This window comes from Macrosteles quadrilineatus, unplaced genomic scaffold (assembly GCF_028750875.1).
Source record: "Macrosteles quadrilineatus isolate MER2022 unplaced genomic scaffold, UCM_ALF_1.0 Scaffold_28__1_contigs__length_1566739, whole genome shotgun sequence".
Lineage (NCBI taxonomy): Eukaryota > Metazoa > Arthropoda > Insecta > Hemiptera > Cicadellidae > Macrosteles > Macrosteles quadrilineatus.
This window is the reverse complement of record NW_026542621.1, coordinates 1368555-1512733: the sequence shown is the minus strand read 5'-3', so window position 1 is coordinate 1512733 and position 144179 is coordinate 1368555. Positions and strand designations below refer to the sequence as shown.

General features: G+C 34.9%; 3 protein-coding genes across 3 annotated transcripts; 1 reads left to right on the top strand and 2 right to left on the bottom strand.

The window, feature by feature from the left end:
- Window positions 1-29737: 29737 nt before the first annotated feature.
- On the top strand, window positions 29738-54391 carry LOC129005619 (phosphoglycerate kinase-like). The gene is made up of 8 exons (XM_054434571.1): window positions 29738-29887; window positions 32213-32416; window positions 36468-36612; window positions 37646-37845; window positions 43266-43404; window positions 43588-43844; window positions 46836-47035; window positions 54163-54391. The coding sequence occupies exons 1-8, from the start codon at window positions 29826-29828 to the stop codon at window positions 54201-54203; spliced, it is 1248 nt and encodes a 415-aa protein (XP_054290546.1). The 5' UTR covers window positions 29738-29825; the 3' UTR covers window positions 54204-54391.
- Window positions 54392-56252: 1861 nt separating this feature from the next.
- LOC129005638 (apolipoprotein D-like) lies at window positions 56253-57764 on the bottom strand. Its single transcript, XM_054434597.1, has one exon. The coding sequence runs from the start codon at window positions 57720-57722 to the stop codon at window positions 57111-57113; it is 612 nt and encodes a 203-aa protein (XP_054290572.1). The 5' UTR covers window positions 57723-57764; the 3' UTR covers window positions 56253-57110.
- Window positions 57765-59572: 1808 nt separating this feature from the next.
- Window positions 59573-142799, bottom strand: LOC129005629 (RNA-binding protein 27-like). Its single transcript, XM_054434585.1, has 23 exons — window positions 142609-142799; window positions 138016-138134; window positions 128591-128710; window positions 102686-102831; window positions 101532-101660; window positions 100003-100217; window positions 98718-98833; window positions 97725-97838; window positions 95030-95218; window positions 94336-94404; window positions 93162-93340; window positions 89567-89728; window positions 88211-88348; window positions 86494-86613; window positions 84201-84296; window positions 83670-83747; window positions 72029-72184; window positions 70093-70227; window positions 67283-67464; window positions 66182-66290; window positions 63382-63548; window positions 61164-61242; window positions 59573-60629 (listed from the first exon to the last, which is right to left on the bottom strand). The coding sequence occupies exons 1-23, from the start codon at window positions 142665-142667 to the stop codon at window positions 60543-60545; spliced, it is 2964 nt and encodes a 987-aa protein (XP_054290560.1). The 5' UTR covers window positions 142668-142799; the 3' UTR covers window positions 59573-60542.
- Window positions 142800-144179: the final 1380 nt, after the last annotated feature.

Genomic DNA, 144179 nt, shown 5'->3' with positions numbered 1-144179 from the left:
TTAATCTTGTTAAATGTGCCGTTTTAGCGAATTTCCCATATAGGGAATAAGCTATAACCGTAGTACTTATGGCAAGAGACCTAGACCCGGAACCGATTTATTTTTCGTTAACTGTTTTTGTTTGCTTGTTTATGAGCATATCTTGATCACATTTGGAAAATGCATTGATTTCATACTTAACTATTAACATTTTACCAAAAGGCTTTTTTACCCTCCCCTGTGATATTTTTAAGGAGACATTTTAGTGTAAATCCAATTAGGCATACGAAAATGCGCTTAGTCTGCAGGTATCCTGCGGCGGGGGTATTTACCATTTTAATGTTCGTGTTCGTGTGTTTATGTACATTGTGTGTAATGACGACCGTCATGTAGTGACCACGCTTTTGACATCCTTGACGCCTGAAGATAACTTTGTAGAAAATCGAAACTATCGTGACACTAGCAACAATCAAGATTACTACGAAGCAGGTATATACACCAATTTCATACTTTATTTATCGTGAAAAAGTCTTGCACAGTATCACATTGTGCACATAAATATCGCTAAAATTTTAACCAGTTTTAGAGTGGTTATGTTTTGGTGCTAACTAGATGTCGAACTAAGTTTTAATATCTGTATGACGAAACTGAATTTGTAGCATACCTTATTTCATCAAAAACCTACTGTATTAGAAAAATGAATTGAATAGCATATATGAAATGAAATCATAACAGTTAGTCCAACAAAGATAACAGTGATTGCAATACAGCTGTCTGTGTCGTGCCGCCCGGCAGCCCAGCCGTATTATTGGCTTCTTCTACCATTAGCAGGGGACTCTTTACAATTCGGAATCTGTCAAAACCCTCCACTAAGTTGACTTGTCATGTTGGTAATATAGGGGCCAATAAACACGGGTAGGTTGTAAAACCGAGCGTCCCATACCGTTACCCTACTGTCCGCTCCCTCGCATCCGTGGCAAGACTACTCTACAGTCCGTTCCCTGTTCTGGCAGTAAAGCTGATACAACTAATACTCTACAATCCGTTCCTTGCCCTGGCAGTAAAGCTGATACAACTAACTCTACAGTCAGTTCCCTGTCCTGGCAGTGAAGCTTATACATCTAATACTCTACAATCCGTTCCTTGCCCTGGCAGTAAAGCTGATCCAACTAATACTCTACAGTCTGTTCCCTGTCCTGGCAGTGAAGCTTATCCAACTAATACTCTACAGTCTGTTCCTTGCCCTGGCAGTAAAGCTGATCCAAGTAATACTCATTCCTTGCCCTGGCAGTAAAGCTGATACAACTAAGAAGAATCTTAAGAAAGAAACGTTTTACAAAATCAATTTCACTACATATAAATGTGAAGGTCTAATAATACAAAAGACGAAAGTTAAAAAAAAACTATTTTCTACAGTTTTTGTAATTATATACCGAAATCCTAAGCAAGGAACACTATTAAAAACCTATTTCACCACATATAAATGTAACTTTCTAACGAAAAAGTGAAAAACTTAACTAAGTCCGAGCACTGTCAGAAATCGACCTAATTTTCACGAGCCATTGAATGTTTGGCACACAATGCGGCACCTAGCAGTTCTCTGTGTTGATTTCGATTAGTTACAATAATAATCTACAAGCATTTAATTAAATATAGGCCTTGTGTTGTTGGCAGTAATTCAATTACAACTAATGATCTCTTTACAACCACTCTGAATATTTATTAATGTTGAAACTTATTTATAGAAGATTATTTCAGCTACATATGTCTCTTGTATCATTCAAACCAAGGGGAGAACAGTTCTTGTGGTTAAACATGTGCAGTATTTAAATCATAACTCATATTTACGACTAGAAAATAAACGGTATCAGCAATCTGACACATACTTTCTCCCATAAGTTTGTCAACGACCTGTATCATGGGTAAGCGGTGGGAGTAACTATGATAATTTTGTAGGAAAAATCATAAAAGCTTCAATAAATTTTGAACCGTAATTGTTACAGTAATGGGCATTATTATTATTTTATATAGCATTATTTTTTTATAATTATAAGGACCACAACACATTAGTTTTAATCAAAACCGGGGTTTTCCCAAAATCAGATTTTTTGTAATTTTATGGGATTTTTATGGGAAAATAACATAACTTACAATGACTTTTGAACCGTATTTTACGGAAATAACCAATTACCAATTTGTTACCAATTTGTACAGAATTTAAAGGACTATTGCATACTTAGGTTTATCAAAATCGTTCGGGCCATTTTCGAGAAAATCTTATTTTCCCATTATTTTATGGTTTTTAATGGGAAAATCCCCATTAAAAATAAAAATTAAAAAAATGCCTGGAGATACCAAGGATTAGTACCTAAATACCAAATTTCATCAAAATCTGACTACAGGTGTGGTCTGTAGCTCTGTACACATCCACACACACAGACATCACTTCGAAAACCACTTTTTTGGGTCTCAAACCAACTCAAACATTTTGACGAAAACAATACTTTCTCCATATACTATGTGTAGGAGGAGAAAGTAAAAATTGGCTGAAATATACTTGTAAAGAATTGTAGAATGTTACAGCAGCGAATCTAAATGCAACAAAAAAATATAACGAGAAACTATTTTGAGTCAAATCTTGCAATGCGCCTGCATTCTGTAAACGGCAATCTAGCCACAGCTTCAATATTGCGTCTAGCGCCTTCGTACTTAACAAACGTCAATGCTAGTTATAGGACTGGGCGGAAACACTGTATTTTAAATTCAACTAAGCAGTATTGATGTCTTTTATAAATCGAATATTTGTATACCATACATGTATAGGAGCCAGAATAATACAATAGACCTTGCTCCATCGTACATTGTAGATTGTCAATATACGGTAACTGAAATCAACATAATTATTGTAGAATGAACTGCAGTAATATAAAGCTTTCGATAGTTAAATCTTGAGGAATTGTATGTGTTTATTACCAGCAGAGAGGTTTCAAAGAGAAAAGTTTATATTGTTATGAAATTATATACATTAAAATGTAAAAACTATGTGTAAGTAAATTGATACTTTCCTACGACATTCGTGATGGAATATATATGGTATTAAAATATACTCAATTAAAACTGGCGTGACAAAGTTTTTGAGCACTACATTTATAATCAGAAGAATGAAATCGGATATATTTTTAGATTGAAGTGTATTTCTAAGTTGTGTTTTTAACCAACCAACATTTAATGTTTTTTACATCTAATCGTAACAAAGCAAAATCCCAGTTACAGAAAATAGTTTGCGAATCTGGTATTTAAAAAAAGGTCAGTTAAGGAATCTTTTTGATTTAAGTGATATACTCAGTTGTATGACTATATGTCACCCACCTTCTTGTAAATAGTGAGAAAATAAAAAAAATATGTTTTGGCAGATATTATTGACTAATTAGACATGATCGTGCAGATGCATGGTTTGTAATAGTACCTATTTATAGCATATCCTTGTGAAAACGAAAATACATTTTATTTCACAGTTAAAAATTAAATCTCTAGCCAATTTGAGGTTTGAAAAAACTAAATTACAACAGTTCTGAAAAAATTAGTATAGCTTTGAAATTTAATTGCAGTATGTAACATATCAACCTAGTATATACTCATGGCATAAATGAATAGTATTTTCAATAAACAAAGTATTTTAAGAATATTTTTATATAGTTAACTATTACTTATAACTTATCACGTATGTTAATTTGTTTTACATATGTAATTAGTTTGTAGTTTTTACCCACTGTACACTTTGTAGCTTTGCCTGTCATATTTAATGATTATTACGATATTTATAAGCCATTGTTTTTTCTAGAAACAATACTAAATAAAAAACAACAGTTAGGAAACCATTACACAAACTTGATAAAAACTGTGTATTACATCATTACCAACCCTTCGACAAATCACTACAGTATCATTTGCAGATGGCAAGAAATCTTTTAATAGGAATAAAAAACAAAAAAAAGCAATCAACTATAATTTATGAATTATTGAAAAACCATATACTGTAACATTATACATAAAGGTGTGGGGTGCGGACGGTCTAGCGTACCCGATAGATCGTTCAGGATCGGGTTAGGTCCTGAACGTCCTTCTTAAGTTCTAACACCGTTAATCACCAATGCATTTAACTACGATTTTTTTTATAAACCGTGATCCGAAGGTTTGGAGCTCACATTTACCTGAACGATCAATCGAGAAAGGGAAATGGATCGGTCTTAGACGAGGAAATAATTTCTGGATTTTAAAACTGCCTTGATATGTTCCACCACACAAGCTCTATAATCAAATTTCAGCCACCATCAGTTAAACTATTTTAAAAACATTTCCGACATTACTTTATGATAAAAACTTTAAACACTCACCTATTTCTTAAAGTAGAGTTTGACTTTTTAAGACTAGTCTTAAAGTGCTGATTGAAAGAGGCATTTTAAAAAGTTGTTAATAACGAAACCTCTCACAATGCCGTGGTTACTGCAACCGGACTTACAAATGTGTGTGATTGCTACATTATATACAGGGGGTTTTTTAACGCAACCCAGATAATTTCAACTGCAATAAAACACTTCCTAACAACAAACTCAGCTCACATGATGGTATACCTGTTTCCATTACTTTATTGCCAATCAGCTCATATGCATCGTCCAAGTATATATATATGTATATGAGGTTTAGTGTTATTGGTATTTTTTTGGAATTAAGACGTAATATGGGGTTTTCGTATGCTCAGATAGAGCTTGTGAATACGCCCAATCGAGACTTATTTACAATTAATTCCAAATTACACTTAAACTCATAAATAACTGCAACAATGCATATCAGCTGATTGGTAATGAAATAAAGAATACAGGGAACAGTGTCTTATGGTACTTGTAATGGATGTGTGAGTTTTGTAAAAAAATATCCCTGTCGCAGTAAACCTACAGACCAAGCGAATCTCTATTTGCCTGAATTGATTTGAAATTAAATCTATTTCAATAACAATTGGTTTAACGAGTACATAGGGTTTTCGCTACAGGGAGGGTAATTTAAGTTAGTGTGTTTTTTAGTAAAATAGCTTAGTGTAAAATGAATAAATTTGTCATGTTTGATCAAAATATCCTTAAACAATATGTGTTGTATGCATATGTTGTTTTAAACAACAAAACATCCTGTATATCCATAAACAAGCAAACTACAACAGTTTACTTATTCTCCATATAAATAACATAACCATTTTAAATTTACAATTATTTTTAGTTTTCTCCTTAATTAATAAGCGTAAAACACTTCAATATACTAAATTATTTGTTTTTAAGCTCTTCAAAATGGTTTATAGAGAAATTGGAAAATTCTATGTTTTGAGGGTCAACAATGAGAAAACCCCATTTTACCCAATAAATCCCCCCATAAACCCCTGTTCCCATAGTCTGACAACGTTGGTTTGCGAACTCGTTCGAATAAACGTAGGTTTACGCGTTTGTACCAAATTTCATGGAAATCGGATCATTTTGTCAAAACGAAAAAGTAAATCGGTCCCAGGTCCAGGTCTTACCATGAGACCTACGGTAAAAAGCTTATTACCTATATGGGAAATTCTATAAAACATCCTGTTTTACAAACGAAAATAGTTTAGAATAAACGCCCCGAAACTGGCCGTAACACATGACAGTAATTATGACGGAAAATATAGTAAATTATTATTTGAACATTGACCTGTTTGTATTGTTTGTTATGTATGATGTACGAAAACTGTTAATTTGCCATAGAAGTCGCAATTAATCGTTGGCGATATATTTTCTACATTTGTCCTATCAAATATTTTGGTCTGGGAAAATTTAGAAACTGATTTTAAAGCTTGTGAACATTCGGCACATTTCCTGAAAATAAAAAGAACCTACTCTAAAGAGGACATTGGTAGGCTTCAAATAATCCCAAATTCAGCCGCAACGTTATACTTTAACAATAAGCCATTTGATGCGTATATCTACTCGAAATAATCGAATAGAGGAGGACTGTCGTCTGATCCACATACCCAAGCTTTTTGAGTCTCAAAACCTTCCCGAGAGACAGGGCGAAGGACTCTTCCCAACGGAGGCCGGACTTCTATAAGGCATAACTGTGGTCGAGCATTCAGGAAAAACCTTTTTCCCATTATAGCTCGGGGTTGTATAGACGCGTCCCTCTAAATATCATCAGAAATCTAAGGTTAATTAGCTTTCACAATCTCATATTAATAATTGAAAAAAATGTTCTCTTAAAACATCAATACTTTTTCTTTTGTATTTATTTTGTCTGCATTTCCCCTTTATAATATTGTCTTTTGTATACTGTATACTTAAAGTCGTTTTGACCAGAGTTAGTTTTTAAAACAATATTGTGTATATTAGAACAATAGACACTCTAAAAAGGAATTTGTATGCACTTATAATATCGTAATTTAAAATATATTATACTGTAATATAGTTCCAGCGTCATATAGTGCCTCTACTAGTACAACATAATTTCATTTTATACTTGTAGTTTTAAAATCATAACGTCCGAATAACAATTGTTCCAAAAAGGTTTATTAAACTGAGATCGAATTCTACCTAGATAAACTGTACAACGTTTTGATTTGTTTAACACCTGTGGTGAGGTGCGGAGGGATATTATTCCTAATAAACCGTGTTGGGCAAGCGATTAGACTTGTTTTGTGTTTGGCTCGCCGCGCCGCAGACCAAGATTCTGGTGACAAGCCCCAACATCGATTGCCCCCTCCCCTCGCCATTGCGTGTCCTCGGCCCCTATTGGTCGACCGCAATATCTTGGTAACCTGCCCGGGTCACCGTTGACGTGGAAGGAGGGGGGGGGGGTAAATCCCTGCACCTTTTATAAGCCTGCACTCACTTACATCGTAATCCCATTACATTTGCTTTCCGCCCGCTATAAAAACTAACCCTAATTTTACACCTCGGTACATCTTAGTTTGTTACTTTCCTCGTAAATTATTACTCCGCCTCGCCATTGCCCAGTCTCCCTTTACCGCTAAATTACTTTACTAAGCGTAGCTTTGCGTGGTGAGCGCCAAAATTGCTCTAGGTAATGAATTACATAGTTCCCGTGACTTTAAGACTAGAAAGTGTTTCTCATTCGTGGTACACATGATAAATATACACGATCTTATAGTTTTAAGACATTTACTTATATGTAACTGATTAGTATTTGTACAATTACCGGGCGTACTGAAAATACCACGATTGTTACGATCATAACCCTAACCCATACTGAAATCGCCACAGTAGATTTCTCTAGATCTCTCACCCGTCTAATTTCCACGAAAAACCTAGCACTGGCCCGTCCAAATGCAACCCCTAGAATAACCTGTGGTAATTTGGAAATGCTAATGTCGTACAGTACATATTTTGAAGTCCGAATATCCCAACCCCGAATACCTGCTGGAGGGGGGCGAAGGGGTCGGTGCACCTACAGTCATTTGGTATTACCAGCTTCAAGCTACAAGGTTCAAAGAATATCTGGTAATCGCCACCACTGACAATCGCTGCCAACTCAAATTTTGTGACAATCGCTACCAGTCTCTACCTGCGGCCGTGAGTCACCACCCTCACCACTACGTGACGGCATACTTTACTCTTCTCCCTTCACTAACCCCTCTATTGGGAATAACACACTTACTATTATTATTGCAGAATATAATGCCACAAGACAATTTTAATGTTGATCTATCCATTCCGTAGATGCATTGCAATGAGTTAATCTCAAGCTTTTGATCTTTCTGAGAACATAGGCAGGCTAGTGTATAAGTTAGCAGAGCATTTCATCATAGCGCATTCCGGGGGAACGAACCTTGCGAATGTTTTAGGACCAATTATGCAGTAGGGCCACGGTATTTCCTAAACCAAATCTATCTATAGGCATATATATAATATAGGCTAAGCCGTTTTTTTGTTAATCGAACTCCTCTGTTATTATTCGACCGATTTTCATGTTTGAAGTCTCAAAATAAAGGTTAAAATGTGTAGTTGTGCCCAACGGTATTAGAATTTTGATAAAGTCGTTGGTAAGGGCGTCAGAGGCCCTTAAAATCAGTTTTTTCCATAAGGATAACATGGGAGAAATGGTAATGAAATGTGAATACTATCTATTTGCAACAGATTAGGAAAATAGCTTGTACCAGATGAAAACTGCTGGAATTTTTGTGAATGGACTTTGAACTGGACTCTTATTTATAGCTGCGGAAAAGCCTACTGAGGCTGTTGTAGCTTTGTATGAAATGTATTCAGTTTAGGCCTATAATGTTTTGTTGTATGAATAAATAATAATAAAATAATAACTAATAATCAACAACAAAGTCTTGGATAAATAAGTTAAGCAGGTGAGCCAAAGGTGTACAATTGATCGTTTGCTTTCAGATGACTTAAACACCCATCTAGAATTCCCAACAGAGTTTTAAAAGAATATAGAGGTCAGGCAAGGACACATATTGATTTAAAAAAAGGGGCAGTGGTTTTATTGATGAGGAATATCGATACATCAAAGCCTCATTAATGAAACAAGGCTCCAAGTGACCAAAATAGTTAAACATTAATAGAATGTTAAGTCCAAACTGGAACAAGTGAGTTGAGAGGGGAAATATTTTGATTCCTAGGACAAAAATGTGTCCATCGGAAACAAACTTACCATTTAAAACAGAAAGATGCTAATTTCTGTTAGCTTTGTCATTTGCAATGACAATCAAAAAGTACAAGGGCAATCATTTAAAAGAGCAGCACTGTTCTTACCCAGACCAGCCTTCAGTCATGGGAAACTATATATTTAAGTAGATCTACATATTTTTTGTTGGTGTACGCTTATTCATGACGGCAAATTCTGACCAGGGTAATCTTCCTGAAGGTCACGACTAAAAACGTAGTATTTATTCAAGGAAGTACTTTTGTGTATAAAATATATTTTTTTGTGTTTTCAGTATTTTTAAAAGGGGTTTATTCATGCAGAATTTTTATGTTCTTTAAATATGCTATATATTGGTTTCATGAAATGTTTCATTACATTTGTTTTAAACTAAAATAATTGATAACTCATTAATTTACTAAATATAAGACATATACAGCTAGAAAATGGTTTGTCTGATTTCCTTCTAAAGCTTCATCATTGTATTTTATTTTCACTGGTTATTTTTTAATTCTTCAGGGCACATTCCATTATTAGGAGAAAGAACCTAGAGCAAGTTTTAGAACTAAATATGCCATACGGTATTTCCCAAACTAAATAATTTTGCGTACCTTCCTTCAAAGTACATGTAAGGTGAATCATCATACGCACCTAGATCATCTTTAGAAGGTCCAAAGGTACAGCAACTACCAGAAGTAAATATTTCAATGCCAACGGCAGATAAAAGAAGTATTTAACAAAACCACATATACTGACTAAAAACAAATAGGGTAATTTTGAATCAATATAAAAAATACATTAAAATACATTGTGACGTTAACTATTGCAATCGACTGTCCTTTGAACTTATCGCTAACTCTCCTTTGGATCGGAACTAGCTAATTGTGGTACTAACTATGAAGTAGCCGTGATCATACTATGACGACACCGTCTCGCAACCCCCCCCCCCCCTCCACGCAACACCTACGAACCCTCTTTCCAAGAACGGACCGGACTGGTAGCGATTGTCACTGGTGGCGAGTGTCACTGGTGGCGATTTACAGGACACCGGTTCAAAGTCCAAGTTAGGAAGTGCCAGGACACATATCCGTTGTTAAGTTGTGTTGAAGTCTCACCCAGTGTCACCAGTGCTGGAAAAATATTGTGTGTTGATTTTGTATGGTCAAGACCAAACAGAATCCCATCAGCCGTTACGGTAGCAAAGTTGTACAATACTAAGTATTATTATTCTACTGATTAAAATAAAAATAAAATATTTTTAGCAGTTAGGTCTATAACAGAAAACAGCAATTGTTTTGTAATTTAAAATAATATATTAAAAGTAGTGTAAATCTAAAAAAAAAAAATAAAAATTATGCTATTATCGATTAATATTAATATAAGTATATTAATATAAATACTTGTATTCAGCGCTGTGTTTATAGGGGTTTTATGGGGTAAAAATTGGGGTTTCCCATTTTTTACCTTGAAAAAACAAAATTTCACAATTTCTTTCCAAACAATTTTTAGTGCTTAAAAAATGAAATAATTTAGTACATTGAAGCGTTGTTGTATGCATAATGGTTAAGCATAAAATTCAGAAAAAGTGTGTAAATTTAAAATCACCATGTTATTATTATTCTTATGGATAAACTGTTGTAGTTTGCTTGTTTATGGTTATATTTTAATCTAATTTGGAATTTTTTTTTTTCATTTCATACTAAGCTATTTTACGTTTCAGTAAAAAACACACCTCAATACTTTCCCTGTAGCAACAAACCTGTACTCATTAAAATTAATGTTGTAGAAATACGAAATACATCTCACAATTTTAGGGGGTATTTTAGTGGAAATCTAGGTAGGTAAATGGAAATTCGCTTAGTCTGCAAGTTTGCTGCGTTGGGGGTATTACATTTAATATCACAGGGAATTAATTTGTTTGACAAAAATGTCTATTAAGATGTAATGTATTAGCAATACTAAGGAATGAACAAAAAAACTGTATAAATTGGCGCATAATGAAATCCCGAAATTGTTGCAATACGCTACATACGGGATTTGAACTAGGAATTATGTTAAATTTGAAACTAGGTGAAGTCAATAGTTTAAGTTCTAAATGCGAATTGAAATTCTTTAAGTAAATATATGGTTGATTTGTATGTGCATTTAATCTGGCCAGAATTGAAAAATACGTTTTATTTTTGGCCTCAATGTAATTTTCTACACCTCAAGACCATAAAGAGAGTGTACACCTAACAAATGAAATATTCAAGCTGGGCCCGATGCGGGGTGGTCACAGCGCTCACCGACAAGGCTTATGTTGGGCTCAAGAATTCTTTCATTGAACAATTTAATTTGGTTTCGCTATAATGACAACAAATCCTTAAACACATATCAAGACATTAACAGTAAAAAATGTAAGGATTTGACTATAAATTAGTAAGATTACAATCAGAACGAAATATCTATCACTCAATTCTGTACTCATCCTTCACTCAAATTTGGTCTAAGGGGGTCTAGAGAGAATTTAAATTTGTAAGAATAGATTTAAAAAAATGTCTCTGTATGTTTAAAAATATACAAGAGAACTATAATGCTTACCTAATGAAAATCGCAATTGTGTTTCTTTGTTAAACACTACTTTACTGTTTCCTTATATTTTTAAAATCTAAAAGTTTTCAGAGTTTCGACAAAAATATTTTACCTCTTTGACATTTTATAATACTCCTGATTTTACATTGTTAATGCAAGTTGCAGTTTAATTAATTTGTTAGTACATTGTTAATAAATGTTATTAATTTAAGTTAATCAATTATTTGTTCTATTTAATTTTTTCTTAGTGGTCCTTAGAAATACCGTCCAAAATGAGTTGATTTATAGTTGAAAATTTTACCGATAAAGATGAGGTAAAAAATACACATCAGATTTTAAAATAGTATGTTTGTAAAACAACAAATGTACCATTTTCAATACGTAATGGATCGTGAGTGTTGTCTGAATACCCTCTTCATTCTAATAATAAGAAAGGTTTCAATTTTAAGACAGGCTTTGTTTTAAACGTTTTAACATTATCCATTTAAAGACAATTGTAATTTCACGTTAAATGCAAATTTTAAAACGTGTATTCTAGCAAAAACAAATTGTTGATTTTCAGTTATACAGTATCTGAGTAAAATGTTGGTGTACGTTCCTAGTCTATTGGTGGTATGACTTGGACGCGAGTGTGAGAGTTACGGGATTGGTATGACTTGGACGCGAGTGTGAGAGTTACAGGATTGGTATGACTTGGACGCGAGTGTGAGAGTTACAGGATTGGTATGACTTGGACGCGAGTGTGAGAGTTACAGGATTGGTATGACTTGGACGCGAGTGTGAGAGTTACAGGATTGGTATGACTTGGACGCGAGTGTGAGAGTTACGGGATTGGTATGACTTGGACGCGAGTGTGAGAGTTACGGGATTGGTATGACTTGGACGCGAGTGTGAGAGTTACAGGATTGGTATGACTTGGACGCGAGTGTGAGAGTTACAGGATTGGTATGTCTTGGACGCGAGTGTGAGAGTTACAGGATTGGTATGACTTGGACGCGAGTGTGAGAGTTACAGGATTGGTATGACTTGGACGCGAGTGTGAGAGTTACAGGATTGGTATGACTTGGACGCGAGTGTGAGAGTTACAGGATTGGTATGACTTGGACGCGAGTGTGAGAGTTACAGGATTGGTATGACTTGGACGCGAGTGTGAGAGTTACAGGATTGGTATGACTTGGACGCGAGTGTGAGAGTTACAGGATTGGTATGACTTGGACGCGAGTGTGAGAGTTACAGGATTGGTATGACTTGGACGCGAGTGTGAGAGTTACAGGATTGGTATGACTTGGACGCGAGTGTGAGAGTTACAGGATTGGTATGACTTGGACGCGAGTGTGAGAGTTACAGGATTGGTATGACTTGGACGCGAGTGTGAGAGTTACGGGATTGGTATGACTTGGACGCGAGTGTGAGAGTTACGGGATTGGTATGACTTGGACGCGAGTGTGAGAGTTACAGGATTGGTATGACTTGGACGCGAGTGTGAGAGTTACAGGATTGGTATGTCTTGGACGCGAGTGTGAGAGTTACGGGATTGGTATGACTTGGACGCGAGTGTGAGAGTTACGGGATTGGTATGACTTGGACGCGAGTGTGAGAGTTACGGGATTGGTATGACTTGGACGCGAGTGTGAGAGTTACAGGATTGAGTTAGATGACAAACAATGGGGGATATATTTACATAACAATTTTAATGACTGCTGCCCAGCTGTCAACAAAAAAGTCTTAAAAGAAACTGTCACGGCGAAGACACTAAAACAAGAAATAATACTTATCTTGCCATTATTTGACAAATTCAAACATTTTTACTAGTAATGTGTACACAATATGTTACCAATCCACGCAATATCCCAATATAAAATACATATTATGTCTACACTAAACTAACACCGATACATTATTGATCAGTGCAAAGCTGTTTCAGAGAGCAAAACTAAACCTCACAATAAGAAACACAATAGAAACAACATTTAGGGAGGATCTGGGAGATAATGCTGTGATATGGGATCAATTATACACGGTATCGTTCCATCAGATGAATTGTAATGAAAGTGGGGAGCCTATCGGTCCCTACCGCCGCAGCCGATACCAATAACTTACCTAGTTACCAGTCAATTCAACTGGAACATGAATCAGGATGTCGGTCCAATGTCATCCTCTCTCTCTCTCTTCCCACCCTCTCCCTCTCTTTCTAATTCTCTTTCCACCCTTCTTTCTCTTCTCTCCAAGTCACATCTCTTCCTGACCCCTTAATTCCCTTATGTGTTCTTTCTTATGAAAACCACCAGTGATTAAGTAAGCAGCTCATCTAACAGTGACGGTCTTAGAGTTTCTGACCTGGGTGGATTTTTCAGAAGTTGAAGTAATCCCTGAAGAAGGAAGCCTAAAGATAATATTCTAGGTCATAATTGATACATAAATATACTAGTTGCATATAAAGTTTCATGAGAGTAGTATCAAACTCGTCTTTGTTGGTGTCCGGGTTTGTACAGTATAGTTCTAAGTGACACCGAAGAAGTATTCTTAAAGGAATTGAACAATATCGTGTACACTAGTTAGATACCCATTCATTTGAATATGAGAATAATACAAATTAATGTTAACATATCAACCCTCATTAAAATATCTTATTTACCGAGGTTGTCATTTGAAGCCTCAAAATCACAGTTCTTTTCATCACTATGCGCACTAGTCTTTCCAGGGTGAAAATATATTTCTGGCACCTAACACGTCATTCGAAATGGTCGTAATGGACAAAAAGCTCAAAACTTTTCATACACAGGTGCGTAAAACTGGAGGAAGCTGAAATGAGTATGACATAGATCCATAATGTTGATGATTGCCCTTTGATGCCACTTCCTGGTAGACTGCCCAGTTTCCACAAAACAAACTATGGATACTTTTAAAAACTACTTGACAAACTGGACTTAACTGGCTTATGACGTTGGTCGATACCAACATGAAAAGAAAGTAAGTACAAAATAAAAAGATGTTAAATAAGACCTTATTCTATGATTATAAGACAAAGTAACTTAAGTACAATGGACTGAAAGGGGGTTTTCTGTTATAAAACGGTAACCATCTGTATTGTATCTCTGCACTGACTGAAGAAGCTATACAATATTACAGTACCTCAACCCCATTGTATTGTTGTAAAGTGACTCATTTTTTGATCAATTTAAAAAGAAGTTAAATTGTCTTTTGCGCATGAGATCTTTGTGTATGACAACAGTCAGGTTTAGGCATAGATTCAATTCTTATTACACTTGAATGCTTCTTGACTCGTGTCTTTAACTTGCTAACACGTCTTCCTGCTGTATATCCTACTGCCTACTCACCCCTTTCATCGAGGTATTGAGTCGTCCATGAGTAAGAGGTTCTTGATTAGAAATAATACGTTGTTTCGCCCCAAAAATTTCATGACGGAATTGAGATTTTACACAACTTGAAAGCCAAGGAGACGTTCAGTGTATCTTCCCTCTTGGGAAGAAGTGAGGCATTCAAATATCACCTATTTCACAGTTTTCCTATATACAAAATGTAAAAACAAAATTGTTTACTGTCGACTTCGCAGTACAAGTTAAATAAAATATTTAGAAATTCATTGGTAACCGACTTTTACAATAAGTTTGACGGATTAATCACCTAACAGAACATTATACAACATAAAACATTAAACTACGAAACGTAAATTTCCATTGTTTTTAGCATATCTATATATATATATATAATACGCTAAGCAGATTTCTGTCAACTCTTCTATAATTTTTAGACCGATTTTGATGATTAAAGTGTCAAAAATGGCCCTGATCTGTAGTTTTACAAAGTGGTTTTCATTTTTTGAAATCTTAATTGGTTTGGAAAGGATCTTAAATCAAAGTTGGGGTTTCTCCCATAAGGTTAACATGGAGGAATACATTTGTGTTTAAATTGCTTCTGTTTTGTTTATAAATGGCAGTTTTAATAAAACAGCTGATCAGATGATTTGTTTACATTTTAGCACATATCAAAGCTGGCCCATTGTTTTATTATGTGAAATACGAGGGTTCCTAATGAAAACGAATGAAAACATGTTTTATTTTATAGTGAATAGAGTAAATGGTTTCTTATGTGTGTATTTTGTAATTTGTTTATGATTTAATTTAATAATTTGTTGTGGATTTAAGATTTTGTTTGTGATATATTAATTTAGATTAAGAGAAGATTATTAAGTTTTCAAGTCCTTTTTATAAAATGACGTGACAATAACCTTTTAACCTTAACCTTCAAGCTATGGTTCTTAAATCATGTTTATTTCATTTTGCTTTAAACTGATTAAGACTAACCTAAATGGATATTGCAAGGATGTGGAAATGTTAAAATTCAACATAGAAGAAGAGGGACTCAGTGAGTGATTTGGTGATATTGAGCCCGGCTAATAATTCACCAGGTGATGATAAAATAAAAGTGTAAAATAGTGTAAACGTGTAAATGTTAAAGTGTAAATAAAAGTAATAATAAAAGTGATAATAATGTACAGTAATAGGTAAAACTAATATAAACACGAAATAACTAGGGACTAGGCCAATTATTGTACAATGTATGTCGTTTTGTTACTCACTCTTCTTCAATTGGGAAAAAATGCAAATAGATTGTTTACTTCTTGCTGTCATAACGTGCCAGCTCCACAAACGAACTTATACCTTTAATTATATAAAGTTAATTTACTGTAAGTCACCAACAATCAAAGCATTTCAAGTCAAAAATAAGAAGATTCAACAACTCATTTGCTATGGTAAGTCTTAATGGCAATATTAGACCAAACACTGAGAAGGGCCTTTTGTGTATGTATTCTATGGTCAAGTTCATCACAGAACTGGAATTATACCTGTTTATTTTTATGACTCAGAAGTGGCAAATAAGAGAATATGAAAATCGTTATCCGAATCTTACACAAGAGTTATATAACCTATTTCAACAAATAAATCCATACTTTAAAGCTTTCAAAACATTATGACAGGTATTAAGAGAAACTCCACTGAACTTCGTGAGAATGTTGCTGATGCTGGGCATGTACTCTGACTGACAGACAACACATTAAAACACGCTAAATCGACCAACTTCCAATGGTGTTGCTGCTATATTCAAAGAAGATGATGGTTGTCCAGTTGGAAATCCAGAGTTTTTAGTATAATTAATAAATGGAACACCTGAAATGGTTGATATCACCCCACTTTTCAGGATTCCCCTATGTAGAAAATCCGTTGGTTTAGAGGGATGCCTCAAATCGAAGAAGAGTTACTGCTCAAAGAAATAAAATGACCCAACGTTAATTTGCTTCACACTTAAGCAGTAAGCTATAATATAATAAGCTATAATATCATATATGTACAGGGTGTTTTTTTAAAAACTTGCATCTTTATTTATGTAAAAACCGCAATAGATAGAAATATGCAGTTTGCGGGAATCATCTATTGACGTAGGGGGACCAATTGTTTTGAATTCAACGTTACATTCACATTCCCCCCCTTTCCCCCCCTGCCCCCAACTTAATTTTTTTAAATAGCAAGGTACCCCTTGTGACATATCAAATAAAAGAGCATGAAAAAAGAAAATTTTTGATGAAAAAAAAATGAAAATCGGTTCATAAATTTGTGAGATATTTCCCCCCTCACCCCCCCGGAACTTAATTTTTTTTTAATAGCAAAGTACCCCTTGTGACATATCAAATGAAAGAGCATGAAAAAAGAAAAATTTTTGCGAAATTTATTCTTCATTTGATATGTCACAAGGGCGGGTACCTTGCTATTAAAAAACAAGTTATGGGTAGGGGAAAAGGGGGGTGATTATCTCACAAATTCATGAGCCGATTTAAAAATTTTTTTCACCAAAAATTTTCTTTTTTCATGCTCTTTTATTTGATATGTCACAAGGGGTACTTTGCTATTAAAAAAAAATTAAGTTCCGGGGGGTGAGGGGGGGAATATCTCACAAATTTATGAACCGATTTTCAATTTTTTTTCATCAAACATTTTCTTTTTTTATGCTCTTTTATTTGATATGTCACAAGGGGTACCTTGCTATTTAAAAAAATTAAGTTGGGAGCAGGGGGGAAAGGGGGGGAATGTGAATGTAACGTTGAATTCAAAACAATTGGTCCCCCTACGTCAATAGATGATTCCCGCAAACTGCATATTTCTATCTATTGCGGTTTTTACATAAATAAAGATGCAAGTTTTTAAAAAAACACCCTGTATATATAATATAACAAGACCGAGAGCAGGAATGTACGCGAACCTTCATGACGCAATTAGATATATTATAGATAAATTACAAATCCTAAAAAAATAATTATTTAGATACAATTACTCCAATCCAAGCACCAAGTTTGGAAAAAAATACACCATATTACTACACATAACAGTGATAGGAAAACATTTTTCTAAAAACTGATAACAAGCTAACTAACTAGGCTTACTTCTTCGTCGTGAGGATACCATCAAACATAATGAGCTGTAATGCACATTTATTGTCATCGTTGAAGTGTTCCTTATTCTTTTTTCTTTTTAAATATTACTTGCCAGGCCTAAACCTAACCAAACGCAATTTATTGATCTGGTCTGTTCTAATAGTCACGTTTGCACATCAATTTATTCAACCACTGCGTTAAGTTGACGTTTTACTATTGTTGTGATTCTTATCGCTTTTGAAGTAAATAGATTTTTGCTTTCACAGCTTTTATTGGCCAAAACCCAAATAATACACACAATGGTGGCTTAGAGACTAATACGGCAATATATAATGTTAAACTTATAGCATAGTTTTATAAATTGAGGTCTTCCATTCAAAAACTCACTCATTGCTGTTAAGCAATCTCTTGATTGTAATTATAATGTTTTTTCCGTTGTTAGGGGGTGGTAAATTATCTCCGGAACCTCTTGAAACATTTATTTTCTATTTCCTATCACCTATTTGCCTGAAATTGAGCTTCAAAATCTGTAAGTAGTGAGTTTTGACATGACATTCCCTGACAGTAGTAGAGTCACGTGACAATTTGGAGCAACGTTATTGGTCAGGTGGAAAGAGAAGAGAGTTTTGGAAAGGCTACAAATTCAGGCAAACGTCATGAATATAACGCATTTTGATTGGCTGGTTGTAATGAGTGAATGGAACAACAAGGGTCTTAAAATAAGTTTAGTTTTGGAAAGATACATGTCTTTCTACATTTAATTAGAAATGGAAAAAGTGAGTTTTGAAAAGGTAAAAAGGTTAAAAGTCGATGTAGAGTTTTCCAACAAATCCAGTGATACCAATATCTTAAAATCGAAAAAAAAATAAAATGGCGATAAGGGAGTTTTGGAATTGAATGCCTCAATTAAGGTTTTGACTATTGGTATACCAAATATGTTATATTTTGTGGTAGAAAACTAAAAACTTAAGAGTTTATAGTCAGTCATTTTAAAGCACAATTTATTTTGAGTTTAACGGACGGATACAAGAATCCACTGCATTTATAACTACCACAACCCTCAATAAAAGAACTTTCTGAAGTCAAGTTTTTAGGTGTTGTTATGGAATCTCAGCTGACATGGCAATCACATATTTCATATCTTTGTGGTCGTTTGAGCAAGGTGAGTTTTGCCTTTAAGAACTTTAGTTTCCTTGCTTGATCAGAGGGACCTGATCAATGTTTACCACGGATGCTTTCAGTCTGTTACATCATATGGAATAGAGGTTTGGGGAGGTTCCACACATGCAAACAAAGCATTTATGGAACAAAAACGAGCTGTTCGTATTTTATCTGGTCTCCCACTCTCGCGCTATTTTAGGGAAGTTTTTAGAAATATTTATATTCTCACTCTTTCTTCTCTATGTTTTTAAGGGGTCCTTTTCATCAAGCATATAATTGAATGAATGAATGAAAATACTATTTTTCATTCATTCATTCATTCATAAAATTGGGCGTCTTCCTGCTGTTGGAGATAGACATAGATCCCACCAGACATGGCTCAGATCTTCTTCTTCCACAAACCCGCCTGTTCCTGTCTGAAAGAGAAACTTTCACATCGGGTATAAAGATGTTTAACTGTCTTCTAACCAGTGTAAAGGAATGTTATGATAAAAAAGTTTTAAAATGTTTAAAAACCCACCATGTAGAAAAAGAACCGTACAGTAGAATTTATGTCTGTCTAACTATATCTTCATGATTTAAATATTGTGTTTCTTATTTATTAAATGTTATTAGATCTTATATTTGACGACTGAGATGTATAATAATTGTAATATTATATCTCATCACAAGAGTAGAAAGTGAGTCATTACATGTTTGAGACAATGTTTGAAGTGCGAAATTTTTTGAGCACTTTAAATGGTCGAGAATGTATAGACCCGCTTTCATTCGTGTTTCGAGCGTTACTTTTCGCTACACTACAAAGAGTAATTATTTTCTTCATTACAAAACTCATAGAACTTTTTAGGTTATGCCTTCAATTTAAAGTCAATATTTACTTTAATTGTTGAAAACTGAAACAGTTGATAAAACAATAACAAATATTTGAAGTTGTTGACTGTGGAAAAGCGGTTGCAAACAATGTTACTTTCGGTAGTAAACAGTAGACAGCAGTTGAAAATATGATGTTTCACAGGTTGTAAACACATAACGAAAACAGCTCAACTCATAGTAGTGTAGTGAAAATATTTTTACCTATTTGGAGAAAAATTACTTATAACTTATGACTTACGGCTTTGGGATACACTTATTTAAATATAAAAAATAGTTATTTTTAATTTGATGGTAAAATACCAAGTTATGCGACGTTTCGGGATCCTAAAACATAACAATATTACACAAACCCAGCCATACAGAGAACTGTATAAGCTTCGAGTAGACATTCATTTGTCACGTTTTAAGTGGTGGCCTGTTTTAGACTTATAATAAAAATGGTTAAATCAAGCCACCGACAGAGTCCAGAGTGCGCTGATGATAATGTCTGATTTCTACCGATTACCCCAATGTCGAAACCATCCAAACCTCCAAACTGAGATTATTGTAAACTATAGCATATTTTAAGCCATTTCAATTTACAAGTTCGGTATGAATAATCAAGAGGCGAAACAGAACTTAGGCTATGAATACCTCATTAAACAATGCAATAAAAAAACTGGCTACAGCTGGTTCTTATAGATAGGATGTCTATTTCAGTATTCAAAAGTCAATGATACTACATAGTAAAAAAAACAAAAAACTATAATCAGCACAAACTGTGGTTCGTGGCACTTTAAAACCTAAACAAGATTATTCTCGCGAAACAAAACCAATTCGTTTATCTAACAAAACTACCTTTCAAGCAGTCAAACAAAACCAGTTAAAAATTCAACATGGCAAATTTGTTTGTTGCCAAAGGTCGGTCGGTTTCTCGGTTACAGTTGTTTCCCCACCGCGCTGTAGTCTCGGCGTCCCCGGCCTCATCAACATTTCATTCTGATCGGTAATCATTCAGAAAACAATCTTCCACCCTTGCCTTGTTGTGATTGTTTGGAGCACTTTAAATGAACAGCAGTAAAAAGTCGATTGAAGCGGGTAAAATAGAGTGTGTAACACCCATCGACGGAGGGGCGGTGGGGGTTGAAATACTCCCTATCACAACATCGTCGCGTTGTTCGACAATTATGGGGCGCATCTGATCGTCTAGCTAATAGCTACAACGCTCTATCTTCCTTTGTTAGATAAGCCGGCAGTTTAGACCCCAGCCCCTACGCCGATCCACCACCTCATGCTGGCTCAATTATACAATCTCTTCCACCCTTACCAGCGCATAATTGTTTATAATTGTTTTGATTCTTTGTCCCCAGAGTTTCTAGTAAATATTTACTCACCACCACGATAGGGTTGTTTAAAATTTGTACTTACTTATTCGTGTCTATTAAATTGGAATGTGAGATTCAAAAGGCATTCTTTAATACTAACCAAACACTGCAGCTCAGTGGTGCACTGGCTCTAGTAGACCATAGTCAATGCATGATCTTCTAAGCTTGGGGTCTGCTATAGCTGCAGTCACCACTTGTACCGTAACGGACTTTAGCTGTCTTTAGACTACCAACACATCAGCAATTTATTGTGACGACTGACGACAGTTGAGGTTTTGTAAAAAATTAAAAACAAAATAAATAAAAAGTTAAAAAATGTGGACAGTTTTGGAAAACGTAGAAAAACATCACTTACTTCATTCGATGGTGTAAGATCAAACATGGTGCAGCAAAAGGCACGTATGTCAAGTTTTGCAACAAATAAGTACAGAGTAAAATTCTTTTTAGGATACTTAGTTTTCAGTTATGCCTAGTTTTTGTTGTGTTACTGATGAAATGTAGTTTATGAATTATTGTATCATGACGTTATACTCGTCTACAACTGTATCATGATTACAACATGGCATAACTAGCTACAATCACTGAGAGAGAGAGAGAGAGAGAGAGAGAGAGAGAAAAAATTCTTTATTTATTACAAACTGTTTTGCAGCAATAAATACAAAGAAATAAAAATATCACATGGGTCACAATGACCGGTGCGTGATAGAGTCCTTAACTGTCTGCTTAATCAAAATAAAAGCTCTTCACACTTCACTTAATACACATAAAAAAAGAACTAACAATAACTTGGTAAAATAATACTATACAATTATAGTTATAATAACCTAAAAAACCATATGCAACGTGCAATCAATAACAAGGGGTGCTCATTGTTTGCAATACATCCGATGAAAGCATAACTTTTTTCTTTCAAACCAAATATTTTTTTACTGAGGCGTGGATTCCGTCAAGTAAGAGTGCTGTAGAAGGTACAATAGATAGTCCAGTTATCAGTTGGTTAGGTCATTGACTATACTATATACCTAATTTGGTAGATAAACTGTCAATGGCTGAGGTTCTGTTTGAGAATGCATTCTACGTTGTCAGTTGCAGGTTTTGTGAAACTCAGTTTCAGATTTTGTATATGTTACTGTCTAACTCCGAATTCGGACAATGTCCGAAATTTGTACCCACTTCGCGATGTGGACAGTGTGAAATACCCACGTCGCGGAGTGAGCATATCTTTTCGGACATTGGGCGAAGCGACATGCCCAGACCGCGTTGTGGGTAAACTAGTTTACTCAAATGCCGAAGTCAAAACGTTCATCGGCGATTGAGCAAAGCCAAAATACCCACAACGCGATGTGAGCAAATTTAATTGTCCTCGTCGGGAAGTAGGTACTTCTAGTTTGCACAATAGCCTGTATAAACTACCGTATACACAAAATCTACATGCAATCTACAATCATTAGGTAGAATAAAATTTACGTTTAAAATTATATTTATTTAATGTAGGCTTTAAAAAAAAAATGTAGGCTACGAGTAAAATAAAAAACATTTTAGAAAAATACAGGTAAACAGCAAATTACGTCTTCTATGTTCACCTATGCCCAGTACTCTTCGTTTGAAATTCATTGATACAGCAGTGGGGCTGAGTTTATGTTGAATAATCAATTGATTATTTTAGAATAATTCTTCACTAGTTATTGATGATTAGCGACTTTTTATGACCTGGATCCAACCATCCAGGTGGAGAGAAACTTAAAACATACGGAAATGTTACACAGCTTGGGTACACATCTGAAACTGCAGCCGGAATAACTTCTTGTTTTAAATATCGTTATATTATCAGGGATTGGAAACTCCCTAATATCCACTATGATTTTTAAAATTGAAATAACGATGCAGAAACGTGTACACATATACTGCATCATGTGTAACACAAATGCTGAAGACTTCAATCAAGAGAGTGTTTTGTCAACTGTATATGTTCAGTATAGATTGGTCAGATTTTTTAATCTGAGCTAAGCAATGAACAAGTGTGGCACAGTATTTACAACTTTTAAACTCAATTCAGCAATCACAGGTGCATGCCTCCCCCTTACAAGGGTTAGCGGACTATTACAACAGAATCATCGCCTCCCCCGGTATACAAGAGCACAATGGGCTATATGATAAATAATAATTTGCCAAGCCCTCTCTGCTAGTTGTTTATTAAGCCGAGGAAGTCACCATGATGCATTGCCTCCATCTGTCGTGCTCCAACCCTTTGTCGGCAACAACTGCGAACCAGTCGCTGTTTTTGTAACTTAATAAAATAGCCATTCAAGGTAGGATTACAAATCCGCTTTCCCATTGTGTTTATTGGTCAAATAACGTCACCAAATTTTATTATAACTGTATTAAGATAGTTTCCTTTACCTTTCCAAGTACTGAATGTTTATGGGTTTGCTTGGATTAAACAATAGGTGGAATAGCTTGTACCAGTTGTCTACGACTACATTTTACAACAGGCATTTCTTTAATCTTTTTTAGTAAATAGCTAGTCACGGGTTGTTCCTGAGTTAACAATAAGGCATATTGTGTTATTGTTCTAATACAAACATGAGAAATTCTCCTTTATTCACGGTCATTTAAATTAATCGGATGCTATAACATCCACACGAAGTTGAAGCTATTGTTTTGGAAATATTCAAGTGCATTTTATTAATTAAATAAATATATTTTTGAATAATCATTTACAATTAAATAATTTGAGTTTACTCAGTGACTAATAAAATAACCCTACAAAAACATTTCAATACTCTTAATCTGTTGTCCCTACGCTCTACAAAAGTACATTTAAACAAGGTGGCAGATTGAAGGGGAGATACAACTAGATGTAAATACAACAAGTCGTAGGTACAACTTGCAATAAGAGAACGAGTCGATTTTAAGAGTCGTTCTCAGAGCTTAGCCAGCCTCCGTTTGCCTCCCTTTCGGCTCACAACCCTATTTGTCCCCAACTTTCCGTGTCCCTAAGCTTGTCCCCATCTTTCCGGACACCAATTCAGGGACTGGGACACCACCCGACCGTCCTAATCCCTCAGCCGCAACGAATCTTTGCGGAAGGTATAAAGTTATAGTGGACCCGTGCCCGAATCGCACATTTTAAAAGGGTTAAATACCCAGTTTCCGAGACAAAAATAATAATGCAATACCCTTTACTTTTCAAAGATTGTGTTAGTTTTCAAAAATTGTTCTAAACAAATACAACCTTTGAAAAGTTAGAGAGTTTGAAAAGAAAAATCTTTGAAAAGTGTTGATAACATCAATTAGGTTACAATACAATCAATACTAGTAGCCAATTTAAATTCATTTTCATAACCTGTTGATCTCGTATTTACAATTCGAATTTAGAGTTGCGTTGAACGTATGACTAAAGTGTCCATTTAAATTACCATTCACATTTAAAATAATTATAAAGAAAGTTGCTTAGCATCACTGGATCTGTATAAATCAAACGCTTGAAGCAGGCAAAGTCCTAAAGGAAAGTACCTTCTTATATAGTTACCACTCGTCCCTTGACTAAATTATGAGTTTAAAGTATAACGTGTGAAAAGGCACGTTATAGAGTAAACCCTTCTTGTATTAAGTCTATAGAAGATACTTCAATATGGAAAGAAGCTGTTACCGGTGGTATATAGCATGCGGAGTGGATTGAACATGTGTATGAGTATTGTTGATGGAAACCCCGCTCCCTAAGAATAGTATTTTACGCCAGGTTTTTCCACACTCCCAATAAATATTTGGGATTGATTTAATTGATTAATTGAAATGAGTTGAATGAACTAATCAGTGTTTTGGCGTGATCGACTTTGGTAGTTGCATCTGAATCTACATCCACCCAAGTCAATAGCAAAATCATCTCCTTTGTCTGGATCAGACAACATTATAATGGAGGCTAGAGTAAGACTAGCGGAATTTTATACCAATATAATTTCATTCTTATTCAACAATCTTTTTGTAAGTTTTAGTGTTTTACTTTATAACATTAAACCATTGACTATTGGATTACATTTACCTTCCTTTCAGCTGGAGCAAGGCTTCTTGAGAGTTTACTATTGATTGGCAAGAGTGATTGAAGGTGCTATTGAGGTACTTTTAAGAAATTCTCAAGGGTCAAAAAGTTTCCTTCCATGTAGCAGCAAACGTAAGTACTCGTTAAACCTTGAGCTATTTAAAAAGTGAAAAAATAGACATAATTAAGGAAATGTTTTAGTATAAATCCAATCAGGAAAATGGAAATTCGCCCAGTCTGCAGACTTACTGTGGCGGGGGTAGTTATTGTTATTGAAAGAGTCATTTTATTCCAACAACAACCTACGAGCAGTATGTGTGTTTGCAGGCAACAGCGAACAAACTCAATTGCAACTTAGGTATCGGTCTTGGGGAATACAACTACTGTACAACTTTGGAGTTGGCAAACAGGGAATACTCAATAGAGGAATATTTTTAATTCGATCAAAGGGACGATATAGAGCTTAGAGTTAATAAGAGGAATAAATAAACGTCCGCTTAAATAGGTAGTGTGGGAGGTAGGAGGGGAGGAGACCACCTGAGCCATGCTATCCATCTCAGTAACAGCTCCGCACCCAATTAGCATTAGAAAGCAACTCAGCGCAGAGGGAGGGTCTCGTCCACTATGGAATATGTATATATAGAACATAAAATGGTGCATCATAATTTTAAATATTAATATTAATACTGTTCTAGATTAAACAACTATACATACATTGTTTTGTATATCACAACTTTGATCATTTTAGTGAATGTTATTGTGCAATAAAAAGGTCTCAAGTTAATAATTAAGGTAATTATTATTTGACGTGTTTTAAATTTATTATTGTGACACGTGGAATTTTTATTTATTTTTGTCATTGTCCATGCCTGTGGCATTTTCAAAGGACTTACTTTTTACTTATTTTACTTTTGTAAAGCAAATTATTTTAGAGCAAGTGGCCGACTCCTATATGTTTTATAGATGTGCCGGGAATCGAACCCGTTCCTCTCGCACTAAAATCCTGAACGACAACCTCAATCGGCTAACAACACGTCCTAAAATGCCTTCAAATTTGAAAATAAATACTATTGCAATTGTCAAATTTGTATGATGAAAAAGTGATTGGTTCCGCAGAAGGTTTATATCGTATTTCTAATCCCTAATGAACACTTCAGGGTATAGTGCTTTTAAGCCGCCTGCTGAGGTTAGTTCAAACCCAATTGTGTTGAAGAATACGTTGGACATCTGGCAAACTAAATTTAACAGTATAATATCACATTACTGTATTGTAAGAAGCAGTATTAACGCTATAAGAAAATACAACCTTCGATTATTTGGTTGGTAATAATCTTTCCCCTGCCTTAGCCAAAATCTCACGAAAGGGCGTGATGCCTTCGAGACTGGAGAGTCCAGTTGCATAGTTGCATTCAGTTTGGACTTGTTTCCTGCAAAGTCCTGACCTGATTGGATACGTGTCACACTGCACGACACTAAGTTAAAAAATATCGATCAGAGAATATTAGGCAGATTGAGTCTCGGGAGTTCTATTTTGCTATGGAATACTTGCTATTTTGCAGAAACTATTACTGTAACTGTATATCACGTTTACTTGCATGCAAGTTAAGGTTTACACTACACCTACCTTTGCAGGTTGAACTTGCCTCAATTCCAGTCAGTGCAGTTCTACATGATACAAGATACAAGATACAAGAATACTTTATTTGCAATCTTTAAGATTGAAAGGGTGTCAATACAAGTTGTGCAGTTGTTATACAAGAGTCAATACAAATTGTTATTTTTTTTAAGAATAAAAAATAGCTGATCAGAGTTCTTGCAGTGAAGACATGATTTATTCAAGTTCTTGCCAAGACAAATACTCATCCAGACTATAAAATGGTCTATGTAACAGCCAGCACTTTAGTTCTTTCTTCAGTTTTCTGGGCTGAAGAGACTTCAAGTGGACGGGGAAGGGCGTTAAAAAACTTGGCACGCATGTATGAGGATTTCTCTTCATAGAGCCTTGTGTTGTGAACAGGAATGTTGTATGTACATGTGATGCGAACTGTAGGATTTTATAGAGGACGTTCGGGCTGTAGCGAGAGATGCAGCAAGTGTGTTACGTGATGAGCTTTTTGAAGAAGCAAACAAATAACTTTTTAAAATAAAGAGAAGAAAACAAAGGTTATTTTGGGAAAGAAAATGGGTATCAAGAAGGGTATCAACCATGACAACTCAATAACCACTACAACTATGACAAACACACAAATTAACCTTGAACTCAAATGTACAGACACACCGGCACACGACTAAACACTCTCTTCACTTGCTTACAAGTAGTAGTGGTCTGCAAGTCACGTGTTTACACAGGCAAGTGGAGCCGGCGTGCAAGTGGAACTTACGCGAAAGTTGTTACTTGCGCAAGTAATATTTGTCAGAACAAATATTACAAATATTACTTGCGCAAGTAAAAAATGCATGCAAGTCAGCCTTGCAAGTTTAACTTTCGTGCATGTTAGTGTTTACATTTGCAAGTTATGCAAGTAGGATGCAAGTAAAACTTGCGCAAGCACTAGATGCTAGTGTAAACCTCGCTTAGTGACCATGACCTAATCAAAATTTATGAGAGAATTTCTGGCGAGGCAAAACTATTGCTATAAATCTACTACAAATTCAGGGTTGTCCGTCCAAAATGCTCAAATGGTCAAAATGATCTTCTGGCCTACCTGTGCCAAGTTAAAAACAATCTTACTAATATAATGAATAAATGTGAAATTAAAATTAATACCTGCAATTGTTTGTTAATTAAATCTTAGCATTCACAAATAATCTCATTTATATATTTTTGTCATCTTATGGATTAGCAGCTGTGCCCTTAAGTTAAAAATAATCTTACTAATATAATGAATAAATGTGAAATTAAAATTAATACCTGCAATTGTTTGTTAATCTTAGCATTCACAAATAATCTCATTTATAAATTTTTGTCATCTTATGGATTAGCAGCTGAGTCACGACCACCTTTAACTGAATACAACTATAATTTATGATTGTGTGTATATCGAGAGTGCATTTTGATGTTGTTTTCTATTTATTATGTTATTTCATCAAAGTAAAAACTTTTTTATTCAATGTATCTTATGTTTACTGCGTCTGTACGTCACCTGCAGAGTATAGCGTGAGGTAAAATATTTGTATTTTACTAATTTCATTGACTTTTGGTTACTGAAGCAAAAAATCTCATTCAAGGGCCAGCTGTTGCCAATTTTTATTAAAAAAAGAGTGCTATTGAATGAGCCATTCTCAGAGTGCAAGTTAGTTTTGAAATACAATATATAAAGTTTAGTTTAAATTTTTTTTTATTAAAACCATAACCTGAAATGGAAGTAGAAAGGAATTTAGCTTAATGTAAAAAAGGGGGAAATCTGAGTGAATTGACGCTAAATCTCATATTTTAAGGCTAAGTTACAAAATATTTAGTATGGATGGAGCTTCTTGTGACCCTAAAAGTGGAGATGGAGGGAGAGCTTATCTAGCTTTCAAATAGAGCTCTTCCAACTCTTCAAATATAGTTATTTTTACTTGAAAATTCATTGTATACATTTCACCGAACCATCTCAAGAACTGTAGGCTATCAATACATTAACCCATGTCAAGTCGAAATAATAACAACGAACTATCAATATAATACATTTTAAATAAACAACCAATTTTGGCGATTTGACACTTTGACATTTGCAAAGGCAGCTGATAACTTAGTCTATGACACTGTCACAGACAGTGCAGATGATCTGAAGTAATCTTGGAAAGCTGGAATAAAGGAAACGTGCCATCACTATGACGTCATGGATCGTCCCGCGAGCCTTACGGGAACTCGATCCACTGTAATAGTTGTCCTACCTACAGTGCGTTTGTACAGTTTGTATGGATTGTAGGTTGTAGCTTAGACTAACCAACACAAGACTCCTTATCCCATTGTAAATTTTGAAGCTCTTTTCTCATGTGTAGTTCATGTCCGGTGACACTGATAGCTGGTGTCTTCGAAATTTTGTTTCCGTTACTTTAGGACTTTAGGGTTAATTTAATGATTTGTGCTTTAGTGTTTGGTTATATAACTAGGGGACTAGTTAATTTTTTTATGATTATATCGTTTTATTTGATCAAACAAAGTTTTAAATTAGGTACCGAAATAACAAGAAACAAATTGTAAATAAAACAGGACTGGCAGTGGCACCAGGCAGAACTAACAATAAAATTGGCTTCAGCTGTTCCATAAGGATGACAACTCTACTAAGGGAGAATGTTTTATCTATGATTGTAGTTTACGTTTGTTTGTCAAATGCGTTATGGCAAAATCTATTACCTCCACTAAAGAGCCAAGATGAAGGAATAAGCGAATCATGCTTAAAAGCAATTCTATTTATAAAGGGATTTATTGGAATACTGAAAGTCTATTTCTTTAAAATTAGAGACTCGTTATACATCATGAGGCACATAAAACAAGCTGAACAACTGTTCACTTGTACCTCTTTGTGTTTAAGAACGGATAATTTATTATTGTTGTAGATTCGTTGGGCGTTGATTGAATAACAGCTGTCTGCATTTTGTCATTTGTTGTTTACGTCAAACTGACCTTTTATAACCTTCAACTTCAAACCTTTGAAGGTGACAACTTATCGCATATCGGACTTGTTCTTTGTAATCTATCTTTCGTTCAGGACAGTTGACTAAAATGGCTTTAAACAAGTTGAGCATTGATAAATTAAACCTTGCTGGAAAAAGGGTTCTAATGAGGTTAGTAAAGTATTTTACTTTGTACCACGTAAGATTACCTCGCCCACATAAATTGTCAAGCAAGTTTAGAGAGCCGGTACTTTGTTATTTCAGATTTTTGATTCAAGTGGGCTGATCATGAATGAAATTAAAATGCAATAATGAACAAGACATTTCCACGCCAATACTAGGTTTATAAATCTTAAGTGTTTATGAACGATCCCAGGAAAGTAGGTTATGTTCTGAGTTCTGGTAACCCCAAAAATATTTTGACAGTTTCACATTTAACACTGGGATTAGCATTTGTCTATAGTTTGTATAAAATTCTATAATTATCAGCCAATAGAACACAGAGCTTAACTTCTTTACTAATAATTATCTAAGCTAAAGCATGCTGGAGGCTTGTAATGAAAAATAAATCATACTTAAATAAATTGGTGCATTTTTAGTGTACTGTAGCCTATATGCGCTCCTTTGTCACACCCCATCTTACTGTGTCATCTAGGAGTGCTGAGGTATCAGTACCGTTAACATTTTAAGCATGCTGTCTTCAGTTGTCTATGGAAGAAACACCGGTAGTTGTCTCTACAGATTGACACCATCTAGACTACCATATTTTGACCATCTACTATTGGCCCAAATTTATGAACAAACAGACAAACATATACTACTCTTTTTTTCTTTTACTTTCCTAAAAAAATTTGTACTAAAGTATTCATGAATATCAAATAGTATGCATAATTATCACCCTAATTTGATCACTACCCTAAGATTCTAAAACGTAACCGAGTCTCAAGTAGATTAGGTTATAGTCTAGAATCATTACCATTACTGTTAGGCTATGATTCTATTCTCAGACCTCTATTCAGGATATTTTGATATGCACAGCACATCGGTGTCCAAACGACTTTTGTACTGGCCTTTCAAATATTGATGATATTTTAAATTAAAGAGCAACGCAAATCAGTTTTGTTAGAAAGCTTATACATGTTTTAAAGTGAGCGTCATTCATCATCAGACAAACATAAAAATGGAATAGCCACATCAGTCATGTTTCTTGATTCCGTGTAATTTAGGCTAATTTTTATTTCAATTAAGTACGGTGTTTAAAACTTAACTCTGTTGATCTCGATTGCACCAAGCAACCTGAGTAGCCTATATATTTTTGAATTTCATAGTCATAGTTTGTTGAAATTCACTTGAAAATGCTTGCAGATATATATTTTAAAACGGCCTCTTTAATAATATAAAAAACTTGCATTGCAGGAAACCCTTAATGGACTTGCATTGTATAGAAATTTACAGATGGTTACAAGTTATGTTAATGTTCACTGTAACTTAGTACATTCACTATGAGTACGGTATTTGACGTTTAATTCGTTGAACCATATTATGGATGGTACTATGGATGGATGGATTGGTATTGAAACATAACTATGGATGGAACTAAACAAACCATGTCGTTTGTGTGTAGCCTATTTCGGAATGAAAATATGTAGTTTCAATTGAGCCATTGAGAGAGTTTGCCCTCATCAAATACACTGACTTTTTAGACAAGCCAAATTAAAAATAAAACTTACTGTTAACTATAGCAATTCTTTTAATTATCACATCAATTATGAACGTATCAATAACCAAGGTGGAAAATATAAATTTGCCTCTGGACTATATTATTATGACAATAATAGGTTTTACATACCTCCTTCAAATAGTCAAAACTACTTGACATCAAAACTGACTATTTGACAGAGGTATATGTAAAACCTGTTATTGTCTTTTCATTATTAATTCAGGCTTAAACTATATTCAAGTTGGATTCAATTTTGTTACTTATTTTATTAAGTATTGCGGAATCATGCTTATCAATATATTTTGGCTCCTGCATAGTCTATCTATTTTTTAGATGGTAAAACTTCAAAATTAACTGGTCTATTTGATAATAAATTAAACCTCTTCAAATCTTTGAGCATTTGATTATCATTATCAACCCTCTAGAAAGAACATAGCATAATCTTCTCTTTGGTAATCCTGTTCTATCTGGATATGGTCCTCGAACGACTCTTAAAGTCTACTAAGAGTCTACAACCCCTTAGACACGGTGTCTACAACCTCAATGCCATCCTATACAGGCATTCCAAAATGTTGTGAATGACTGTAGAGATTGGCATTTCCTGGTGCATTACAAGACAGCCTGTAGAGCCAGGGTCCTGGAGTTAGGTAGGCTTAAGAGATTCTGTTGGAAATTACCTCTTATGTAGTCACTACATTTTTCTTATCGTATATAGGCTACTCCAAAGCCGAAATTATTTATTCCAGGCCTAATCATGCCTTTCTCTTATTTTCTAGAGTTGACTTCAATGTACCAATGAAAGAAGGCAAGATCACAAACAACCAACGTATTGTAGCTGCTTTAGATTCTATCAAGTATGCTTTGGACAAGGGAGCCAAATCCGTAGTCTTATGCTCTCATCTAGGTCGGCCGGATGGCAGCAAAATCCTCAAGTTCACTCTTGCTCCTGTTGCTGAAGAATTGAAGAGTCTATTGAAAAGGTTGGTTAAAGTCTACTATACTTTTAAAGGTGTTTGATCAAAAACCTTATTTTCTAATTCGTATTTCTATCTTTATTGGGTTAGAGATTGTTTTTGAGGCTGAAATGTAAGGTTGTTAAATGAATTGATACTTACAGGGCTTGAAAGTGGGCATTTTCTTAAGTGTTGGTGTTCTCTTATCTAAGGGCTCAACCATAGGCCCAACAGAATTGAAACTTTGCAATAATTTCTTATAAATTATGCTTACAAGACAATTATAACTTTAGTCTGGAGTCAAAAAAAAATGTTGGATTAATTATTTTGTCATTTTGAATCAAAACAAAAATACTTGGACTCTAAAAATAGTGTCCAACAATTATTACAGCATACTAACCTTACAAATAAAAAGGTCAACTATTTAAAGGTTTACCCATTTGATTTAGTTTGGAGAAATAGCCTCTGGATCGTTATTAATCATTGTTATAATCTAAGGCTTACCTTACGATCCAATTGATTTTTTGTGGAGACCTAGGTTTCTACGCCGGAGCGTTATCGTCAGTCCTAGGCTAAGCTAAACTTTTTGTGTTTCATCTCTTACTTGAGAGATTGTCGGTTGAATAGAATTTTTACAAATATAGACACTGAATATACATCAATATTTACAAAGACATAGTGGAGAACTTAGATGCATGGCCATGATCTTGTCAATCCTAACCTCCAAAGTTGAGACGTGATAAGGATGACTTTAACAACTAAAAATTGGAAGTTATTACAATCATCCTTATCACGTCTCAACTTTGGAGGTTAGGATTGACAAGATCATGGCCATGCATCTAAGTTCTCCACTATGTCTTTGTAAATATTGATGTATATTCAGTGTCTATATTTGTAAAAATTCTATTCAACCGACAATCAAGTAAGAGATGAAACACAAAAAGTTTAGCTTAGCCTAGGACTGATGATAATGCTCCGGCATAGAAACCTAGGTCTCCACAACAAATCAATTGGATCGTAGGTTAAGCCTTAGATTATAACAACAATTTAATTTAGACTTTATTTGCAATTGTTACTGTATTGTTGTTAGTTTTAATTTTAAAATTGTCATTTTCTGAGGGGAAGAACATCTTGCTTGCTGCAATTTTTTCACATCTTGTTTCTTTTAACCGTTATATTTTTACCCTCTTTTTGAAAATCACCTCTGCGGCTAAATAGGCCGCCCTGCACTATGCCATTATGCTAAAAGTGGCAGTGGCAGCACACACAGCAACATTTGGGGGACTACTGAGCTCATCACGGCAGTTCCCCTGTTCCCAAACAGCCTTAAAGTTTTTCCTCTGAGTAAATCCATGTCACATTTCCATGTTCAAAATGTTAAGGACTTTTGTTTGTAACCAGATTCTAGGTCTAAGCTACATAATATTTAAACATAACATATTTGTTTAAGTTGTTAATGATTTGTTTCTTTTTCCAATTTTCTTAAATATATGATCAAGTTTGCATGTTAATTTATTTTATAATGCCGATTTTCGACCGTTTAAAACTGTATTTACAGAAATAAACTTAATTAAAGCTTTGACAACAGTTTTTTGTATTGTCAATTTGTTATGCAACTAGCAGTTCATTATCAGTCAATGCCCAGGCTATAAATATACTCTTACAACATATAACTGCCTTTTCTTAATGCATTAAGTTTTGTTAAACCTATTATTAAAACATTTAAGAATGTAAATCTATAATGGGCATTATATACTGTACTCCACAATTATTTAAAAAAGGGTCCTTATACTAAAACTTAAGATTGAAAACTTAAAGGAATAGAGTTCAGCAAGTATAGTATAGTGGCTGATGGATACACAATGAAAAAATCAGAAGACAATATACAAGCGTTATGTTTTGTTTTCTTTTATTGTGTATCTATTAGCGCCTGGACTCATGTAAAGGCTTATCATCTCATGTAAGTTCCCTGGACTCTATATTCCTTAAAAAAATTCCTAACCAGCCAAATGGCTTTCCTTTAAGTTAAAACTTAAGATATGACATTTACAGTTAGACGTAATCAAAGATTGGTTTTGTATTTGAATTAGTAATTTTTCTATCACATCACTGTTGATATCTTGCATTACTGAGTAGGTGATTAAATCTTATTGTACAGCCCTTTATTTTCTTCATCTATCACAAAGTTAAGATTTTCATCTTAGTTGTTTTATGTTTTTTTATTCTTTCACATGAGACATGATCATATGATTGCTAGAGGGTTAGGTTTGTTGTCAGCCTAGTAGTTAGTGCCGCGGACTTTGGTGCCAGAGAGAAGGGCTTGATCCCTGGTATATTCACAAAAGTTTGAGGGATTTAAACTACTTTCACTTAACGTCTTTCACACTGAAAGCCACTAGCAAAGACACTTATAAAAGAAAAAAAAATCTTTTGAACTTGCTTTGAACACTATGGACTCTCTTAGATCGTTGGTTATCTTGGGATCCTACCCTTGTCTGAACCACAATATCTCAATCACTAGAAGTACAAATAACCAAAATCACTCACTTTGAATAATTATTTAAAGTGCTATATACAAAAAGTTTATGGTTGGTTTGGTTACATAGCTATGAACAAAGTGTATGTGCAAGTATGTGAGTCAAAATGTAGCTGGTTGCTTGAATTGAATGCACCCGTACAAGGGGTTTTTTTTAAGTAACTGTTACTTTTTGGATTGAAAATACCTGACATAGATTTATGAATTCAGTATTTTCCTATTTAAATTAATTTTTAACGCAACTCGAGTCTACGCGCAAGCCCTGCCTATGTAGGCTTTTTCCTTGGTTATAGAGGGTATTTGTTTTAATGTTTTGTTAACTTTATTTGTAAGTTACAGCTTTAACTCATGTATAATTATAAGTCACAAATGTTATAAGCTGTATTATTTATGAATAAAAAAAAATACAATTTACTTTATGCACAAAATAATGGGAAATAAAACATTATTTAATTTCATTTTGTATAACTTACCTCAGCAATGGCGGTTCTAGGACCTTGTCAAGGAGGGGGCTACCGGGGGGCTTGCTCCACAGCAGAGGGGTCTGGCGGTGCTCCCCCGGGAAAATTTGGTATTTTGAAAGCCGTTTGGTGACTTTCTAAAGCCATTTTTAACACCTAAAACCGTGCCCAATGTCCATATAATCCCATTTCACCTGTTGTTTGTCATGAGCAAGTAGACATTTAAAAAATTAAACTATGACGATTGCATTCATGAATTTCAAAACACACTGTAGACTACGACCATATCCGCCTAAAAGCCGTTTGGTGACTTTCTAAAGCCATTTGTAACGTCTAAAACTGTGTGCAAAACCTCCCATTTTCCCATTTTATTTGTCATAAATAAGTAGACATTTTTAAAAGTAAAACTAACTATGATGATTGCATTCATAAATCTCAAAACATATTGTAGGCTACGGCCATATCTTCCTAAAAGCTGTTTACTGACTTTCTAAAGCCATTATTAATTTCTATATCTGTGTCCAACTGTCTAATAACCTCCTATTTCACCTGTTAATCGTCTTTGTCATGAGCAAGTAGACATTTAAAAAATTATCAAAACATAGGCCTACTGTAGACTACGAAGCCACGTCTTCTAAAAGATGTTTGGTGACTTTATAAAGCCATTGTTACCATCTAGAACTGTGCCCAATTGTCCTAAAACCTCCCATTTCGCCTGTTATATGTCATGCAAGCAAGTAGACACGTTTTTGAACATTACGTTTTTCTCCATTTCATAGATCTGTCACAATATGTATAGTATAAAATTCAGTAATAGCATTGACTTTATAAACTTAAACACTAGTGTTTATATAGTCAATGGTAATAGGCTACTGGTGCTATCGCTGATGGCTGATGACTGTGTAAGTTAGTAACTAGCAGACAATTTGAAAACTAGGAATATGAAATCAGCTGTTTCCCCGTCCTTGCTGTAGGGGGGGGGAGGGGGGCTTTAGCTCCTGTAGCCCCCCGTTGGAACCGCCACTGTACCTCAGTACCTTAAATGATTAATTTTAAACAACAATACTGCCGTTTGTTACAGGGATGTTACTTTCCTACCGGATTGTGTGGGACCTGAGGTAGAGAAGGCTTGTGCAGACCCAAAGCCTGGTTCACTAATTCTACTTGAGAATTTGCGTTTCCATGTCGAGGAAGAGGGCAAAGGTGTCGCTCCATCCGGAGAAAAGGTAGATTAACATTCCTCTTAGTTATCGTAATCAACAGTTTACCCAAATCGATCTATTATTTTATGAAATAACTTCTTGATCAACTTCTTCGTATCTGTTATTAAAATACCTGAAACTAAAAAATATGCCAAATAACAGGCCACTGTTGAGACTTGTGTCATTACTGTAGTTAATGATGAGGGATTTTGTAGCCCTAACATGTCCACTAAGCATTAACTATAATTTCCGCCAAATCTTGCGTATTGAAAATATCCATATGGACTGATGTCAACTATATTAGACATTGCACAGTGTCTTAAGTAGCCCATGAGGTAATTTAAAGGAAAATGAATCAAATTCAATATATTTGTTATGAATTTAAAAATCTCAATTTTATGCAAAGAAAAATATTTTTAACTTAAATGAACATAAAATCTCTGTCAAACAATAATTTTGTAAGAAATGCAACCAAACTGCGTTTACACCAGAGTTTGAAACAAAATGTATGGAACTTTTTGTTTGCAACACTTTGACAACAAAAGTTTACAACAAATCATTTTCTTAGATTTTTTTGGAAACAATTTAATCTCCGTTCTTGAGAACACGAGGTCAGTCCGAGGTGGGTAGCAGGGAAGTGTTGTAAACAGCGTAGAAGTACAGAAACATTTGTTTGAACAAATATTTTCTTCATATTTGGAACACCCATTGATCTTTGCTGACTTCTGGTGAGGAACAAAATTTCTGTTGTACACACTAAAAAACTTTTTCCAACATAAAAATGTCTCCGTTCAAAAAGTTGTGTTTTTTGGTTTTTTAGGAACATTAGTTTTAAACAATCCGGTGTAAACATTGCCTTAATATAGCTCTCATTTACTGTTTGGTTACTAAAAAAACAATCAATAGTAGGTATATCTTTATCTAACCAAGCATTGTACTGTCAGTAAAGCAGGAAGTTAAAACTACTGTTTTAAAACCTAAAATAAACCTTTACTTATCAGGGTTTGCAAAACAAATTGCACAAGATAATTGATATGGTTTCTTAATTCTATCTCAGATCAAGGCAGCACCAGAACAAGTAAAAGCATTCAGAGAGTCTCTCCGCAAGCTGGGAGATGTTTATGTAAATGATGCTTTTGGCACGGCTCACCGAGCGCACAGTTCTATGTTGGGCGAAGGATATGAACAGAGAGCTGCAGGGTTTCTACTGAACAAGGAACTCACCTACTTCGCTAAGGCCTTGGACAACCCAGAGAAGTAAGTGTAGTATGGAACATTTGTAGATGACAAGGAAAAACATACATAATGTATTCTAATATTACTAATCGTACAATCCTTTGTTTGACATAGAAATTTTGAAAAAATCATCTATAATTTCTCGCCTTGCTGAAGCTCTGCGAAGATTGTGCTTGGAATTAGTGTGAAAAGTTAGCTTGCAGTCAACATATTTATTGACAAAATTGCTTTGACTAACCACTTTTTAGCAAATTTCTCAATAAGGAAGAAGCTAATATCGTAGGCAGCACAGAAGGACCTAGACCCGGGACTGATTTACTTTTTCATTTTGATGTCTCCAGAATAGAATAGAATAGTCAATAGAATAGTCATTTATTCAGTCTTTAAACAATACATTATTGTAATTGACATCGTCATTATTATTGTAAAAGATATAAGATGCAATACTTATAATTATTAAAATTTGACATGAAAATTCCAAAATATAGGCTGCCCTTATTGAACATTTAACAGGTTTAAAATAATTTTTTAAAAATAGGCAAACTTAACAAACTTAAATTATGAATAATAGTGGGTCTTTCTTAAAAAGGCTAATGGTTATCACAGGTGTACAATGAACATAGAGGGACAAAATTACTAACATTATCACAGATGGAATATGGTAAAAAAAAACATATCAAAATAGTGAACATGAAATATATGAAAATTAATTACAGTAATAAAAATCCTAGCCTAACTTAAAACAAAATTTCTAACATTATCACAGATGGAATATGGTAAAAAACATATCAAAATAGTGAACATGAAAAATATGAAAATTAATTACAGTAATAAAAATCCTAGCCTAACTTAAAAGCATTTAACATTAGCAAAAAATGAGATCACCTTCAAAAAATTCCTCAATTTTGTAAAATGGGTGAGATGAAAGCCACATAGTTAATTTTCTTTTAAAGACACTTAACGGCAAGGACTTGACTTGGGGATGAAGCTTATTAAATAATTTAATACCTAAAACAAAATGACTGTTTGCAGTTTTCTGTAGCCTACAGTGAGGTACATCAACTAGACCCCTATTCCTTGTGTTATAACCATGAATGTCTTGGCGCAAATCATACTCTTTTTCCTTTTTCTTAACATTAATCAGACAATGCAGGATAAAAACATTAATGACAGTTAATATGCCAGTGCCCACAAATAACGGTTTACAATGTGCTCTTCGGCGAGATCTAGTTATGATTCTCACAGCCTTCTTTTGAATTAACAATACATTATTTACATGGGTACTATTACCCCATAACAAAATACCATAACTTAAAATTGAGTGAAAAAAAGCATAATACACAGACTTTAAATAATTCTGAGGCAGACTAGAGCTAAGACATTTAAGAAGATAAATACACCTAGACAACTAATGAAATCAATGTGTTGAGACCAGGTCAAACAGTTGTCAATCACTAAACCTAAAATTTTTATGTCATTTGGTTCATTGTAATCATCGACTCTATTTCAGAGGTAAAAAAAAACTATTCGTTCAAATTATATATACCGGGGTCCCAAAAAGAATGGATCAAAAGTAAACTGGCATAAACACTTTATTATTAAAGAAAAATATTCAACTTTCTAAATTTTTCCTACCATGGTTTCAACATCTAACTTCAGCACATTCTCCGTTATTTGCTTAAAGAAGAACAAGTTGGTGTTCTAGCTCTGACCATACATTGTGGTGAATTTTATTAGATATTTTTTCAAAGGCTTCTCTTTGCTTTATCTTTGTTTCTAGTTCATCTATATTGGAGATTGACAAATGATACACGTGATCTTTCACAAACCACCAGACAAAAAAAAATCACACCACAGATTTCACCCCTATAAACCATCCAATACACTGTGCGTTCAACTGCACCTTATAAAACATAGGTATATTGGTATATTATTGCATCTGTACGTTTTGAAAATGCAAACAACTATGCAACAGCCAATTACTGCTGAAGGGTACTAAAAAAACTTTAAGATGCCAGTTTTAAAATCAGCCATAGTTAAGTTTTTTACGACCCTTGGTAAAACGTATACAAAAATTTTGGTATGCCGACATACACACATTCGAACGTCAAGAAAAGAAGTATCAGCACGTAAACCACTTAAGCGATAGTTTGCTTATTTTGCATAATTTCTTTTTTCAAACTTATACTTAACACAGATTGCATTTACGACATTGTTGTAGATTGAATGAATAACACAAAATTACCTTTAGTTTGGCTTTTAACAAAGAATCTAGCTTGAAATAAAACTAAAATATGAAACAACTAACATCACAAACAAAAACTATTTCTAAACATTTGAACAGCTGCTATACAATGTACAGATAGAAAGGAATTACTATACGTCATTGTATTGTATCGAATTTACTTAACGACTTATTGCGAAGTGATTGGTGGTTGTTAATAGAAGTTTATATTTGTTTGGTCCTAAAGATGACCCGAAATGGTTTTAAAATGACTTTACTGTATTGTATAAATAAAATGAAGAACTAAAGGATATTTTGATAAAAAGTTGATGTAAAGAACAATATACAGGCTATTAACATTAACTATTATAAATAAATACTATGATAAATGTCAACAACACAAAGCGAAAACAATTAATGATTTTTTGCTCGAAAAATGTTTCACTCAAATTTGTTGATATTTTCATGGCATAAACTAACATTTAGAACCTAGGAAGAACAGTTTACAACAAAATAGATCTACACGTATAGTAATTATTGGGATAGTTAACATTACACATTATTCTTGAAAACGCAAATTACTGTATGCAATACCGTAGGAAAACAATTTAAATAATAACATGAAATGCAACACAAACGACAACTAAAATGTAAGTAGTGAAGTGTTAGTGGTGTAAAAGGGTTCTCTCTAACTCTGGTTCTTTGGAAAAGTACCGGTAACGAGAATTGAGTCGAAATTTGGCTATGGATAATTGTGTAGGCCTACGTACCAATAGGGGATGGGCTATAGGCCGTTGGCCATTGACCAAGCGACAGCAGCGCAATAGCGGTGAGTCGAAACCGAAGTGAAAATCGACTTTAGCAGCATCCGTGATCCTCTGTTACGATCACAACAAAATCGTAAAGATCTTCCGAGACCGCAGCACCATTCCCGATCACCAACTGCAGTTGTGATTTTGTACTTGACACAATGGCCATCGAAACACAGTTAATGAGTGGAAACCTCGATTGTAGGCCATTGGCGATAATGATTTAATATAAGTTAGATTCCCAGCCCTTTACAAAACTGAGTCAAGGCCTTTTTCCCTGTTATCAAAACTCATGTACAATTTGATACACACAAAAAAACAACAGAGAACAAGAATAAATAGCAAAACAATTAATACCATGCAATGTGAGTAAATGCAGTCAAAGCAATGTTGATAAAAAAACAGATACAATTGATGAACTAATTCATGAGTTGTGCTGTTGAGTCGAGTATTTATATGTTAAGCAAGAGATATAGAGCATAAAGCGTGCTTCAATATGCTACAAGCAACAAAACTATTGGAGAGCTGGAAAAAAATGCACACTCAGGTCGTGAATCAGACAGTAAAATAGGCAACACTGTCACACACACCATTTGGCAACTTTGGCCGGAAGTGGGTGTTAAACTCATAGGTCTCCCCGTTTGGTCGCATGTTAACTGGTAAAAAAAATTACAAGTATGCAATTTTTAATTCATTTTTATGTTGTTTTGGTATAAGTTATTATATTAAATATAAATTTTATGAAATATCATAACCATCCAAACCCACTCTCCTCAAATGCTAGTGTTGGTGTACGTGTCTCCCCGTTTCCTAAGTCCTACAGGTATAGGTGTGTGTGTGTGTCCATAACTTTCTTTATATACTTGATAACTAACTATAATAACTCGAGTCATTTTGGTCACATTTTGATGAAATTTGGCATGAATGTGTAAGGCTGGATAAACTTGAATGAGTTTGGTAACCAGCAGGATCGGATCATGGGAACAGGGTGTTATATGATTTAGACATGTTGCTAAAAATTGGTTTTAAAAAATTTTTACCATTAAAAGATGAAATTGTCAAATTTGTATTACAACCACCGAGAAGAGCTTAAAAGCCAAAAAAATGTTGTACATTGAAGAATGCTGTACAATTATAGAGGTTACAGGAAAAAAAACTGTTAATTTAAAATGTTTATGTTATTTTTATGGAGAAAACAAAACTGTTGTAGATTGCTTGTTTATAGATATATTTTTATATAATTTGTCAATTTTATTTCTTTTATCTTATACTATTAATATTTTATCTAAAAACACTCTTTCCCTTCCCAGGTATCTAGCAGCAAATCTAAGTACTTGTTAAAGACAGGGTTACAAAAGAATGTCAGGATTTTAAACGGTCGTTGCTTGGGGACTATTAAAAATTATTAAAACGATTTAAACGTCAAATTGAAGGGAAAAGAACAAAGTGTTTTTCTCTTACTTTGATAAAATTCGGAACAATCGAATAAAATTCAGATTTTCATCAATCTCATATGAGCTTAAAACTAGCAAAGTCTGTATGCTTAGGGTGATCGGCGAGTTTATCTGATGACTTAACTGAATTTGGTAGGCACAAAGACTCATACGGATAACATCATGAAGTCACGATTTAGGTATGTTCAACTAAAGACTTTGTCGGGTAATCGATTTGTGCAGGCTTCTGATGCAATTGTCGGATTTCTTTGACTTTGTCATCACTTGTTTTTAGCCGGCCAGGCGAATGTCCTTTCAAAACACTTCGGAGCCACGAAATTCATTAAACCAGCGTCAAATTTCTTTATCATCAAGTAAATTTAAATTTAGTTTAATTTAGCAGTCAATTAAAGTCTGCAAACTACAGATTTAACCTTGTGCCTTCAGTTGTGCCCTAAACATCGTACTGGCGACTGGCATCAGCTTGTGAGTTGCAACGGCAACCTACCACCTCGCACCTTTTTTGCGCATGCCAAGGTCAAAGTTTCCTCCCTTGCTATTTTATAAAACTTTGCTATTTTAGCTTCAATTTGACAGATAAAACGTTTCATTACCTTGAATAGTACCCAAGCAATTACGATTTAAAATCCCAGGATTATTTTGTAAACACCATGTATAATGTTATTTAAACAGGAAATAAATATGACTTGTTTAGAGAAATATTTGAGAAAAAAATCCAATCAGACAAATTGAAATCCGCTTAGTCTGCAGGTTTGTTGTAGTGGGGTTTTCACTTTCCATTTAACACGCTTAATGATACAAAATGTAAAATTTTTTAGTTATTTTGCCTAAAGATTCTCTTGCACATCCAATTCAGGCTGATGGTAGCGGCAAGAGAGATAATTAACGCATCCATCTCTGTAGACTGTCTGATAACTAGTAATATGTATTTATGGGCTTATTTTTATTTTTTAGACCCTTCCTTGCTATCTTGGGTGGAGCCAAAGTTGCTGACAAAATTCAATTGATTGACAACCTTCTGGACAAGGTTCAGGAGATGATCATTGGGGGAGGGATGGCTTACACTTTCCTCAAGGAGCTGAAAGGAATGAAGGTAAAATTAAATATTCCTGTCGAAGCAGATCTGCCTGATCTGATTTTCACTTAGCCTAAATATTTCCTCAACATGCCAGATTTATTCCCTATTTGAATTTGAATACAGTTGTACTAATATAAACTAGTTATGAATAAACAATTTTTAGCAATGGCTGAACAAAATAATTGAATTCTTTTCCAGATTGGAAACTCACTGTTTGACCCTGAGGGTGCTAAGATCGTCAAGAATCTGACAGAAAAGGCTAAAAAGAATGGAGTTCAAATCCATTTGCCTGTAGACTTCGTGACTGCAGATAAGTTTGCCGAGGATGCAGCAGTTGGTTCCGCAACTATAGACAGCGGAGTACCTGATGGATGGATGGGGTTGGACGCAGGTCCCAAGTCCAGCCAACTCTTCAAGGAGGTTGTGGACCGAGCTAAAGTTATCGTATGGAATGGGTTAGTTATACTATTAACTTAAGATAGGTAATGCAAGTATACTTCTCATCCGATTGTATTGTAATGGAGGGTAGGCTAGGCAAGCTGGGTTGATGTTGTTTATTTGAGATCAGGCCTTGCAAAGTAGTAAGCATGCTGGAGGGTCATACACTCAGTAATGGTTGATTGCTACTGAATTTTCCGCATTTACTTGAGAAAATTAATTTGATTATAGCTCAGCTCTGTTTGTTACAGTTTGTAAAACCTAGACAAATAAGTTGTAGATGACTATATACCCTAGTGCCTAGGCATTATCAGATATTGAATGCATTAGCTACTACATGATAATGATAAAGTCATGAGTTTACTCTGCATTATTAAAACCTTTTGCTGTCCTATATTCTATATTTCTATGAGTGGACTTGTTTTGTAGTAGGGGTTACAAGGTTTGAAATGTAGTAAGGCAAAATAGATAGTGTTTATTACTACACCAGTTATGTACCATTTTTAATGCAATTAAAAAAAACTATTATAGAAATGTTAACCACGATTAGTATGGTATAGATTTTTTTTGTTTGGACGAAATTATAAATAATTTGTTATCATTATAGTTATTTTGAATGCTGAAAATATTATTTATTAATTTTAGTATAACGGTTCCCAAAGAAGTATGCATGGATCTTTATAATTCAGTAGTCCATCCATAATCCGTCTTAAACAGCCTGATTGTTGGTAGACCGGATTTATGAAAAGGCTAGACCATCACGAGACCATTTAAATTGGTGTAAAAGAGTGACGATCAGTGAATTTAAGACAGCTTAAGTTCCTGCAAAAAGCTTAAAGCAAAAGTCACGTTTTAGCATTGTTTAATGTATTGTGGCCTCCCTGACCTACTTCAGAACAAATCTCTTTTTTTGCTGATGATTGTAAAGATTTTCTCCATTATATCCTCTATAGATGACTGACTGCGGATTCAGAGAGTCTAGTCTTAATCGTTGGTGTGAGGACAACAGGATGAATTTGAATATTAAGAAATGCCTTAAGAAATATTAAGTCATAACTTTTCATTACTGTAAAGTCCCTATAACTTTAGTTATTCAGTTTGCAACAAAACTATTGTCCGAGTGCAGCAAGTAGAAGACCTTGGCGTTATCTTAACGCCCTCATTAAACTATGAAGCTCATATTGAATTTATGCTGCAGAGCAAACAGCATGCTCAGCTTCATCTTACATTTCTCAAAGCAGCTCAGCGGTTTAGAAGATTTGAAGTCCATATACTGTGCCTTGGTTAGGCTAATTCTTGAATATGGCTCACCAGTAAGGAGCTATCATAAAAGTTCCTAATCAAAGAGTTGGAGTAAATTCAAAGATTTAGTCGAATGGTGGGCTTCAAGATGGGATTCCCATACCATCAGGTGCCGATTGACATTATATCCCCGGCACTTGGTCTTAGGTCGCTGGAGGAATGTAGACTCATTGCTGACACGGTTCTGCTGCTCAAGATTATAAACGGAAGATCGGACTGTCCTGACATACTCCACCAAATCCAATTTTTTATTTTTTTATTTACTTATTTATTCACGGCAAAATCACAATTTTTACAATCAATTACATGCATAACAATTTGAGGATTATTAATACTATTAACATGCAGTGAGTTTTACATCGTGCTTTATGAATACATGGTACGTAACACTAATGATTTGCAACTGAGTAATAAATAATAAATAAAAAAAATATACTCTGAACATACAACATCAAACAAGAAAAACTTGCAATGGTCTTGAAATTGAACCAACATTAGCAGCCTGCTTCGCTAAATACAGGATCAAAAAGGAAAACATCAAAATTTGAAAATTTAACAGTGCAATAAAAATATAAAAACTTAACAATTAACAAATATGAACGATGAGAGTTTGACAATCATTGTGACTAAAGTGCTATTTGTGAATGTAACAAAATTGGGAGGAACAGGAATCGAGATGAAAGGTTATCAAATATAAATTGAAAACAACAGTGCAAATATAAATTATAAAAGAAAACTTAACAATAACAAGACAGTAAAAAAAGGTGATGGTTTGACAATGATTGGACTAGAATAAAATTATGGCTTAAATAATGAAACTAGGAGATCATGTGGTAATGCAGGAAAACAAGAGGTTAAAGAGCACAACACTATCCCCAATACTCTGCTTTCACCCCCTCACACAAAATACAGCGCAGAAACAAGAAGGAGAACAGGAAGCCATCCTCAATTAAAGACCCCTTCAAACACTAGGTCAGCAACAGTCTACTTAGCTAACAGTACGGTGGTTCAAGTCCAAGGAGCTGGCAATAAAGTGGCAGGACATGTTGACTTCTTTCAAGACAGGGTGGACGCGTGGACTACACTGAAAAAGAAGATCAGCAGATAAACATCTAATGTTTAGTTTTTTTTTCACTCCAAGTCTTATGTCCTGTTTTCAATAAAAACTGTTTTCTGTTGTTGCTGTTTCAAACTTATGCTTTTTGTCTGCTAAAAATTTTGTCATTTGCATTTAGTTTATAGGTTTGTTGTTGCTGTCATGTCAAATTGAATTTATATTAGTCTATTTTTTTTGTCAGTTGTTATTTGCCGTTAGCTTGTAGGTTTGTTGTTGTATCAAATTTATTAATATTAGTCTGCTTTTGTTAGTTTTTCAGTTATAACTGTATTTAGCTGTTAGGTTTGTTATTGTTATCATATAAAATTGAATTTATATATTATATAAGCACCAAATTTGTTATTGTTGTTTGGTTTATCAACTATGTTATTCTAGTCATTCACTTTGTACTATACAAGCTGTACATTGTATTATTTTATTTTGTTCCTACTTTGCATTGTTATAATGACTGTTGTAACCTGCACCATTCGAATGTACTTGCAATTAAAAAAAATCCTTCTACTAGTTTTAGTTGTAACTGTAAACTGGTTTATGCTGTAAATCAATCAAGTTAATTGAACACTAATGCAAATATTAATGCTGCCCTCAGACCTGTTGGTGTGTTTGAGTTTGAGAACTTCGCAAAAGGTACCAAAGCAGTGATGGACGCAGTGGTAGAAGCCACCAAGCGGGGGGCGACCACCATCATTGGTGGGGGTGACACCGCCACCTGCGCCGCCAAGTGGGGCACGGAGGACAAACTGAGTCATGTCTCCACGGGCGGCGGTGCCAGCCTTGAACTATTAGAAGGTAATCTTTTCTTAATCCAGTTACAGGGTGTAGGACCAAGTTCCATACTACAGCCAAACCTCGATAACTCAAAACTCAAGGGGACACCATATTTCTTTGAGATAGGCATGGTTCGAGATAGTTAGAGCTATGTTGTATGGAATTAGACTTACAGAGGTATTTTTTAGATGTAGAGGGCCACAAAATAACATTTGACTTGCAGAGATGAAAGCTTTGATGTATTCCCTACAGTAAGTAAAGGGTGGGGCAGGGAATTATTCCTTATTTTTAAGGTAATTATAAGACAACTGAACATTATAGAACTAAACTTTATATTAGGATCAAAAGGTTACATTTAGGAGTTTATTTTAATATATTTTTACATGGTTTTAAACTATATTTCCTGCAAGTGGTGTCCCTAATTAACAACACACTGCTGTAGTCTGGTTCTGGAGTTCATCACAACTCTGTAAAGCATTTTTTGTGGAATGCAGCAAACTTCAAGGTGAATTTCATATTTCAAGGCATCCAGGGTCCTCTCATTAAGTACCCTAGAGTTAGCACCACTCCGATAACGCAAATTCTGCTTATTTACCACTCCAGAAATATGGAAGTGTGCCTCGTCACTAAACAAAATCCAAGCATCATGGTAAAAGCCTACTATTAAGATTTTACATGCTTCAATTTGTGGTTGCTAGTCCCGTTGTGTGAGCTCAAGAGCAACTACCATCTTGTATGGATGGAGGTGTATGTCATCTGCACAGTTTGTTTAGACATGGCCAGTGTGGATGCATGCTTTCGAGCAGAATGTTGAGGAGACTGTGAAATCGATCTTCTGACAAGGTCATGTTTTCAGGAGTTAGGACTGTTCATTGAGCCTCAATTCTCATTTGCAATACACTGCAAATACACGGAAGTCCTTCACCCACACCAAAATAGATTTGCGATCTGGAACAGCTTTGCGACAGGGGATCCGATAACAAGTTTGCAGCGCATGCTGCACAACAAGAATAGACTGATTTTGGGGAAAATATCTTGACTGTAAAAGTGTATTACTCACTCGATAAAGCCATGTCTACTACTGACAGTGCTATTAAGGGTGCGCTCTACCCGTCTGGCGCGCGCAAATGTAAGGGTTTTAGTTCTTCCTGATTGTAGCCCCAATTGTGAACCGATTTAAAAGATCTTGGTGTCATATTTTCCGTCAAATGTTATTGTAGGTTTCCCGTTTTTTTAAATTTTGATAATTTAAAAAATTTTGGGCTCAAAGGTTGGTGAAAAATGTAAAAAGAGGCGTTCTTTATCATGAGTTTTAATACATAAAAATAATTTTTAGAGAAAAAATAAAAAACGGGAGACGTGCAATAGATTCTTAAAAACAAGAACCTGGAATTAGTTTACTAAAAAGTTGAATGATAACTATGTAATCACGCAGACTCGAAAGGCTTGCAAGCGCTCTTCAAGGCGCCGTGCAGTGGCGCGGCCATGCGGCCAACGGCTCAACCTGTCGTCGGCTCTCCCACCACAGCCATCGATCGATATTTCCCCTCCTCTCGGTTGATTCTATTCTATCTTTGCGTCGTCGCCGTTTTTACGCATACTAGTGTCCCTGCTGCTCGAATTCGAGCAATTGCTATATATACAGGCGTTATTTTAATACAAATAACAGTCATAATTTCTGATTACTTTAAAAGATTCTACTCAAAGATTATAACATTTTTAAGATGTACATAAGAGATAGATAGAATCAACATTTCTTATAAATATCTTATCACTTTTCAAAAGCTGATCTTGTTTCTTCTTAACAATATTTCTATTTCTTCACCTTGGTGGTGTTATATAACTTTCCTATGTTTCCATAGTTGAAAATCGGCTCGTTCAATGATTACTAAGAAATGCAGCACAGTGTTGTTAACTCATTTTTCTTTTTCAGTATATCAGGAGTAATGTAAATCAGCTCTCTCGCTTTTTTCCATTGTAATATTTATGCAAACCCAAATTCAAATAGTGAATATTTCATTTCATACTATTAAATTAGCAAAATTATTGACGGTTTACAATTTACATAGGTTTTTCTTCTCATTTTTAATTTCTGACAACAGCTGGAGTTTTATAAAAATTTTTTGTTTCCCATGCTAATCTTATGGAGAAATACAAAAATTTAAAGGGTACCAGGGCCTCACTCTCTAATTATTTCCCTAAAAAGAAAGTTTCCTGCACAACTTCACGTTAGGCTCTTTCCAATGACACCAGAAACATGTAAATCGGTTCAGTAGTTTCGGAGGAGTAATTGTCACAAAAAACCTGCTTGCGTATTAAATAAGTAAATAGATGAGTATACTGTCCTCTTTGTAAACAGTTATACTCAGCCAACGCAACTTGCTTGCACAGATTCAGCTTTAAAACTTTACCAAAATATAAGTTTGTTTATTATCGTCGGGTATGAGATTGTTCTAATAACAACCATAATAAAGAGTTTTTTTTAGAAAACCAGTACCATAGATAAAACATACGTGTTGATTAGTCTATGCCAGTACTCAACAGTACTGTTTTATTAAAACAGCATTTTTAAATTTTTGTAATTAACCCCTCCAAGTTGGGGACTTGAATCTGATACCTCAAATGTTCTAGCTAGACTATTGACCACTCAGCCATTCAACTTCAAGTTAAAAACCACTACAAGTCATAACTCGGGTCTACAAATAAAATACCCTGTCGCAGCAAAACTATTCACAAAGCAAATTTCAACTTGTATGATTAAAGTATTTTTACTAAAACGAGGTGTAAGCCCGTCCTACGTACGGGAGTAGTCAGTTAAAACGGTTTAGGCCTATAATTCAGAACAGCTAGTTTACACGTATAAAGAAAATTTTTATTGCAGCCTACAGTAGAATGAGTAATTATCAATTGAGAAGAGTATAGGCCTAGTTAATGATATCACCTTCCATCGCATACCTACCTCTTCCATAATCAATATTACCACAATACAATTACTCATACTATACACAATTTCCAGTAGGTCTGAGTTGAAACTCCCTAAAATAAAACGAAAACATCCAATAAAATTCACAGTACACATAATTATAACGTTGGTGTCCTGACATCATTAAACGATTCGTCCACACACATCCTTTATGTCAATTTCACTGCACCAATTGCTAAATAAATAAGTTTAAACAACGAAAAGTAAACACAACAACATATTAGTTTGTTTTGTAAACAGCTGAGTAAAAAAAAAGAATATTCATTTGAACAAAAGAACTGGTCACATGTTGAAGGAATTTAAAAAGTAAAAACGCTAGTAAAGCTAGTGACGTAATTAATTGTCTATGTTTATTATCTATCCCGTTATCAGTTCCAATATCCTTGATAATTATACCACCCTCATTGAATCAATGTACATCGTAATTCCCCATATTCATTTATTTAAACTATAAAAAATTCAGCGCCTCCAAATGTAACCACAACTAAACACACGCCAAACAACTTTTTTAGATTTCATAAAAGGATGTTTAGTCTAATTGCAGTATCCTAGGTCAATGATGACGTTGTGTTCAATTTATGGCATTCATCTGTATATCTTTGGATAACACCCGTCTGAGGTTGTGGTGGTAATTTAAAATCGTATTCCTGAGGATTCTTGATCTCCATCTTTATGACATCAATATTTCCGGGCCTAATCCAAACAAAGTTCAAGCATTCAAAAACATTGATTGTAAACAAAAAGCTGCCAAGACGAATTAAAACATGTAAAAATTGTGATTTTCCTACCCTTTCCAAAAAAGATGAGCAGTAAAATAAGTTGCAAATCTTTTTCATTTAACTCGTGTACAGATCCTCGACTTGTACACATCGATGGTGTTACTTTTCTCGGTGGTCCACTAATCTTACCTATTTCTAATAATCAATGACAAAATCAGAGTAAATAACCTCATAGTTCTAATAGGGCATTCTTATTTAACCAGCTGTTAGTTAAAACAAATTATATTGCTCTAAAACAAATCGAATATTACAAAGATTGCTTTAAAAAATAATTTGAACATCCTAGTATTTTACTATGTATATTAAATTAATCTGTCATCCTCTTACAAAAGAATTGAACGTATCAATGATTAGCATTACACATAGTATAAATAAGTCAACCCTCAGTATGTCTTTACATTTTTATCCATGTTTTTATCCAAATGCTGAATTTGTGACACAAAAGCTGAATGTTTACAGCTGTTATGTTAAGCAAATTATTTTATGCCAAAAGCTAGTTTAGAATCTTAGCGTCGGCTGCTAGACTTTTTAAAAATTAAAACTTAATTTCTAAAAAACTGGGACCCTAAACTAAAATTATGGCTTCGACATTCCCTAGTTCTCAAAATTATCTTTCTTTCAACACAAAAAACATGAAAATCCGTCGAGTGGTTGATTCAGAATCGTGAAATAAAAAAACACTGTTTCGTTTTAATATTATAGATAGATACTTCCAGAAATAAAACAAACTTATTCCTATTTAAATAACATTAGATTTAACGAGTGCTTAGGTGTGCTGCTACGGGGAAGGTAAAAAGTGTTTCTTGACCATACGTCAGTATACTGAAATTAATGAATTTGCCAAATTTTATCAACATACAGTGTATCCATAAACAAGTAAATTAAAACGGTTTTAATTTTCTCCATAAGAATAACATGGTAATGTTTAACAACACTTTTTTCAATTTTTTTGTGAGATACCGACTGATTCTGTGCCCATTACGGTGTAGCTACAGATGGAATAGAGTTAAATAATAATGAAAATCTTAAACATCAACAAAAGAAAATAAATAATTATAACAGTTGATTAAAAAAAAACTTAAGATTACTATAATTCAATGTAGTGATACTTTACAAAGTATAACTAAAGTATTTTATTTTTATTCAATAATGACAAACAAGACTCAATATTTAGGAATGTTTTACTTTTTACTGTATAAGCTTATGGGAGCGATAGCGAACGTCACGTTGCTGCCAGTGAGTGTCGGTGGCAGGGCATGATGGAGGTTTGAGCAGAAGCAAAAGATATGCGGACGCGCAAATAACAACCTGGTTGCGCTTGCGCGTGTGTGCGTCGGGAGCTCCGCAGGGCACTGGCACTGCACTGCCTAGCGGGGAGCGGCAGTCAACTCGCGAACCTCCTAGCTCCTCCCACCCCTTCCCCTCCAACTGGGTTGAACCGACACGGCGCAGTCTGGCGGACACTTCGAACATCGTTCTGAGATTTCCGAGCTGAGGTAGAGCCCACCCTTAATAGAAAATCCCAAAGCAATAGCATCATTAAAGTCTACCCCCACTCCTCCAGCACATACCCACTACTCACAGTGCTATCTTAAAAGTAGAGATACTTCCCTGCCCCACCCTGTACAATTTAACTGCAGGCAGTTATCTTCTTCAGTTTAAGGTGGTTTAAGGACAGTTATGGGAGAAACACACTATCTATTATCAGGGTTTTTCATGGAACTTCCATAGTATTCTTACTGCATCATAAAGTGTAATGTCGAGTGCCTCTTCATCAATTGTTTTAACTTTTATTCTGACACTTATTTTCACAAAATATCACTCACAAATGCGCAAACAAAAGAGAGGATGTGACTAGAACGCAAGGGACTCGTAGACTGGCGGAGTGGCAGCCAACAGTCAAATGACTCATCTACAGGTTGCAACAGGCTTATCTGGAACCTCAAATTGCACAGTTCAGTACGTGGACCATACTCCCAGAAAAGTTTGAGATAGCGAGGTCCAATAGAAAAGCTTCCAATTATACTTGACTTATAGAGGCCTCTTTTAAAATAAGTTTCACTTAACTATTGTACTTTGAGCTATAGAGCTAAAATAATACAATATTCGACTAATAGAGGTAAAATTTAGTTTCAAAATTAGTTAGAGTTATCTTCAGATTTTTTTTTTTACTTAGATAGGTTTGGGTTTGATAAGGAAATTGAGTTATAGAGGTTCTAGTATCGAGGTCTGGCTGTAATTCTTTTAGTGATGCTCTATCAACCTTTATCTGCGGTGGGTTGACGATGAATATGTCAAGGGTAGTGGAGGGGGCAAGACTCCAATAGAGGGGATGTTAGTGGGAGTTGTAGAAGGGAAAGTGATGGGGGTAGAAAAAGAAAGAGAGATTCAGTTACATGGAACTGAACAACAACTCAACCGATTTTTGAGCAACCCAAATGAAAAAGTAAACTAATCTGACTTTACATTTATTCACAATACTTCAAGTCTGAAAGTTGTAGTATCCATCCTTCAATGAACGCCCGACTTGTAGGGCAACATACTCCATCCATCCTCTAATTTTCTCACCCTCCATATTCTGTCTCTCTTTATCCCCTCAATTGCCAGAGAGAACCATAAATCAGGGAATTATCTTTATCAATGCAAGCATGGTCCGTCTCCATAGCTGCATTTTCGTTATAGGAATGAATTTTTTCAACATTAAAGTGTCAGCATAAAAAGACTAGTGTTTATGTGATCCTTGTCTGAATAATCAAAGGATAGGATACTAACACAGCTGAAATGATGATATACTCACTACCTGTCAGTGACTTTAAATAGTGCAAGTAGACTTCTCATGAAGCCTGTTTTACGTATGTTTTGTGTTTATGAAATTTGAGGGCGCACATCTTTAAATAGTGTTTTCTCATTTAGTAATAACTAAAGAATAGGACACAAATGATAAAATCCAGCCTGTTTTATAATTTGGGTCCTACTCTTTTGTTACCATTGGACAAGCAATATTCCATAATTAGGTAGTTTTATTTGGCAATTCATTTCAAAATTAGTTAACAAGAAACATAATAGTAAATAAAACACACTCCACATAAACTGTACAAAATAAACTTTAAAACTATCTTTAGCTAATCCACAAGGAAGAAAAATATTGAAAGCAGTTGCTAAAATGTTCTGTTTTGTCATGTTCTTGTTTGGTATAATGCTGAAAGTAAATATATTAGTTTAATGAAGTTTCAAAATATTCTTTTTTTAAATAATTAACACAAATCCAATATTAACATTCACTATTTCCTTACATAAATCAGCATTAGTGAAAATGAATATTAGCTACTCATTAAGTTAAGTTTATTACTTTTCCTGTTGACTAATTGCAACAAATTCTGTTTCAGGTAAAATTCTTCCCGGCGTTGCGGCTCTGAGTGATCCGTGAACGGCATTTACACAATACACTGATTATTTTACTGATTGGCCAATTAGATATGTTTTAGATGTAATATCAATTATTGTACGTACAGATTTATATACAGGCTAACCAACACTGCTGTGTATATTAAAATTGTTTCCAATTATATGAATTTTTTTTATAAAATGAAATATACTTGCATTCCAAGATGTGAACATGTTTCTGTCTTGTGTATTTGTTTGACTTTGTGTGTCCCTGTAGTGTTGTTTCCTTCAATTACTGTAATAAGTTAGACATTGTGGGTTTAATACCGACTGCCTTGAGCGCCTGAAATCTTTTTTTCATACAATCTTACCTTTTGGTCCCAGAAGTGTGGATTCAGGTTGGAAATAGTGTTTTGAGCCGTTTTTTTTCTTCAATAAAAATGGCGTCCAAAATCGCCGGTCACTGGTTACTGGGCTGGCCTGCCCAATGAAGTTTATGGGCATGGTTACGAAAATACTCCATTTTTGGTCTCACAAACACTGTTTTTCACACTAAAAATGTTGAATCACTACAACTAATATTTACAACTATATACAGCCCTTATCCCTCCCAACCATTGTTTATTTCAATCACAGTGAATCATGGAACTGCTGATAACAATTTGGTATTTGGGAGTCCATCTTTATTAAAATAAAAGGCAGATAAACTAAAATAATAAACAACAAAACATATTGTTGTGTCTCATAAAAAGCAAAAAAACAAAATGAATACGCCAATAAATGCCCAAAGTCAATAAATTGTGCAATTGGCAAGTAACTGGTCTCGCAATAACTCCGGTTCTTTCCACAAGGTTGCGCCACACTGACTGGTTTATTTCATTGGGACCTGGCCAGGTACAGATGACCGGGCCGGCCTGAGCGTGCGGCTGGTCCTTGGTGACTGGCCCGCACTCAACGTACTGGATACTGGAACCATCGGTACTTATACCATAATATTATTTATCTACAGTATATGTAGACGGAGGTCTAAGCACAGACCTCTGGATGTAAAGTATCAGGCGACCAAGGATTTAAGTAAAGAGTAATTAATTAATTAGCTATTGCCAATATAAAGGTTTTTCATTATATTGGCATTTTTATTTGTGACAAAACGTAGTAAGTATTTTTCATAAACTGATACAAATTATGGTATAAATAAAGTTTATTGGCACGGTTTTGCTTTGACTGTCACAGACCAAGACCGATTTAGGATTGAATGCGTAAAATACAGTTTTTAGTAATGTTTAATTTCTACATATAATGGAATAGATATCAGAGTGTAACAAATAATTGGTACCGTAATGGTCGTGTGTATTTAAAAAAACCTAAAACACACTTAATAGTTAAAGTTTAACTTTTTAAAATCAATAGTTCACCATATTCAGAATATAATTTGTTATTGTTAGTCTATCCTAATAGTAATAAACAGCAGTTAACCCTTCACGGACGGGTGGCGGATATACCCGCTTATGGTTTTTGATGTTCTGGACAGGAAGCGGATATATATCCCCATCTCTTCAGACAGACTGGCAGGTGCTTGAACAGTAACCAGATGTTTCACGGTACCAAGGCGCCATTCCTGCTCTCTCCATGGCTGCCCTCTCTCCCGCACTCCCCCTCTTTCCCGTGCCTACCCCTCTCCCGCGCCACCCCCTCTCCCGCGCACCACCCACCTCTCCTAAGCTGCCCAAAACTTCCCACTTTTGTATACTTTAGTAGTTTATGCAACAATCACATAAAGATAATGTTAATAACACGAGTAAACAATTTAAGATACGAGCCTTGGCCAGTGTCTTAAAAACTTCTACGACTGTTGTTAGGACTATTTACACGAGTTGCGTTCATTACTTTACCTACAACCGTTTTTTAATTACTAACAACCACTACTCATAACTTCTATGAGAGGATATGTTTTCGTTTATAACCTCTCATTGCCACTGACAGTCATGCAACGACTCATTGTACAAACCACTAATTGCACCTCTCATTAAAAAATTAAATTTGTCTTAACAGCTGTGTAGTTTAAGTTCGAAGCATTACAACTTTACTTCTTTCCTCTCAATTCTTAAACCTCATTGGTCCGTCACTCATGTTGTTAAGTAAAACAATGCTGTTAAAAGTGTTAATTGAGAAAACAAAAGTGAATCCTTTCAATTCTAAGAACTGAACCAAAACAGCTAGTCTAAAAAACGGCCATAGGTAAAACAAATAACAATTCACATTTTTTGTATTTTAAAATTTTTTATCTTTCCATACTGAAAGTAGCTAGTTTCGATAACAGCTGATAAATTTTCCTTGCTCTAAATTTACTTCCCCTTGCTCTTAATCAGTCCTCCATGCCCACTATGTGTGCTAGTGTTTACTTTACAATTTATTCTCATTATTGAAATCAGCTGTTTTTATTGCTCAGCAATACAAATAAATGAAAAGAAAAATATTCATTAGCTAGATTTGCTGTGCAATAAACATAAGCATGAACTTAAACTTTTAATTTTCACGTGGTTATGCAGGTTTACTACAACCTTTCAGCTTTTATTTTCATAAAAAATAAAATTAATTAGGAAGTATAATAGTTTTAATTTTACTGAGGTCTGTAATTTTTTGAGTATTTTTGCGTCTTGATGAATAGTATCGTTCATAGCTTGAACCGAAAGTTATTTTCCAGCACTTGCTCTAATTATTACTGTCATTTGCTTTACAGCGCCTCACACATGAAACTTGAGCTTGCTCTGGAAAATGCCACTTTCGGTATTGTACAAATCATGAAATATACTATTCCTCAATCTAGGTTTAACCAAGATGATTTCAGCAATAGTTAGAACTAATAGTCGTGCTTAAGTAACTCAATCTATTGACTTAACTTTCCACAAAATATGTTAAATTATTTTAATTGTATAAAAAAGATGCTCAATCACTGAGGCAAAATTTCCTCACACTCACTCTGATCTATCGGACTTAGCAGATCAAGATAATGGTCCAGCTGCTGAGGTAGCAGTGTCTTTAGCGTTGAGGCCAACAACGTCGTCGAGTTCATCTTTCTGTCTCTCGTCAACACTTGAATGTTCTGCTTGCTCCATAGCTTGTAAAACGAGTCACAACTCCAAACAATGGATATCCTATCATAATCGGTGAACAATATATTGTAAGAAATATCTTTGTTCGTCGCTTCCCCAAACATAGTCACCACATATTCACCTGTTAAATCGTTTGAGGGTCTAATAGGCTTGGCAACACCGTATATCGATACTGGCCCGTTTAGCACTCTTGCCAACATTCGAGCCTCAAGGCGAAACCCGTTCTCTCCCACAGGTTTGTAGACGACGTGTTTGCACATAACTTCCTCTCTTAGGAAAGACTTGAACTGAGCTTGTTGATACCAGACGCCCATGTACCTGTCCCGGTCGAAATCAGATATTGGTACAACTTGAGGACAATGCCTTGCGAGTAGCTTTTGGGAATAGGCAAACATAAATGTTGAGAAGTAACTGCATAAGAGAAAAATAGATCGGCACTCTGAATACATTGTGCTGGCATATCTTAGTGTTGACCAGCTAGCCAAACAGCTATCCACTATCAACTGTGATGTCAAATAATCTTGAACTCCCATCTAAGAGATTATGTTATTTTATGTTGTCTCTCAACAGCAAAATATCGTTGAGGTGAGACGTACATAATCGACATTCATCAACTTGATCCTGAATTAAAAATTTTGGTAATTTTGAAACATTTTATTAAGTTTACTACGAAACCAAAAAATTCATTGCATATCGATGAAATAGAATTTTTTTATATTTTTATTAATTTGACATTAAATAATATCTCCTTTGAAAGTCCTTAAGCATAATACCATCCATAATGTCCAAAAACCTTGTTCTAACTTTTACACTCACCAATTTTCATAAATTTGCAAACAAGCCCAAGAAACAAAATCTGACATTCAAACAATTCGTTGTGCAATAAAATGTGTATTTTTTGAAATTATGTAAGGTTTGAACAATATTTATTTGACGGTCGTATGAAATTTGTATTCGTGTTACCTCTGAAAAGATGAGCAGATTTATGTTAGCAAACTTGATATTGTAAACTAATAGATTTCAGAAATGCAAACATTATTCTTTTCAATTGTACCATTTCTATACCGGGTGACAAAAAAGTCTTGGGACGGTTAATACATTATTTTTAAATACAGTAGTAGTTTACACAACGATCCCGTAAAGTTAGTCTTTAAGACCCAAGAATTACGAGTGTCGTAAAGGCAAACTACACGAGTTGCTTACACTACTTTACCTATGATTGTTTGTTATTACGTTTATTTTCACACATATCATTTTCTTGTATTGTTTCCTTGTTTAAGGTGGTAATAGTAGTTTACGCAACGATTGTGTGAAGATAATGTTAAAGACACGAGTAGGCTCGTGCCTTAAACACTTCTACGAGTGTCGTTAACACTATTTACGCGAGTTGCATACACTACTTTACCTGGTGTTTTTGTTACTAAAAATCACTAATCATAACTTCTAAGAGAGGTCATGTTTTTGTTTTTAACCTCTCATTGCCACTGACAGTGATGCAACGAAACATTATACCAAACACTAATTGCACCAATCAACAATTAAATTGGCCTGAACAGCTGATTAGTTGAATTTCGAATCATTACGATTTTGCTTCTCCTCTCTCAATCCTTGAACCTCATTGGTCCGTTACCTGTGTTGTTATGAGTAAAACTATGCTGTTATGAAAGTAAACAATGCTGTTATGAGATACTTTTCAATTCTAAAAACTGTACTGAAACGGCTACTTTAAAATACGGTCGTAGGTAAAAGATTATTACAAACCGTTTAAGCCCTTACTTCTATATTGTGTATTTCACTATAACTATCAGACATTTTCAAATCAGCTTGTGTCCGGTAAAAATCCACTACAGTACAGTAGTACATAATGAAACCACATTTGATTAAGCAAGCGACAAACAGCTGTTTTCCGGACCAATTTCATGCGTGTAAATTCTCTTAACCCTTTCTACTCTCAATTTTGGGCCCCGCCCCATGCCCTAAGTTTCATTTATTGTGCAGGTCATTAAGCCTATCAGATTTTTAAATTCAAATTACACTAATAAAATATAAAATAAAAAAAGTATTCTCTTTTTTGGAAGCCTACATGTGATACGATCGCGAAACGGACGATGTCGGCTCACGGCCGATAAGAGAGTAGTAGGGGTTAAAACAGTGTAGTGTGGCAAAAAAATATTCATTGCTGAATAAAAAACATCCATCTATTATGACTATAAATAAATTGTTATATTTTATGCAGAAATAATTATCTAGACTGTAAAATGAAATACAGTTATATGTATGGTCAAGAAAACAAGTCAAATTGTTACACATTTTTATTCAACTGAATAATCAAAAACAGCAGTCTAACGGTAAAACGTAAACATCACAAAAATAACTACCTAAAACTTATCTAGGATCTATAGATAGTATAATGTTCGTTAAATGTAAATTTTAAGTTTCTCAACATTTTTTAAAGGACCGGACCATGCTTTGCTTAGTTATTAGCATTATTATGGATCCACAAAAACAGATTACCTCACATGAAAACTCATAGTGAAATTACTACAGTTGAACTTCATTTATCCAAATTAATTGGAACTGCATACCACATTTGGATATACAAAAATTTGGATAACTGGGGTTACCGAAATTCAGGGTAATTTATAGAAAATAGGCAGAGTTAAGCTAAGCTTTTACTATCACAATTGCAAAAACATGTTTGAGAAGATTTCGTGATCGAAAAATTGTGAAGAATGATGTTGATGTCGACAGGTCTGTGAGGATTTTATCGCAATTAGAACTTCTGCCTTCTTTAATAACGATATATTAGGTTTAAAACTCTTTCTGTAAGCAATTCAAATATTCGGGGCTCAAAATATAGGAGTTTACTGTAGTTATGGTACCATACCAGATAAATACCACATTGCAACAACTCTTTCTGAAAAACAATGACTATAAAAATATCAAATTTTTCAATAAGTAATACAATATCTTACAGAAACTTTTCACATAGAGGAAATATTTTATAGTATACTTAAGTTATGATATATAGAAGTAAAAAATGTATAGTTTTAATACATAGATTTCACTCACAAAAGCTGTGTATCTCTCTAGTGAAAATGAAATAATAGTTTGAATGTCCAGTAATAACTACCAATTACTAACAGTTAAGCCTCATTGTGGTAAATGCTCAACTGAAAACATATACATATACATAGTTACATTTATGGACAAGATCACATTTTTGTTTGTATGCTTAGTTCATCTACACTCGGATCGAAAGGTCATTGCTATCGTCTCCATGACCTCTCTTCATCTTCCTCTTCTTCTTCATCTTGTAACAATAAGTCTTCATTTTGGTCAATGCTTAATCGTAACTGAAACATTTATTGAAATTTGTTACTACTACACTACTATGAAACTAGAATGTTTTAAAACTAAATCATTAGTCTAAAAGATCCTTCCTTGTATGATCAAGTCAATAATACTTGTATTTTCAACCTGGTGTAGCAGTAACTCTTATAAGCTGACTCCCACAAAACAAAAATGAACTACATGAAATAAAAAGTTTTAAAATGCCCCTTCCCTGCAGCCATGACACAGGGATATAAAAGAAACAATTTCTATTGTAAACACATTGTAAAAAAATAGAAACAAAACTAGAAAATTACAATGAAATGGCTGCTATGCGATAAAATGACTAAGGCTACCAGCATGTTACTTTTTAGTTGTTTAAATTGGATATCTCTTATACTAATTATTTATATGGACTGGCTATCACCAACAAAGGTAATGCTTGTCACATCAGGCAAATTGTCAATCAGCAAACATTTTTTTATTCTAAGTCATTACTACAACAATATTTCTTTATTTATTCCTGTAATAATGAAAAAGGCTAATTGTATACTTACAGCCTCGTCTTCATCTTCATGCTCCGAAAGTAAATCGGACATGGAGGTGTCATTCAACAAGATAACAGATCTGGAGTTTCTGAAATTAAGAACAAATAAATATACTTTTTATCTCAAGAACAGTAGCAAGAAAGATATATTTAAAAAAATATCATTCGTAAAGCAGATGTATCATTCAAGTAGGCCTACGTTACAAAGACAAAATAAAATATGAAGTGAACTTGGTTTTTGTGTAGCTTACTCTGTGGCATTTAGACTGCATAAGCAAGATTAAATTATCTTAAGCTGGCCTTGTCTGTTTCAGGTTATCACGTGTACCTCAACCCTGTAGGTAAGCAGGGTGACTAGGCTACTTAGATTACTGTTTGTTTAATTTTAAGTAGTTAGTAGCGTGTCAGGTAGCTATTGCCCACAGAGTCCCGTCAGAATTATCGATTCCCCAATAACTCCACTGACTAGAGCGGTGATTAAAAAGTGTGGTGTCTGGTAACCCGCTAGGTTTGTTCCGAGCTCTGATAACCGAGGCTATCAAAGTTGAGGCTATCCTAATCACTATCGACTCCTGGGAAAATCCCCCCAAAATGACTCAAGCGATTCCTGGGACCTCGTTTATTGTTAAGGAGACGTAATTTCCCAAGTTACCATCTACGTTTCGTCATCAGGAAATTTACGTCACAAAGAAGGGTTTACACTTGGATATTGGCTAGTTAGAATGTTTGATTGCTACATACATTTTTTTACTTGAAAAACACCCTAATAGCCTACCTCAAAAATACTTAATAGAATGACATAAAGACAGGGGCTGTTGTATAGTAACTAATCCTTTCAGAAAACTTGGTAAAACTATTTAAAAATGGTATTTGTATTAAGTATCGGTATCGAGAATCAATAAATTTTGGCATCAACACAAATTCATCAAATATTTTTAACACTTCTGCTACATTATATATTATTTTTATTTGAATGTGTTTGGCTATTAATGTGGTTTTTTTATACAAATAAGTTTTATTTTCTAAATTCCTTAAGTTTTGTACCAACCTATACTAATGCAAAATACTGTAAAATTGAAATACTGGATGGATATATATATTTTTTTAAATAATTAAGTAGTCTATCCTAAAAAAAATAAGATATGGTACCGATGGTACCGGAACCAAGAATCGATTTTGGTTAGGTACCGGTACCGACTTTGAAAAAGTGGTACCGACGATCCATCACTACCCAGGACCCAAAGGTTGCCCCAAGACCAATAATACAGAATTCAACAATAAGAACATACAATAACAGTCTTGGCAAGTTTTGTATTTGAATGATTCCAAATAATTGCAGTTGTTCTCGTTGACAGCAAGAGATAATCACGGGTGTTGCCGCGACCGCGGAAAATTATTATTGTTGTACTGCGATAGAGGGAAATTACCGACGATGTTGCTGTGAACATATCAACATCGTCTCACTACATTGCTGCCAATATAGTGTTAATCGTTTTTAAGTCATTTTAGCGAATTTCCCATATAGGGATTAAGCTATTACCGTAGTTCTCATGGTAAGACCTGGACCCAGGACCGATTTACTTTTGTGTTTTGATGTCCCCAGAGGCAAAAATACCATCTGTTCACATTCATATATATTTATGATCACTCAAGTAAAAATTATCCGATTTTGATGAAATTTGGTACAAACGTGTAAACCTATGTTAATTCGAAGAGTTCGCAAACCAGCGTGATCGGACCATTGTAACAAAGTTTTATGGGGGGGGGGGGGGATTCGTAGGGTATAAATTGGTTTTTCTAATTTTTGAATCAAAAACTCTGTCCATCCTACAACAGCTGACCCTTGCCCAATATCTCTCTCACACAATTGGTAAGAGATAGATAAGTTCGTCCAGTCCGTCCCTTGCTACCTTAGCGGTCAGTCACTTTTTTAGAACAGGCCTGTTTTTTAAATGTTTCAATGTCATTTTGTACTTTTTGTAATTTTGTTTGTGCCGTATTATGTTTAACCTTTGACGATGTCTACAACTGATCAACTCTACAAGTACCTGAAGCTGACGATGGTGTTTTAACACCAAAACATGTACTAATTCAACTAAATTTGTTGAGCTGTGATAGGAGCAGTAAGTAATTTAGTCTTACTAAAATCATTTCACCGTAAGTTGTACTTGTAAAGATTGACCAGTAAATACAGCTTAAATAATCTTTGAGCTATCACTTATCTGTACCTCATGCCCATGTTTGGAGCTGAGTTGAACCATGTGACGGAGAGTAACCTGTCCTGAAAATTGCGACCTTTGGCCATCGCGGTTTCTGCGTCTTTGCGGGTTTTGAACTGAATGACCAATGCCGGAGTTGCCTCATCCCATATGTGATCAGCTACTTCGCCGAATTTCTGAAACAGATTGTGGTATATCAGTAACTCCAGTAACCCACATAGGGTAACCAAGGTAACAAGTGCTCTTTCTTTATATGTCTTGCCTTAGTTTTGGCAACAAGTCAGGTTAGTGTAGTTGATAATCTGTAATAAATAAGTAAACAATATATTTAAGCACAAAAATACAAAAAATAAAATTGACTGTTATTTTGATGTTAGATCTCTAAGATAGGCCATATTTGTGTGCTACTTGGGACTCATTGAATTTGTATAAAAACAATAATACAGGCCTCATGAAGTTTGTACAGGTCTTGCAAGGGTTTGAAGTTGTAATTTTACTGCACTAAAAATGTTATTGCCACCATGTCACTTGATTTACTCTTGATTTTAGTGATGTGTCGGTTGTAGTTTTTATCGGTTAGGTTATTGTTTTGATGGTTTTGAAATTTTTAGTAGTTAAAAAGAAATTTGCTAAAAAAATGAGAGCATCTCTCCTAATTGCGAAAACTAGGGGTGTGCAAATTGAATACTCCATAATATTTTTGAATATCCAATATTACCTAGCAAATATTAACGTTACTATTGTACACTACAAAGAGTTTCCAAATCACAGCTTTGGAACTCTACCAATGTAACTTTAATAATCCTGAACCAACGTAACATTTTAAATAATCTATTTTTACCTTTACCAATTTGTTCTTGGTACAAAATCGGTACGGTACGGGGCTTCCAGTATTTTTCTCATGTTTATTACATTGACATTACTATGAAAATGAATAGTCTTCTACATCCATTGTTTTCTTACAACAATTACGGTACCACACATTATAAAAACCTTTAACTCCTAACAGGATTGTGTCACGAAAGAAACACAGTTAAGATAAAGGCTTTTTAAAAACCTATTGTACTACAAAGATAAGTCATAGCCATAATAAAGTACAATATAAGAAACATTTTGACAAGATAATTTTACACAACTGGTTACCTACTTTTTTTCAACCAACACAACAACTTGGTGTTTAATTTAAACTTTTAAACATTATTAATGCATTCAGTACTAAGACTCTAGACAGTCGTAGTTTCTAGCTGTTCACATTCAACAGACGACAATGAAAGACTGGAGGTTATAATGAAGTAAAAGCAAAGGGCGAAAATACCTAACATCAAAACTTATAATAATATCAATTGCAAATGTTCTGCAATCTATACAATAATACTGTTCCAGTTATAAACAAATAATATGTTACTAAAAGTATTGTAGCAAAAAAAGTTTATATCTGAACACTGTTATTCCATGTAAAGATAATTATGACGAATGAGATACTCCTCCTTGACGAGTATGTTTAATCTATGCTAAAGACTGTGAAGTGCAGTTCTAACCTCGTAGAAACCTCGTGTCTGGCTAGTTACTATTCAGACACATTTTTTTGTCAGACTACTGCACTTTTAGTTCACATTACAAAAAGTAGATTCTAATAATAACAAAGCAAGGAGAATTTGTTTCAAAGTTATACAAATATATATCTGTTTGATAAACTGACACAAATTAAATTACTGCTAAATATATTTTTAGTTAATTGGAGCAAAGCGGAGTGATTTTAATAATGACTTTAGAAAAAATCCTTGGAAATGGGCGTGTAGACTTAAGGAAGATTGTTGTAATTGATGAAGTCGCCGTTGTGATTTATAATACAAAGCATGAAATGTTGGGATGAAATAAAACAACACAATAACATGATTTATTTGATTGGGTTAAAGATTATTTCTGGGTTTATTTACTATTAGAATGATCGAATATACTCATTATTATGGAGCCGGGCTCGAATACTGCAGTATTCGTTCAAGTATTCGGACTTTCAAATATTCTCACACCCCTAGCAAAAACATTGTATCTCCTGCAATCACAACAAAATTTGGAATATTCCTTGTGATGGCAAAGACATTTAATCATTGCCTCCCGCGATCATGAAGACATCCCCATTGTATGCCATGACCGCGGCAAAATCTTGAATGTCCCCATCAATTGCAAAGATATCATCATCGTATCCCAAAATCGTGACAAATCATTGCATAGCAACCGATGAACCAAAGCTGACATTTTCCATTGATTCTCAGCTGTTTTTTCTTAGACCAACTGAGTCCAATCAAAGACTAACAACAGCCTAATCTTCATATTAATCTACAGTTATTATTTAATCTACTAAATTGCTCTTTCTGCTAATAGTTCGTAAAAACTGCACCGATACGTAAGTAGTTACAACACTTTTAATAACACTAGTCAAAGCTTTTCAAGCTTGGCTCCTATTGGGCGGTGTGCGTGGCTTCTCAGTGGTAGTTAGCAAGTTCCGCCGAGGGACCAACGACCAAATTTCAAGAGAGGGAATTTAACATGGGGTTAACAAGTTCCGAAGCTAGCCAATTCCGCGTACCCTTACACATGTTATAATTGTTTTTGATTAATTTTTATTTTTAATTACTATTCAAAATTTCAACCCCCCCAGGATTGTAATTTTTCAGGATTTAGTTTTGGAAAGGCTTTGCCCCGTTCTGAGCTTTTGGCAATCTCAACTGCAGGGTAATCTCAACCCAACTCCTAAATAGTTATAAAACAAATGCTCCAACAATATATCTTGACCAAGTAAAATCCTTACCGTGAAATGTTGAAGAACTTCTGCCTTGTCATCACTCTCGAACCCTGAGACCAGCAGTTTAGTAGGACGATGATCCACCGTCGAATGGGGGTTGAAACCTCCCCTACCCCTAAATACAAACCAAATCATTAGGAGGAATTTAAACACAGCTGTAATCGCAATTACTTTAATGTCCAAATTGTTTATGAGATAATCTTGTTGAAAACATTAAATTAAGAAATAGCTTGCACATAACTTGAAATCGTTATGAAATTGAAGGAAGAAAAAACAAACTATACTTGCTTTAATTTTAAGGCTTAGAATAAATCTAAAAGTTTAATACATTTCTACATCTTCAGTAAAAAGCTATAGTATGTGTGGGAAACTATTTAAGTCTACTGTCTAGTGACAAGGTCAAGGAGTTGAGAAAGCTAATTTTCAGACATAATATTAGATCCTGACAATAGGGCTGTAGTTTATTTACACTAAAGATTTGTGAAATAACACTTGCTTTTTTAACCTGTTCTAGGGGATTTAAAAAAGTTCGTTATATCAAGAAATTTTTTATATCGAGGTTCGTTATATCAAGGTTAGACTGTACTAGGCCAAGGAAGCTATAAAATTTTATTTTATCTGCCATAAGCCCAGTCATCAAAGCATTTACACTTGACTACACTTTGTTTCAAGAAATAAAGCAACTACTCCGGTTTTCAAGTGTCCTAATGTTCTACATTTACCTAATTAGTTACCCTATCAACCCCACCTATTTATCCTAACCTATCTAAGCTATTTATTTTTCCCACAAAAAACACTTAGCACAGGAGAAGATTACTAAACCAACATTATAATAGTTCTCATTTTGTAATTATGCACATAAAAAACTAGAGAAAATGACAGTCCAGATGTTTTTCATACCTAATTAACATTTTTTTTACAGCTTATGTTAGTTATAATTTAAGCCACTATCTTCTTTCAGTAAAGGGATTTTTGTAGTTTATGAGTATTTTCTAACTAAAGAAATAATGGCGGAAACCTTTTGACTTCGCAACTACTGTGCTAGCCTGAGCTTTGATTGTGTTTATTACTGATAATAAGGGTAATTTCACTAAATTAAAACCTTACCTGACAGTTCGGTATCGAGCTCCACCACGAGAGAGACGCAAGACTCCGTTGTTAGTGAGCAGTCCAAGGCTGTGAGCTTTTGTCTTGAGTTCTATAACTCGCTTTTGTAGCTCAGTCGTATCTTTCCCCTCTTGCTGTTGATTAAACAGATCTAGCTCAGCATCCAAGAGCTGTTTTTGCATCTAAAATTCATCAGTACTTTGTTTGTTAAAATCAATTGTATTGCTCGCTCAAGTTCTTTAGTATTTGGTAAAAGCCGTTTTTGAGGATTATATAAGCTAATTGTAATAGGGGTCGAGATTCAGTCTTTTGAATACTGAGAGTGAGGTCAAGTTGTGCCAAGTACTCATAAAATTCTAATACTGTAGTTGTTTAAGAGCTGAAAAGTATTATCACTTTGTTTACATTTCTCACTTTATTGTATGTTTTAGACTTCCTTAATTTACTACAAGGGTACTAATGCAATCTCAAACCCATTAGTGTTTTGTAACGGCATTAATAATTGTTGTTTAACAGTTTATGGTTTCATGTGCAACTCTTTAACTAAACTGTAGTCATGTTTATAACTAAGTATGTTTTTATAGATATTTAATCTTTCACAAGCATTATTGTATGGATATAATTTAAGTGTATTTTATTGTCTATTGTTGGTCAGTTACGGTAAAATTTGTTTTATTATGTTATATTGTGTACGGTATTTAAAACCCATGAACCAAATTAAATATAGTTTAATTATGAAAGAATGCTATTTGTATAACGCTTATATGACGTCACTCAAAATGTACCCAGGGCCACCTACATAATTAGTCCTAGGTCTTGATAATTAGATTCTTTGTCAGAGCTGTAAGTAATACAACGGACATTTAATTGAGCCAAAGATAAACTAATGACTGATATATGTTGATGTTTGTTGATCGTTGTGAGTCCCTAACCACGACTCCGTGGTTAGGCGCTCACAACGTTAACGTGAGAAGACAAAATAACCTTGAAAACACCGCTTTGTTTTTATTGGTGCGGCGAAATGTCGGAGTTGAGAACTTTAGTCTGCGATTTTATATTTAGTTGTATTTTTATCCGTGTGTATGTGCAATTAACTGTGATATGACAAGGACTGTGTTCTCCTGATTTCAATAAGGTGAGAGATGCCGAAAAATATTTATCATACTGAAGTATTGACCTCACCTAAAATACCATGACGTTTAGAAATAAAATATTCCGATTGCAGACCAAATTGTGTAACAAAACAAGAAAGTAGAGTTAAAAAAGATATTTCTCTGTTCAAAAATAGATAAAAATGTTGCTGATTATTTTCATAGAAATTAATTCAGGGTAGTTTGTGTCTTGTTCAGAAGTATGCTAAAGACTGTGAAGTGCAGTTCTAACCTCATAGCTTACTAGTTGCTACTCAGACAACACTTTCAGACGACTTATTTCGTCATCCTACTGTACTTTAAGTTCACATTACAAAAAGTAGATCCTAATATTAACTAAGCTAAGAGAATGTATTTAAAAGCTATACAAATTTAATAGATAACTGCCTGATAAACAAATACAAACTAAATTGCTGCCAAGTTTTGTTTAAGGAAAGGCTCTAGGCCAGGATTTTAAATGGTAGAAAAAGGCTGTTATCCTAGCTGCTATCCTCCTTTATCTACCATTTAAATTGCTGCTAAATTCAGGCTATTGTTAATTAATTAAATAAGAATGGTTGACAGTCTTCAGTCTTATGTTTCCATGCCGGAAGGTTGCAGTAAGCCTATCGTATTGGAGCATTGTACACTAGGCAGCTGAGACGAGTGATTTTAATGACACAACAAAATTATCGACCTTGAAAATGGTCGTGTAGACTTTAGAGTTAAGGAAGATGTCATAATATGCTGAAGTTACTGTTGTGACTTTATAATACGAAGCATGAAGCACGGGGAGGTTTGAAAATTCGCACACCCCTACTAACTTTCCCAACTATGTATATATTTATAAAAATGTAAGATAATACAAATTCAACTTAAAGATTTGAGGGCGCGAATTGAAAGAACGAAAACTTTTAACTCTGCTTTAAGATGGGTTTTTTTGTGCGTAAAGAAGAGTTCAAAGAAAATAGATAGGCTACTTGTCTCCATTAAGAATCATCAGTGCTCTTTTTGATGAGAATTATGTAGTAAGCTAACTTTTGGTCTGTCAGAATTAGGTTCTATCCAATCTTGTTTTCCCTTTAAAATTTCTTACAAACTTCATTCCCCCGCCTGAACCCCGCTCTATTTCCTCTCTGTTATATTCCAAACTTCTGCACCATAGGTAACTATCAGTATATGATAAGTCTTATACATGGTAATTTTGTAGTCTTTGGTATATCTTTATCCCAGACTAGATGTCCAACACTTAAAATCCTACACCTTTCCCCAGTCTAACCATTACATCTTGTGCCATTCCCCCATTGTTTGTATCTTACAAAGTCTTGTAGACATGATAATCGTCTCCCACGGTTGAGGAAAATCATAATAGTCCTCCACGATCTTTGCAGAAGTGTTTTGTATAATTAATAATTATTAAAGCTAGTAAAACTATACAACAGTTCTATTTTCTGTAAAATACCCCAAATTTCTGTACAAATCTTACCATCCGAATTTTTGATTATCTGAATGTGGTACTGTCTTAATTGATTCGGATTATTAAGAGTTCTACTGTATTTAGTTGCTCGACTGACAGTACAAAATCAAGAAATGTTGACAAACATTATTATAACTAATAATCCACATGACTTAATTACTAGCCTAGAGTCTAGTTGTAAAGATAAAGAAGAGTAGTCATACATTTGTGGTGGGAGGAGAGGAGAGAGAATCACCTACCTCCTCCCTAGATCTCTTTACCAACTGAGGAGTCACTTTGACAGGATTGTTTGAGACTGTTTTCCCCTCAAAATCTTTCCGTAATGTTTCTATATTTTCCTGAAAAAAGAGTAAGTTGATACATTTCAATGCAATAATTTCAAAAGATGAGTATTGAGTCCCTATATGGTCATTGAATATTATACTTACCGACTAACCTCTTTCTGTTTTCAGATAGTACAAAAATGTAGTTTTTTGCCCTTTTAGCGAATATGCCAGTAGAGAAGAAGCTATACCCTACTTGGCACAGTAACATCTAGACCCGGAACTGATTTACTTTTTCATTCTTATGTCCCCAAAGACCAAAATAACTATTTTTACTAATTTATGTATATGCTATATGAGGGGCAAATCTTTAGTAAGGGCTGCTTTTGCTCCATAGATTGCATGTACGCCGCAACGAGGTGGCTTGCCGCTTACTGGCATCATTGGTGAACAGAATGGTGCCATTTGTAGCTCCTTAGCTGACGTGTAGGCTTTGTTGTGTGATTGAATATCCTGTCGTATGCGAGATAAGGTGATACGTTTTTATACCTCAAGAATCATATCTGATGCCGACCAGATGACTGAAGATTGCCCTTATGAAATGAGTGAAGAGTTAAGTGCAGAAATAGGTTAATTTTCAGAGTCATTTTAGTCCCCATTTTTACACCGAACCCTCACTCATTGCATTAGGGTTATAAGCTTAAGTCACATGGCGATGAATCTCTACAGCCGATATGTTTCTTAAAGTCAAAAACATAATCACTAACCTTGTCTCGCATGCGGCAGGAGATTAAATAATTTTATAAAAATATTTTACACACAATTAAGTGTACACATCAGTTACAAAGCATTCGGTTTACACATGATGCCGATAAGCGGTGAACAGGAAAACTACGTTTCCATTCCTACAAGTCGCAGGCACAAGTCACGGCACATGTCGCACGTAGTTTGCTATGTCGTTTCAATTCCAGGCACAAGTCCCGCGACTACAACTGGCAGACAAGACTGCTCTCTATTGTGATGTGGTGAGGTTCGGTGGCTGATTTTGATTAAATTGTGTTCTACAAATCACCATATATGACATAACAGCCTCTGCATTTTATTTATAGCTTGTGCATACATGAACTTAGAAGAAAAAGAAGAAAACGACTTAGATGGTGGATAAGAAGTTTTTTGGCTAAAATACCATCGGAAGGCGCATTTAATTAATTGATGAGAGATTTGCACGTATAAAGTGGCTTCGACAATATCCTCCAACGAACTCCACGAAATTTGAGGTTATAAATACCTGTCATTTATGAGCATGTGGTAGTTCGGAGGACCTATGCATGCACAAGTTGCAGGCACATGTGCCCGGCCGTTTCCATTCCAACTGGGCACATGTGCCTACGACTCGGGCACATGTTTTGTCACGCAGTCGGCGGGCACAAATTTGTGCCGGGGAACTTGTGCCGTGACTTGTGCCAGGCTGTTTCCATTCCTACAAATTCGGAGATTTGGAATGGAAACGTAGCTTAAGAAGCTATACTTACAAACGGCCTTTACTTAAAAACAACCCTCGTATACAGTAATAGATAGATAGATATCTACGTGTCCATAAACATGATAACTTGAGCAATGTTTTCCTGATTTTTATTAGGTTCTTATAAACTTATATAAACTAGCTGCAAAACTATTTAAAAAATATAGAATTTTCATGGACATTAAAAATAAAATGAAATAAAATTTTCATTGTTTAGCATTTTACTTGTTGCTGCTAAATGAACATTGTAAAATACTCGGACCTCCAATATATCTACACTTATACCGTAAACGTTTACAAAACAATTAATATATAGGATAATTGAAAATGTATAACCTCCTTCATGTTTCTCACCTGGAATCCTTTGAGTGTTGCCATAATTTCAGCCCTCTTTTCAGGCGTCAGGTTTCCTTTTTCTAATTTGTCCATCAACAGCTTTTGATTTAACAACACTTCATCGATGAGATCGTTTTTCCTTTTGCTTAAATGTTGAGTAAGCTTTAAGGCCTCCTGAAATAATCATAATACATTTATTAGATGTTCTAAACAGTCCTCAGAACTAAACTCTGAGGAAAACACCCTCCTATGTATGGAAATAATTATACTCTCTCGTGAGCATCTCAGCACCAACTATCATCTCTTCAGCCCACTGCCCAGAGCCCAACGTCTCGTCAATGCTCTACCTGATGATATTGACCTTTTTAATATGTCGCTGGCAGCTTTCAAGAAATGTGTGGTAATTTCGAGGTGGTGAAGTTCCTTCTGAGTTTTGTACCTGTGCCTCTCTGTGTATTTTTTTTTTTTTTCAATTGCACGGCAGTATTGGTTCGCTATTTTCTGATATGTTTGTTTGTTGCTTTGCTTGCTTTGTTATGCATAATTATTGTTTCTGTTTTTTGCACTCAAATGTCATTATCAAAAATTTCTAAATCAGCGGATCATTATTGTCAATTTTGCATGTTTGTCAACTCATTTATTGTTTGCTATTTATTGTTGTTTTTGATTTATTGTTGTATTTGTTTTATATTTATTGCTATATTTATTGTTGTATTACTGTCTTTTCGTAGCTTGTTACTGTTCAGAATTGTTTCACATTTGCATCTTGTCAGTTCCTTAAATTATCTCTATCAATCTTTATGTATTGGCGTCAGCCGTTGATATGATAAATAAATAAATAAATAAATTATTAATTCAACAATTTGTCTCTGTATTATAAAGCTATCACTGCAACCACAATTTTCCAAAATAAACTTTGTTAGTGTCAGTGATTAAATTAAAAAAATTACAATAAAAATTAGATTTATTTTAATCAGTATTAAAGAATATAAGAAGATTTACAGCTTCTTACAAGCTGGCAGGATGGAATTCAGCCTCACCTCATTGGAAAATAAAAAAAAACAGTTCAGTCAAATCACAGTTTTTTGCAGCGGCAAAATAAATTGGTACCTAATACAGTAAAACCCCATTTTACTGGAACCCGTTAAACTGAAACCCGGGTCAACCGAAACCGTAATTTATTAAATCAATTGCAAAATCAGGGTTGGTACTAAATTTAGAAAATAAAATTCCCTTACTTTTCCAGGTTTTCCAGACTGATATTATACTTTTTCCAGGTATACCGTAAGTCGATATCAACCAATCAAAATCAAGAAATATAAAAAAAAATCTAAATATTTATCTTATTCAATCACTCCATAATACAAAACTTGCTTTAAAACTATAACCACGTGTCCAAAAAGTCTCGGGTCAGTTGAACATTTTTTAAATATTTAAAGTAGAGCTACAAAACTTTGCACAAAGTTACTTGACATAAAAATCTATTTTATCACATATTCAGTGATCTGCTACTTCCTCAGGGGAATGGCCCGCTAGGAATCAGAAGAAAATCTTAAACGTAAGCATAGGTTGATATGCATATCAAATAAGGTCTTTATTAGTAGAGTACAGAACCTCAAACCCAACCTCAAACGAATAACCTAGTCAAAAATGACAGCCATTCAAAGATTTCTAGAATCTGCCATTTTGAATCTTTAAAGTGTTGCTATTTTTTACCCAGATGTTATTTTGAGCTCAAATTTGCAGCATTGTATTCTACAAATAAAGACCTTTAATTTGATGTGCATATTGACATGTGCATATTGACCTATGCTTACGTTTGTTATTTTCTTCTGACTTCTAGCGGGCCGTCCCCCTGAGGAAGTAGCGGATCACTCAATATGAGATAAAACAGATTTTTACCAGTAACTTTGTGCAAAGTTTTAAAGGTCTATTTTAAATAACTTATTTCAAAAATATTTAACCGACCCAGGAGTTTTTGGACACCCTGTATACATATCGATTCCTCCCCCGTACCGATAGCTAACTATTGATATAAAAATGTGCATCAGTGCTTATTTCGTTCCTTTTACCATAATTCATCACCCTGATAAAAACATTTTTAGAGCAAAATGTAGCATATTTGCAAAAAGGTAGTTTTTCAGAAGAAATTCCAGAACTTTGTCATAATTCCCTGACTTTTCCAGGTTTTCCCTGACCGTACCAACCCTGAAACTAAGATGAGCAATGGATATTGTCGCCCATGGCAGCCACTGGCCTTCTACGATGTCCAACTCTACGACTGACCAACCTTTCCCCACTTGCCTATTTCACATGACTGTGACCAGTATTACATTCGTATCACTGCAATGTAAAGGTTTGCAACTGCTCGTTTATGTCTTGTGATTGAAGTGAGTTAAATGTAAAACTGTTTCTGCTTTTAACGTGCATAGCACTTTTGTAAAAAACATGACGGGCAGAAACAGTCAACAGTTCTTAAGGTACCAATTAGTTTTGTACAAGTTAAAGTAAAATTAAATTGATTGAACAGAAAAAATGGGTTATACAAAACAGTCCGCACCCTTTATTTCGGTAAAACGGGATTTTACTGTACTGGTATGGATCAATCAAAATTAATTGACCTAAACATGTTAGCAGATTATAACATCACAATATACAGTGCAATTTGGTTATTACGACCTTGGCCATAATGTCAACACGGATATAAATATAACGCCATCCAAGCCTAAGTCCCGCCAAACTTAAAGTGTAAGCATTGGTAAAACCTTTGATTTATCGTCAAAAGATTTTAAATCCTCAACTAGATAAGTTTTTTTATATAACGTCAACTAGATCCCACTCTAAGTAACAAAGTAACCTTGTACAAATGGCTGAATTGTGCGATGTTCGCAATTTAGTGGAGCACAGACGTATTTTCACACACTCTTATTTTTAGATACGGCCTTGAGCTATCGTCGTTGCATTCACCCTCCCTATTCTGACATTGTTCCGGGGCATCTACCCTCCCCGTCCCTACAAGGTTGTTGTCCTGTCCATCAACCCACCTCTAGACTACATTGTCCTGAATCCATCTTGGCAGGTGGTTCAGGAACCTTGTCTTTAGGTCAGTGTCGCCAAGACTTGTTTTGTGTCAACAAATAAAATTCTGTGTACGAGCCTATCAAAAGATTTTGTTCTCAGTATTGAACAGTGCCGACATTCTCTTAAACTAATTAATAAGTATTCGGTAACCATGGCAATTGTTAAACATAAGGTTTTGCCGAAAAAAGAAAGTGTGTGTTATAAGAGTGTGTGAAGACGGACGCATGATAGCAGATGTGTGTCTGGAGTTTGGATTGGCCAATTCCACTTTTGGATCAAAAGGACAAAATTGTGAAAGCATTTGAAGAACATGGGGTGAACGTCAAAAGACTCAAAGGATGTGATTGCAGTGATATTGATGCAGCTCTTTTAATATGGTTCTAACATCCCCTTGTCTGGTCCACTTTTGAAGGAAAATGCTTTGGAAAAGATGGGACTGGACTTTTCTACAAATTGATCCCAGACAAAACCTTCCAATTTAAAAATGTGTCAGCAGAAAATTATCAAAAATTTTCATTTTGTTTGTGCATATGTGACGGGGTTAGAAAAAAGGAACCTTCTAGTTATCAGAAAAAGTGCATGGCCTACATACATGTTTTAAAAATGTAAAATAAGCTGCCTGTAACTTACACAGCCAACAAGAAAGCATGAATGGCCTCTGCCATATTCAGAAGAAGAATTGAGGAAGTGGGACAGAGAGCTGTCATAAAACAAAAGGAAAATACTTCTCCTTATTGACAATAATGTGCAGCGCCACCAAAATTGGAGTTGGCCAAGATTGAGCTTGTGTTTTTTCCGGCCAACTGCACAAGCATAATGGACTAAAGCGTTATACAAAGCTTTAAGTGTCACTAACGAAAGTAGCGTAAAAAAATAATAATCTGCATGCACACTGCACAACAAGTGAACATAACTGGATTCCATCCAGTTTGATGTCAAGGACAGACAATCTCCAAATGCTTCAGGAAAGCAGGAATTTCAGCTGCTGTTCCTGATGACGAATATGAAGATGGTTCACCTCTATCAGAAAGGAGTAAAGAAATTTTATACTAACCAACTTGATTTTGGGCGGGATCTTGTTGGGTGGGCATCAGTCGAAGACCATGTTGAAACTTTCCAAATGCTTGACACAGAAATTGTTAATGAGGTACACAATTTACAAACAGAAGAAAACACAGAAGAAGATGAAGATGAAGGCGTCTGTCTGACTACGTAAGAGGCATTCTAAGCGGCTGAGAAAGTTTGTTGTTTCTTCCGCACAGGGATGCTTCTGCTACCACACAGCAGGCAGCATTTCCACAAAATGATGGAGAAAAACTACTTTTCTGAGAGGAATGTACAGAAGAAAATTACAGATTTCTACCAGCAGTTGGATTTTATTTGTAACCTCTTTTTTTACTGATCGATCATTCAATATTATTTTTACTGATAATTCAATATTATGGTTTTTTTATTTTTCAAAATTTTTATTTTTAAATTTCATTATTCATTTTATTTTATGTAGGCTAAGCTAACTGTAAGTACTGTAAAGTGTTTCTTGCTAGAAAACCATAATGTCGGCTAAAACTTAAATTTCGACATTTTAGTAAGTTTTGTACATAAAATATTAACAGCCCAACTCTGTAATTTATAAATTCAGTTGTATTTATACCAATAATGCAATTAAAGTATGTTTTTTTATAAAAAACCAGATATTATTATGTCTTGTACGTTATTGGATAATAAGCTTAATGACCCTTTTTATCATGTCACTCTGATATAGCGTCAAAAATTGTGTGGTACCTTAAATGGTCATGGCCTTGCCATATAAGTTATTTGCATCCTGAGACAAACACTGAGTCATGGCCTTGCCATATAAGTAATTAGCATCCAGAGACAAACACTGAGTCATGACCTTGTCATATAAGTAATTAGCATCCAGAGACAAACACTGAGTCATGACCTTGCCATATAAGTAATTAGCATCCAGAGACAAACACTGAGTCATGACCTTGCCATATAAGTAATTAGCATCCAGAGACAAACACTGAGTCATGACCTTGCCATATAAGTGACTTGCATCCAGAGACAAACACTGAGTCATGACCTTGCCATATAAGTAATTAGCATCCAGAGACAAACACTGAGTCATGGCCTTGCCATATAAGTTATTAGGATCCAGAGACAAACACTGAGTCATGGTCTTGCCATATAAGTTATTAGGATCCAGAGACAAACACTGAGTCATGGCCTTGCCATATAAGTTATTAGGATCCAGAGACAAACACTGAGTCATGGCCTTGCCATATAAGTTATTAGGATCCAGAGACAAACACTGAGTCATGGCCTTGCCAAATAAGTTATTTGCATCCCGAGTCAAACACTGAGACATGAACTTGCCATATAAGTTATTTGCATCCAGAGACAAACACTGAGACATGGCCTTGCCAAATAAGTTATTTGCATCCCGAGTCAAACACTGAGACATGAACTTGCCATATAAGTTATTTGCATCCAGAGACAAACACTGAGACATGGTCTTGTCATATAAGTTATTAGCATCCAAAGACAAACACTGAGACATGGCCTTGTCATATAAGTTATTAGTCGCAAAAAGTCAGCTAAAAGGAAGGTATAAGGTACAAGCTCGAAGAAAGGGAAGCCTAGCCTAGACATAAATGAGGAAGTAGAAAATCTGTAACTATATAATATTGGCTCATGCTCAAGTACAGTAACTCTGATTACAAGGTAAAGCTAGCTATAGAGAATGTGCCTGTAGTTATGGAAATTGATACTGGTTCGGCACTGTCAGTGTGTCCTCAGAAAATATTTGAAAAATATTTTTCTCACGTTCCATTGAAATTTGTGGATATTAAGCTGCTAACCTATTCTGGCAATGAAGTCATAGTAACTGGTCAAGCTCAAGTCAATGTTGACTACAAGGACCATTATTATTGTTTGCCTATGATAATTGTTAAAATAAATCATACTAACCAACCAATGCTCTTATGAAGGAACTGGATTAAGCACATTTTAGATTGGAAATCAATTTTCTCATGTAATTTTGCTAGCGCAACTGCTACTGGTGGTCATGAACCCAAGCCTAATGAGGCAGCCAAAGATGGGGTTACACCTAACCTAACCTAAAAGGTTTCTATAGAACCTATGTAGGTTAAGGCATTAAAACAAAAATATGTCTGTTTTTAGAGGTGGTCCAGGGGAGATCAAAGATGTTGAGGCTAGGATAGTATTTTAAGACTATCCTAGACTCTTTAAGTTTTGTAAATATAGACCTTTTCCGTATGCTTTGCGGACTTCTGTTGAACAAGAGATTGAACGTATGATATCTGAAGGTTTTGTATGGGCCTTCAATGGAAACCCAAACAAAATTGACCCTACTTAAGCCTAATTCGTTGTCATTGATTGATAAAAAGAAGGAACAGCAATGTTTAGCTGCAAACAGCATCAGAGGTTCTGCTGACATTTTGGCAAAGGAGATAAGGTGTGGTTGAAGACGGTCAGAGGGGAGCATGTGTCCTGGATTCCGGGAAGAGTGATGGAGCAAAGAAGCCCTGCGACTTATGTTGTAAGTGTGTTAGGCAAGGTCCAGTTCTGTCATGCGGACCATCTGCGTTCCAGTCTTCTGGGAGATGAAGAGGAGACTTTGGCGGATAGGCGAACTCCACAGCCATCACCAGTCAAGGCATCACCTCCGGAAAGGCCTATTTCACCAGTGCAGATACCTAGCCCTCAGCCAGCGGCGATAATGCCCTCACATCAGAGGCGAAGCCTGCCAAAAGCATCTAGCCCTCTACCAAGACTCGAAGAAAGACATGCAGTGCAGCCAGGCCCGCCACTTCTTAGACGGTCTCAATGAACCGTTTGTAGGCCGAGGAGGCTTGATCTTTAAGTAAACAGTCAACTGTGTTTAACTGAAGAAGTAATTTTTATTTGAGTTATTTGAAGAAAATGTTATGTTAAATGATATTAACTATGAACTTTGAAATTGGTTTTAAGGATTTTTGGTATTAGGCTTAGGCCTATTAAAGGAAGAGTTTGATTTTAAGTTGGGGCGAGTGTAGTATATTATATTAATTAAAGTAGCAAGAGGAATTTAAGTTTATGAATTGGATACACTGACCACTGATGACAACAGCTGAAGTCACAGCCGGACGTCGGAGGCAAGCAGTCTAGTAAATGAGTAACAGGTTAGTGGACGTATACTACATAGAGCGTAGTTGTAATACTTGTAATAGTTGTATACAAGTTGTAGTTGTAATACTTGTGTAGTTGCAAGTATGCTTCGTAATGAGAATGTCTTCTGTGCCAGTCTCGACAGCCAAACAACAATCCAGAAGAGGGTACTGGCTGACTTCCGCCGCTCATCGTAGTTACCATCCACAATCACTCCTAATTTCTTTGTTTTAATCCAATATATATATTTTGTACCTATCTTGTTATCTTTGTTATTGTTAATAATGCATATATTTATTGTCATTATTGAACATTTATATATTTATTTATACTTCTTGTTTGTTGTTCATGTTCATTGGTTTATTTATTGATTTGATTTGAAAATTTTTATTTAATATGCTTTGTACCTGATGTAACTGAGCTATTTTTTGTTAATACTACAGTCAAGCCCGTTGTTCTCATATCTTGTTATAGCTCAGATTGTATTTATTTGTATTGCATGTAATCTTAAAAAAATATTATATTTGTATGTAGGCCTAATGTTTAAGTTAGAATAAGTCATCATTGTATACCATTATAAATTGGTTCTTGGCTGTTGGAAGCAGGGTGTCTAGTTTATTTCCATTATAAAATTCAAGACTAATTCCAGACTTTTCAAGACTAATTCCAGATTTTTCAAGACTAGTTTTTTCCACAATTAGTGGGTGTTAATACCAAAATGTATCGATTCTCAATTCTTGATACCGATACAAATTTTTATAGCTTAACCAAATTTTCTAAATAATACTACACCAACTCTTTGTCTTTGTCATAAAGTAGTATTATGATTACCCACTGGGATTAAAAACATTGCCTCATTCTCTAAATTTAAACTATCTTTAAAAAATTTCCTTTTGGAAAGGGCATTTTACTCGTTAGAGGAATATCTGGAAAATGAGTATATTTGAAAGATATTGCTTCTCCCATAGGTTTGTAGCTTATTATATGCTTTATTTCTTTTGTAAGCTATTTTATTTTAAAATGTAGTATAGTATTAGTATTACACTTTGTGACAAATCACCTGTCAAGAGAATTGATGTAATGTGATGATGTTTAATAAATAAAAAATAAATAAATAAATGATAATGTGGTGTTTTCAGGTAAAGAAATAATGCAGCAATAACAAATTCTAACTAGCAAATTTGGTTTTTTTTATCATGAAATCTTCCGCGTACCGTACGATTAGACATCATCATTGACTGCAGCGGTTACAGAAACGTGATCGTCGTCGTCCGCGATCACGGGAAAATCATGAACATTTCCCGCGGCCGTGTTTACATCATCGTCGTCTCCCGCAGTCACAGAAACTTCATCGTCGCCTCCCACGGTCACGGAACTTCATTGTCGCCTCCCGCGGTCACGGAAACTTCATCGTCGCCTCCCGCGGTCACGGAAACTTCATCGTCATCTCCCGCGGTCACGGAAACGTAATCTTCGTGGTCCGCGATCGGGACAAACTTATGAATATTTCCCGCGGCCGAGCAGATATCATCGTAAACTCCCGCGGTCAAGGAAACGTCATCGTCATCTACCGCGGTCACGAAAACGTCATTGTCATCTCCGGCGGTCACGGAAACGTCATCGTCATCTCCCGCAGTCACGGAAACGTTATCGTCATCTCCCGCGGTCATGGAAACGTCATCATCGTCGTCCGTGATCGCGGCAAAATCATTAACATTACCCGCTGGTGTTTAGACATCACCGTCGTCTCCCGCGGTCACGGAAACGTTGTCGTCGTCGTCCGCGATCACGGCAAAATCATGAACATTTCCCGTGGACGTGTAGGCCCGCGGTCACGGAAACGTCATCGTCATCGTCATCTCCCACGGTCACGGAAACGTCATCGTCGATGTCCGCGATCGCTACAAAATCATAAACATTTCCCGCAGCCGAGCAGATATGATCGTCTCCCGCAGTCACGGAAACGTCATCGTCATCTCCCGCAGGTCATGAAAACGTCATTGTCGTCTCTCGTGGTCACGGAAACGTTTTCGTCGTCTCCCGCGGTCACGATAACGTTATCGTCGTCCCCAGCGGTCACGGAAAGGTCATCGTCGTCTCCCGTGGTTTCGGAAACGTCATGGTCGTCGTCCGTGATCGCGGCAAAATCATGAACATTTCCCGCGGCTGTTTAGACATCACCGTCATCTCCCGCGTTCACGGAAACGTTATCGTCGACGTCCACGATTACGGCAAAATCATGAACATATCCCGCGGCCGTGTAGACATCATCGTCGTCTACCGCGGTCACGGAAACTTCATTGTCATCTCCCGCGGTCACGGAAACGTCATCTTTGTCGTCCGCGATCGCGACAAAATCATGAACATATCCCACGGCCGAGCAGATATCATCGTCGTCTCCCACGGTCACGGAAACGTCATCGTCATCTCCCGCAGTCACGGAAAGGTCATCGTCGTCTGCCGTGGTTTCGGAAACGTCATCGTCGTCGTCCACTATCGCGGCAAAATCGTGAACATTCCTGGAGGCCGTGAGGACAATCATCATTGGCTTTCGCGGTAACGTAAACGGAAGACGACGATCGCGGCAAAATCATAAAAATTCCCGACTTTGAAATCAAATTTAAGACTAAATCCCGACTTTTCAAGACCATTTTGAAATTCAATACTAATTCCCGACTTTCCCGATTTTCCCGACTACTAGACACCCTGTGGAAGGTAAAATAAAAAAAATAAAAATAAAGATTCAGAATTTAATCATGTTTTAAAAGTGCTCTAAGAAATGGAAATTGATAGAATTGGAAGAACTTTGTACTTACTGGCAAATCAAAACTAATATTCTTGCATTACCTTACTTAGGGCCAATATTTCAACACACTTGCATCTGGATTGCAAGATTGCACACTTGCAAGATTCTTAATAATTACTTGCAAATGGAAAAGCCCTAAAGTTAATAATACGCAAATGGAAAAGCCCTACAGTTAATAATACTTATAATGAAACTTTCAATAATATAAATACATTCCAAAAAAATGTTGATGACACTCTGCATCCTGTACTTGCTTCAGATAAAAGGAGCTTTAAATTTAGCTTTGTTGATGAGAGCGACATTGATAAAATTATTAAAAGTCAAAAAAATTCCTATAGTGCTGGCTACGATGGTATTCCTGTGGTTCATTTTAAAAAAGCGAAATCAGTCCTACTTAAACCAATAACTCATCTCATTAACTCATCTTTGATATCAGGAATTTTCCCTAACAAACCCAAAATAACAAAATTAAAACCGCTATTCAAAAAAGGAAACAGACAAACAGTATCAAACTATAGACCGATTGCTTTGCTGCCTTCAATTTCAAAAATCTATGAAAAGGTTGTTTATAACCAACTGGTATGCTTCTTTGAAAATAATGGTACATTTGATGACTGCCAACATGGATTCCGAAGTGGCAGATCTGTCATAACAGCTGCCACAGCTTTCATTGAATCCATCGTTGATAGCTTAGAGAGTAAATCTAAAGTGGTAGGGTTGTTCATAGACCTCAGTAAAGCTTTTGATTCAATTTCTCATGAGTTGTTGCTTTCAAAGCTCAGTAGTAGTGGACTAAATAGTACTTCATTGAACTGGTTCAAGTCATATCTTTTTGATAGAAAACAATACGTAGAACTGAGTCACTGTAATAACAAAAATTATAAAATTTCTTACAATTCTCATACTCGGGAAGTAAAATATGGGGTGCCCCAAGGATCGATCCTAGGCCCTCTTTTATTAATCTTTTATTTGAGAAATTTTCCTCAACTCAGTGATTTTAGCAAGCTTTGCCTATATGCTGATGATGCAAAATTAAAAATAGCCGCAGGAACCTATGCTGAACTTGAAGCCAAGACCAATTCTGATATATTATTACTTAACAGTTTTTTTAATTCAAATAATTTGCGTTTGAACACAGATAAAACTAATTTTATGTGTTTCCAAGCAGGAAAAACTAAACCGCAAAATCTGCCAAAAATTGTAGTTAATAACAACATAATTCAAAATAAAGACCACATCAAATTCTTGGGATTAGAAATTGATGAAAATTTGAAGTGGAATCATCATATTGATCAGTTACTTTCTAAAATTTCATCTGGCCTTTATGCGCTAACAAGATTAAAACCCCTATGTGAAAAGGAAACTTTAAGAATTATATATTTTTCGTACATACATTCAATCATATCATTTGGAGTTTCACTTTATGGTGCAGCAAAAAAGAAAAAATTAAAATCAATTCTAAAAAAGCAAAAGAACGCTATTAGAATTTTGTGCAATTTAAAACGCAGAACTTCAGTCAAAGAATATTTTAAAACTGAGAATATTATGACTGTTTATGGAATGTATGTCTATGAAACAGTATTATCAGTAAAAGTAAACCTTTCTTTTTTCTTCCTGTTTTTTCTTTAATGCATTCTGAGCTCCTTGAACTGCTTGGTTGTTGAATGTTGTAACCATCTGAAAAATAAATACAAGTAGTAATCAAACTATGCAGATAACTACAGAAAACTAGGGATAGACCGGTCTCGAAATCTAGGGAAATTTAAAATCTCATTCTACAAGACGAGATTTGATTTTGACCAAGATTTTTGAGACGAGAAAAAAAAAACAACGCCTTTAGAAAGTATCTGCAATACCCGCAATACAGGGGCGTGTTTCCTTTGCGAAGGCAATCTAGTTTTTTAAATCTCATCTCAGAGCAAAGCCAATCGTAAATTTCTTGATAACGCGCATACATGCATCCATCCGTACTCATTGGGATAATATGATGCTAAGATAGTGGCAATGGCCTTGCCCCAACTGGCACCAATGCAAAACGTCTTTTACTTACTAGTCAGTATATCTGTTGATTCCTGATTTTCCATAAAAATCCATACACATCTAGAATAAGGTATTCAGCAAAAAACTTACTAGTCTCTTAGAAGGTGGTATTGGTAAAGCTGGTTTTCTATCGAGAGCTGTTGGTATGTACACAGTCTTTGTGATGTTTGCACCAGAAATAAGAACCTACAAAAAGGATATTTATAAGGGGGGTTCAAAACTTATAAATCTACAGCATGACTGAGTAAAATTAAACCCATGCAAAGCAGTAAAAACAGTATAAACCTCATGTGATTTTTTAAAATGTCTACATTTAATTTGGAACACTGTACATAACATTTATTTCTATATTGTTTTCAAACATTTAAAATTCTTCTTAGATGCAAAACTAAACTATTCCTTCAGTCTACAGAATGACCATCATTGTATTGTTAATGAAGGGTCAATCTGAATTGTAAAGACAGGTATCTGAGATAAGCAGTATGGGGCCTAAACTAAGAGGTATTATAGGACAGTTTGTTGGTGGGACAACGGACTGGAAACTTTGAGAAAAGGTCTGTAGACTGTACAGACAATTGGGGTGCGTAATCGAAAGCACTTGCTGAATATAACAAGGTAATCACAAGCTAAGAGATTCATGAAGATAATTCTATCAAAACTCTGAGTCTTAGCTTGAAAACCCTTGTACATGTGTAGTATCATCAGTGAGTATGATATAATACACTCACACATATAATTCCTGATGATATGTTGCTTACTTAGCACTTACTTGCCAGGATCTTTTAAGCTCCAATACAATATCATGATGGAAACATGGAAAAATGAGCTTTGCATACATGCGACTGAGGACGTCTGGTTTGGTGTGAGTGTTTCTTATGCATTACTTATGTAAAGGTTAGATCCAGCTTAGTACTGATAGCACCTATCCTGTACTTCAACAGAAGGGTGTGGTCCTAACATAGTGTTGTTAATCAGGTTGATTATAACAGCGACAAGGGAACTTCTAGTTTTGTTCTCAATACATTGCCTCTAAGCATCATATGGAGTACCAAAAGCTCAAGACCTATTTAGGCCTACCTCTTCTAAAAAAATGAAGAATGTACAGAACCTTTTTTTTAGGTATTTACTCGTACAATCAAATTAACCTACTAACTAAGTAGGAAAATTTTATGAATTCGTGTTTCACATTGATTGAGGATTGAAAACGCTTTGGCCAGTAAGAAAATAATATGTTGGTTTTTATATATTAATGGAGCTTTTTAACAACACTAGTACTGGTTTGTCAGTAGAAAAATGATCTGGTAGTGATAGCTGGTATAAAATAAGTCGAGGGAAGGTTGGAGAGCAATATACTTGGCAGCATAAACAGTTCTGTGTATTACTGTTACAAAGGTCGAAGATTCGCCAAGATGGACTTCTGACCCAACTAAAAATACAGGGTGTGAATTACTCATGAATATGCAGATGGTAATGTGACATTAATTTGGGGCAAACCCATGGGAAAATCCCTGGAACTTACAAGGGCGTTGTCTGCTGTGGAGAAACAGCGTTACATAAATCCAAGAAAGGGTTTAACAGTGTATCTTCCCACATTTATCACAATTAAGTTCACAGGAAACACAAATTTAGATGTTATCAGAATAACAACCCTCATAAAAATCAAGCTCAGGTTAAGATGGATCCAAGTACCTATGAGTAAGGTTGGATGACAAGCTCAATTGGGATTGGCGTCTGCAAAATGACGAAACACACTACAGATGATGAAATACACCAATGTTGAGAAACTAACGTCAACGTAGTGTAGTGGCCCAAGGTTCAACAAGCCTACAGAAGGCATAATGGTTGAAATGTTTGGGAACCACAACTGCATGTGCTGAAGTGGCACTAAAACTCTCTGGACATATTTGTCAAGGGAGGAAGCTGCTGGTAGAAAAATTCATTCACTGGTCATTTATTTAATGATTACAGAATTTTGGACACTGAAGATTTTCAGCACAGCTTGGTAGTTTATTGTACACCACACTTAGTAGCCTGGTTCACAATTCTTTTTTAATACCGATTTTTTTTACGTTGTGGTTGTGTTCCTATTTGCAACATTCAGCTATGTCGTTTGTAAACAATTTTTTCCAGAAGAGTTGTGCGATAATCTAGAATCTAGATAGTAACTATAATAATCCGATTTTTTATACTAAAAATAACATAAAAATTGTATTTTTGTTATTATAATCATGCTCAACGTGATGTATCATATCAAATGCAACAAATGCTTCTTTAAGTGAAGACATGATAAGTCATGTCAACAATCAATGCAATAACTAGACTAGAACTGCAATACCCAACTCCAAAAAACATTCAGTTAGTAAAATGGAAAATAAAGGAAAACCTTTTCCATTTCATTGGTTGGCTCCATATTGGTAACTGGTGGTGCATTCACGTTCATTTGGGCTCCTAAGCGTTCTTTGGCAGAAGGTCTAGCCAGCGGGGAAATGTTCTCCTGCTTATTCTGTAAATTAATTTTAAGATAGATTTTTTTAACTTGTTCAGGGGATATTTAAAAAGGAAGAAATCACACTGTGATAAAAACATTATAAAAGAATCAGTTGCTACTTCAAAGTAAATGTATATTTTAGACATCCAGCAAATACTTCAGGGTCCCCACTCAAACCTGAAGAAGAAATTCACGGTCTAGTGACAGTGAACATTGCAGCACATCGTACTACACCTCAAGAGACGGAGCTGTATGGAGATACTGCAACGACGTTTGATAGTCTTATTCTTATATGTATTTAGTAGTCTTAGTTAGCTCAGAATAAAACTAACGTGTCACTAGACACCATTTATCATCACCACCCTAGACAATGGGTTTGGTGGGGACCTATAATTTTGTCTTGACTCTGTGGGGTTCACACTACTTAAAAAAACAAGTAGAGGATCACCCTTCTTACCTTCAAGGTTACACATAGGAACCTGAAAAGGTTAGACAGACCTATCCTAGGGCCCACAGAGTATAGGTAGAAGTATCTTAGGTTGCCAGAGAAAAAAAATCCACTCTCGGTGACAAATCAGAATGTAAAAATAGACCTGCAGAACCTATGGCAGTCACAGGATGAACTGCAACCACGATTGCATGAGGCCGAAAAAGAAGAAATAAAACCCATGCTTGTTGGTCAGCAAGTTACAAAAAAGCAAAAAGAGGTGAGACTCTCAACTTTAAAATGCCAGCATCACTGTATTTAACAAGGGTATTCATGGATAATCCGCCCCTGGTTTGTACTGATTAACAGGCAGAACAGACCAAAAATCAAAGTTTGCTTCTGCTGGGACGTCGTCTGCAGACCTCGCTGTTCATTATGTTTGAAGATGCCAGTTATGCCGCTAATAGGTCTCATCAGCTGATGTTTAAGAGATTTACATGCAATAAAAGATGTTTCCTTCAACCTCCATCCATGATCCTTCTTCCCAAAGTGTCAAACCAGTTATTCGATGTTGATAGGAGTTGGTATACTACAGATGTTGTTGTGGTGTAAGTCTTCCTTTAGCTGTCTAGGATAGGGGTACTATTACAACAAACGGAGTGACTCATCCCTTCTACAAACACCAGGTAAACCATGGTGAACTCTGGTTACAATATGGCCGAAATCTAACTACAAATTTAACCAGTTACAAACTACTCGAATATATCTGTTTACCAATTATTGATCAGTTATTTTATTGGATAATTAAGTCAGTTTATCCTATTAAAATTAGATACATTAAACTAGTGTGCCACATATGGCATATGGCTTTTTCTGTTTCATAATTGATCTACTTCTTTTTATTGACCCTCTTGACTTATCTTTTGTTGTACCTCAATGAAAATAATTGGTGACACAGTACAGAATGTAAAATAACTATCATTTCATGAAAACTTTAATAATAAAGAATTACTAATGTCAGTTCACAAATTAACTTTACTCTACTGGACTGAAAAATCCTTTACTCGCCCAACCCTGAATATTTTGTGGGTTGGCAATAACATCTGTCCCTTAAAACAGGTTAATGGATAGACTTCACTGAAAATTTGACAAAAGTTGAGAGGAATGCTAATGAGTTGTACTTACATCTTTATCTGGATTGTACCAAAATACTTTAATGAATCTGTTGTTCAATACAGCTTCAGTGCTTTTGTAGGCAGCACTGGCCTCAGCATGACTAGTAAAGGTTATTAAAGCTGCTTCAGGATCTCCCTCAAATGATACCTGTAACCGTGCAATGTTCACCATTTAAAACCCACATATAGAACCAACAACAAAATAAATTTCAATCCTTAAAACACATAAAAGAATATCTGTGAATCTACATTGAATTTATAACAACCGTCCAAGTGTTCCTCTTTGTCATTGGTGTGTGCACCTACTTATGTCATGCAACCAACCCCGTCAGTGATGTTGCAGTAGCTGCTGGAGGGTGTAAGATGTACTGCACTGCACTAAGTTGAAATATGGTATTGAACCCGATCTCCATCCCCTTACAATGCACAGGTTTAAGTCAATTCCTTAAATATCCAAGTTAATTAATTTTTAGCAAAAATGAAAGTGCTCACAACAAAACAAGTCACTTATTTCCATCTATCAACTTTGGATGGTTCAAAGTAGGATCATCACTTAGATTACAAAGAAAACTATAATACAGTAGACTCCCTCTTATCCGGACTCCTCGGGACCGAGGCCAGTCCGGATAACGGGTTTCCTGGTTAAACCGACGTCCCCAAAAACTCGTTAAAACGGACTGTTTACTGAGATATTCATTCGACTAAAATTTAGGAGAGCATTGAATTTAGACACGTGATCACTGGTCTCAAATCTTTCCCATGAGAACAGTTGTTTCAGTACCGCTACTGCCCACTTCCTGCCGATCTAGTCCGGTTCAACCAATGTGCTGATAAAAATGGACGCAATGTTAATATCACGAATTCTAATAACACATCATGCATGCAGATTGTTTAATTTGTTTTTAAGACCACAACCCTTTTTTATGATCCTGTAATAATAGGTAATTTTCTTAATGATATTTTAATTTTCGTTAGGGATAAATAAACTGGCATAATTATCTTATTCTGGTTGATTTCATTAAATATACTTTAAAATTAAATTTTGTCAAAGCTATCAAAAGAAAATACCAAACATATATAAGGAAGATGGGTATAAATTAACGAATCCTCAATAGAAAAGACTGCAAAATCATCTGTGATACAAAATCAAAAGTAAGAGTGTGCAACAATCACCCCATGAACAGTTAACAATCAATGAACAATCTAGTTTGTGTTGTGTTGTGTTGTGACAGGAAAAGTTTCATTTTTCAAACGTAGTAATGTTTTTTGCTTGTCAGACTTCTTTCGCAAATACGATTTGTACCGTCACCAAATCAAAAACATTGTAAGGATTTTCAAATAAAATTAATAAATATGGTTTGGTTACCTGAATGTTAACAATCTTTCCGAATTTGTAAAAGTGGTTGTGCAGGTGGGCAATATTGTTCAATCCTTTTGGGACTTTTTTCAGTTGCAGGGAACAATTCCCACCCCGTCCCCTTGGACCCAATCTTGAATAATCAAATCTTTGTTTGACTGGAACTGATTCCTGAAAAGAATAATGAAATGTTAATAGTTCAGTTTTTGTTTTTATATTGAAAATACCTTTCCAGGTTGGTGGGATAAAATTGTAATAAAATACCCCCGCCGCAGCAAACCTGCCGTCTAAGCGAATTTCCATTTGGCTGAATTGATTTTCAATTGATCTATTTAAATAACATTAGGTTTAACGAGTACCTAGGTTTGCTGCTACAAGGAAACTAATAAAGTGTGTGTTTTAAGTAAAACAATTATTGCTTAGTATAAAATGAATATATTTGCCAAGTTTGATCAAAAGATATCCATAAACAAGCAAACTACAACATTTTACAATATTCTCCATAAGAATAACATGGGAATTTTAAATTTAAATTTTGTTTTAGTTTTCTCCGTAACCAATAACCGTACAAAAACACTTTGATATACTGAATTGTTTGTTTTTTTAAGCTCTTTAAGAAGGTTTAGAGAAAAATTTGAAAATTTTGTGTTTTGAGGGTCAAAAGTGAGAAAAACCAATTTTTACCCCATAAAACCCCCCATAAAATCCTGTTCCCATGGTCCGATCATGCTGGATCGCGAACTCATTCAAGTTTATCCCGCCTTACACCTTCAAACCAAATTTCATCAAAATCGGATAAAAATTACTCAAGTTATCGTGTTCACGGACACATATATATATAAATCTATATATATATATATCTATATATATATATATATATACATATATAAAAATTTGAACGAATGGTGTTTTTGGCCTCTGGGGACATCAAAATGAAAAAGTAAATCGGTCCCGGGCCTAAGTCTTACCATGAGACCTACGGTAATAGCTACTTCCCTATAGGGAAATTCGCTAAAACAGGCTAGGCCTACCCCTAGAGCCAGCCACACTCAAATTTCATCCCCAGGGAGCTCAGAAGGAGCCCATAGAATCCAGGGCTTTATACAAAATCTGGTCCATGGTTTTAAAGGTGTAAACCTAAGTTTTATCAAACAATTACACAAATGAGCGTTTATCTCCATCACTTTTAGCGAGTAATTTAGGCCTAGGTGGTAGGCCTAACTAATGCCCAATTTTTTAGTTTCAAAACTTCAAATAGGTAGGCCTAAATTTTATAACTCTTTTATTTGGCCCATTTCAAGAATTTTTTTAAGCAATTCCCTAAGTTATTTCAGCCCCAGAAAATGTGGTCTAAAAAGGTGAAAATTGGTACTGCTGACTTTCCTCGGATTCGGATTTGACTCTGAACAGGTTTAAATATTCGGATTCGATAACAGCTTTAAATTTCAGATTTGGATTCGATCCGGGTTCGATAATGGCTGTAAATTTGAGATTCGGATTCGACCCAGATTCGACTCGGGATTAATTAAAATATTCGGATTCGATCCGGATTCGATAAAATCTGTACAGCTATGATTCGGATTCGGATTCGAACCAAAATTTCTGGATTCGCACAGCCCTGAGATTTATCAAACTTGGCATATTTATTTATTTTATAGGCCTACCAAACTATTAACATTTTACCAAAAAAGACTTGTAACCTTCCCTGTAACAAAATACCTTAGTACTCAATTAACCTGAAGTTACTTAAAAAGGACTAAATATAACATGTTACATATAATATTTAAGTGAAAATCTAATCAGGCAAATGTAAATTTGCTTGGTCTGCAGGTTTGCTGCGGCGGGGTTATTTAAATTGATAAGTATTGAAAAAAAAACTGGCACAGACTGAAATAAGTAGGGGATAGAGTGTAAATTATTAATGTAATTATTCTATTAATCCATTTCAGAAACAATTACATCAGAACCTTGATTCACTGGGGGTGGATCAACCGGTGGTCAATAGATACTGTACCTTCAAAATTTCAATACAAAACCTCACAGTCCAAGAAAAATACCAAGAAAATTTTATAAATTGTGTTTCTTTAGTCTAACAAGTTGGAACGCATTGTAGCCTATCAACTATTTCTGCCTATTATTTATATTCAGTTGGCTGTTTTTGAATTATCACAGTTTATTTGACAAAAATAATATGGAAGAAAACAAAGAATATTGATCTAAAGCTTCAATGTCAACTATCCACTGGCACTGACAATCCTCTGCTCCTTGCACTTTTGTCGGCTGTGCGCTTACTTTTTTACAAAATTTGTGATAGTGTAATAAATAAGTAGAGGTGTGAGAGCGGCTTGATTTTCGAGCCGAAACTGGCCTACAAGCTCAAGAAATCGAGCACAAAGTTGGTAAATCAAGCTCGAGCTGAAATTTTACAGTCACGATCGTAAAACGCTTCTACGAGGTTTATGCGATCGAAAAAAATCTGGCTTTTGCTGCAATTGCGGATGGCGTTGATAACGTTTCCGTGACCTGAGGATAATGTCTACTAACCATGGGAGATGTCCAGGATTTTGCCATGATCACAGAAGAAGCCATGATCATTTCAAGTCCGCGAGAGACGACAATTATATCTACAAACTGCAGATTACCAGATTTTTCTGCGATCGCCAGCAGAAGACTACCGCGGGAGACGACTGATGTCTACTAACCATGGCAGATGTCAAAGATTTTCCTGCTATTGTGAAAGACTATGATGACGTCTCCGGGACCGCGAAAGACGACGATGATATCTACAAACCGCAGGAGATGTCCAGATTTTTCCGCGATTTCGGAAACATGATGACGTTTCTATGACCTGGGGAGACAACAATAATGTCCACAAACGGCAGGAAATGTCCAGGATTTTTCTGCGATCATGGAGGACTATGAGGGCATTTCTGTGACCACAGGAGACAACAATAATGTCTAAAAACCAAAGAAAATTTTCAGAATATTGAGGTGATGGCAGATGACGATGATAAGGTTTCCGTGACCTCGTGAGACGATGACAATGATCACACAACTAAGGGAGATTATTCAAGATTTTACCGTGATATTGGAATACGATTATGTTTTTGTGAACTTTGATGATGATAATGAAAATGACCACGATATTAAGGAGTATAGTCAGCACAACATTGTGATGAATGCAAATACTAATAGCAGATTTATAATATATGATAGGTGCTAAATTTAATACTGCTTTTTACTGGTGACCAAATTTAACATGCTTTCAACTGGGTTTAAACTCATGCTAGTACATAAAAATTTGAGGTTGGCCTACTGGCATTTAATTTTTTATTTTTTTAAATTATCTATTCCTCCTGAAATAAATATTCTATTATTTTAATCCATTAAATATTTACCTATACATTCAAATAATAACCTTCCTTGTTCCTTGTTTCATCTTTTTTAAACAATTATATTATACTCAAAATTTTAACATTAAATTTTTTTTTTAATGTTTCTGGCTAGCCATGATTAACTTATTTGCAGTTACGTAAAGTCATGAAAGCTCGGCTAGGAAAAAAGCCTCCGTTTTAACGAGGGGACTGTTGAGGTCAAAGCCTACCGCATCATTGGAGAAGTCTGGAGGACATTGGCGTTTCATAGGGTTTGGGACTCCGTGGTAGTATCCTGCATTCTCTTCACCTACAGGAACACTAATGAGCTCTCTCTGATGGTGAGGAGGGAAGCCTAGAGCCAGAGGAGCTCTCATCATACCTCCCCTCTGAAGCAAGCTACGTCCCGCTGAAAACACAATCACATAGGGATCGTTATTCTCAACAATTAAGACCACGTTAAGTACTTGTAAGCTTATAGGAGGGTAATTTTTTAAACAAGGGTTGTTTTTGAGTATAGCGCCGTAAGTTTGTGTGCACGCCACAATAAGGTTCCTCGTAGCTTAATGGCATAATTTGTGAACAGAATGAATTTGGGTTAAGTGCAGAAATGAGTAAGGAGTGTTAAAATGGTTGTAAAATCCTTTTTCCTTTGTGGTCTTCTGTGAGAAGACTGGGTACCCACCAAAAACACAATTCCTTCTGAAATGAACATTTTCACAATGTAAGGAGTAAATGAGATACTAAATTAATATAATATTTAAAACAATCGTACTGTAGAGCCCCGCAAACTCGGCACTGGATAACCCAGCCCTGACCTCGCTCAGAAAACGAGCGATTTTTTGAGTCCGAGTTAAACATGGACACAAGCCAGCTCAAGTATAATCATTTGCAACTCGTACTAAGGATTTGTTGTACTATATCTAATGACTTAATACTGACTTGTAATATAAATTTAATTGAAAAGGTGGTTAAAAAGCTTAAAAATTGTATTGCTCTTATTTTTAACTCTAGTTCCCGATAACGCGGCATTTCACAAACTCGACACCCCCTCGCTCCACATTACGCCGAGTTTGCGGGACTCTACTGTATATTAATAGGTATGTTTAACAAAAATAAACATTTTTAATACAATAATTAATAATATTAAATATTTACCAAATCAAATATCAATAGGAAAATCGATGAGTCGGTAGCGCTACAGACTTTGGATTGCTATATAAATTTTTGAAGTGATTTGATAGGTTACGACTCTAGTGCTGTATCAGCTTAACTTTTGCTTTTCCGGATACAATCCATGCACAGGCCAGAGGCCTATAAACAGGCAAATGCAACTTTAAAAGAACTTGCCAACTTGATAAAATAATCTATACATATGCAAATGCATATATATTACAACCATACCTGAGGTTCGGAAAGGCTGCTTACTCCACATCCTTGAGTCCATACTTGGCGCGTCTGGATTGTATTCCACTACAGAAACAATGTTCTCTTAAGACCATTTTGTATTTTTTGTATTGAAAAATCAAACTCATAGAAGAGGATTTGGCAGGAACAGAAAAATGGACAGCAAAAGAGAAGAGAAAGAGACACAGAAAAGTTATGAATAGGGATATGAGTAAAATAGGGAAGAGAAGGGATAATACAGAGAGGTAAACAGATTGGTGATATTCTAAGAAAATACAACATCCAGAAGTCTGAAGGAAATTATGTGAAATGCGTAAGAAGAGAATTTTGCAAAGAAAATAATTCAATGATTCAGTTTTGAACCAAAACCACCTCAATGTTTCTATGAAAACCAAACATTTTTCCCATTCAAACAAGTATTCAAAAGGTCTAGCATACAAATAATAAACAAGTTAGTAATTGTATGTTTAGGTTAATTAAAAAACATTATTTTAAGCTTTGACATACATCTTATTTAAATATATTAATGACAGTAATTTTTAGAAGATTATAGCATGACCTGAGGTTGGTCATGATGATCATGTCATGAATTAGATCAGATTATCACTAGATCTTAATAAAAAAGTAATTTGAACCTATTATGCATTAATTTAAATTATAAGCTAACACAAATCTAGTTAAATTTTATTACCTAGGTTTATAGGGGGCCTGTGGTGCAAATTCATTCCTGGGGCCACCATGGGGGGCACAGGCGGTTCTAGTGTTGTGGGGGGAAGTCCCGGTGCTGAGAAGTTCAAAACTTGTCCTACATCTTCAAGGACAACTGGGTCCTTGCCATGGTCGTAGGGGCACATCTCCCCTCGCATGCAGAACCCCTTTTCTGTATAAAGTATCAATATTTATGTTTTAAATGTATATGTGATATCTGATTTTGATGTATTTTTTATTTATTTTGCATGTAAAATGACACTGTCGATTGCATGTATGTAATGCTGAAAGACAATAAATGATGATTCTGATTCTGATTCTGATTAGGATTTTCATTGAATTATAGATAAATGTCTAAATTGATATTATTGGCTTGGTTATCTGTTAACGAGGGTAGTTTTTTAAGTAAAGGCCGTTTTTCTGTGTAGCTCTGTAGTTAGCGTAGACACCACAACGAAGCTCATCTGGCATCATTTATGAACAGAATGACACCATTTGTAGATTAGTACGCTTAGCTGTGTGTTTATACAATTTTTATAGTTATTAAATCTCCCGTAAGGCCGCAAAGTGTGAGATAAGATCAGTTATATGCCGTGTTTTTTAATTACAAGAGACATATCGGATGCCGACATTCAACGCCAGATGACTGAAGATAATTAAGGTGATTAAGGAGTGTAAAAATGGCGGTGATAACCTTATTCCTTTGTGGTCTTCTGTGAGAAAACTGGGAAGTCGTACCATTTTGTTCAGAATTTAAAGGGCTACGACATACTAAATTTTTATTTAAATCGTCCATTTTTGAGAAAATCAGATTTTTTTTTATTTAGGCTATGAATTTTTATGGGAAAATCAACATTAAAAATAAAAATTTCAAAAAAATGAAATAAAAGCCTGGAGATACTATGGATTAGAACCTACACACCAAATTTCATCGAAATCGGACCACAGGTGTAGTCCCTAGCCCTGTACACATCCACACACAGACATCACTTCGAAAACCACTTTTTCGGGTCCAGGGGGACCCAAAACTGATAGATCCACTCAAAACTCAAACTCGAAAATTTTGAAGAAAACAATACTTTCTCCATATACTATTATGGTATAGAAGTAAAAATTGTTACTTGATACTTAACTAGTAATACTTAATGGATGGGGTTTTAGACTTATAAATTAGATATTTTTCAAAAGTTGAACTATATACTAACTGATCTTTCCATGTTACCTATACAGAAGAGTTATTTTTAATAAGTTAGGCCTTATTAATATATTTATTTTATACTGATGTTTTATTAAGGTTTTTTAATCTAAGATTTTAAATATTTTTTTAAATTATTATTATTTTTGTATTTAACCAGTCTATCATACATCAGTAGGTATTTAAAAATCAGGTTAAAATGTGGAACGTGCATTTCCCGTTATGTATGAGAAGGGAAATCCCGTCTCGGTCTCGTCTCCAAATTTTATGAAAAATAAAAACACCCATTTCAATTTCATCCCATTATATTAAATGATCCCATGATTTGATATGAAATAATTTTTCACAATTTAAGTTCTATGAAACCGGTTTTCTAAGTATGATTTAATCCATGAAATTGATTGCTTGATAAATTAGTACACATCAAGCTATTTTAGCGAATTTCCCATATAGGGAATAAGCTATTACCGTAGTACTCATGGTAAGACCTGGACCCGGGACCGATTTACTTTTTCGTTTTGAGGTCCCTTGAGGCCAAAAACACCATCCGTTCAAATTCATATAAATATATATTTGTCCTTTTGCACGATAACTCTAGCAAAAATGATCCGATTTTGATGAAATTTGATACAAACGTGTAAACCTACATTTATTTGAACGGGTTTGCGAACCAGCATGATGGACTATGGGAACGGGGGTTTATGGGGGGTTTTATGGGGTAAAAATAGGTTTTTCCCATTTTTGACCCTAAAACACAAAATTTCAAAATTTCTTTGAAACCCATTTTGTAGAGCTTAAAAAACAAATAATTTAGTATTTTGAAGAGTTATTATGTGCCTAGTTACGTAAAAATAAAAAAAAATGTATATTTAAAATTACTATGTTATTCTTATGGAGAATAAGTCAACTGTTGTAGTTTGCTTGTTTATGAACATATTTTGATCAAATTTGGAAAATACATTCATTTTTTACTAAACTAGTCTTAAAATTTTATAACAAAAGCACTTTTTTACCCTCCCTGTTGCAGCAAACCTAAGCACTTGTTAAATTAATTGTATTTAAATAGGGAATAAATGTGATATTTTTAAGGAGACATGTTATTGTAAATCCAATCAGGCAAATGGAAATTCGCTAAGTCTGCAGGTTTGCTGCGGCGGGGGTGTTTAAAGTATTTTGTGGTTAACATAATAAAAGGCCTTGGAAAGGCCATTCGAAGCACAAGATACTTTGTTCACAAGTTTGTTTACCTGTTTACTGTACTGTGAGCTTTTCTAAATTTAAATTGCTCAGCAACCAGAATTGAGTGTCCCTCTAACAATATTGAAATTTGATTTAGTGCTATCTGTTAGAGGGAAGAAAACAATGTAGGTCAGAATCCAAGAATAGGGAAATATGACAGGGTTAAAAATAAATCCCTACTTAGGTTTCAGTGTGCAAGGATGGTAAAGTAAATTAATATTGTAGCCTGTATGCCTCAACTTACCATCGTAATCGCGGCATCTCCTTTTTGTAGAATGAACGACACTTTGCAGGCTTACTGAACTTCTCATTTCATCACCATGGTTACTGTCGTGTGGAGAGGCCCCATGAGCTGAATCTGAAATGAAAAAATTGTAAATTGTAGTATTGTAATGTATATAACTCATTGTATACTTCTATATTGGTAATTCTCCTGATTACTTGTATTTACTCTGCCAGTTTAACGCATGTAGCCTACCATTAAATAATCCATATGTGTGAAATGACTTGCATAAATAAACTAACCCCATTCAGCCAAACATCACACCAACTTTTGTTCCCACTGCTACCATAATCTTCCGATACACTCTATACCTCCAGTTGTCTTCCTACCTCACTGGCTTATTCCACTATTCCAGATCAGGTTTTCTAAAATTTAAATGTGTGTTTTATTTTAATACCCACACCTTGCCGCCAGGTCCAGATACGGCATATTCCAAAAGTACTCGATGCTTTGTTAGAAGGAAGAAAACAATGTAGGTCAGTAGCCAAGAAAAGAGAAATATGGCAGGGCCAAAACCCTACTTGGGTTTCAGTGTGCAAGGATAGTAAGGTAGGTAAAGTAAATGAATAATATTAACATGTATGCCTCACTGCCTCAGTAAACATAACGCAAGCAGAATATTAAACCAGTGCATTAAAGTTACATTAAATGACACTGATTATAGTTATAGATCCTAGCAATTGTTGTTAACTTTGAGTTCCTACCATAAATAAATAGTCTTTTTGTAAAATGGTGTTAGGGAGAAAATAAATAAATTGAATTGAATGATGAATGATTAACTCCACACACAAAAATGTATCCAAGGCAAATATGAATTAATAATGGACTTCACAAACAACTAAACATGAGTTTTTAGTTTTTTCATGACTTACAAAGTCCCAAACACAATATGTTTTTTTTTTATTAACATTGTAGGTGACACTGCTAACAAAAACTACAAGCCAGATAACCTACCGTACGGGCTGTGAGACCTAGACTTTGTGCGGTTCCTGTAACGACTTCTCAGCTTAGCTGGAGGAGTGCGAGACCGGGATCTTGTTGGAGGGCTCTTAGACCAACTGCGCATCCTGCTAAAAACAGAATCAGGATTGCAAACAAGTTTATTAACCTCGCTGCGGATTAACTATAATCATACATTTAAAAAAATATACTAAGTAAGTTATACAGCGACGACCAATATGTTTAGTGTGCAGAGGCCTATCATCTCGTGGGCAGACTATAGAATTACCTTTGTTTACTACACCAACCGCAAAAACGATGCACGATTGCAACCAATGAGTTAATAAATTACATGTCTTCTTCCTCAGGCATATACATAGACGCTCTTATAATATCTTTTTTGTAAATAGAAGTGTGTGAAACACAAATTTATCTAAGCTGGGTTTAAAACAGTTCATTTAAACATAATCTTCTACTGAAATTTTACCATTCATTCAAAGTCGATGTTGTTGGTTATTTCTCAAGTATTTAGGTTAGGTTTGGTTTGCATAAGCACAATCACTCAGTCACAACATTCTCGTGGATAGCCAAGGGGGGGGGGGGGGCAGGATGAGCAAAACTTGTTTGAGGGATGAAATGAAACTATTATAACCTAGCCAAACTGGCTGATTATGAAAAAATTGAATGAAGGTTTACTAATCAAATTCATATTTTCAATCGATATTAGTGTAGGCCAGTTAAAAAACTGTACCGGTCTCCGTTACACCCTGCCCACTACACCCCCTTCCACTAATACCCCTCCCCTGAATCACTCTTATAGCAGAGAGTCAAACGGCACTCAGACCTATCTGATGGTTTTGACAGTTTATGACCCCCACAGCAAAGAATGGATCGGCACTCGCTCTGTTTCCCTGATGACAGATGTTAGATTTCTATGTTCAGTATGTTAGATTTCTCAACATTATGTTAGGATGTAACAGGTTAATTGTAGACAACTACTGCATATTTTTAGACCAGCCCCTGTTAAAATTTACATTTATTTATTTAGATTAACAATTTAATACAACTTGAAACCAATTAGAGCATATGAATTTATGACAAACTTAAGGTAGCTTTAACTTTGGCTAACTTACCCTAGGTTACCCACTAAATACTACTTCAGTACTATACTATTATAAATAATACTATAAGTATAATATCCAACTTAGAATAGTAATATGAGTACTAAGTACTTGTTACAGTAAATTGATAATAAGTTCAAAATAGTTAATTCATAAAAGTAGTTATTGCAAAATCTTACTTTCGGTCCCGATCATATCTGGATCGGGGCGGAGAGCGGTTTCTCCATGCACGACTACGGTCACGCTCGCGTCCACGAGAGCGAGATCTACGAGATCTTGATCTCGAGCGCCTTGCGGTGTTTCTCCTCTCTATTGAGCGGGATCGAGATCTTTCAGATCTCCCTCGAGGTGGGGGAGACCCACTTCCACCTCGATACCTAAGCGGGTCTCTCTCCTGAAAACAATAATAACTGTTAGACGCAACATCATGTCTCAATAACATGTGTAAATAACATAGACTACCTTAAGATGACTTTAAAGTAGCCATTAAGAAGAAAAGCAACCCCAAAGACAGCTTTTTGTACCATTAAGTTTTGCTAAGTTATAATTAGTTAACTATTGACGATGACCCAGCCAAAATATATGCTAAGACGCTAAAAGGAAAAGTATCATTGCAATATAACAAACAAAAATCAAAAGTTACTAGCAAATGGTATAAAGGGAGGGTCATAAAAAACACTGATCTATACAATAAAACAATTTTTTTATAACATTTTTGGAATAAAAGCAAAATAAAAACTAGCTAGGTATATTCATTATAGTCAATAAACGTGAAAAGGGACAGATTGGCTGTGATATTGGCACTATTGGCAGTTAGTTATTTTCAAACAATAGTATGTTCGGGATGTTATTACATAGTTATTACAATACAATTTATTACCATAATCAAACATCATTATACAGGGTTATTACAAATGATGTTCCTGATTTTGATTATAAATATTACTGGGTTAATTTGTTTCAAGACTATTTTAGTTGGTACCATTGGAAAAAAAAACTCATTAAGTTTCATTTACATTGGTTCAGGTGCATATCAGCTGTTTGTCAAGTCAATTGTTGTAAGTGTTGTGTAATGGCTGAATTTGAAGGTAGGAAAGCTTTTTGTCAGTTGGAATATTACATTAAACAATCTGTTATTAGTGTGCAACAACACTTTAGAACCAGGTTTAACGATTATCCTCCTAGTAACCACGATATTGGCAAGTGACACTTGAAATTTAAGAGAAAAGCTGCATTTGAATGTTACTTGTAGTAGGGCTGAACTTAACAATGCGCTGCCTGAGATATGGAACGAGCTCGGTGGTCCGAATAATGACACACCCCTGAACTGGCCTACAAGATCTCCGGACATCACCTCCTGTATTTTTTTCTTGTGGGGATACATCAAAGATAAGGCGTACACACTACCAGATAGCATACTTGAGATCCAGCAACGGATTACCAATGCTATCAGATCAAGACACACTTTTCAAAGTCTAGCAAGAGCTTTACTACATTATTGACATCGGTCGTACCACAAGGGGTTCCCTTATTTAGCATTTACAATTCTGTGCATCTGTGTCAAAACTTTTTGAGTTTTTCAAAAGTTGTAACCATTTTATTTCATTGTATAACAAATAAAACTATATTTTATGTATGTTTGAAATCATGAACATCATTTGTAATAACCCTGTATAAAGAAATTTTAAATGACTAATATTAGACTCACAGAATCTGACTTCCTCTCGGATCTTGATGTCAGGCGTTCTCTTTCTGCAGGTCTGGTCGCATTATTTTCATATGCTCCATTTCTCAGCATTGGGCTTTCTGCACTAGGAGGGATGGGGCATGTTGCAACCTTGACAATTACAAATTTAGTTAGCAAAATAAAAGAGTATTCCTTTTTTGATACATCAATAGCAACCAATAATCATTTTATGTTGTTTTATGTTTTATGTTGTATGACATTCAATAAAAGGTTAAATTACCTGTGTCCGCCGGTCGATCTTAATATTGCTGTGTCCTATTACAGGAGATGCATTTCGGCAGAATAAATTGCCATCATCAGTCCTAATACAAGTTCTTGATCTTCCCCATTGGGTGCGTCTTGAAGTTTTGAAACACGTACACGAACTTTACACTTAGATACATCACGATTAAAACATAAAAATACACAGTAGGCCTACTTTTATTTGAGCTTTTTTTTTATGACGGACATGTAGACGCGCGTCGGTCGTGTGTCGAGTCTCGACAAGATCGACGCGCGTCTACATGTCCATCATAGCTCAAATAAAAGTAGACCTACCGTGTATTTTTATGTTTTAATCGTGATGTATCTAAGTGTAAAGTTCGTGTACGTGTTTCAAAACTTCAAGACGCACCCAATGGGGAAGATCAAGAACTTGTATTAGGACTGATGATGGCAATTTATTCTGCCGAAATGCATCTCCTGTAATAGGACACAGCAATATTAGGATCGACCGGCGGACACAGGTAATTTAACCTTTTATTGCAACCAATAACAGAATCACTCCAAAGGTTCAAGCTTGGTTTTTGTGGGAGGAAACACAAAAAAATCAACATATTCCAAACATGGACGGTTATATTGTTCATAGTACTTACTAAATGAATATTAAGTAAAGAGACAATTACCTGATTGAAAATTGGTTGGGGAAAATGAATTACTTTAAAACTCATTAAATTGAGGCCAGTTAGGCCTATGGAGTTAGATTTGATTTACCAGAATAAAATTGTACCGTAAATTATTATGTTTAAACTAAACTCAAAAAGTAATACATTAGTGGTTGTGTGAACTGGTTTTCTATGGCTGATTATTGGATAGCTGATAAATGCCTTTTTAAATGTGATTCTTATGCAATATACCTGTTCTTCGGTGGATGGAGGTAATGCGGCTACAGGTTGGTCAGTCGCTGGTACTGGGATCATTTCCGTGTCGTCTAACGGCACATGTAAAGGTGATTTTACAATATGATCTGTGTTGGTTGTTTTGATCGAAGCTTCGGCTCCACCTACAACATGGATCTCAGTTAGCAAACATGGACTACTAGATGAGGTAGATGTGCACAGTGCACCCCCCTAATTATGTTGAGTAATTTCTCTTCCAACCTCAATTCTTATAATAAAGAACACAAGCGAGAAAAAACAACATTTTGACAGTCGTATTCTCAGCAAGACAGTTCAACCTAAAACAGACCTAAAACTCTACAAACTGGAAACTAAGGTATTTTAATTTATCATGCTGAAAACCAACCTCCCCAATGGTGCAACCTATGCAAGCAATTCCCTCTGTGTCAGCTTCAGCAGCACCGTTGGCATAGTCATTAAAATGATCCGTTTGGAGCATTGTAAGAGGCAGGACAACTGCAGCAACATTTCTCAATAGAAAGACAACCCGTTATTTTGATGCAAGTTTTGAGAAAAGGCCGCCCTTCACAGACCATTGTAATTTAAAAAGTTTTCAAATGTATTTTCAGGCTAAAAAGTCTGAATATTTCTCAAGTAATCTATTACTTGCAAGTGCAATCAATTGTTATCTGTAAGTTCTTATTTTTGCTGTTCAACTGTTAGTAAGTATGCTGAAAATACACCCAGACAGCTTTAGTAAATTCACATCTTTTAACTTATTTATTGAGATGTCTATTTAGTTATAATAAAACTATTCTCTGTTATCCGTATATGGGACAGGGTGTCCCGTGCGTAGACCTAAGTAGCCTACTACGACACCTAAGACTCTTCAAAACACAATTTGTTAGGGAAATTTCCGCCATTTTGATTTTGTTTCTATACAGTAAACTCTTGCTCATCCGGACTAATGTGGCTGACGTCTGGTCCGGATTGCGAAAAATCCAGACTATCGAGAGTCGAATAAATACACAGTACTGTATATAGCCGTTTTTTCAATTTAATTCCAGGTCCACAGTAATGATAGCCGGGCATATGCACTTCCACCGGTAATAATCTTTACGGCTGAATTTTATTCTAGGTCCACAGTAATGATAGCCCGGGGCATATGCACTTCCACCAGTAATAATCTTTTCGGCCGAATTTTGTTCCAGGTCCACAGTAATGATAGCCCGGGCATATGCACTTCCACCGGTAATAATGGTTTCGGTCGAATTTTGTTCCAGGTTCACAGTAATGATAGCCCGGGCATTTTATGCACTTCCACCGGTATAATTTTTTCATCCGAATTTTGTTACAGGTCCACAGTAATGATAGCCCGGGCATATGCACTTCCACCGGTAATAATTTTTACCGCCGTGTTATCCGATTTTTTTCATTAATCTAGGTAGTCTTGGTCCCGTTCCGCTTGGATAATCGGACTTCTACTGTACTGTGCCACTAAAAAAAATCACGATTGCCGATCCGGATTACCGGGAGTCCGGACAAGGCCGATCCGGATGAGCGAGAGTCTACTGTATCTTTAAAACTATAGATGACATCTTTAAAAATTAGGTATACCATATGAGGTAGCAATAAACATTTTGTTGATTTCAAAATGGCAGCAACTAACATTACTAATATTAATGGACTGCTTTTATACGAACAAATGTCAAGAACAATTTTATTTAGCCTTTAAAATTTCCTATCAAAAACAATAGCATATCAAGTTCAAAATTATGAAAAAAATTAATAGCTTATAAATTTAAGTTATTAGGTTGTCAGAACAGGGGGAGTGTTGGATGATGTCCAATGATATAAGTCAGTGTCACGACATCCAAAATATAATTTTAGAGCTGTCTCACGACGTCCAATATAAACTATTCGACTGTTACACGACGACCAAATCTCATCAGGTCCAAAAGTACAATAACTGTAAAAACATAGTCTTTCTACAAGCTTTGGACATCATGGAATTGGTCGTCGTGCAACAGCGCACTTTATACTCTTAAATCTTAGCAATAGCACAACGTCCAAATCCGCTTTCAGTTGCACGACATCCAGAGCTCCTGCATACAGAGCGAGGGGTACTTTCCAGTTAAGGGGAACATTCATTATTATCGATGATTTCTTTTCGATATATCGATCTTTTTGTTTTCCTTTACTATCCATATTCCATCTGTTTTAATATCTTCGAACACATTTACATTACATACAGACATAGCAAATATGTCTAAGCTATACTTGGTTCAATAACCAAGTTATTGAGTTATAGCTCGCATTAGAGAATAGGATTAGGAACTAATCTTGTTTAGGCAAAAATCATAGCCATATATTGGATTAAGAAATTAAACTATTCCAAACTACCCTAATATAACCAACCAAACTTGCTGTAGGCTAAGTTACCGTTTCTAAATCCTGTTTAATAACAGAAAAGGCACATGGGAAATATGCTACCAAACGGAATTTTGAAATATTACAGCAAGTTTGGTTAGTTAGGTTAGTTTAGAACAGTTTCATTTCAATATAATTTTGTATTGTTTGTTGATACTGATTACTGAACAATTTATTCAACGTGGTTGTCAGCTAATAAGTTTCAATTTTTTTATATCAATACATCAAATAAAAAATAAAATATCGATATATCTAAAAGAAGTCATGAATAATAATAAATGTTCCCTTTAACAGGAAAGTACCGAGCGAGGTTAGGTTGGGTTGGGTTAAGTTAGGTTAGGTTAGTATGCACTAAAGACGGTGAAACAATAATCAAAGTGTGCAGGCGCTCTGGATTACGTGGGACAGCGCTGAGCTATTGGATGTGGTGCAACTGGCAGCAGCTTTAAACGTGGTGCAACTGCTACTTTTTTAAGAGTGTTAAGTGTGCTGTTTAACAACGACCATCCCATGACGTCTTAAGCTTGTATAAAGACTATGTTTATTGCAGTTATTGTTTTTTTGGACTTGGTGAGTTTTAGACGTAATGCAACAGTCAAATATTTTATATTGGACAATGTAAAACAGCTCAAAAATATATTTTGGATATCGTAAAACTGACTTATAGGCCTATCACTTGGACGTCGTGAAATGCATCCGGAACAGGTCATACCCAATGAAGGACAAGCTGTCAGGGTGCGACTGGCCTGTAACTAAATATTATGTTTTTACAGCTATTAATTAGGCTATTCAATCTTTTTGGAATAACTGTTGTTTTATAAATAATTTGTTAATGATTTTTTTTAAGTCCTTGACATTCTTTAAAAGGTTATCGGTAGCCAATTTTTGGTAGTTTAAATTAAAAAATTAGAATGGTCTAAGCCTCTTTGAAACCAAAAGATATTTTTTATGATCATTTTTTCAATTAGTAATCCTAATGTCATAAGGGTGTCGTTTAAAAGATATGAACTTTAAATATTTCTTAATAAAAAAGGAGTGGATTTTTTTCTAATAGAGCATTTTTTAAGGAATCATATTCTTAATTTTATTTTTATTTTATCCATAAAATCTATTCATAAGGTTTTTTACTTACCCACAGGTCACTGTGTGATCATTATTATAAATCGATCACATGGATTTATTGTAGGCCTAAATGAATTGAGCTGTTTTAAAAATTTAAACTTAGGCTATGCTTTGCAGCTTGGTTATTTTTTAATTTGGCTTTAGTTTAAAAACATAGATACAGCGTAGCGCAGCGCATGTTTTAAATCAAAACTGTGCATTGAAATAAAGTATGATTAACTAGTAGTGTATTTCAGCGTAGCGTACGACCGAGGAACAAACTATTTTGTTTTTCTCAGAGCATATTGGAGCGCATTCGCCTAATAGTTAATAGGCTACTAGTTTCTTTTCTGCACCAATTGGTCTCCTCCAATTAGTTGTCAGCTTCTCCCAATCATCCTTCACCAAACTAATTATGTAATCGAATGTTGTAGTCGACATTCTCGTATCATCCTTAAATCGAGACTTAAACTGGGACGGGTGGCGTCGTCTTGTAATCCAGCTTCTAGGAGGTTACGAATTGTGGATATTTATAGGCATGCACTTTGGATGCGATACTCCCTGGTGTGGATTAACGTCCGCACAAGTGAGTACTACAACTATCCGCAGTTATCCTGAAAATTAGACCAATTTGTATATACCAAGGAAAAAATGTGGTTCGGATTCCACTTTAAACTGTAGGTCCCTTAGTTGCCATTAAATGTATGGGATATTAATTAACAGCTGTGTCTAAGGAATAAGTCGGCCTTAGTGACTAACAAGACTACAAGATCGCGCCACTCATCCTACACTCATCTCCATTCATACTTGGCTTAAAATACCTACTTTGTATGGTCGCTATTTCATTGAAAAGTATTAAAGTGTTTCCTAAGGATTGGAAATAAGTGGTGATGTTCACCATGTTTGTCCCTTCCTTTACACACTTAATGCAACCCGACACTTCTCCTACTGATCAAAAACTGCCACCTAAGGTATTTTCGACAATACTAATATTAGCCGTATTCGACAGAGCCATCCTCTAAGTATACTGATGTAGGCCTACCTTATTAAGACCGTCTACAACCTATGCGCTACGCTACGCTGCACTCTCTGTGTGTATTGAACTATGTGCTCGGCTACGCTACGCTGTCTGTATGTTTCTACACTTACTCAGGCGGGGAGGGTATGGACTAACCTACATTTAATGGTTGTCTATGATATGCGTTGTGTTCTCAGATCACTTTACATTTTTTGATACAGATTTACAGAACGTGAATAGATTCATTCTTAGCGGGAACGTTAATTTTATTTTGCACCGTTTTTGGCCACTATGGTGAATCTAATCAAAGTGGTGGAACCGACTAAAAAAGTACCATAGTCGATGAAGTAACATAGCCTTGGTATCAGATTTGAGCCTGCCAAGTCGTGGCAGGAAGGTTGATGAAAACTTTAATTTAGGCCTACTGAAAACCCTCGTGTTTATAGTTTTTGACTTTGACAGTTTTGCTTTCAACATACTAGACAAATAAAACAAAATTAACATTGAGCACGTATCTAAACTATAAGTTGGCCTAGATCAAAATTGAATGTGGATAACAAGTTGAATAGTTAATGGTGTCCAAATTTTTAAAATCCTCCAGCATCCCATCATGTGTTCTATTAATGTCCAGACTAGGCCTATAGTATGGTGCAATAAGGAAAAAAACTGCCTAACCTCGACATCTGAAGTGAAAGCTAACTTTTGACTCCGAAATGTTCACTATAGGCTAGTCTCCGTATTGTATGGTAAATAGTAACACCACTCTGAATCTCGGGTTTTAGGGGTAAGGGAGGATTTAAGATGAAAAATAGGTTGCTTTTTTGATTTTTATTAAATATCTCGATTACCATAATTTAGCACAAAACACGTTGTTTACAAAAATGATCTACTATAAATTTGTAGCAAGAATAGTCCTCTTCATACTCTTGTTTAAGAGTTACAAAAGCTTAAAAATTGACATTTATCTAACGCTTTTAAAGTCCCAGAGGAATCTAAATATTTCCAAAAATAATTACGATAAAGCTTCAAAACTTGGAACAAAGTCACTGGACATAAAAATAATTTAAATTCATTAGGCCTATTTAGAGATGACACTACCTTTTAATGGGGGACGACCCGCTAGGAGTAAGAAATCTTTCAAAGACTGCCATTTTTGACTTGGTTGATTGTTGTTGTTGGTCAACAATCTATCAATCTAAGCCTACCTTAAAGGTTTTTTTCTGACTCCTAGCGGGCCGTCCCCCTGAGAAGGTAGCGTAAGTTATCACTAAATAATGTATAAAATTATGTTGATGCCCAGTGACTTTGTTCAAAGTTTGATAGTTTTGTTCCATCCATCTTTAATACTTTTTTATGTTGCAGTTTCCAGGACTTTTAAGTGTTAGAAGTGGCCAAAAAATGTTCATTTTTAAGCTTTTGTACTCTGCAACCATTCTCATTAACATCGTTATGAAGAGGACCATTCTCACTAGAAATTTATCGTACATAGGCCTATGGTACTTTTTGTAAATAATGTGTTTCACAAAGGCACATGGTAATGAAGATACTTAATGAGAACTTAAAAAAAAAACAAAAAGATATAGTCTAAATACACTAGTAATAGTAATATATTTGCACTTATTTAAGTTATACTGTTGACTCACAAGACGGTAAATACATTTGAAAGATGGTGAGTGGTAATCGAAAATTCGCCTATTGGGCATGATAATGATTGGATCGTTCAATTGAAATCGATCACCAGTTACAATCTTTCACATGTATTTACCGTCTTGTGAGTCAACAGTATATATAAGTGTAAATATATTATTCCTAGTGTTATTAGACATATATATTTTTGTTTTTTCAGGTAATTTGATAACTTAACACGTCCCTACGATGCTGATCAAGAAGTTATTGATTGAGAACCAAAAAAACTACCTATTTTTCAACTTTAAACACCTCTCCTCCAAACCCGATGCCCAGAGTGGTATTATTTTTACCATTTACGGAAAGTAAATAAAAGAAACGTCTTATAACACTTAAAACATATATTTACGCTTATACTGTTACTCACAAGATGGTAAATATACAAAAAAGATGGTAAGTGGTGATCGATTTCGATTGGACACTCCAATCATCATCAGACCCAATAGGCGAATGTAATTTTTACCATTTGTGGGCTAACTTCAGTTGCTAGTCAAAAGTTAGCTTTCACTTTGGATGTCGTGGTTTAGATCTAATTGCACGGTAGGCCTAAGTTTCTACTAGTAAAAAGAGTATTTAGGCTACCGTCAATAACTTAATAAGAAACCTAAATAATATGATAGTTGACTCAACTTAGGGTATATAGTTTTATAGGCCAAGTTTAAAACTTCACAGAGTCTGAACGGAATAACTTAAGTTAAGTTATTATCATAAATAGGTGTACAATAAGTTTTAAGTTAGGCCTATACTAATTTTTACTTCACTTAATTTTGTAACGTCATAGCAATGAATTTTTAACACTTTAATAGGCCTTTGCGATAAAAGTTAATGATCTCAATTTTTATCTAGATTAAGTTTATGTTTGCCACCTTTTTTGCATGAGTAGCAACTTAAGTCTAGAAAACATACATTTAGGTGTAAGTTGTACTAGGCTATAGGTAATAACTGAAAATGTAACTTCGGCCCATAAGGTAGCCTAATACTAGGATTACCCTTATCTCAATGGACCTAAGACGTGTTCATTTTAAACTTAATATTTTGACTTGGTCTAAGTTTATAGTCGGGACCACATAAGTTTGCAGTTGGTGGCAGCCAATCACAAGACAAGGCTAGTGCGACGTTACCACATTGCCCGTAGACAACACTAATATTAAAATATACTAAGCAATATTTTCAAATCCAGCTGGTATTAACTTATTAGATTTGGCAACACCGCACGGTTCTTATTGGTTCATTCAAAACCATATGGTAAATAGGCTCCTCCCTTAACTGCAAACTTACGTGGTCCGACAATAGTACCTTACGGTTAGTTATAAGACTGTTAAAAAAAAATTGACAACCCCTGGACAGTATTGCAGGTTTATCAAAGCGTGTTAAGGCTATAGCCTGGGCCTATAAAATGCAATTTGAAATAATCATAATTTAGGCCTAGGCTAGCTTATTCAACATGAAAATGTTAACTAGGCCCTAGCTCTATTAGGATTTATTATTACTCTAGTAGCCCATATTTAGAATTCAGTCGGGGTACACTTCCATATCTGTTGGCACAAACAACCGTACGAGTAATATCGATCAATAGGCCTATATCAATTATCCAATATTCTATCGTTTGGTTAGTTAGGTAAGGTTAACCTAACCTAACTAACCAAACGATATACCGAATTAAACAATTGAATAATCAATATTACTCATTCGGTTGTTTGTGCCAACAGATATGGAAGTGTACCCTACCCTTAAGTCGGGGAATGTCTGTAATAAAAATGCTAATATAATTGACCTTGAAAATAGAATCCCAAAATCAAATACCCAACCTAACCTGAACTGGGGTCATTGAACCCAAAACCACATAGGCCTAGATGACGACATCCCCAGTATTAAGGGCAGTAGGGGTGAAGAGATAACAATTAGGCCTAAATACAAAATAGGCCTAGGCATGGCGTAGGGCCTAGTTGAGATTAGTATTGATGAAATTACTTACGCATAAAGCTGTACTCAGTTTCGTCCATGGGAGTTGAAAAAAATGCCGTCAATGATTCCATTGAATCATGAGATTTCACCGATTCGTCGGAAGATTCATAGGGCTCCGGTTCGTCAGAGTACGTCGGAATTTCGGAAGATTCATAGGGCTCCGGTTCGTCAGAGTACGTCGGAATTTCCGAAGATTCGTAGGAATTCGTTGTATCGTATGATCTAACCGGTTCATCAGAAGATTCATAATCATTAGGGCCATAATTTGCTTCGTATTCATAGTCCAACACTAAATTGAACTCGTTATCGCTATTTCTACCAGACATGGCTAGGTCCGTTGACCCGAGAGTCGGTCCGGTATTCAAATTCAAGTTATGTAGGCCGTTCGGGGAAACTACTCACTTTACACTGATTAAAATTAACACAATGTTGGTCTTTAAAGAAATCAATAAAACATTCAGTATTCTCAATAAATAACCCGCCGTTTAAAGACCGGTTGAAAATTGACACACGAGTAGGCTAACCTACTTCATTAGTTGTGAGTACAAGTTGTTGCATATATTATGAGTTGCCTATCAATAGGCAGAGACATATGGCAAAACAATAACTAAAACAAAAAGTAAAACTTCAAAAGAAACGTGAATAAACGTTAATTATAAACGTTAAAAATCCGTTGGCACATTTAGCGTGAAGGCTAACCGAGTAACCAAAATGGAGGGAAAAAGTAAAAGAAGGGATGCTTAGACCGGAACTATCTTGATCCGAGTCGGCGCATGCGCAATCTATCTTTTTATGATTTTTTAGGTTTTGAGTGAAAAAAATAAAAGCAGTAGATTAGAACTGCCAATTTTGTATTATTGTAATTACAGTTAGGAAATGTATAATGAATATTCAATGCCTAATTATAAGTACTGTACGTGGATCAGTTAGTAATACAATGACGGGTTTTCGAACGTAACTAATTAATCACACCAAGAGTCAACGTCAAACTTAAAATGACAATAGTTTAGCATTTTCCCATTTAATTTTTCATCCTCAGAATTTGAATAATTTCTCAGTTGGATAAGACGTAGAATATAGTAATGTAGTATTATCGAATACATCAATGATAACGTTATCAAACATTATCAGTGCTCTTCATATCATCTATTATTATCTTAGGAATGTCTTTAAGGAGAGTCTAAAAGAGAAAATGAATAAGAATTCTCTGAATTTATGTCGTGATTTAAACAGCCTTTTCAAAAAGCAAGACGAAACTTTCAAAAGTCGGTTCACATCATCAAACTTATAACCGAAATGTGAGGTGAATAAATTTGTTCTGTCCAAGAGAATCATAGCGTAAATCAGCTATTTTTTACAATGGCCTACCCTTCCAAACCACTTGCTACCCCTGGGCACACAAAAACTTAGGGTCGTAGCGGGGGGCCGCCCGTGCCGGGGATTAGGTTGTTAGAACACTTTTTGTCACACCCTCCCTTGGCCCAAACAGCAGCTAATTGGCCTATTATACTCTCTACTGAGTTATATGTTTGGACATGCTTCGACGCCCTTGCCACCACTGATATTACAAACGGGATAAGCCCGTACGTTGTTACAGGGACTTGAAATCAAATCGCACCCCTTTCAGTGACGGAAAATAGAAGATCATGATTCTTGAACATAATGGATACGATCCAATCGTTTCGAATTTTTCGAACGACAAACGACTGGCAGTTGACTTATCCAACCAAAACTACTCACCGCCTATTGAGCTAAACGCCCCAATTTGCGGGTTTTCGCTCATACTTTGAAAACGGCGCGTTCTAGCTTACATTATTTTATACTAAAAGTTAAAGTTAAAGCTTATTAAATTTGCAACAACTTTGGTTCTGCACATTATCAGTGAAAAACACATAGATTAATAGATATCCGCGCTCAAAAAGATATAATGTTCAGAAAAAATTGTAGGGTAAATATAACAATTTTTGTTAATTTTTTTTCTCCTTTTACTTGTTATTTTCTCAGATATATTGACTTGAAGAAAGTTGAAGATAATTAAATTTACTTCAATAATATATACACAATATATATGTGACCTTGCAATTATTTGAGTAAATCGGGATTTTTTTCAGGAAAAAAACGCTGTAACTTTTTACCTACATCATAATATATATTCACATATGTGTATATATTATTGAAGTAAATTTAACTATCTACAACTTCCTGTGAGTCAACATTTCTGAGAAAATAACAGGTAAGGATAAAATAAATTTTAACAAAAATTGTGAGGTGAAAATTTTTTTCTGAACATTATATCTTTTTGAGCACTGATGTCCATTAAACTATGCGTTTTTCACTGATAATGTATAGAACCAAAGTTGTTGCAAATTTAGTAAGCTTTAACTGAGTAAAAATCAATGGCTAGGACTCGACTCATCGATTTCAAGCTACGAGAGAAAGCCCGCAAATTTTGGATGTGTTGCCCAGCTTTCATTTCCAAACGAGTCACTCAACTCTCAACAGTTGGATTTTAAAAATACCAAATACTGCTGTTAGTTGAGTTGAGTGTTTACGATTGACTCAACTGTCAACCATTTCAAAAATAGGGCCCCCAGTATAGTGTTACCTGTTGTTACGTAGCCATTATAGTTGAAGGGAGCAGTTATTTATGACTGTCATGTTTTCTGTTCGTATAAAGCTCGATGTTATTGTATGGTTTCCGTTTTTTGTACGTATTTTACTATAGCCTATAGTATAGCATGCATGTTAAATACTCCCGCTGCAGCAAACCTGCAGACCAAGCGAATTTCCATTATCCTGATTTGATTTTCAATGAGATATATTTAAATAACATTATAGGTTTAACGAGCACATAGGTTTGCTGCTTCAGGGAAGCTAATATAGTGTGTTAATATAATATATAATTTGTAGTAAAATATTAATAGCTTAGTATAAAATAAAATAAAACTTGCCAAGTTTGATAAAAAATATATCCATAAACAAGCAAATTACAACAGTTTACAATCCATAAGAATAACATGGAAATTCCAAATTAAAATTTGTTTGAATTTTCTCCGTAACCAATAAACGTACAAGTTCAAAACCACTTTATATACTAAATTATTGTGTTTTGAGGGTCAAAAATTAGAAAACCCTTTTCGGGGTAAAATCCTGCATGCCTTACATATTATCCTGTGTGCCAGGAATGCCCTGATAACAAGGGTAGATAACAATCCAATGGTTGGGTCCATGCGAGTAAATCCCACTAGTCCCGCCTCACTGAATATACCACTTAAAAGTAAAAAAATAGCGAGTCATTTTGAAAATAAAGTTATTTGTTAATTTATACGTAAGAAAGGCACTGTATTATGTATTCGTAGTTAGCCTATTAGAAAGACAAATTGGGTTTGTTTCACGTTTATCGGTCTAGTTTAAGTGTAGAATAACTGCATATTCTCCCGGCGTAACTTAATGAAAATTACATTTTTTACCACTAAACGATAATAGCACGCTAATGTTGCATTGACTACGATTTAAATTATATTTTATTATTTTAGAAGGTTGGCGGCTTCTGAATGTGTGACAGTTAAAATTCCCCTTTGCATTTCAGAATGATTAAATGCTGTACAGTAGTTTGTTTTGCAAGTATGTTTTGTAAGATTTAAAAATAGCTTTGAAGGCATTAACACTATTGCTTTTAGCGAATTTCCCTATAGGGAAGTAGCTATTACCGTAGGTGGCACGGTAAGACCTAGGCCCGGGACCGATTTACTTTTTCATTTTGATGTCCCCAGAGGCCAAAAACACTATTCGTTCAAATTTTTATATATGTATATATTTATATATATATATATACTTCCGTGAACGCGATAACTTGAGTAATTTTTGTCCGATTTTGATGAAATTTGGTTTTAAGGTCTAAGGCGGTATAAACTCGAATGAGTTCGCGAACCAGCAAGATCGGACCATGGGAACAGTGTTTTACGGGGACTTTTATGGGGTAAAAAATGGTTTTTCTCATTTTTGACCCTCAAAACACAAAATTTCTCAATTTCTCTCTAGACCTTGTTAAAGAGCTTAAAAAAGCAAATAATTTAGTATATCAAAGTGTTTTTGTACGGTTATTGGTAACGGAGAAAATTCCAAAAATTGTAAATTTAAAATTCCCATGTTATTCTTATGGAGAATATTGTAAAATGATGTAGTTTGCTTGTTTATTGATATATTTGGATTAAACTTGGCCAATTTATTTATTTTATACTAAGCTATTAATATTTTACTAAAAAACTCGCTTAATTAGTTTTCTTGTAGCAGCAAACCTAGAGGTACATGTTAAACCTAATGTTATTTAAATAGATTTAAATTGAAAATCAGTTCAGACAAATGGAAATTCGCTTAGTCGGCAGGTATGCTGCGGCGGGGGTATTATGCTTATATGCTTTATGTATAATTTGGGGTAGCGGAATTTTATCGCCCTGAAATTTTACCCCCTGGCAAAGTCGACTCAAAATTTCGGCCGCGAACAACTTGAGTTACACAATGTGAGTTGAATAAATTGACAGTGGAATTAAATGTATCTTGTTAGGTTTTTTAATTTAATAAAATAAAATTGTATTTTAAAAACGAGTGTACTGTTTAGATATTTTTTTCTGAAATGGCAACCATACGAATTTAAGTAATTTAAGCCAAGTAAGAATGGAGATGAGTGTAAGGATGAGGGCGCGATCTTGTAGTCTTGTTAGTGACTAAGGCCGACACGTTCCTTAAGACACAGCTGATAATTAATAGCCCATATAGCCAATGGCAACTAAAGAACCCACCGTTTATAGTGGAATCCGAACCACATTTTCCGAATTGGTCTAATCATTAGAATAATACAGCGGATAGTCGTAGTAGTCACTAGTGCGAACGTTAATCCACACGATGGAGTATCGCATCGGCACGCATCAACAGTGCTTGCCTATAAATCCACAATTCGTATCTCCAGTTCGGCCAATACTTACGTGCGCGCGGACGGTTCGCTACTAGCCGCACTATAAACGTACGTACGGGTGCCGGTTATCGGTAGAGTCACAGAAAACGTACTACTATAACCTAGTACTATAGGTTATAGTAGTACGATTTCTGTGGTAGAGTGCTCGTACAGCGCACCAGAAAATGGCGGAATATAGTGCTCCACTTGGAGCACCCGTCCGTCCATCTATCTGTATACCTGCTCTGTATTTCAATAAACTAGCGGTACTGGCTTTGGGCTTTGTCATAATAATTTATGAACGGCCGTATAAGTCCTGATTACAACCACCACCCCAAAATCGTTGTTTGAGGATCCAGTTGTACGCTTTAAGTTCAAAGCCGCTTGTGAGAGTCAATAAATTGAAGCTATATCTTTAGTACTTTTTTAATTATTTAACTGCCCGAAGACTTTTTTCCCAAGAATTTTATTAAGTTTTAAAACAATAAAATTTCTATGCGCTCTGAAAAACAAGCAAATAATATTCCGCGAAATGATTTTTTAAGCACATCTAAAGAGTAATACCATTGACTATTAAGGATTTTGTAACAATCCGATTGTGGGCCACCATTGGAGGTTGGACTGATCCAATAGTACCAATAGACCCGGTTGCTATAGAAGAAAAAAGGTAAAAAAGGAAGATATTTGATAGTGAACCCGACCCATCTCCCTGAGCAAAGCCCGGCACAGCAGTTTGTGAGGCTGCAATTTATAGTCAACGGTAATACTTTCAATATATTATCTTAAATTATAAAAAAAAAATTTATAGGCCTAACTATTACAAAATATTTTATATATTTAAAAACAATTTGATTTTTCTTTTCCGAATTGGTTTGGCTCTTCCAACCAACCGATTTTCATGATTGAGGTCTCAGATTGAATGTATGCACTCAAAGAGAAAAAAGTCTAGGTAGACCCGGTCAGGCCTAAAGTCCGCTGTTGTCAAAACATAGCTATCGTTGTGAAACCGAGGGGGTGTTCATTGCTACTGCCTCCCTTTAATTCTTAGAAATAACTCGGCCCAGTAAAAATTCTATAAATAGACTGTCGAAATTCAACATCGACTAGCCAATAAATGGAGCGTCGTAGAATTGTGATTCAAATTTGCTGATCATCGTCTTCACTTTGTGAATAAAATGGCATGTCGCTTAATTATAGGCGATCAACCGTTCGATTTATAGAATTTTTACAGGGCCGAGTTATTTCTAAGAATTAAAGGGAGGCAGTAGCAATGACCACCCCCTCGGTTTCACAACGATAGCTATATCTTGATAATATCGGATTAGGTCTGACCGGGTCTACCTAGACATTTTCTCTCTTTATATGGCCGGGACAAGGCAGGCGAATGGATTACAGCCCTCACACACACAGAGGCACACATGGGTCACGCGCCGTATGGTAGGTAGGGTAGGGCCCTGCTGGCGAGTGCGCGGCGCGTGCGTTGGTGGAAGGGGGAAGGGACGTTAATAATCCCTCGGAGTCCTTCGCCTCGCCTACTCACGGACTATAATCCGCTGTTGTCAAAACATAGCTATTGTTGTGGGGATAGCCCAACTCCGCGCGGTGGCCACACATAATCTCTACGCTACTCATCAATATTTAACTTGCACTTGTTGTGCTCTCGGATGAGATATGATGTGTATAATACAAAATATTCTATATTTATACCGTGTGTCCCAAAAGTAATGTTACATTTTATTTGTTCATATCTACTTTCTGAGGTTTGGTTAGGGTCAATTCAAATTAATCATAAGTATTCCCTTTCATACTGGTCAACTTTATTTAATTAGTTACAGTGGTTTAATACAGTTCTAAATGATGTACATTACATTTATAACAATTTCAAATTTCAAATACAAACTCTCAGCCGTCAGGGCTGTGAGAACCAAAATTGGCCACCGCGCGGAGTTGGACATGTGCCGCGAGGGACTCAAAGTGACCACCGCGCGGAGTTGGACAGTCAGTTATGACAGATTTCTGACCACCGCGCGGAGTTGGGATGAGCCCATTGTTGTTAAGCCGAGGGGGGGCGCTATCCCGTCCCAGCGGTCATTGCCACTGCCTCCCTTAAATTCTTAGAAATAAATCGGCTTTCTACAACTTCTATAAATTGACTAGCCAATCAACGAAGCGTCGTCGAATTGTGATGTAAGTTTTGTGATATTTGTCTTCTTGTGTCATTTGTCTTCACTTTGTAAATGAAATTTCTTGTCACTAAATTATAGGCGACCGTTTGATTTATAAAATTTGTACTGGGCCGAGAACCAGAGTAGGTCCACCAGAGGTGATGACCGACAGACTAGAGTTGGGGCTGATGACTCACCCGGCGAGCGGCGAGCGGACTACCTGACAATGTTGTGACAGTTTTGACAGCGCTTAACGAACCTGGATAAATCAAGTGTACACTTATACTCGTCCAATTATCCATGACGTGGCGCATTTGTGTCTATATATGCGAGCTATTGAAACCTGCTTTTAAACTTTGTGTTTTAAGATAAAATTAAACAGTTTTAAAGTAATTAGTAAATAAATAACAATGTATTGCTATTTATTCTTGTTACTAGAGTTTATCCTGTTATTTTGTTCTTGTTACTTAGAGTCTATTGTATTGTTATTTATTCTGCTAGTTATTTGTAGAATTTCATTTTTTTGAAGTTATGTTTCCTATGTCTCTTTCTTGTTACTCTTGTTGCTTCCATAGTTTTTTTTCACAACCTATATACTCCAATAGTAAGTTATCGACACAGAAATCATGTATTTTTCCTGTAAAAATGGCGAATCTGTTTGGAAATAAGTGAATAAACATTATTCAGCTTGATTGAGTAAGTATTCATTTTGGTTGATTCTGTATGAATAGAATATTGGAGCACATTTTCAACTGGGATATTCATTGGGATAAATTAGAACAGAAGAAACTGTATGAATCATGAATACAAATAACGTCACTGGCCAGAATCACAGAAAACATACTACTATAACCATAGCCAGGTTAAATTATGGTTATAGTGTAGTATGTTTTCTGTGTCCGAATTCAACACTGGTAACAAACCGTAATATCTGGGTTGGATGTTTTTGACAGTTCCATTTTATTTAAATAGAAAACAGTTTGTTGAAATTAAATCCTCTACAGATGATACAATACATAGATATGACTCTAACTTAATAACATCATCAAAAAATTATCATGGTCTTGAATTGGCATGTACAGAGCGACTAAAAAGTATACAGTTTTATTTTAGGAGAAATAGTTAATTTTTGAATTCTAATAAACTAATCTTATGTATTTTTCCACAGTTCAGAATAAAGTAAGACCTAATACAGCCATAACAGTAGTAGAACCGAATAAATTTAGTGAAATTGGTATAGCAAAATTCTTAGGCTTAAATAATATTTACTAAACAAAATTTCATCTGGCTTATTTATTCTAAAACCATTGTCATTTCTATGCAACATCAAAACCCTAAAACGTATATACTTTGCACACATTCATTCTCACCTATCATACGTTTGGCGATATATGAGGGAACGTCCAAACAAAATCTGTACAAAATTTGGATACTTCAAAAGACGGCTATAAGAATTATTCTGAACCTAGATGAAGAAGATTTAGTAAAGCAATACTTTTCTCAGCTAAAGATTCCAACGGTGTATGACCAATACATTCTAGAATGTATCATTCATGTCAAAAACCAGTCCCATAAAATGAGTTTTCATGGAGATGTCCATTCCTACTACCGTATATAAGAAATAGAGATACAATTAACGTATCCTAACATAATTGAACATTTTATAAAAAATATCAACCCACATAGGATTCAAGTTTTTAATTGATTTACCAACATCACTTACAGCTGCTTATAGACAAAAAATGTTACAAAAATAATGTGAAACGTTGTTACTCTCTAGAAGATTATTCTAAGAATAAGTATAAAGATTGATGTATTTTAGCACAATTTTGAGCCAGTTACTCAACAAAATTTGCTGCAGGAGAATACCTTTTGTATAGGTATAGTAGAAGTTTTTCTATTTTATGACACTATTCTTGTATGTATGTACAAAATTAATAAAGAGGTTATAATTTTATTTAAATATTATTACAAACATGATAACTTTCAGGCCAGTGACATCATTTGTCCATGTTTATGACCCATACAGCTTCTGTTCTAGTATCCGTGGATAGATTGAATTTATATATTGCGAACACGTAGAAATTCACTATCAAAATCTGAAGCTTCAATCTCAAAACAAGTTCATACTAGATCAGAAACAGACAGGCGTAACTAGTATAATAATACCTAACAAAAGAAAAGTCATAAGTCTCATTAACTTGTTATCAATAGCCTATTTACAACTGAAATCAAATCATAACCATAATTTAAGGGAGATAGCATACAATATTTTACTCCTCAAAACCTTGAATTGCTATGTTATTTTAAACATTTATGTAAATATTATTGCTGTTTAATAAAAAGGAATAGGTACCAATGTTTGTAATAGCGTAGACAACATTTCCCAAACATCTCCAATATTTCTGCTATGCAGGTAGTTAAAAAGTGTCCCATAGTAGCCTACAGTACTGGTCTCAGTTATTTTACTGACACTGCCTCTTTCAATGTTTGCAGTACTACCATGTATCTGTATTGCTATGAGGATTTTTGCTATATACAGGGTGTCCGTTAGTACACACAGCCGAATTCCGGGAAATGGTTCTATGGGTTGAAATAAAGAGAAAATCAAGAATCATTTTCTCCAAAATCGCCAGGTTAACCAGTTATCCACAATTTTTTGTATTTTTCATGTAAACATGTTTATATTTGGATTGTCCTAACCGATCTTTATGAAACTTAGTATGTGTGTTAAGGTAAAAAGAGACTCATTTTATAAAAAAAAATGCCAAGGACACTTTTATTTAGCTTTATAAATTCGCTATCAAACAACATCCGGTTTGAAAGGAATAAATAAAAAAAAAAACTGAAATATCACGATCATTAGTTGTGAAATGGAAGACAAATAAGGCTAAGCTTCAGTCAGTTTGCTTCATTTTACAACTAAATATTGTGATATTTCGGTTATTTTTTATTTAAACTTTTTGAACTTAAAGTTATTTGATAGGAAATTTGTAATGCTAAATAAAATTGTTCTTGAATTTTTTTTAATCAGCCATTTTTTTAGTAATTAAAATTTTTTTAATGAAAATGGAACATTTTGAAATGTTGGATTGGGTCATTATAACTTTTTTTTCTAACATGGGTCTCTTCTACTGTAACATATATACAAAGTTTGATAAAGATCGGTTGGAACAATCCAAATAGAAAAAAATGTATATGTAAAAAATAAAAAATGTTTTATATCTGGTTAATCAAGTAATTAAAAAAAAGTGATATACTTGATTTTTGCTTTATCTTGACTCATAGAAACATTTTCCGGAGTTAGGCTGTTTACTTTTGGGACAACCATTATATAAAATAATAAATAATACCTTATAAGTAGAGGATAGCCCTAATCGACCGGAATAAAGGGGACAAGGCTGTTTTGGACGACATATTTTCTGGTAAATCAGTGGCTAGAATTTAAAGGCTTCCTATTCTAGTTCAAAGACATCTACAGTAGTCTTTTTACATTATTTTCATTTAAAATCTATAAGTGCATACATAAAATATATATTTGTATCATAAAGGATTTAGAATTGTAGAATAAGGTGGATAGCAGGCTAGCTTACCTTGAAGAATACAGGTAAGCAAGAACACCTGCAACACCGTAGCCCCCCCCCCCCCCCCCCGCCCTGCAACCCCGTGCGTTCCTGTTCTGATGTATGGAAGAGACACTGAACTGAATACAGAATATTTGTCCAAGTGTAGAGATTGAGAGTGAGAGTTTACAAAAAATATAAAATAAATGAGTAATTAAAATAAAACCATTTTTAAACTATCTTTCCTCTATCGCTATACTTGGCAGTGCCCATAGGGCACGAAATATTGTATGTTCAATGTCTCTTCTATACGTTCTATGGCTGACCTGTACTTCTTTAAGGTAAGCTAGCTGCTATCATAGATAAAACATACTCCTTTAGTAGATTTCCCATCCTTATGGAACAGCTGAAGCCAATTTTATTGTTAGTTCTGTCCGGTGTACTGTAGATGTTGTGTTTGTTTACAATTTGTTTCTTGTTATTTCAGTCATTTAAAACATCGTTTGTTTAACCAAATAAAACTATCTAATCATAAACAATAACTCGTCCACTAGCTATAGAACCAAACAGTGAGGCACAAATCATGAGAAACTAACCCTAAAACAATAGAAACAAATTGTAAACAAAACAAGATCTATCTACAGCACACCAGACAGAACTAAACAATAAAATTGGCTTCAGCTGTTCTATGAGGATGGGAAATCTACTAAGGGAGTATGTTTTATCTATGCTGCTATCCACCTTATTCTACAGTCATGGTTAAATTTTGTTATAAACGATTTCTTGGAGAAATGCAATAGAGCCATGCATATACTACTAAGTTTGGTTAACAAAGTATGACAACTCTTTAATTAAAGTCTTTAATTAAGAGTCCTTGGAGACTAGACGTGCTAACTCATAAAACAATTAAAAAGAAAATTCCTGATCCCACAGTGCACTAGATATTTAAATTATAATTATTTCGGTGTCTGAAAAATTTTATTTTTATGATACGGTAATGAATTTTTCAGCATCTGTTTTGAAACTATATAAGATGGCCGCTAGCCACCAAGGCCTCTTAAGGAATTATTGTGGATATTTCCACCATGATTAGTAAAAAAAAAACAAAGCCTTCACCTTCCCAAAATAAACCCTGAAAAAATAATAAAACCTTAAATAACCAGTAAAATAGGCTTCCTTACCTGTGTCTGTTATCCAAATGTTTTTTATCAACGACATGTTAGATAGCAATCACATTGTCCAAGCAAGCAAAAAATAAAAATACTGTAAATAAATACATAACAGAAAACACAAAAAGTGAAATGGACAATGATGGTGCTATCAGTCCTACCGGCAGCAATTAACTAGAATTAACTAGTCATTGAGTCCAACCCTCTACCCCTGTTATAATTAATTAAGACATGATAAAAGTGTTGAATTGCAGTTTTTCTACTTGTGTAATCATCTGATTGTTTTCCTTTGTTCACTTGTGTCAGATAAGTCATAAAAAGTTGGCAAAATGCAAGTGCAAACTAGTAATAATTGTTTGGGAAGTAAATTAAACCATTGTAAGTTAACCCAATATTATGTTTGTCCCAGTTCTTTCTTTCAGATGTGTTCTGAGGTGTGAATGCAATGTATTTTAGGCGATAGCACTTTTATCATAGTTTTCTGTGTTTAGTGGGGCCTATAACAATTAAATTATACAGCTAGTTTCAGTGAGGAAATTTTATTTTTGCAAGGCATGTCAATTGTTATTGAAAGTTAGCTCAAGATATACAGACAGTACATAAAAAAAAAAACGAAAAACAATAGATCTAGTAACACAATTCATTTATTATATTACTTAATATATGTGGTACAAATTAGTGTGTTAAGTTTAATTTAGCTTAACCTACGTTGTCTTATTTATAATTTAAATTTGAATTAACAATTAACCTTAACCTAAAGATCATGCCACACAGCTTGATGCAAACCGCTATCCACTGTTAAATAACAATGAAACACAACTGTTTTGTTTAACAAATAACAAAGTAAAAACAGTGGTTATCTAATAAAAAAGAAATACATTGACAACACAAAGGCAAACAAATGGGTTGAAATTAAATCTCTGAAAGCACAAAAATATGTAAAATAACACCTATAATAATATATTTACACTTATACTGTTTACTCACAAGACGGTAAATACGTATAAATGATGGTAAGTTGTGATCGATTTCGATTGGACACTCCAATCATCATCAGACCCAATAGGGGAATGTTGAATTTAATTTATCATTAATGTTGAATTGATTCCCCTATTGGGTCTAATGATGATGGAGTGTTCAATCAAATTCGATCACCACTTCAAATCTGTTATATGTATTTACCGTCTTGTGAAAAAACAGTATAAGTGTAAGTATATTATTATAAGTGTTATTTCACACATTTTTTGTGCTTTTAGGTAATTTAATAACACGTACAATGCTGATCAAGAAGTTATTTGACCAAATTCTACATAACTAAGAGACAGTTTCAGATGCAAGTTCGTAAGGGACTGGATGCAGGTTGTAACGGGGACCAAAGGAGGCACCAGGAGTACAAGAGGCTTCTGTAAGGAGTAATAGAAAAAAAATTAAAAATAAAAATAACAGTAAAATTAAGAAAAAAAAGGGTTTTTCAAAATATTTTCCCATTTAAAAAGGTTTAGCAAAAGATATTGAGAATATTTATTATTTAGCACATTAAGAACATTTTTTTTACTGTCCAATCTTTTGAATTGAGTCTTTGGGAGTTGACTGTGTCGTTGAATAGGCAAAAATATTGGCCAACATTATGAATGTGTTGCAGCAATCAATCTTAAAATTCTCAAATTAATCTTAAAATGAGGTAATCTAAATTCTTAGTTGCAGTGTAGCATTCCCTCAAGCAAAAATTGGATGAGTATAGATGGAACACATTTATAAATTTCAACAAATTTTTTGTCGGTGGAAGTCTATCTTTAAATTTTTTACTGCTTTATTTTGAAAACATTCTTTTTGGGAACACTTTGGATATTTTTTATTTTTCACATTTTTGTTTATCCTAGGACACTAAGTTATAGCCCGGGATCGTTTTTCACATTACTTTAGGCAACACCTAGAGGTGGCGGCATTATCACTTAGATATAATCCATCGATGATTTGGCTGGACTTAACCAGGGACCGAAGTCCCTTGTTTGAGTTTTTGCTTATTGAGTTTTTTGCCGGAGCAATCTCGACACCTAGATGCATCGGCCCACCCGATTCTTAGATAGTGTTCTACCACTAGACCAGCTCACTCCCCAGAATTTATCACATTAGAAATGTATATTATTTTTAATGTTTGGTAGGGATCTCTAGTATCCTTCTTTGTTGTTAATAGGCTAAAACAAACACTAATAGGCTAGCACTCGTTGCAGGACAACTGTGTATTTCCAGTAAGATGAGTATTTTTGGGCATCACTAACCTTATTGAAATTTGGACAACACAGTCCTTGTCACCACATTTCATTGTATACACACACATAAAAGAACTTCAGTCTTAATTTTATTTTTATTTTTGTATTTTTTATCATGTGTGTGTACAATGAACTATGGTGACAAGGACTGTGTTGTCCTGATTTCAATAATGTGAGTGATGCAAAAAAATACTCATCTAACTGAATTATTGACCCCACCCAAAACCCATGTTGTTTAGGAATGTGTATTTCCACTCCTCAAAATGCTACTCAATGACATTTTACCTTAATTATTTTAGTCTCTGGTGTTTCTTTCTTTTTAATCTTGTGTAAGTATGTGGTAGTTTACTTTGTTCTATGTATTTTAACTTTACTTTGTTTGTTTGTTTGGGTCTTCCAATCTAGCTGTGAACATTTTCCACTAAATTACATCAAGTCTAGTAGTGTTAATTGTTTAGCTTTCTTAACCCTTTGCGGTAGTATTTGTTGTTCTCTTTTCCTTCCTTAGAGACCGGGAAAGCCACACTTCCATTTTCATTGCTTTTGAATAAGTTTTAACCATAAAAGATACTTTTTTTTATTATTATACTTAAGAATATTAAATAATTTAATCGGTATAAACCTTTTAAAATTTGAGTAAAAAGTTGTTATAAGCCTAAATACAAGTATACATAATTGAATTCTAATGATGACCAAGTTTACAGTTATAAGATCAGTGTGTTGGGGTTAAAAGGCTAGCAACAGGGCATTTAAATCCCAGCACAAGACATAAACAGGAGTAGTAATAATGGCGGCCAAACCTGGAAAGGAGGGGGGCCACTATGAGTGGCCCTGCTGAGCTATAGGCGAGTCGCTTCATATATATATATTAACTTATAACGTTACGGATCTTGTGGCCACTTCTGACCGCTAAGGGTTAATGTACCTATGTATGTTGGTGAAGCAAGACAAAGCACTGACAAGAATTTCAATATATTTTCTTTAAGGTGGAAATATTTTTACTACCTTTTATATTATATTAGAATTTTTTTTTTAAGAGGTTGGCGGCCTCTTTTAACCTTGCATTTGCCCGTCCACATACACTAAGCGCCCGTGCATGGATCGTTTACAGCAAAGCAAAGAGTGACCCGGTACAGTACAAAAGTGAACTGTACTGATAAATTTAGATTCATATAGGGTTTTTTTTTTACGCAACCATAAGAAACTTTTTTCATAACAAAACAAGCTCATATGTTGGTATCCCTTTTTTCTAAACTTTATTGCCGATCAGCTAATATGTTTTGTTTCGTAGTTATCTATGAGGTTAAATGTTATTGGGAATTTATTGTAAATAAGACTGAAACATGGTGTATTCACAAGCTCAAAGAGTTGGACTAATATGTTTAAAATAAATCATTGGTTTTATGCCAAGAAAGGCTTGACAAACATATAAGAAAACCGGATCTGTAGAAAACAAAAATACCCACCCCCTCCACCCCCACAGCAAACCTGCCGTCTAAGCGAATTTCTATTTGCCTGAAATTATTTTCAATAATCTACTTAAATAACATTAGGTTTAACGAGTACCTAGGTTTGCTGCTAGATGGAATTGAAAAAGTAAATCGGTCCCGGGCCTAAGTCTTACTGTGCCACCTACGGTAATAGCTACTTCCCTATAGGGAAATACGCTAAAAAAAAAACATAGACGTACAAAAATACTCCATCTGAGCTTGCGAAAACCTTATTGTGTCTTATTTACAATAACACTAATCCTCATGGGTAACTATGCAACAATGCATATCAGCTGATCGGCAACGAAGGAAAGAAAACAGGAATACCAACATATAGCTTGTTTTGTCATTAAACAGTGTCACACAGTTGTTGTGTTAGCTTGGGTTATGTTTAGAAAACAAAACACACTTTACAACAGTAGCACATAATAAGTTAAAACTTAATTTGAATAGGGGAATATTGCTAGCCAAATAGTTAGGGTCTCAGACTTTGGTGCGAGACCGATGATAATCTGTAGGCCTAGCGTATCACCAAATTTGGTTGATTTGAACTGTTTTCGCATAAAAGTGGTTAATGTTCTAAACTATAAAATAACACTGGCGATAAAAAATATTAATTGAGACGTGCAACACAGTTGTCCTTCCAGTGAATGCTAAAAAGTATAATTAGCCAAAAATGTAACAAAGGAGGAATTATAGATATCCCTTCCAACCACAACGAATGACTTAAGCACCGAAAATGTTTTTGGTAAACAAATTATCACTTGATGATTAATATTTTGCCAATAAAGCTTTATTTTACCTGGCTTTTCAGATGATTTTATTTAGTTATTAACAACAGCTGTCTGATACTTACAAATACACAATACATAAACCCTTTCCTTCCCCAAAAAATATGTAGATGTAAAAAAAATTACCCCAGTTTTTTATATTCATTTGGTGTAATTAAGCAGAAAAAACATTTTTGACTCATTTTATGTTTTATTAAAGAAGTTATAAACATGATTCAAATTTAGATCTATCATTGGGAAAGAAAGAGTCTCCAGCATACGTTCGTTCCTATCCTTATCACAGTAATAAATATAATCATGTCTGTGCCGGTTTTGTTTTGTTGTGAATCCAGCTTTAGAGTGGAGTGTCAATAGTGTGATACATAATTGATTGTGTAAGCCTAAATAATTGTATTGTGTAATTAATAAGTGCGCGTAGCCTAGAGGGTGGAAAGTCTCAGAACTCTATAAAAAAATAATAAGTATATGCCTACAAAACTTGGTTCAAAGTCACTGGAGACATAAAAACCCATTTGAAACATTATTCAGTATACGCTACCTCCTTAGTTTGACGACCCACTAGAAGTCAGAAGAAAATCTTCAATGAAGCATAGTTTGATATGCACATAAAATTAAAGACCTTTTTTAGTAAAATATTTTCTTACAAACCCATACGGATAATTAAGTCAAAAATGGCAGCTGTTTACAGATTACTTGGATTCGCAATTTTGAATCTTTGTATATTCGTCTAATAAAGGCTTTAAATGTTATATGCATATGGACCTATTTTATTTTTGAAATGTTATTATTATTTTTGAAATATTTAACTGTCTCGGGACTTTCCTTCCACCATGTATAGACCAATACAGTAATAATAATTAGAATGTTTAAAGTTAAACCATGATTTAAACTTTCAAGTGTGTGTTTTTGATCAAATCATCCCAGTTTTCAAGTCTAAAATGTGCACTAGGCCTACTGTAGTATAGAAGAGAAAGGTTGTCTTTCTACAGAATTGTAAAATGGTATAGTTATGTCACAAACATAGGTAACTTTGTATACTTTCATTGGACAAGATCATCAGTGTTTGCTATGAAAAATAATTTTTTTTAATAACCAATTGTGAATTTTTGCGGTTGGAAAAAAATGTTCGCAGACCAGATGTGGCCCAAGCGTTGTAGATCCCTGCTGAGAATGTAGCACAGGTGAAACAAAACTTTATTCTAAAGATTTTAAGATAAAAAATTAAAAATAAAAATTGGTATGATTCAAAAATTTAAAAAAGAAGGGATTGGGAAGTGATATTTATTAACAAAATAGCCAAAGAGGAAAAAAATCTAAATCTTACCTGCGATATCAGCTCTTTCATTCTCAACTGGCTCTTCTTTGATTTTCACAACGGGAGTTGGATCATCGTCGAAGCCAACCTCCAGTTTAGTAAACATTAAGTCAACAAAACTTTTGGTTTCTGAAAAAAATCAAAGGTTTTTAAAACTAATAACTAATATATTCTAACAAAAATATTATAAAAATATTAGCTGCTTAACCACATTATGTTACTCCTGTTGGACATGCACCCCAATGTCTGTTAACAACTAACACTTGAGCATTGTCTAAATTTGTTTGAAGGTAATCTTGATCTTGATCCTTCCTAGTGTTTAAATCTGCGGATTTAAACAAAAATGTAATTCTCGCCCAGTAAATTTTTTTCCAATTACATCTCTTTATTTGTACTCTTCAATCCATTACAATGAATAATGATCATCAATTTACAATGATTAGGCGATTTCGATACTGTGGATGGCAGAGTACGGGGTAGGTTGGCAGCGCTACATTCCGCCTGACGGAAAACGCAGTTGCATAAAAGGGTTCCATTCGATCCTATGTAAAAAACGCCCAGACAAAACGCTTGGTAGAATTTAAGTCCTCTGCCCACTTCGGATGGAACGCGACGGAGATTCTGTCGTGCATAAAAGGGTCCCATTTGATCCCATGTTAAAACAATCTCTGACGGAACGCCCAATAGATTCCGCCTGACGGAAAACGTCTTGCATAAAAGAGGCCCAAATGCTCTGAGAAAAAGAACTTTTAGCTGAAAATCATTTTGTCTTCAAATATTGGATATATTTATATATAAAACTATGTTTGGTTTTTCTTCAATCTTATTTCTATTTTACACACAAAATGTTATTATAATGGTAATTTTTGAAAAGATCGCAAAGAGATAGTCTTTACGACACAAGTAACATAAAATCTTCTACGAGTGTCGTAAAGGCTTATTACGCGACTTGCTTACAATTCATTACCTATTAATAGACAATTATTATATATTTTTTTGCAATACTTAAGGTATTGAAACAGTTTATTTACAAGATTAAAAACAAAACAAACAGTAAAGTATCTCTGAAATTACTGATAAAACTATCAATTATTACAAACTATTTTAGCCCTTACTTTTTCATCTTATTCACTATTAGAACTATGTGACATTTTTAAAATTGTTCGATAAACCTTCCTGCAACTGTTTGTTAGCAAATCGCTTAGTTCACCTAAGGCTAATTTGGAAAGAATGGGTGAGTTTCTGGCGGAAAACGCTAGATCAACAATTAAATTGGTCATTACCAGAGATGATAAGTTGGCGTTTGAAACATTATAATTTTACTTCGTTTCTCTCAGTCCTTGAACCCCGTTGGTCAATTTCTTTACCACACTAGTGCTATAAAGTACGTAAACAATGCGGTTAAGTGATCCTTTTCGATTCTAAAATTATAATTGAAATGTCTAGTTAAAAAATCGGTCAAAGGTAAATTCACACACGGCCAGTGCAACTAATTAGAAATTCAATATTGGTAACTGAATCTCAGTACAAAAGTTTGAATGTACACTGAGCTACATCACCGTTACTTGTGCTGCTTTCGAAGCTGATGCGAATCTAATTTTTTGGGGTTTTTAGTCCCTCAAAAATCATACATTAGGTGTTCAGACTTGCATTGATTTTGCAATAAATTAGGGAATAAGGCCAGGCGCACACAGGCGATTTTGAGTCGCGCAACAGTTGCCCGACTAAAATGTTCAACATTGTTTTAAATTGGAGTGCGCACACGAAGGAAACAGTCTGGGGACAGTCGCGCAACTGTTGCAACCGATGTTCCCGGACCCAATTCGCCAGCGACTGCTCTGCGACTGAATTGTTGCGGGACTGTCGCTCCAGGTTTGGTATCCATTGAAACAAGTGTAGATGCGCACACATGCAACTAAATAGTTGCTGTGTCGCTCAGTCTCACCCCAGGAATTCAACTACTCGTGGCCAGAACTGTCACTAGTGTTTGCTCTCTTGTTGTGTGAAGATTTTAGAAAATTGCAAGTATGAGTGTGCGTGGTGAGGATGTCGAACAATTAATTGATGAAGTTGAGAAGAGGCCGACTATATTTAAAGTCATTGACTCTGTCCTTTCACAAGTCGCTCACTATATATAAGGGATGAACCCAGTATCTTCTCTTTTTCTTTCGCGCGCGAAACTTCAGCAACAAAGCACATACTACGGCTGTATCATTGAAATCCATTCGGAACGCTGTAACGAATGTATTTCCAACACGTCTCAAGACTAGATCCGCGACTAAAAAGTTGCCTGTGTGCGCACTCCAGCTCAACTGTCGCTAGACTTCAGAGTCTCCGAGAGAGTTGCGCAACAGTCCCCCGATTAGTCGGGCAACTGTTGCGCAACTCAAAATCGCCTGTGTGCGCCTGGCCTAAGCTATTACTGTAGGTCTCATGGCAAGACCTAGTTTCGGGACCGATTTACATTTCGTTTTAAAATGTTTAGAGGGCAAAACCACAATTTTTTCAGGTTCACATAGATATATATATGTCTGTTATCACAACAACTTGAGTAAAAGTGATCTCATTATGATGAAGATGGTACAAACAAATTCGCCAACCAACATGATTGTACTATAAGAAAAGGGTTTTATGGGGTAAAGATGAGGATTTCTACTTTTTGATTCTCAAAACATAAAACTTTGCAATTTCTTACCATTACCATTTTGTAGAGCTTAAAAAACCAATTAATTTTATTTATTGCAGCATTGTTGTATGCTGAATGGTTATAAGTCATAAGTCATAAGTATTTTACTGCATAAAACATTCTTCATTACAAAGGCAATGGTGAACAGATGCATGGTCAATCAATAAGTTCTAAAAACTAAAGTAAAAAGTTACAACAAAATACAATAAGAACAGCACAATTGAGAGAAAATTGCCAATTCAAACAACTTAGAAAAAAGACAAATTTAAATGAAGATCTTGAAGCAATATCAGAGAAAAAACAATTAAAAACATTCTGTGTCATATTTTACATAAACTAATGGTCAATTAATGTCACGGTCATTTAGGAAATCTGCCAGGAAGTAATATGATTTCTCCACCAATAATGATTTAGTCCACATTTTAAATTTTTGTGGTGTATAGGATTTTATTTTTGAGGGGATCTTATTATATAGCCAAATCCCCATATAGATGGGGTTTTTTTTCAAAATGAGAGTGTTTATGAATTGGATAATTTAGCAGATTGATGAGTGGGTCTAAATTCATCAAAAAGTGTATTATTTAAATTAACAAAATTTACTGTTTCATAGATGTACAAAGAAGTCAATGACATAATTTTTAATTCTTTAAAAGAACGACGACAGCTTGATCCATATTCTGCCCCTATCATCACTCTAATAATACTTTTTTGGACTTTAAAAACTTTGCTAATATCCCCTGAGTTTCCCCACAGAACAATTCCATAACGAAGCAGAGAGTGTATATAAGCATAATAAATAATTTTTAATGTTGCTAGTGACACTAAATTTTGAATACATTTAATTGCAAACCTAAAAGAAGTCAACTTACAAACCAAATATTGAATGTGTGATTTCCAATTGAAACTTTTATCTATAGTAATCCCAAGAAATTTATATTTATCAGTGATATTAAAATCCGTTCCATTGAGTTTGTGGTTATTGTTAATTCTGATGTGGAATTGCATAATGTTAGATTTATATTCATTTAGTAAAAGTCCATTTGATTCAAACCATTTCTTCAGATCTTTTAGTGTTAATTTCAAAGTGTTTTCTAATGCAGACAGGTTTTTTTCCTGAACTATTACACTTGTTACAGAGAAAAGTTAAAAAAAAACTGTAAATGTGTCTAGAGGTAGACTCCCACAAGTTGCGTGGTAAAAACTAATCATGAACGTTGTGATTTTATAGACTTCGATGTTTGTAAATAAATATGTGTGAACTATGACGACCTTCAGAAGAAGTGATTATGTCCTTGTAAAGCTTGATGATGGCTCCAATGTGAGCTGAAACTAGTTAGTTGCCACAGCAACAAATTGGATTACCAACAATACAGATATTTTAAACCACTTATAACATGTTTTTTTTTAGCCTAATAAAGCTAATAACACAAAACTACTACTTCAAACATTGTGAACCTCCAACAGCTAGTAAAAAATTATACTGTAGAGTCTCGATTAAACGACCTAAACCTAAAATACTAAGGCAAGATTGGATAAGCAAAAAGGTTGGATAACCTAGAAAATTACTATACAGGGTGATCAACTTAACCGTGCCACCATTGGTATCTCAGAAACTATTAGATTTAGAGAGAACATTAAATGGGGACCTTCAACTAGTTTTTAATGACATAAAAAAATATGAATTCTAATGTTTCAAAAATGGCCACCATTTTCCAATATGGCGGCCAACTTAAAAAATTCTTACGGAACACCCTTTATTTTATGAAAAAAAAGCTTGCCGTGTGGTTATAATCATTATTTCATTAGCTTTTTTCAAAGTTTAACCTGCTGTAGCTCCTAAACGAGTAGGTTTAGAAAGAAAATGTCAAGATTTAAAAAGTCTTAAAATTGTATCTAGAATCTAAAACAATCATAAAATAAAGGGTGTTCCATAAGAAATTTTTAAGTTGGCCGCCATATTGGAAAATGGCGGCCATTTTTGAAACATTGGAATTCATATTTTTTTATGTCATTAAAAACTAGTTGAAGTTCCCCATTTAATGTTCTTTCTAAATCTTAAAGTTTCTGAGATACCAATGGTGGCACAGTTAAGTTGTTCACCCTGAATAACAAAAACAAAACGTTCATGCTGGTGCTGTGACTGCGGGATGAGTTGACGATCGGGCCACGAGCGTTGGTCATGTTTACTATTGTGTCGTGATCGCGGGAGATGATAAAGATGGCAGGACCACAAGACATGTTAAAGATAAGGCCATGACCGCAGAATATATTGACAATCATGCTGTAAGCGTGAGACATGTGTTGTGATTGCGAGAGATGTTTATGATGGCACCTTGACCACAAGACATGTTAAAGATAAGGCCATGACCGCAGAATATATTGACAATCATGCTGTAAGCGTGAGACATGTGTTGTGATTGCGAGAGATGTTTATGATGGCACCTTGACCACAAGACATGTTAAAGATAAGGCCATGACCGCAGAATATATTGACAATCATGCTGTAAGCGTGAGACATGTGTTGTGATTGCGAAAGATGTTTATGATGGCATTTTGACCACAAGACATGTTGAAGATGGCGCTGTGACTACGAGACAAGTCACATATATACAGATCCTACCAAGGGTATATGAAATGGACATGGAGAATGGACCAAGTTTATGGGCTGGATTTTTAAAAAATGGCACAGGTAACAAAAAAAAATACCCCCGCAGCAGCAAACCTGCAGACTAAGCGAATTTCCATTTGTCTGACTGGATTTACACTCAAATGTCTCCTTAAAAATATCACATTTATTCCCTATTTAAATAACATTAGTTTAACGAGTACTTAGGTTTGCTGCAATAGGGAGGGTAAAAAGGTATTTTTTTGTAAAATGTAATAGTTCAGTATGAAATTAATGCATTTTCCAAATTTGATCAAAATATGTTCATAAACAAGCAAACTACAACAGTTTACTTATTCTCCATAAGAATAACATGTGAATTTTAAATTTACAGATTTTTGTAATTTTCTCCGTAACCATTAGGTGCATAATAACGCTTCAATACACTAAATTATTTGTTTTTTTAAGCTCTACAAAATGGTTTGGAAAGAAATTGATAATTTTAAGTTTTTAGGGTCAAAAATGGGAAAAACCAATTTTTACCCCATAAAACCCCCCATAAACCCCTGTTCCCATAGTCCGATCATGCTGGCTCGCGAACTCGTTCAAATAAACGTAGGTTTACACGTTTGTACCAAATGTCATCAAAATCGGATGATTTTTTATTGAGTTATTGCGCTAACGGACACATATATAAATATATATATGAATTTGAACGGATGGTGTTTTTGGTCTCTAGGGACCTCAAAACAAAAAAGTAAATCGGTCCCGGGTCCAGGTCTTACCATGAGTACTACGGTAATAGCTTATTCCCTATAAGGGAAATTCGCTAAAAGTTAGGAAGAAGTCAGGAGTTTTAATTGAGAAATCAGGTAGACACCCTGATAATGCCCAGGAAGGTCAGATAACTCGGAAGGACGGATAACTGAGTATTTTTAACTCTTATCAATTTTTGTACTGCATTGATATATTTTACATATTCAGGAAAAAGGTGTGATTCTCTATAAGTGTTTTTACTCGGCCTAAATATAGGAAATTGTCAATATAAGGTTGAAATGAGAGCAGTTCTAAGACGCAGAGTCACTCCTGCTAATAAAATAAGAAGTAGTAAGATAAGTGTTTCAGTTAGGTGTTTCAACTACATTATGTTACATTATGGCAGTAAGAAACACTCATCCCCTATAAAAGCAACCATAGGCTATATCTACATTGACCTAATTAGCCTATCTGACATAACCTAACTTGTGGAGGTTTTTTCATGTTTAGTTTTTGTTTAATTGGTACTGTCAACATTTTGGTATTGTGCTGAAAATTGTTATGGGGTTGTACAATATCTAAGCTAGGCTACTAATCTATGTGTTGATTAACAAGGAAAAAGGTGGTGTTGATGATCAAAACTGGATTAGGTAGGCTACTAATCTTCCCCTACCGGTATAATTTTATTAGCCTATCATTAACCACCTCTGCTATAACTAAAACCCTGAAGTTTATGGATGAAAACCTCTCTAAGCTAAGGTAACAACACTACAACTTTATTTTACTGATAAAAATACAGGTTTAACATTTTACTCCTACAAAAAAAACTACAACACGTATAAAAAATTTTAATTTCTGCCTCTTTTAGGCTTGCATTTGCCCATCCGCATAGACTATTTGCCTGTGCGTGGAACATATCCAGCAAAGAAAGGAGTGAACCAGTAGGCTACAGAACAAGATGAACTGTACATATACATTTGTTTGCGGCAGTAACCAGGATCCTAACCTACAACATGGCTGCCTTGGGTCCGAAGTCTGTGACACTACCGAATGAGCCACCATCTTACCATTACTGACCCCGAGAGTAAAGAAGTCCCCTGAGTTCCGGCCTATTCGTAGTTTGAAGGCGTTACGCTTGAACGTTTCGCGCAACAATTAGAGCCGTCTTCACTCTGCTCAGCTAGTTGTTACGCTTTATTTTTTATATGTCTTATCTGTATGATTTTTATAAAATGTTATAACTTAATATTTTTTGCATAGTCATACAATCGAAGGAAACCCATTTTCTAGTGTTACTAAAGCAAATTAATGACCTTCTACTTTATGATTTTTGTTTAGTTAGGCCTAAATGTAACAATACCAATAAAATACAATACAATCAAATGCATTTTAAATCCGAGTTTGAAAGCATTAATCCCAAATAATAATTAGTTGATCAATGAATATACTTACGGTGAATGCATATTACCGGTAGGCCTACATAATATAAGTACACGAGTACAGCAGATTCAATAGCATTCTTCAATAAACAAGTTATTATTAAAGATCTTAATCTCATAACCATAAACCTACACAACAAATCAAGTAAACAATTGCCAATATAATATTTTAGCCTACTTACAAATGCTGATATTGTAAGAGTTTAATCGATGTTCACTGGCAAAGGTTGGGCTAACTCCAAATCTTCTTCGTCTGTATCATGGGGTTCAGAGTCGGAATCCTCAGTCGATGAATCATCTCCGCCTCCCAAATTGATCCCCATATCTTTGTGATTGAACCCCATGTCTTTTAAGAGACGCCGAAGTGCCCATTCGAACCATTTAAAATTATTCTTTCTCTCAAAACAGGTAATAGTTTTTTAACATGTAGGGACAATTTTTTTGTTTGTGTAAATATCACGTATTACATCTACGATTACACATCTGTCAAAGCCATCTATTTGTACTTTATGGTGGTCAGCTTTCTTACGTTTTTTCCCGGGTGTACAGAGTTTTTCCTCCGGAGTTTTGTTTGCCGGGGCTTTTCTAATTCGTTTAATAGTTTTTCTGACACTTTACAGTAGTTTGCGTTTGTAGTTGATCTGTTGCCTTTTCTATCAGCACTAATAACTTTTTTTCTTTACCTTCGTTGTCACAACACTCTATCACCCGTCTAATTAAATCCCTGTCTCCACTATGCATAGTAACACCATGTTTTCTTGAATCCATAGCTACAAGGACTGTCCAAAACAGAACTCAAGCTACACGAACACACGAGACTGCACTGAATCAAATGACGTGACCACATGATGATAATCCACTCACCAAAACATAGATATGAGTAATTATGTTTACAACAGTTGTTTACAGACAGACATCGAGACAAGGCGCACAGATGCTTAGCGCCTGCAAATAGTGTGTGATACCGTCCAAACATAACTGCGTCAATAGTATAGGATGAAATAAATAAATTTGCCAAATTGTATCAATGGTATCCATAAACAAGTAAACTACAACAAATTTCATTTTCTCCTTAAGAACAACACAGGAATTTTAAATTACACTTTTTTTTTTTCTCTGTGACCATTAGGGATACAACAGCGCTTCAATATACTGGACTAAATTAGGCTTATTTCTTTTTTTTGAGCTCTACAAAATAGTTTTGAAAGAAATTACATAATCTTTTGTTGTACCCATTTTTACCCCAGAAACCCCCTCTAAACCCCTGTTCTCATGGTCCGATTATGCTGGTTCGCGAACTCATTCTTATAAACTTAGGTTTGCACGTTTGTACCAAATTTTTTTCAAAATCGATAATTTTTTCTCAAGTTATCGCGCTAACGGACATATATATATAATATGAATGTGAACGGATGGTGTTATTGACCCCTAGGGACCTCAAAACGAAAAAGTAAATCGGTCCCAGGTCTAGGTCTTACCATGAGACCTTCGGTAATAGCTTATTCTCTACATGGGAAATTTGCTAAAGGGAAATTGATTTCAAAACAAAAACAATTGCTATTCCAAAATGTTGTTTATCTATTAGAATCGATTGGGTTGGTTTTGTAGGTATATTCTTATACTGTAATTTAAACGCCCACAGTTAACTAAACTATAAAATGTTAGGCTGGAATTAATAAATCATGAATACTAAAATCAAAAGGCTAGATATTCTGCCTTAGGTGTTCATGTATTTTTAAGAGTTGACTTCAAAATACTGCAGCAGTTTTCTTACTTTGTGCATAATTTTTTTATGACAATATTCCAATTATTCCAAATAATTTTCAGAATCCAATCAGTGTTTTTCTGCTAATTACTTTACAAATATGGTACGGTACCCAACAACACTGGTCTACGAGTTTAGACTAAAATAAAAAAAAATAAATAACAAAATTCTCTATTAACTAACCTCTGTTTAAAAATACTTCCAGTTGAGCGATTGTGTTCCTTCTCAACTCTTCCATAGGCTTGTCCTTCTTGACAAGTGCATATATATATTTGGCCAGGGCCTCGGGGTCCGCATCACATCTAAAAATGTAATTAAATTAACAGTGTATTCCTCATGAAAACAGATGGCTATAATTTTGTAGGCCTAGATCAGTTATATCAAACTGATTTAATTGTAAAATTGTAAATAGTAGTTTTTAATTATTTTGACGCTATCTATCCGGCCCAGTCTGGTCAACGATGAAGAGGAGGTATTTTCGGTATTTCATAGTTGCACTGCATAGAGTGCTAGGATGATTGGTGGGTTGACATCTTAATGAGCTTACTTGAATATAAATACCCCCAATGCAGCAAACCTGCAGACTGAGTGAATTTGCATTCACCTGGTTAAATGTTAACTAAAATATTCCCTTAAAATTATCAGATTTATTTCCAATTAAACTTAAATAATATTAATTTTAATGAGTAGGCCAACCATGGGCACCCCATCTACCTTTTTTTTAAGGGGGTCAGAGAATCTGAGGGTACGGAATAACCCCCAAGAGAGTAGCCGGGAAATGTTTAAAATGTACATACAAATAGTCCGTTTTACGCATTTTTGTGCCTAAATTTGCTTTGTCAATGTTTTGTTTTTTGCATACAGTAGGCTGCCAGATGGTCCGGCCCGGACAAGTCACATCATCACGGCCAAATAACCTTCGAAAGGTTTCAACTAGAATGTTCAGTTCCTGGCCAAAGAAGTTAACAATTCATATGTCAGTTTAGTTGACGGGTGCTTTTAAGGATGAACCGTTGCATATTGCCTATGATAAACGGTTGTAAAGCAATGTGTTTTTATTTGTGATTTTGTATGTGTATGGTTTTTTACCCTACATGTGGGTTTACTGTTAGGAAAATGCCTTCTAAAAAGAGTGAAAAACGTATAAACATAATGTATGTGACAATAGAACAAAGACTCGTCGTTCTAGAGTGTATTGATAGGGGCGAATCAGTCCAGTGTTGCAAAAATGTATCTATAAGTGGAAACAAGATGACTCTAGAAAGAGACGTCAGAAGCTTAGTTTTGGTAAATAATTATGTTAAAGAATGTTCATGTTAATGCTATTTGTTGATTTTTAAGTGTTTGTAACTGATTTAATCAGAATATTTTAACCTACTTCCATAATACATCCGGTTAGTCCGGCCAATTTGTAGTGCGGCCAGTGGTCCGGTCCCGAGGTGGCCGAACTAGAGGGAGCCTAATATAGTTATTATCTTTAAATTCTGTACAATCAAGGCAGTCAGGATAGAACTTGGTTTTAATGGAAGAAAATAATGCATTCAATACTTTGTTTCATCACAAATGTTAACATGTCCCTCTGTTAATTGGAATACATTTTGCAAACATTGATTCTCATCAAAAAGAATCTCCTTCAATATTAATCCTCACCTACTCGTTCATATGCACTAACAATTTACAACTTAAACTTCCATCTCACTTAACAACATTCTATCGGCATTAAACTTTATAATCTACTTCCTCCCTCCCATCAGCTGGAACTGATCTCAAACGGAAATGGTAAATAAAAAATCTACTCTTGGTCAAGAGATACTACAGTGTCAGTGGCTGTCGCTGATGATTTCAGATGGTTTTAAGTGTTTCAATAATTTAGTTTGGATGAAGCAACTAAGGCCTACTCCCGTTTCATTTTTTTAACTATATATGTACCTAAAGAGATTGAAATAACTAATGTGAATTGGTATTTATTGTTTGTAGACTTAAAAAAGTTTTTGAATTAAAAACAGTGATACACCATTAAAAAAAAAAATTAAGTTACTAAACTGATGGCATGTGAAAACAATACAGGCCTAGAATATTTAATCACACAGCCTGAATTAATTAAGTTGTATTCAAATTATTGCATGCCAGGTAAAAGTAGGCCTAATATGACTTCAACAAAATTAATGACAATACCCATCAACGACAAGCTTATATAAGTGATAAATGAGGGCTTGTATAAGTTGACCTATATATTTCAATATGGCTTTAGAAATTTATTTTAATTCCAATAAAAATCATGGTGGGGCAGGGGAAATATCCCTTTTTTCAAGATGGCACTGTGAATAGTGGGGGTGTGCTGGAGGAATGGGTGTAGGCTCAAATGATGCTGTTGCTTTGGGATTTTCTAAGAGTATCACTTTCAGTAATAAGCATGGCTTTTTCGAGTGAGCAATGTGCTTTTGCACTTGAGATGTATTTTTTTTTTCAAAATTGTTGCTGTGTAGCTGGCGTTCCCTGCAAACTTGTTATCGGACGGCCTGTCTCAAGGCTGTTACATTTTGGTGTGGATAAAGGACTCCCGTGTATTGGTCGAGTATTGCGAAGGATATTTGGGGCCAGCTACGACGAATGCAGGCGTGTTATAATTATGTGAAATAATAATTGCATATGTTTATCAGACTTTGTTGATGACAAGGCACACTTCCATATATTTCTGGAGCGGTAAATAAGCAGAATATGCTCTATTGGAGTGATGCTAAGCCTAGGGTGGTTCACGAGAGGACCCTAGATGCCTTGAAGGATGCAATTCACCTTGAAGTTGGCCGCATCCCACAACAAATGCTTCACATAGTTATAATGAACTCCAGAACCAGATTACGGCAGTGTAGTGACAATGAGAGACAATACTTCCAGGAATCCCAATATAAAGTTTGATTCTAACATTTTTGGTTATCTTTTATGTACCTTCAAAATGAGGGATAAACCTACTTCCTTGCCCCACCCTACTTTATAATATAGGCTAAGTTATAATTTATTTATTTATTTCCCAACAGTTTACACCAGTTTACAAAAAGGATACAATGTTAACAAGATGGCTAAATATTCATACAACGGAACAGTACAATTGGTAACAGCAAGAACATAATAAAATGAATAGCAACAAGTAGGTAATAAATTATAATATTATTATGTAATATATAGTATTATAATATAAGGCATATTAGGTTCATTTATAATACAGGGTGTTTTTTTTACGCACAACCCAAATAAAAAGTAGGCTACTGTGAGACACATTTATTGACAAAACTATCTTATATTTTGGCATCCCTGTTTTTGACTAATTTTGTACTCTCCAGTAATGGAAAATATCGATACCTCAATACTTGGCCAATAACATCGATGTTTCGAAAACATAAGACTATCGATCCTCATCCCTAGTTTCCAGGTGGGATTCCAGTAAGTTGCCTAATAAATCAACTATTATTGTAGTAGGCCTATTACAAATTTAAGGAAACCGAATTTAAGGAAAACTTAAATCTCTAGATCAGGCAAATGAAAATTCGCTAAGTCTGTTGGTTGGCTGCGACAGGGGTATTTTTGTTCACTACAGATTTCATTTCCTTAAATTTATAACTTACGTGTCAATAATAGTTAATTTATTAGGTACTGGAATTACACCTGGAAACTTAATTTCAAATCTTCCTTGGCATAAGTTAAAACCAATGATTTTCTTTCTTTTAACGTATTATTCTACAGTTACCCTTCGAGATTGGGAAAACAACATGTTGTGTCTTACTTACAATAAATTCCCAATAACACAAAGTTAAACCTCATAGATAACTAATGGAAATTATGTAACAATGGATATAAGCTTATCGGGAACGAAGTAAGGAAAACAGTGATACCAAAATATAAGGTTGTTTTAATTCAAATGTGTCTCTCGGTAGACCTACTTTTAATTGGGTTACACGTAAAAAAAAAACACCATGTAGCCTATAGGGCATATTATGCCTTGTCTGTAACCTCTAACTTAAGTAAAACATTAACGTCTGTCTAAGGGATCTCAAGAAATGTAAAATAATTGGAGCCTAGCCTATGCCTATTATATGAGACTCAATTAACTTAAACTCATGGAACTACTGCTTGTGTTAAAATTTAGAAAGTATGTACGAATAATATCATTGACTCTAGCTCATACCTCTAAGTTAATGTCATGTAGACATAAAAATTACCTCATGCTGAGGTGCAATAATGCCACCTAGGTCTGCCAAAAGGCAAAGTTAAACGACCTACATTGGACTAGCCTATATGGTATCCGTATTCTGCCAAATACTGATAAAAAAACATCAAGACCAGAAATGAGTTAAGCTTAAACTTGTCTAAATGCGGCTTTTAAACTGAATAGGCCTATTTGGTATCGGGTACATTTATGTTTAAGTAATGGACCGTAATAGAGCCTATATGACAAATGAAATAATTAAAATTATTTATTAGGATGTAAATGAATAAGTTAGCAACAATTAAATTTGCCCAGAACCAAGGCTTGTCATCCAATCCAATGGGAACAGCTGCATATTGATAGAGGGTAGCCTATTTTCACTTAGGACTAAGACATAGACAATGTTGGATATTTGTGTCACCAAAAACTTAACTAAACCTAACAAATCTATTTTAACCACCTCAAAGTAAAACCAACTTAGATCAAAATATTACGTTCATAAAGATTATGAGTTTGAGGGGCATAGCCTAAAAAATATTTCTCTACTCAAGTTAACGAATTGCCCATTTACTTACAACGGCTCCAGGACAGTGGTCATCCAGGCTTTGAATGCTTCGGGATTTTCTATTAGCATTTTGATTCTTTCTCGTACAATTGATTAAAAATGTATAAAATGATTCTTGATTTTCTTTAATAATAATTCCTTATTTACAATATAATATGTCTGCAACGCTTGATAGAAGGCAAGACGATTCCAGTTCCACAATCCACACACGACGATGATTGGTGGTGTGTGGTCTCTTGTTCCAAATAACCAGGACCAGTTTTGCCATTCCGCTCCGGCCGTGATCTTGATTTTTCATTCAATGAAAAAATGTATATTTTAGACGTTATGGGAATAATGTTTTAGACGCTATGGGATTAAGGACCCCAATTACTTACGTTAAAAAAAATACCAGGTTTGGTAAACTATCAGCATAGACAAGTAAGAGAGAAGTAAGTAAGTAGAGAAGTAATATTATTTCTCTCCAGCCATCATACAAGACCAATAGATGGAACACTTACAGAAGATGATGGCGAAGATGATGGTAAATGACAGCGTGTCGTCATCATAGAACGACAACAAGTTATAGTTCTATGGTTTGTAGTTCTATGTTTATAGTTCTATGGTCGTCATATGCAATCAATATTGTTACGAACCAATATTGTAACATTATTAACATTTTTTGTAAAATGTTAATAGTTTAGTAAGAAATAAATGCATTTTCAAAATTTTATCAAAATATGTTCATAAACAAGCAAACTAGAACAGTTTACTTGTTCTCCTCTCCTTACACTCTTATTCACTACTTATTCTCCTTACACTCCTAGTCGTGTGGACATAGCAATTGTCTCCCGCCAGTGTGAAAAATAGTAATCATCTGTCGTGTGGAGATCATCATCGCCTTCCACGAATGAGGCAAAATTCTGACCTTTTCCCGCGGCCGTGTGGACAATATCATCGTCTTGCGCAATCACAGAATTATTCAGACATAAAGTTCTGGAGGTTGTCTTGGGTAGTTGCTTAAACAGTGTGTGCACTGCACATACTGTATATTACTACTGTAAATATAAACATACAGTATAGTGTACAATTTTGAACGGTGTTTTTGACCTCATGGGTAAAAACGAAAAAATAAATTAGTCCTTCGTCTAAGGTCTCATCATGAGACTTACATTAATAGTTTATTACCAATATAGGAAATTCGCTAAAACTGTAATATGATAACTGTATAAATCATTGTTATCATAGAAGATTTCGGAATACCAGGGGTGTCGTCGACGTCATTTGAAAATAATTCAAAATTATCTGCACAAATCGCAGTACACAACAAGAATATTTCTAATTTATTTATTTCGATTGTTCACTGTCCATCAATATACAATATACGTACATATGTGGACATAGATATGTGGACTACTGTCATATCTAGTCTACTTGTCTTAAATTAGTATTTAAGTTTGAGCAAAGGGCTTCATCAATAAAAGTCGATCTGCATAAAGTCAGCCATTATAATTGAAATTGAGAAGAGTTTGCAGCCTGCACTGTCTAGGTAGGTAGGTAGTCCGAGACTGGAGTCTAAACCTTCGCTAAATCATCACGATC

Bases quoted from the DNA above. Each gene is read 5' to 3' on its own strand.
- LOC129005619 (XM_054434571.1), top strand. From the start codon at position 29,826: ATGGCTTTAAACAAGTTGAGCATTGATAAATTAAACCTTGCTGGAAAA. The intron at 36,613-37,645 runs GTAGATTAACAT...ATTCTATCTCAG, and splicing joins TCGCTCCATCCGGAGAAAAG to ATCAAGGCAGCACCAGAACA. The intron at 43,405-43,587 runs GTAAAATTAAAT...ATTCTTTTCCAG, and splicing joins AGGAGCTGAAAGGAATGAAG to ATTGGAAACTCACTGTTTGA.
- LOC129005638 (XM_054434597.1), bottom strand. From the start codon at position 57,722: ATGTATTCAGAGTGCCGATCTATTTTTCTCTTATGCAGTTACTTCTCA.
- LOC129005629 (XM_054434585.1), bottom strand. From the start codon at position 142,667: ATGCTAATAGAAAATCCCGAAGCATTCAAAGCCTGGATGACCACTGTC. The intron at 102,832-128,590 runs GTAAGATTTAGA...TCCATGTTGTAG, and splicing joins TGAAAGAGCTGATATCGCAG to GTGGAGCCGAAGCTTCGATC. The intron at 101,661-102,685 runs GTATATTGCATA...GTAATTGTCAAG, and splicing joins CTCCATCCACCGAAGAACAG to GTTGCAACATGCCCCATCCC.